Source organism: Mixophyes fleayi, chromosome 4 (genome assembly GCF_038048845.1).
Source record: "Mixophyes fleayi isolate aMixFle1 chromosome 4, aMixFle1.hap1, whole genome shotgun sequence".
Taxonomy (NCBI): domain Eukaryota; kingdom Metazoa; phylum Chordata; class Amphibia; order Anura; family Limnodynastidae; genus Mixophyes; species Mixophyes fleayi.
In genome coordinates, this window is record NC_134405.1 from 198,442,527 (window position 1) to 198,586,705 (window position 144,179).

A 144,179-nucleotide genomic window follows, 5' to 3' on the forward strand; every position below is an offset into this window, starting at 1 on the left:
ATACACTATGTTTGGCGCTTCTCTTTTTTTCTATTTGTGTTGATTGGTTTACATCTGCAATCTGATGTACAAAGGGAAGCAGCCTACTGTATGTGGTTTTATAATTATATGAGCACGTTTGTTCACGTGTTTTTGGATTTACACTGAGCGCCTTTGACTTTTCACTTTTCTATATATATATATATATATATATATATTGTAAAAAAAAGGAGGCATTTAGCTGGCAAAAGGCAGAGAAAGCAGGGAAGTAGAGTAAAACATTGGCACAGTTATGTACCTAGGTGGAGATTAAACCAGGTAACAACATATGTGTAGTTTAAAATTGGTTTACTTACATGATTTAAAAGCTGCTTCCTCTCAGCAAACAGACAGGGTGGGTCTGATAGTCTAAACAGAGCCAGGGATGGGCGTTTCCTTTTAAAGAGAAGGTGGGTGTGTCACCTGTCCATCAAGCTAGGCCTGTGTGAGGAGTGTCAGGTATAAAACCCTGCTTGTTTCATTGTTCAGGGAGATCAACGCTGGGCTAGCTGGCTGATCTGGACAGAGAGCTGGACTATGTATAGTGAGCGTTGAGGGTCTCCATAATTGCTGTGCAAATATACGGTGTCAAAACATTATTACCATCCTGACAATAAAGAACCATAAAAAGGAAGAAGTTGTACGTGTGTGCTTCTGCAGTAGTGGTGTCAGGAGTGGGACACAATGAGAGTCCCATATATTTGGGCCATACATATGTGTTTTTAAATTGAGAGCTAACTTACCAAAGAGGTTCCCCAGAGACCTCCAAATAGCAATCCAATGTCAGTACTCCCCCTCAGCTACTGACACCAACATGCCTCTCAGACAAATACAGAACTGGTAGTTGCTCAAATCAATTTATAGGCTATAACAGGTGCATGAAAGGGTGGGGTTATCCTAAAAGGAAAAAACAGAGACAAATTTCCCCAGCACACTGCTATAGCCAGCAACAGATCTGCTATTTCTACTGTAGATAAAAATGCAAAAGTCTGTCACTCACCAGACTGTGAGTGCTTCCTCCCGTGTATTTAGGAACCGTGGCCATCCACCATCCTGAGGATCTGCGCATGCGCAGCCCTTTCAAACCTTCAGTACCTGTTCCCTTTAGTTAATTGGCTGATCAGGCAACACTCCCTATTTTAAGCACCTGAGTTCCATACCTCGTTGCCTGATCTTGGAGTCTCATTCCCATGAGCCTCTGAAGGTGTTCCTGTGTTTCCTCGTGTATTCAGCGCTGCTGATTCCTGTGGTTTCCAGACCACTCCAACTCTCCTGTGGTTTCCAGATCACTTCACCTCTCCTGTGTTTCATCGTGACTGTACTAGCTGATTCCTATCCGCTGCCTCCGTGCACTACAGTCTTCAGCTCACTTCAACTCTCCTGTGTTTCATCGTGACTGTATTAGCTGATTCCTATCCGCTGCCTCCGTGCACTACAGTCTTCAGCTCACTTCAACTCTCCTGTGTTTCATCGTGACTGTATTAGCTGATTCCTATCCGCTGCCTCCGTGCACTACAGTCTTCAGACCACTTCAACTCTCCTGTGTTTCATCGTGACTGTATTAGCTGATTCCTATCCGCTGCCTCCGTGCACTACAGTCTTCAGCTCACCTCAACTCTCCTGTGTTTCATCGAGACTGCACCAGCTGATTCCTATCTGCTGCTCTCCGTGCTCAACAGTTCCAGCTCAGCTTTACTCTCCCGTGTTTCATCGTTACTGCACCTGCTGATTTCTATCCGCTACCTCCGTGTACCTGCAGAGTCCTGCTGGCTGCTTCTCCTCAGTTCTACTCGTGTCTGCAGCAGCTGATCTGCTCTCCGTGCTTCTCAGTGTTCCTGCCGGTGTCAACTCGCCAGTCTGCATCGGATCTACGCCTCGCTGCTTTCATCTCGTCTAGACCATCTCTACTCTTCAGGGTCCTCCAGGAGTTCAGTTCTACATACTACTGCTTCCTGAGTATTTGTTGCTATCCCTGCTGGTCTACCTACCTGTGCGCTGCACCTACTTGATTACCGCTTCACCCTCCTGGGACTTCGCATCCTGCCGGCCTCCAGCCGTTCAGGTATCTCTGCACTCCTGTCTGACAGCCTGCTCCTGAACCACGATATGCATACTTCTCATTGACTGTGCCAGTGTATTGCATATCTTGCTGGACTGAGTTGTTCTCCTCTGGAGCTTACTATCCGCTGAGACTATTGCCATCATTGACTGTGTTATCTTTTGCCGGATAGTTCCTGTGACTTTGTATTATTGTGCAGTGCTGTTCAGTCATTACTATATTGTGCATGTCATCGTGGATCAAGTTCAGGGTGCCGGTGTATCCTCCGTATTGCAGTCTCTCCCCGTGCTCCTCCTCACATATATATTCAGTGGTACAACTTGTTAGAGGCAGACCACTGATCCCTGTTTCCTGAGTCAACTGTTCCAGTATCCTTTCACATAGCAGTGGTACAACTTGCTAACGCAGACCACTGACTCCCCGGATACCTCCCCCTGGATTCCATTCCTTCACCTAGACAGCGGTACAACTTGCTAAACGCAGACCGCTGACTCTCATCACCTCCTCGTTGCTGCTGGACATTCCTCCTCACTATAGCAGTGGTACAACTTGCTACCGCAGACCACTGACTACCCTCACGTTTCCTTTGTCCATTCAGTTCCTCGTGTACTATTACACATAAATTATCAGTGCTGCTAGTCATAGACTTTTCACGAGCATCTCTATCATCTGCTGTCTCCTGTTCCGTGATCACCCCGCTACCAGAGTACCATATTACCATCTATACTGCTCTGGTAAGCCCATCACCTGGTGATCCCTGGGTAAAGACTCCTAGTGCCCGTGACAAAGTCTCAGTTGCACACATTTGCAAACGTATGTTGAAGCCACCCACCACGCCAAGGTGCTTTTGCTAATAGGGTGGTCCTACTCTAAACAATGAGAGTCCCATATATTTGGGCCATACATATGTGTTTTTAAATTGAGAGCTAACTTACCAAAGAGGTACCCCAGAGACCTCCAAATAGCAATCCAATGTCAGTACTCCCCCTCAGCTACTGACACCAACATGCCTCTCAGACAAATACAGAACTGGTAGTTGCTGAAATCAATTTATAGGCTATAACAGGTGCATGAAAGGGTGGGGTTATCCTAAAAGGATAACCCCACCCTTTCATGCACCTGTTATAGCCTATAAATTGATTTCAGCAACTACCAGTTCTGTACTCCAGAAAATGTCACCAGCTGATGTCGTAGACGCATATCTGGTGTTTTTCGAGAGACTTGCAAAAAGGGCAACATGGCCTCCTAAAGATTGGGCTGAGAGACTGGCGCCATATCTGACTGGTGAAGCTCAGCGAGCTTATATGGATCTAGATTGTATGCTCCTTTGAGCAGGGTCTTCTCTCCTCCTGTCTTCTCCACTTTCAACTCTGCTCAACAGCTTCCCTGCTTCCTCCTCGAGGACCCTCTTCCCTCGCCCCCTCTCGCTCCCTCCTCTTCCCCCTGGGGGTCTCCCTCTCATCCGTACCCTCCCTCCTAGGTGCCATTGTTGGCAGACCATCCCCTCTCCTCTTCCCCCCTCTAGCTGTGCCCTGAGCTCACTGAGTTATTGTGATTATTGTTTACTGTACTGTGCTGTCTCACCTCGTATTGTAATTTCGTTTGTCCCTGTACGGCGCCGCGGACACCTAGTGGCGCCCTATGAATAAAAATTAATAATAATAATAATAGTAATAGATGAGGAACGGGCCTCTGATTATCTGTGTCTAAAGACTGAGATATTGGTTTGCATTGGAGTTTCCGGGCCAGGCAGAGCCCAGCGCTATCACCAATAGCTCTATGATAAAGAAAAACCGGTCAGAGCGCAAGTGGCTGAGCTTTCTAAAATTTTAAAGAAATGGCTGCAGCCTGAGGAGAATTCGCCTTCTCGGATTATTGAAGTTCTGGCTATTGATCACTGCATCCGGGGGCTGAACCGTGATTTGCAAAGGTGGGTTCTGCAATCAGGCCCACAAACCTATGAAGAGCTTGCCACCGTGGTAGAAAGGTTTTGTGCGCTACAGCAAATGACTAAAGAACCTGCATTTGTGCCAAAGCCGCTGGCACGCCAAAAGCCAGGTTTGACAATCCTTGCCACAGGGCCCAATGGCAAAACTGCTACGGACAGAGGGTCAGGTGTAAAGCTGTCTAATCTGAAGTGTTTTGAATGTGGTGAGCCAGGTCACTTTAAGGCAGAGTGTCCTAAACTACAGGAACCCATGGACTGTTCTGTAGCACATATTGGACCTGCATTTCCAAGCTGTTTTACCATGAGTCCCACATCATGAAGTCCTTGTTTGTTCCGGGTGACTGTGCTAATCAGCCAAAACCTTGTTCTGGCCTTGGTTGTCTCGGGGAGTGAACTCTCATTGGTTTCCAGCTCTGCTTTACCTGAAACCATAACTTCTCGGTGGCCCAAAGTGAAAGTTATTTGCGTACATGGCACAACAGAGGAGTATGAAAGAACAATACTACCAGTCACACTCAAAGACAAAACTGTTATGGTGGTAGCTGCCATAGCACCTAAACTCCCATATCCACTCATTTTGGGGCGAGACTTCCCACTGTTTAATGATGTCCTCGGTGAGCGGATCCGGCCGGACATGCCGGCAACTGATGCAATGGTCGGAAGCCCGGTCTTAAAGGAAGACCTTTGGGAACATCGATCTTTGGGAACCGCCAAACCGGAATGCCATCCTGGGAGTCACAGCAGGAGTTCCACAAAAGCATCCAACTGTGGGGAAACATGGACAGTCCAAACTAGCATTGGTCGGTGATGTCGCAGATGAGCCCACCCCGCCTGTCAGTGGAGGAGTGAGGATACGGACTGGTCCGCAATACCAATTTTGTTTCCTTTGCAGGACTTTGCTCGAGACCAACTTAATGATGCCACTTTGGAACATGCCTCTAAAAGTGTGACTGAGGTAAATGGGGTAGCGAAAGTCGCGCAGCCTGCAGAAGGTATACCATATTTTATTGTTAAATATAATTTCCTGTATAGAGTTGCTAATGTACAAGGGGGAAAAGTAGAACAATTAATGGTTCCTCAGGTCCATGTAACCTTAGTGTTAAAAGCAGCACATACACATGTCTGTGGGGGACACCTAGGGGAGGATAAAACACGGGAACAAGTTCTGCTTAGGTTTTACTGGCCCGGTGTACACATGGCAGTGTAAAAGTATTGCCGGTCCTGTCCCATTTGTCAGAGAACCTGTCCCAAACCCATGTACAGGGCACCTCTCATTCCAATACCAATAGTACAAGTTCCCTTTGAACGGATAGCTATGGACCTTGTGGGGCCACTGGAAAAATCCGCACGTGGGCACCAATATATACTAGTGGTGCTTGATTATGCAACCAGGTATCCAGAGGCAATTCTCCTACTAAACATAAAGTCCAGCACCATAGCTAAAGAACTTGTATTGATGTTTACACGCTTGGGAATCCCCAAAGAAATTCTCACAGACCAGGGTAATCCATTCATGTCTAAACTGATGAAGGACATGTGCCAATTGCTAGGGGTTACGGTGCTTCACACCTCTGTATATCATCCACAAACAGATGGCTTGTTGGAACGCTTTAACCACACATTAAAGCACATGCTCAGGAAAGCAGTGGCTCAAGAGAAAAAAGATTGGGACACTCTTATTCCCTATTTGATGTTTGCCATCCGTGAGGTACCTCAAGCTTCAACAGGGTTTAGTCCCTTTGAGTTATTGTTTGGGAGACAGCCCAGGGGTATCTTGGATATGTTAAAAGAAATGTGGGAGCAGCAAGGTCCCAGGGAGCCAAATCTGGTACAATTTGTGTCCCAAATGTATGAGAGGCTAGGAAAGATAGGGCCCATTGTGCAGCAACATGTAAAAGAGGCTCAGGAACGACAGAAGAAAAGTTATGACAAAAGTGCTGTTGTTCGATCTTTCAAGCCTGGTGACAAGGTCCTAGTCCTGGTTCCTACCCAGGAAAGCAAACTTTTCGCCCAACTTCCATATGTTTCAGGGGCTGTCGGTCCTGTAAATTGTCCTCCTGACACCACTTGTGGCAAGAGCCCGCTACTGCAGAAGCACACGCGTACAACTTCTTCCTTTTTATGGTTCTTTATTGTCAGGATGGTAATAATGTTTTGACACCGTATACTTGCACAGCAATTATGGAGACCCTCAACGCTCACTATACATAATCCAGCTCTCTGTCCAGATCAGCCAGCTAGCCCAGCGTTGATCTCCCTGAACAATGAAACAAGCAGGGTTTTATACCTGACACTCCTCCCACAGGCCTAGCTTGATGGACAGGTGACACACCCACCTTCTCTTTAAAAGGAAATGCCCATCCCTGGCTCTGTTTAGACTATCAGACCCACCCTGTCTGTTTGCTGAGAGGAAGCAGCTTTTAAATCATGTAAGTAAACCAATTTTAAACTACACATATGTTTTTACCTGGTTTAATCTCCACCTAGGTACATAACTGTGCCAATGTGTTACTCTACTTCCCTGCTTTCTCTGCATATTGCCAGCTAAATGCCTCCTTTTGTTACAATATATATATATATACAAGTTAACCCGTGCATGATACTCATGCATTCTAGTCAAATCAAGCTACTTAAGGTCTTAAAAAGGTTCTTGTCATGCATTTGGACCTAGCCCAGGCCTCCTCAGGGGAAGAGCGTTAGTTCCCGACGCAAGCGGCGCTTTTATTGTGTGTTCATGAGGTAAAATTACCTCACGAAAATGAGTTTGACCCCTCAACTCGTAAATTTAGCCTTTACTACCCCTCCCACGGGGGGAAGGGGGGATGATGGAAGTTAACTGACTTGACTATTCTAATTTTTTTGTCAAATAATGTCAGTATACCAAATTTCAGGTCAATTGGATGAGCCCTTTCTGAGAAAATAGTTTTTTCCACACACACGCACACACACACACACTAACGCACGCCTCTACACATGTGTGTTCATGAGGTAAAATTACCTCACGAAAATGAGTTTGAGCCCTACCAAAATTTAGCCCTTTTTGAATTTTTTTTCCCACACACACTAAGAATTTAGTAGGTCAGTGTATAACTCTGCCCAGCAGGTGGCGCTGCTTGGTTTTTTTTTTTTCACACACACACACAGACAGACAGACGCCACTAAGCATTTATATATTACATATATATATATATATATATATGTAATATGTTGTAATTCATCCCCATTTTATGTAGGACATTTTAACCAAGCACTGTATGTTAATCTTAGTATCACGCGCCGGGTGATCGGGCAGCGCACCCGACACTCGGCAGACTTTTCTTCCTCCGGCACTCCACTTCGTCCTGGGCGCCGCCATCTTGGATCTGGGTCTGCGCATGCGGTGTTAATACCTCTCCTCCTCTCCCATTGGTGGATGGCTGGGGCGCCCAGTTTAAAAGGCACCTCCTCACTTCCTACGGTGCCTGTTCTTTGAGTCACCCTCTGGTGATAGAAGTGGCTTCCCTGCGTGTCCTGTCTATACTCTGGTCTGCAGAGCTGACGCTCACCTGCTGCATCTACTATACTCTAGTCTGCAGAGCTGACGCTCATCTGCTGCATCTACTATACTGTTGTCTGTAGAGCTTACACTCCACCTGCTACACTTACTACACCGTGGTCTGCAGAGCTGACGCTCACCTGCTGTATCTACTATACTCTGGTCTGCAGAGCTGACGCTCACTCCCTGCATCTACCATACTTTTGTCTGCAGAGCTTACGCTCCACCTGCTACATTTACTATACCGTGATCTGCAGAGCTGTCGCTCACCTGCTGCATCTACTATACTCTTGTCTGCAGAGCTGATGCTCACCTGCTGCATCTACTATACTCTTGTCTGCAGAGCTGACGCTCACCTGCTGCATCCACCATACTGTTGTCTGCAGAGCTGACGCTCCACTTGGTACATTGACTACACCATGGTCTACAGAGCTGACGCTCCATCTACTGCACCTGTATTCTGTTGCTGCAGAGCTCATGCTCCATCTCCTGTTCCGGGGTGTCTACCTAGCTTTGGGACTGCTGACTACTCCTCCTACGGTCCTTTCTCCTGTAGCCTTCCCAAGGGCTTCCGTTCAGTACTCCTAGTGGGGGCCGCGACCTGCGAGTCAGACGCAGCTAAGACCATACTGCTTTGCAGCGGTTCCTGGTGAACACCGTCTCCTCGTTAGACTCCGCGCCCTGCTAGAGTAGTGCAAAACTGTACGAACCCTAGGATTCGCTTCATTAACTTGATATCTTCGTGTGGAACCGTGACACTTAGGCTTGTTAGCCTGTGATAACCAACATAAAACACACTGCGAATTTCCCTTTAAAATATGATTAGACATGCTGTCCAATGACACCTCAGACAGGCGTATATATAAAGAATACAGTACTAGACCACTCTATCCTTGAGAAAGTCTCCCCGTGAGAGGAAACGCGTTGGTTACACGTCTGTATACATCTGTTTCCAGGAAGTGATGTATGTGCGTTTCAAGCTGGAATGCATGCGGACCATCACACTACATAGCAGCATGGGTAGCGCTTCTAGCAACATCGCCGAAATTCAAATTACGGTAAGCCGTTTATCAATATGGAGTTGCTATAATTACACTACCACTCTTCCATCTTGTTTGCCTACTGTGCTGTTATAGGTTCTCATACAGTTTTTGATCTGTTTAGCTTGTTAACAAAGGGCGAGAATCTCAGCCTTGTTTGCCTACCGTGCTGTTATTGGTTCACATACAGTTTTTTATCTGTTTAGCTTGTCAACAAAGGGCGAGAATCTCAACCTTTGAGATATGTTACCTCTGGATTAGTCGATAATCCAAGTTTGTTATTTCTCAGACTAAATGTAATGAGACTGTCTCTCTTTTCCTTTTATATATATTTTTTATTAAAGTGTTTTTAGTTTATTATTTGCAATTGGTCCACTGATTTTTGAGCCATAGATAGTCATTGCATTCATATCCATGTTTCACTTCCTTTTGATGAGTCTCTGATCTGGTTCTTTTTCTCTGATGTTGTTTGAGGTCTATATACATTTCTGTGTGACATTGTAGATTATTGAACATCACATCAAGTCCATACATACCTATTGAGATTGTATGATAACAGCATCTACAGTTGGGACAATTACAACTAGCAATATTGATCTTCTATGCTATGACCTTCTTCCATCTTCATTAGCCGGATCTATTTGAACATTATTCAACAGAACTATTTATATTCTTCTTAAAATCTTCTCCTCGAAGTTCCATTTGCCTTGTTATCAGTATTGTAAGGTCCATAGTCATATGTATCATTTGTCTCCTCAACATTATTGTAACATCACTGGTGTGCATGTGTTTATATACCCCATTATCAACTGAAGGCTAATACAAGCACATAAAGACATTTTATGTTTCTAAATTTTGACTAGTCAAGGAGGGATACCTTGGTCTTACGGCTGCTGTTAATTACCTTATGTGGCCTGGTCTGGTTGAGCTCAGTGTAAAGAATATTATCTATTATAATTTAATGGGCCTAACGAATAATCAATTGATATATTGGATGTGACAAAAGTGTTATAAAGTGTAATAAATAACCAATTATTACTATAATTTAATGTGCATAACATATAATCAATTGCTATAATAAATGTGACAAAAGTGTTGTAAAGTGTACTAAATAACCAAAATATGTTTATACTAAACATAAGCCATACTTATACAATAAAGATCCCTACTGCTAAATAGAGAACTGATTGTTATGTAAACCAACTTCATACTGTTAATATTGTGTATACTAACTTAATATATTAACACTAAATAATAAAGTGACCATAATACATCCTCCTACCAATTTAACTATAGATTATTTAACAAATCAAAGGATCTTTACATACATAAAGTGTCATAAATTCCTATTTATTGTAGATTATTATTCATTTTTTTGGAGTGACTAACAAAAATATAGCAGATATAGTATACCACAATTTTATACTGTGTAGTGGTAGTAGTCTTGTCTAATATGTAAGCGATATCTACAGACATGGATGGAGCAACCCACCAGACAAAACACAAACAAGCCTCAAAACCAGGGAAACTCCCCAAGGTAAATTAATCATATTGTTTATTTATGGAAGTCTTATAGAACCACTATTTGTATTAAGACTATATACTGTCCAAGACTGTATATAAGAAAACAGCAATATATATATATATATATATATATATATATATATATATATATATATATATGTATATATACCACTACTACCATTATCTGTTCTTAGCCATTGCTGGACCGTTGGTGATGTACTAGGTTTGGGAATATTTACATCTTCTACAGCACACTATGGACACACAGATAAGCTTTTACTTACTTTTTACCATTGGAATGATTGGTTGACGCTCTTTATTTCCACGTCACGAGGTGTACCATGGGAGGTTATTAAATACTACACTATTACTGGTTTCCTTGCATTGTATTTTTATATATGGTGAGATCAAGAGGAACATCCAGACAGATGAGAAGACTCACCGCTAGATACGGCTATTGACCAGTTTACATCTGGTACGCATAATACCCCTATATAGGATTTTATTCCTATGCATTATTACACTATGAGGCGCCTTGCTTTCTTATTGTTTTATATATATATATATATATATATATACACACACACACACACACACACACACACACACACACACACACACACACACACACACACACACACACACACACACACACACACACACACACACACACACACACACACACACACACACACACACACACACACACACACACACACACACACACACACACACACCTTTTTATAGTTGCATGTCCCTGTAATCAGGGTAATCACCTGGGGTGATGATGTCATTCCAAGATCATATATCTTTAAAACATTAGCGATTATGTTCTCTAAAGCAATCATAGCATTTCTAATATAAAACAAAAAGCAGAAATTAATTTTCTTCTTATTCTAAACCTGAAAGGCTGAAAAGAACATATGTTTAACTGATTAGCTTGGTAATTAAGCTAATTAAGTTTTTTTACAGCATATTCTCACAAAATGCTTCCACATATATTCACCAAAGAACACTGATGTGTTAAATTGTAATATGATTCCATCTTGCAGGACAGTGTTTGGAACGGACATGCAGATACATGCACAAAGAATTATCTTGTCTAGAAAGAATCTCAGTGTTTATACTTAAGCATCCAGATTATTGCATATGATCAAAAAACAATCTGGTATCTTACATAGTGGTTCACTCTTAGGGCAAAAAAGATGATGTTCGTATCTTTCATAAAAAGTATCATTATTTAACAATTGAACATAATTAATCTGTAATAAAAAAACTAGGATATTTTTAGGATTTTTTTAAAATTGTTATCATAATATTATTAGTCAAAATACAATGCTCCTCACAGGAGATACAAACATAGATAATCTGGTTTACCTTCTTAGCCCTCTGAGCCATAGCATGACAAATAATTTTAGGAAGGAACAAAAATAGAAAACCTACATACAGTTATATCATCATCATAACAATTTATTTATATAGCGCCACTGATTCTGCAGCACTGTACAGAAAACTCATTCACATCAGTCCCTGCCCAATTGGATATATTCTAATTTCCCTGACATACACACAAAGATGAGAGAGAGAGAGAGAGAGAGAGAGAGAGAGAGAGAGACTAGGGTCAATTTTTTGATAGTAGCCAATTAACCTACTAGTATGTTTTTGGAGTGTGGGAGGAAACCCACGCAAACACAGGGAGAACATACAAACTCCACACAGATAAGGCCAGGGTTGGGAATTGAACTGACTGAAATTGAAATGACCCCAGCACTGTGAGGCAGACGTGCTAACCACTTAGCCACCATGCTGCCTATATAAAGAGATAAATCTTAAAAAAGGATCCACTAGTCCAGTTTATTTATGACCACATTAATAATCAGCCATTTTCAAATTATATCTCCTTGATTACAGATTAAATCTGAAAGGTATAATGATCCAACTCAAGATTCTTATAATCATCCAACCAACCTTTCTCAATAGAGGAATTTTTTTAATAACCTGAAGAACTACATTTGCTTATATTCACTTAGATTTTGGTACAAACAATACAATCTATACGTACATTCATTGTATCATGAACTGAATAAAGTATGATCTTGTTCCATGTTCGCGATGAAGCTCAAAAAAATCCAATGTACCCATTTGAGTATTAGATTATCTAAAATTGAATTCTAAAGTTTTGTTTAGCCCTTCGGGTGACAACATGTGTAGTTTGAAGATCCAGAATATCTCTTTCTCACAGAGAATCCTGAATCTATTTCCACCTCTGGTAGTGGGCTTAATAGATTCCACAACTGTGGCACTCAAATTAAGAGGATTTGCATCGTGTTTTTCACTAAAGTGTCTCCAGACACTGTGAGCCTCATATTTGATAATAATGTTCTACCTGTGTTCCATAAATCTCATTTGTAAATGTCTGGTTGTTCTGCCAACGTACTGTAGTCCACAGGGACACTGAAGTATGTATATGGCATACGTTGTGTTGCAATTGTAAAAACCACTTCCTTGTTTCTATTCTTAAAAATACTTATATTCAACGATGAGTGGGACAGATGTCATTCACAACTCTTCCATGTTGAAAGCAGACGTACATTTGGAAAAGATAAATAAACACAAAATAGTGCAACTCTGTGTATACTTAAACATGGTATAATATAATAATTAATCAATAATAATGCAGAAAGTTCTTCTATCTTGAATTCCACATGTCAGTCATCACCACTCTTCCCCTTATGTGCAAGCACTTACACAAAACCCCACTTGTGTTGATTCATAAACAAGTACTTTGTTTTGATAACCATCCAACGTATACCTCTCCCATAGGAGACCTACTTACAGGATAGTTTCTTAAAAGTTTCATATAACAGGAGTTAAGAAGATTTTTAAAATAGAAATATCAAGAAAATAACACTAAATGATTCTCTCAGCTCAAAAGCTCTTATATCCCTTGTAAAGTTTGTTAATCAGCTCAAGAATAAAGGCTCAAAGACTATAATATGTTATAAAATATAATATATTCTTAAGCGCTCATACTGAAGTGGTTAATTTAAAGTGACAATTACTGAAAAGTACATAGTCCCGTGTCGCTCCTTGTCTTTGGGGTGCCAATCCCTAAAAACAACCAAGTATCAAAAATACATTGGAATCTGTAACAAATTTGAAATTTAAAGTAATTTTAAGAGAGGCATTGGTAGCGATCTCACATTGGCAGAACAACCAGACATTTACGAATAAGATTTATGGAACACAGGTGGAACATTATTAACAAATTTGAGGCTCACAGTGTCTGTAGACACTTTAATGAAAAACACTACTGAAATCCTCTTAATATGAGTGTCACAGTTGTGGAATTTATTAACCCCACTGCCAGAGGGGAAGATAGTTTCAGGATTCTCTGTGAGAGAGAGATATTCTGGATCTTCAAACTATGCACATTATCGATAATCTAATAGATGTGTTGGAATTCAAATTCTGATTTTCTTATGATTCCCATATCTAAGGCCCTTGTTATGATCATATTAAACATCTCTGTGAGATCTGTCATAGGGTTTGAAAAAATTGATAACATTTGGTATCTCTCAATTGTCTGGACATCTCCTGTTTATACATTGGTATAGGCCATATGATGACATTGCCCCAATTATCTGAGGATTTGATGACTATGCCTTCTAGCTCTCTATCTCTTTTAGAGCCCTTTTTTCATCTCTATTTAAATTAACATCCTTCCTCTTCAGGGCATTGATTTTTTACTTATCCAGATCCTTATTCTCAAAATCCTTATCCTCAAGATCAGTAATTCTCAAAAACCTTGATCTGAGGATAGATATTATCACTCAGGATGAAAGTCGATTTTTTTCTGACAAATGTCTCTTGATGGTGAACCGATGAGCGCCCATACAAACCTTTTTATTTCTACCCAGCAGCTGATAGGCCAGGACCTGCATAAATACACTCATTGCCATTATTGCCTTGCTGGTTTTAGATTTACCTAGACTAGTTCCTGCATCTTTATCTAGAGATTTGATTATCCTCTGCTGCTGGCTTTCTGTGTTTGACCTTGTCTTTGTTTACTGGACTTTGCTGTTGGATTTCTTCCTGCCCTTGAACTCCTGGCCTGTTTATTGACTTCCTGTACCTCTTATGTCCTTTGTCCCTGCTTGCCAATTGACCATTTTCTTTTGTGTCCTGTTTGTCTTGTTTTGTTTGCGTGCTGCTCCATAGTTGCGAGTCTCTCTGACTCTACCTCACTCACAACTAAAAACAACTATACACTACTGGGATTAAGTCCAGGGGACATCCGAGTAAGTCACACACCACTCTCCGGGTATCTCCACTCGAGGATCGGCACAACTGCCCTCATCTTAATTCACCCCATTGTGCATGCTGTGAGCAGCAGTCTGCACCTGTGCTATGCTTCACCTGTGTTACCTGGCCTATCTGGCCATTGGTCAGTACTCTTTTATAAGGCTCCTCCTTTCACCTTTCAGTGCTGGTTCTTTGAGTCTTCACCTGGACTGAAGCAGCTCTCTTCTCTCCGTTGTGATCTACCCTTGCTACCAATCCCGCATTCACCGCTGACCTCCGCTGATCCGTTCCACCTCCAAGTGGTAATAGCTGTGGTTCATCATCTGTTGCATATTCTGTGTACCGCTGATCTCTGCTGACCTATTCTACTTGTTAGTGGTAATCACTGTGATCAACGCCCGCTACCTACTCTGCATGCACCGCTGACCACTGCTGATCCATTCCACTCCCAAGTGGTAATTGCTGTGATTTATCGTCTGCTGTATATCCTGTATACTGCTGACCTCTGCCTAGCTACCTCACCATGGATTGCCCTGTCCGGGGTCATCATCTCCTCCTCTCCAGTGTTCTACTAGAGACTCATGTACCTGCCCTTCATTGGGTCTTACTCCTCTGTGTCAAGTTGCCTCTCAAAGTCACCTCTCTGTTCTGTCTCACTGGGAACCTCCCTAGGGGGCCCTGACCTGCAGGGTGGAAGCCGATAAGCCCAAATCTCCTTGCAGGAATCCCTGGTGAATACCTTCCACTCAGACTCCGTGCCTCTGAGTAAGTCTAGCAAATACCAGCTGAGACAGCAGGATCTCATTCATCCTTTGTGTAGAACCCTGACAGAGTACCAGTGAACAGTTTGGTTCCTGGAAAGGTGGCTGCTAATGGTAAAAAACATCCCAAACCATAGGTTCTGTATAAGAGTTATTAGTTGCTGATTGTGGGGTTCAAAACATATCCACTATACACGAAGTAGACTTTGAACTTTGGAGCATTATCATCAATAGGGGCTAAATATATAACACAAGATGTGGTGGTGATCCACATGCCCCCTATGTGGTATAGATTTTGGGCATATTAAAAGCTTTTATGCATGACTAACAGAGTATTGCTCCTGGCTTATGAGCGCTATTAGTGGTATTAATTTATGCAGTGGTGAGTCACATACCCCCTATTTGACATAGACTGGGGGTCTATTAAAAAAGTTTTATATGTGATAAATAGAGCATTGCTCCTGGCTTATAAGCGCTATTAGTGATAGCAGTATATTACCAAATAAGGTCTGGGTGTAAAAATATGCAAAAAATAGCTACATTGTAGCAATAAACTAGACTAATGATATATTCACCAAATAAAAGAAAAACATTGTTATGATTTTTGCCACAACCTGTGAACACTATGGATTAAGCCTATGAGGTGCGCCAATGATGAATATATGACCAAGATGAACATTGTTAACATTATGAAAAGTTTAGGTGCAGGAATGTAAAAATGCATTGTGTTCAGATGTAAATTATTTTAAATCATATTTTGGCAAAGCTAGAGACCTGGTTTTGTGCTCAGATAAAAGGTATGGATGCTGTCAACCAGCTAGCTGGTTTCTGGTAGTTAGGAGTTGCTCCTGCAAGGTGCTGATAAAAAGCTGCTAGGCAATTTACTCCTTCTTTCTCAGACCTGGGAAGGAGGTTGGATGCCTCCTGAGACTAACTGCAAATAGTGACCAGTAACTTTGTATTTTGTATGTTTATTCGACACAAGATTCTTCACAGGAGAGAAGGTGTTCCTGTGTGTTAAGTTAGAAACCGGACAGGCAAGGATTTTATTTATGTTTGCTTATTTTATGCCTGGAAAATAAATCTAGCTGTGGCTTGGTTGATCTGTCTGAAATGCAACCATCTACCCCAGAAGTTGTTAAACCCAATGCGATCTTATGACACATGAATAAATGTTAAAGACATAAAACTGAGAAAGTACTCAAGTATATTAATATTGACATTCGGATACAGGAAAACAGTCCAGAGAAATGCATGTCCATAACTAAGCTTATGATAGCTAAATGTATGAGACTATTAGACTGTATAGTTCGGCTCCACTTAAGGGTTTTAAAAATATTTGTTAACAGAGCACTTTATTTCATTCTGTGTTTACTTCTTTAATATTTGTTTTAATATTTTCCACACAAGGGACCTGGTGCATGTGAAAATATAATTTTTTAAGAAACATTATTAATTAATAATTATTAATAAAAATCTTTAAGAGCTCAATATGTTTTTGGACTAGAGTGTCTTCTCCTTATCTTTTCCAACTCTGGTCTTTAAGTAAATATGTTTGTAGTAAGTTGGAAAAGCACCCCTTTAACTTATATATAAGACATTATTAGCTAGATGTGTAAAGAAATTATCTTAGAGGTGAGTCCTAACTTAGTGCAGATCCATTTCCTCTTTAAGGCCAGGGTGGTGCAGGGGCCTAGATAGTGCAGAGTCCTTAAAAAGCTAAGTGTCACGGATTTATTAGCTCGGAAGGTTTTACCTGCTGGTATTGCTAGGCTACGAGATACAGAGTGTAACATGCCTCTGGTCTTCGCCAGGAACCCCCGCAATGCAGTTTGGGGTTTGCTGCAAGAGATGTGCAGGTAGTGGCCCTCCCAGAAAGCTACCAGCAAAGTATTTGGTGAATAAGCTTTGTCATGAAGTCCGTCAAACCGTGCAGGCAATAGACATACTCAGTGCCGTCTTTCCCATTGGGCACAATGGGCAGGTGCCCGGGGTCACTGCAGCCCAGTGGGGCCCCTCGGAGGCAGCATAAAAAAAAAAAAAACCTGGAAAAAAAAAAAGACGGCATCACGCCCGCCCGACATCCATTGTGGAGCGCCACGGAGGACATGTGCACAACAGGACGCGCAAGTGAGGCCAGAGAAGTCAGCTGTCCCTGTCACCTACTGAGCGTGCAGGGACACAGCCTGACACCAAGATGGTGCAGGGCCTAGATGAAACAGTCCTGGAAGGCCACAGATGGTACAGAGTCCTGGAAGACAATGATGCTGCAGGGACCTAGGTGGTACAGAATCCTGGAAAGCCTAGATGGTACAGGGGTTTAGATGGCGCAGAGGCACTCACGGTCCGGTGAGTGACAGTACCCCCCCCTTTTAAAGCTGGGCACAGAACACAAGGAGCCGGGTTTGCCCGGATTCTGGGAATAGAATTTTTTTCAGGAGAGCTGGGGCGTTGAGATCATCAGCCCGGATCCAGGAACGCTCCTCTGGACCAAAGCCCTTCCAGTGCACAAGGAAACGAAGAACTCCTCGCAAAATTTTTGAGTCTAATATATGAGTGATCTCAAACTCCTCCTCTTGATGAACTTGAACTGGCCGAGGTGCTGAAGGAGGAACAGAGAAACGGTTGATGATAACAGGCTTGAGTAATGACACATGGAAGGCATTGGAGATACGAAGGTTCTTGGGAAACAGACTGGATTTATCACTTGAATGATCCTATATGGACCAATGAAACGAGGAGCAAACTTCATAGATGGAACCTTCAAGCGAATATTTTTAGTAGAAAGCCATACACGATCTCCAATCTTTAGTGGTGGAATAGCCCGCCTCTTTTTATCCGCAAAGGACTTGTATCTGGCAGATGTCTTTTTTTTTTTTTTTAAATCTCTTTATTTTTGCAAAAACATGAGCTCCACACAGTAGGTTACATAAAAAGAAAAAATAAGTTGAGGTAGATGAATCAAGACATAACGATGAAAGTATATAAAGTTATTACAAAACATGAAGCAGATTATTACAGAAAATTTGTTTTAGTATTTAAACAATGAATTAATCTATATAAATAAGAGAGTTGAGGAAATGTAAATTAGACTAGAAGGTTGATCCAGTCTACCAATGAATTATAAAGAACTCAACTACCGTGGAACTCCATAAAGTTATTACAGAATTTTTATCACTTTTTTTCCTATAAAATAAGGGAAAAAAAAAAGAAGAAGAAAAAAGGGGGGGGAAAGAAGATAGAAAAAGTGTGTAAAGAAGGGAAGGACGGGGGTAAAGGGGAGAAGGGGTATATCTTAAGTATATATCGGAGGAGAACAATTTCAGGTTGCGGGCGTTGTTGCTTGATGGTAGGAGTACCAGAAGTCCCAGACCTTGTGAAAATTTAGCATTTTGTCATGGAGAAGACTGGTAATATATTCCATAGTGGCCAAGTACCACACACGGGAAACTACACTTTGAAGGCTAGGTGGGTGGGGGGATTTCCACTCTTTCGCTATCTGCAGGCGAGTAGCAGCACAGATGTGTTGGACAAGTCTGTCTCCCTGTTTATTTAGAGCTTTAACTCGGGAACATAGCAGCATGACCATTGGGTCAGGCACCACCTCGATGTCTAAAATTCTTGTTATTAGATCAGCAACCAACGACCAAAGATTACAGATACTAGGACATGTCCACCAAATGTGGAAAAATGAGCCCACCTCTCCACAACCTCTCCAACATAGATCTGAGGTACCAGGATAAATTGTATGTAGTCTTGCAGGCACCAGATACCATCTAGTGTATACTTTAAATGTGTTCTCTCGTATTGAGGTATTGATGGAGATTTTAGAGATTCTCACTCTGAGCTGAGACCATCCCTCCTGATCCAGAACCCTGCCAGTGTCCTGAAGCCAAGCCTCCTCGAAGGATTCAATTGAATCAGATTTTGGACTCAAGAAAATGTGATACACCAGTGATATCAATCCTTGAGAAACTGAGCTGCGCATACACCTCCTCTCGAAAGGTGTGGGTTTACGTAGTTTGGAGGACCTGCAGAGTGATTGTATGAAGCCTCTGATTTGTATGTAAGCAAAGTGTAAGGATGAGGGGAGACCCTTTTTCTCTCTGATATCTGGAAAGGTCTGGGGAGAATATTCTCCCAGAATGTGGGTCAACTGAGTGATGCCCGCCTCTTGCCAAGGACGTGAAAATGACTGACTGTTTCCCATCGGGAAATCTGGGTGGTGCCACAGCGGGGTGAGTGGAGAAGGGAATGAGGTGAGTTTCCACTTTTTGTGGAGCTTATCCCACAGGTTAAGTGTAAACTGTATGGAGGGGTGCGAGTACACTGAGGCCGGCCTTTGATTCCTGGGGAGCCAGGGTAATGAGTTCAAGTTGTGGGTTGGAGTATGGGCATTCTCCAGATCGACCCATCTTTTAATCCCCGGAGCGGACTACCAGGAAATGATATGGCTAAGATTTACAGCATGATAATACCGTTCAAATAGCGGCAATCCGTATCCTCCTGACTGAGAGGATTTAGCTAAGCAGGATCTTTTAAGTCTTGATTTTTTCCCTTGCCAAATAAAATTGCCGCAGATAGTTTGTAAATTCGTTAGATAAGTGCCTGGGACTGGTATGGGTAATGTCTGAAAAAGGGTGGAGGACTCTTGGCAGAACGTTCATCTTTATTGCATTAATTCTACCGAACCAGGATACAAAAAGCGAATCCCATTTTGACAGGTCCCTTTTTATTGAGTCAAAAAGGGGAGTATAATTAGCATGGAACAGTTGTTTATATTCTTTTGTGATCTGGATCCCCAAGTAACGCACCGCCTTGGGGCGCCATTGAAAATCGAACGAGGATTCGAGTATAACTTTAGTAACATTGGAGACTTGAAGCGAAAGGGCTTCCGATTTAGTGCTATTAATTTTATAGTCTGATAGGAGACCATATTCCTTAAGTTCCTCGAGAAGATTTGGGAGTGAAATAAGGGGATTTGAGAGTGTCAATAAAACGTCATCAGCGAATAACGAGATTTTAAAATGACGGGGACCAATTTGTATCCCTGAAATGTCTGGGTTTCGTCTGATAGCCGCTGCCAAAGGTTCTATGCTTAGGGCGTACAACAAGGGAGATAAGGGGCACCCTTGTCTGGTACCGTTGCCTAAAGAGAAGGCCTGGGACTGAAGTCCATTAGTCAAAACCGAAGAGGAGGGGCGATGGTATAGTGCCTGGATGGCCGTTAGGAAGGCCCCGTTTAAGCCGAAGTGACTTAGCGTGCTAAACATGAAAGGCCAAGAGAGTCTGTCAAAGGCCTTTTCGGCATCTAATGCTAGGACAACCGATGGAATCTTGTTCTGATTAACATGGGCAATAATGTCTATTGTGCGCCTAGTGTTATCTAGAGCCTGCCTAGTGGGAACAAAGCCCACTTGGTCTGGGAACACCAAAGTTGGCATATAGACATTTAAACGATTCGCCAGTATTTTGGCAAAAAGCTTGATGTCTGCGTTGATTAATGATATTGGGTGGTAACTAGGGCAGCATGTGGGATCTTTATTAGGCTTAGGGATTACCACTATATTGGAGCGAGTGGATTCAGCATGAAATTTACCCCCCGTGAGAATGTAGTTAAACAGCTGGGTCAGGTGGGGCACCAGTTCTTTGGAGAAAGTTTTGTAATATAACATCATGAAGCCATCAGGACCAGGGGCCTTAGAGTTCTTTTGAGATTTTAATGCCAATACTATTTCTTCACTGGAAATAGCTTCGTTAAGGGAAGAGGCCTGAAGGGAGGTTAGCGAGGGTAATGAACATTTGTCCAAGTAGGTGTTGATAGTTTGAAGAGATGCTCTAGGGGAGGTCTGGTCCTTGTGTAGGTTGTACAGGTTTTCATAGTAGTTATGAAAAGTTTTATTTATGATCCTAGGGTCGTAGGATAGATCCCCTTTTTATTTCTGATTGAGTTGATCATTTGAGAGCCCTGCTTGGCTCTTAATCTCCTGGCCAGGAGCCAATCAGCTTTGTTCCCTTTCTCGAAAAAAGTTTGATTAAGCCACCTTAATTGGCGTTCTGTTCTCTCTGCGAGAATAGACTGAATTTCACCTCTGGTTTTTTGTATTTCTTGCATAACTAAGTGGGTACTAGACTCCTTGTGCAATGCTTCCAGACGTTTAAGCTGGAGTGTAAGTTTATTGAGAGTCTCATTGCGTTCTTTTTTTCTGCGAGAGGCAAACTGAAGGACATCCCCCCGTATGACCGCTTTGTGAGCTTCCCAAATAGTGGGGATCTGGACTTCTGGATTTGAGTTGGTTTCAAAATATTTTGTGATGGAGTCAGATATTAGGTCTTTAAACCCCGGGAGTTTAAGAAGGGTCTCGTTTAATTTCCAAGAGGTTCTGCCCCGAGGACTCCGAAACAGGTCAACCGTTAAAGATAAGATAGAGTGATCTGACCACGTATTAGAAACTATATCGGCCTTTTTTATATTTTGGAAAATATTTGTACAACCCATGAACATATCAATCCGTGAGTAAGTTTGATGGGGAAAAGAGTAAAATGTATAATCCCTAGATGTAGGGTATAACGCTCTCCAGACATCAAATAGGCCAGCCTCAGTAACCTGTTTTAGCAAGTGTTTTGTATGTGAGGATGGGGGGGAGGAATGTCTGGGGGCAGATCTGTCTAAAAGGGGGGACATGACCGTATTGAAGTCCCCTCCAAGTAGAAGCAGACCCTTACGAAATTGATGTAATTCAGAGAAAAAGTGTGTGAAGAAGGTTGTCTGACCTGTATTTGGAGCATAGATGTTAGCAAAGGTTATGTTGAGATGGCCAATCTTTCCAGATAAGAAGAGGAACCGGCCCTCAGGGTCATCCTTGACTGCAGACATGACAAACGGCACTGAATTGCGAAGGAGAATGGCAACTCCATTTTTCTTTGAAGGGTGAGAGGAATAATAGACACTGGAGAATTTTCTTGAGGTCAGGGAGGGATGGCCGCCGGCCCTGAAATGAGTCTCCTGCAAAAAAATTATATCACCATTAAGTTTGTGTAGAGTGTGGAATAGCATGGAACGCTTTTGAGGTGTGTTGAGCCCTTTAACATTAAGGGAAAGTGACGTAAAAGTCATGGTCAGTATTCTAGGGGGGGAATACCAGGAAGTAGAGAAATAGTCTCCAAAGCTGCAATACGAGGGGGTTAGGGAGGAGGGGGGGATGACTGGGGAGGGAAAAATAGAGTAAAGGAAAGAAAAAAATGTGTGAGGAAATAGAGAAGAAAGGTAAGGGAGTAGGTTCAAGTCTCAGAGGCCAAGGAGAAACCTACTAGGATAGTGCCTAATAGATCTATGTAAGCCAAAAAACTAGGCAGATTATGCCTATTCTAATATCTAAACTAAGGCACAGGGTTTGGGAATGCGTAAAGTATTTAAACTACAAAATGAACGTTTAAGTAAATCCCAGTATATACGGGTGCGCGGCCAAGAGGACAGAGAGTGTCCCCCGCCCGTCTGTGAATAAAACATTAGAATGAAACATCAGCTAAACATGCAATCGGTTACAACTAAGGTAAAGCGTCCAAAGAACCAACATGAGTATGTAAACATTTGCTGAGAAATTAAGACAAAATATAAACATTTGAAGGTCAAGAGAGGACGAAAAGAAAGGAAAAATAAAAACAGTGTTACTTCAAGTATTCACAATCAAAAAATCAACTTTACAAATCACGGAGGTTGTTGCGAAGAGCTCTGGGAATTTCCTCCAACGGTCCTGTCTAGACGAAAGAGATGGAGCCTGTAAAGTAAGTCCTTTCCTTCGTTAGGGGTACGAATCGATTCCGAGCGTCCCTCCACTTTGATTATCAGGCGAAAAGGGAACACCCAGCGATATTTATAGCCATTCTCTCTGAGGATGCGTGTTACCTCCCTGAGATCCCGTCTCTTGGCTATCGTTGAGGGAGCAAGGTCTTGGAATATTTGGATATGAGTTCCTTCGAAGAGAGTGTAGGGGGAATTCCTGACTGCATTAGATATGAGCTCTTTGGTCTTGAAAGATAGTAAACGCAAAATTACGTCCCGGGGGGGATCAGCATCCTTCGGCCTAGGTCTCAGAGCCCTGTGTATTCGTTCGATCTCCAACGGGTGATTGGATAATGTGGAGTTCAGAGAGGAGAAGAATCTGATCACGTATTCCTCCAAATCTTTAGGTTCGACTGATTCAGGGATATTGCGAAGTCTGAGGTTATTGCGGCGTTACCTGTTCTCGACATCCTCCAATTTATCTCTCATGAAGTCGTTTTCTTTGAGTAGAAAATCCAGGTCCTTTGAGGCCTCATTTTGAAAGGTGAGTGACGACTCCATTTTGTTTTCCAAAACCGATGTTCTCTTGGAAATTACAACCATTTCTGCTTTAAGATCCCCTATAGCTTTCTGGAGATCCACGGAGAAAGCGTTGGTACGCTCAACAATTAGGTTCCGTAGTTCAGCAAAATCTGCCTTGGTTGAGGGGATGGTTGTGGGTGGAGGGTCCTGACCGCCAGGGTTCCCCGAAGGTGAATGAGGAGGAGATGAAGAAGGAGCTTTGTCTTGGCGGGAGAAATGTTGAGTGATCTCTCCTGTAGTACCCTTGCGTCCTCTTCCTGCGGGTTTATTCATGTTGGATGCAAACTCGCTGAGGAGCTGAACACTGACGTTGAGTATGAAGCAGACGGGTGGGGGACAGATCCATGTGGTCTAGGTGGACATAACTCCGGTCTCCGCTATAGCAAAGTTACCCAGAACAATTGTGCCAGAACTGGATACTTGAGGAGACAATGATATGTCAGGAAGACAATAGGTGAAAATAGTTGCTACAGCTGTGTATAGTAGTTGTAATGAATTTCAGTGGCCACTAGGGGGCAATATGGCTCCACTGAGAAACAAAGTAGAACAGATAATGTAGTGCTGTATATTAGATGACCAGGCAGGTGAGGCCAGTGACCCGGCAGGTGAGGCCAGTGACCCGGCAGATGAGGCCAGTGACCAGGCAGGTGAGGCCAGTGACCAGGCAGGTGAGGCCAGTGGTCATTTGGTGGGCGACTCCAGATGAGGGTGGCCACAGACGCTACAGGGGTAGTGAGAGGGCAGTGGGCAACTATCACCTCAAAGCGCAGCTGGGTAGAGGTGGTATAGTAGGTGGGACTACTTACTGCGCTGTGGAGCAGGGAGCCGCCGGCTTAGGCTGGAGATGTCCTGGCAGCGAGATCGCGCTGCCGCTAAGCTCCACCCACAACCGGAAGTTAGGAGGTAACTGGCACTTTAGTCCGGGGAAGCCGCCGGAAGTAGGCCCCGCTGTCGCTGGTGAGAGTTGGTCCCGGTGAAGAGGCCCTCGAGGTTGAGTGGTGACCCAGGGAGTGTGCTGCACGGAGACAGCCAGCCAGGTAAGGGGAGAGGCGGCAGGATAAATCAGCGCTGCCCCAGCCACGAGTAGGCGTGCGTGTAGCTACGCGAGGATGACTCTCCGGGACCCCCAGCCTCTCCTCTATTTAATGAGGTGACTTTTATCAGAGGGCGCAGATGGTAGGGGATCTTTTTCTAGAAGTTTAGGGGTTTGGAAGACGGAGCTCCGGAGAAACGCGACCATTCAGTATGGCCTCCAAGCCACGCCCCCGCAGATGTCTTTTTTAAACATGTTTTGACCTGAGACCAGATATCTTTGAAGGTCTGACAAACAGTCTCCACAGCAGGAACTTGGGTGGGAGGGAGGGCAGGAAATTCCGGAAAGACGGATGGTGACCGTAAACCACAAAGAATGGACTTCTTGAAGATGACTCGTGATACATGTTGTTATGGGCGAATTCAGCCCATGGGAGTAAATCTACCCAGTTGTCTTGGTTGGCTGAGGAGAACATCCTAATGAAAGTTTCAAGATCTTGATTGACTCTCTCGGTCTGTCCGTTTGATTGAGGATGGTAGGAAGTTGAGAGTGATATCCGAATACCCAAGGTCTTACAAAGGGCTCGCCAGAATCTGGAAACGAATTGCACTCCCCTATCTGAAACAATCTCAGAAGGACATCCATGAATTCGGAAAATCTCTTTGATGAAATGATCAGCCAGAGTAGATGAAGAAGGTAAACCGGTCAAAGGAACGAAATGTGCCATTTTCGAAAATCGATCCACCACTACCCAGATGGTATTACACTTTTTACTTGGAGGAAGATCGGTGACAAAGTCCATATTAATATGGGTCCAAGGTTTGGAAGGAATGGGTTGTGGTTGTAGTAATCCCGCGGGTGTTCTGCGGGGAGTTTTAAACTGGGAACACAGCTCACAAGCGGCCACAAAGTCTTTGACATCTTTCCTCATAGAAGGCAACCAGTAGCTTCGAGAAAGGATTTCTAAAGTCATGCGTTCACCCGAATGTCCAGAAAAACTTGAGGAATGGAACCAAGACAATATTTTTCTCCTAAGAGATGGAGGCACGAGGGTTCTCCCAAATGGTAGCACCTTGGTAGACGAAGTGGCCAGAGACACACACTTGGGATCTAAAATAGAATGGTTAGAACCATCTTCAACGTCTGAGGACGTCACGAATGCCCGAGACAGGGCGTCTGCTTTTTTATTTTTGGCAGCAGGTTTGAAGGTTATAATAAGTTCAAAACGGGAAAATAAAAGAGACCATCTTGCTTGACGGGGATTTAGACATTGAGCTGACTGTAGATATGACAGGTTTTTGTGATCCGTAAAAATAGTTACGGGATGACGAGCTCCCTCCAGTAAATATCTCCATTCCTCTAATGCTGCTTTTATGGCCAACAACTCCTTGTCCCCGATGGTATAATTCCTCTCCGTGGGTAGAAGACCTCGGGAATAAAAGGCACAAGGATGGAATTTTTGTTGCTCCGATCTTTGGGATAATATGGCCCCTAAGCCAACATTAGAGGCGTCTACCTCTAGGAAGAAGGGAAGCGTCACATCAGGCTGTCGAAGAACAGGAGCAGAAGAGAAGGACTCTTTGAGAGACTGAAAAGCTTGAAGGGCCTCGGAGGACCACAGTTTAGTGTTAGCCCCCTTGCGGGTCAGGGCCACTATAGGAGAGGCAATGGACGAAAACCCTTGAATGAAGCGTCTGTAATAATTCGCAAATCCTAAAAAGCGTTGGATTGCTCGGAGAGTAGTTGGCTGGGCCTAACTTAATAAAGCGTTCACCTTTTCTGGATCCATCTTAAGACCGACTCCGGACACAATGTATCCCAGGAATGGAATCTGGGATAACTCGAATGAACATTTCTCTAGTTTGCAAAATAAAGAATTTCTTCGGAGTCTGGAAAGGACCTCTGCCACCTGTTGATGATGAGTGGGCAGATTGCTGGTAATGGCATTGAGTCCACGGAAATCTATACAGGGACGTAATGATCCATCTTTTTTCTTTACGAAAAAGAACCTCGCTCCAGCGGGAGAGGTAGAAGGTCGGATAAATCCTCACTGGAGGTTCTCCTTAATGTACTCAGATGTTGCTTGAAAGTGGATACACACGGCCCCTAGGAGGACTCTTACCAGGTTGTAAGTCAATCGGACAATCCCATGCCCGATGAGGAGGAAGGCGTTCTGACTGAACCTTATCGAACACATCCGCAAAGGAAGCATACTGAGGAGGGAGGCCCGGTGGACATGGTGAAATGGACGACTGCTGTATTTTGAGTGAAACAACTTGAGAGAGACAACGATGTTGACATTCGGGACACCAGGAAGTGACTTGAGGAGTGCTCCAGTCAATCTGAGGGGAATGAAGTTGAAGCCATGGAAGGCCTAGTACGATGGGACTGGTAGTAACAGGAAGGATCAATAAAGAATTTTTTTCTTGGTGTAAAGCTCCAATTTGAAGAGTCAGTGGAGACGTACTTTGAGTAATTATAATTATAGTAAGATTAATTATAAGTAAGAGTAATTATACGTGATCCATCAATAGCAGTAACGGCAATGGGAACCTTTAAGGAAATCACTGGTAGAGACCATTGATTCACTAGGGAACTAGAGATAAAATTTCCAGCAGCTCCAGAATCTATAAGTGCTTGAGAGCCAAAGGATTTGGTAGCAAAGGAAACAGTGACATCAAAAGCACAAACTTTCACATTCGTAGAACATGGAGAGGACTCCAGGGACCCTAACCTTACCTCTCCAGAACTGGTTAGGGCCTGGCATTTCCCGACTTCCTAGGACTTGAGTTCAGCATGTGAGTAGAGTCAGCGCAATAGATACAGAGTCTATTTTTTACTCTTCGTTCTCTCTCCTCAGATGTTAGTTTAGAGCGACCTAGCTCCATAGGTTATACTGGAGGTGGAGAATGACGAACTTGAGATACTGAGCGAAGAGGCGCTTTGCAGGAAGTTATTCTCTCGGAATCTCTCTCACGAAATCTCATGTCTACATGATGGCAAAGGGAAATCAAATCATCCAAGGAGGAGGGTAACTCTTGGGAGGTCAGTGCGTCTTTAATTTTATCGGAAAGCCCCTGCCAGAAGGCGGCGATCAGTGCCTCAGTGTTCCACTGAAGTTCAGAGGCAAGTATACGAAATTGAATGACATACTGAGCAACAGTCCGAGATCCTTGTCGTAGTCGGAGGATACTGGAAGCTGCAGAGATAACACGACCAGGTTTGTCAAAAATACTTCGAAACGTAGAAATAAACAAGGCACTATCTTGCAATAAATGGTAATTTCTTTCCCACAGAGGGGAGGCCCATGCGAGAGCCTGTCCGGAAAACAAAGAGATGAGGTAGGCCACTTTGGAACGATGAGTAGAGAAGTTATGAGGTTGAAGTTCAAAATGAACGGAGCATTGATTAAGAAAGCCCCTACAGGTTTTGGGATCTCCATCATATTTAGAAGGAGTAGGCAGGTGTAGCGTGGAATCGATGGACACCTGGGATGGCACTGGGGAAGGAGATGGAGATACTGGAGGCTCAACGGTTGCTGCTACATTTTGCACAGGGGTTCCTTGGGAGGCTAAAGCCTGACAAAATTGCAACAACTGTTGTTGGCGAACATCTTGTTGTTCGATGCAGGTGACCAGATACTGCAGCATCTCTTTAGCTGTTGGTTCTGATCCTGGGTCTGTCATGGCCTGATCTTACTGTCATGGGCACTAGGAGTCTTGCCCAGGATTTCACCAGATGACTGGGCTTACCAGAGTCGTGAAGTTCACACAACGGTCCTCTGGTAGCGGGGTGACTAGCGGAACAGATATCACAGCAGATGGAGAGAGAATGCCAGTAAATAATAGGAAAGTCAGTGACTTGCAGCAATCTTTGGTCAATGAATCAGCGACTAGCTGATATAATGGAAAGGCAGATTTGAACACGGAGATCAGGATGGACGTGAGTAGATGCAGGTAGGTAGCAGGGAAGTCAGTGGTCTGCGTACAGCAAGTTGTACCACTGCTTATGGTGAGAAGACTTGTCCAGGTGCAGGTAGGTAGCGGGGAAGTCAGTGGTCTGCGACTAGCAAGTTGTACCACTGCTTAATAGGTGAGGATGTGTACAAGTGTTGATGAGTGGAAGCATACAAAGATAATAGGATGCAGACACTGAGAGCACAGAGGAACTTGATCCCAACAGGTATGCAGCGTATCCAACAAGGTCTATATAACGGTATGTGTGGCGCTGCTTGGTAGAGACTTGCTCAGCACAGATATGCAGGCCAATAATGGATAGTCAATCACAGTTATGCATATAACGACTGAGTAGTACGGTTAATTCCAAACAGGTATGCAGCGTAACAATAACAGTCTATAGCGGGTATGGATACCGCTGCTGAGCGTGTAAACTTGTCCTAGCGGATATGCAGAGTAAACGGAGAAAGTCAATAACAGACAGGCATACCGCTATTCAGTAGAACAGTCTGTCCACAGGGAGATGCAGGAACTGCAGAGACGCTGGACGGCAGAGACGAGTGTAGGAACCACAGGTGAGTAGATCCGGTAATCAGAGTCCAGCTGAGGACACAGGCAGGAAGCAGGTATGGAAACCAGCGATGAGAAGCACAGGGAATCCACAGGAACTGAAGACACTAGTAGTACACACAGCGCCGGTGCTAGGGTCCTTGGCGCCCTAGGCACAGTGTGAAAATCGCCGCCCCCCATGTGAAAATCGCCGCCCCCCCCCTTTAAAAATTGCCGCCCCCCCTTTAAAAATCCCGCGCCCCCCTTTAAAAATCGCCGCTGCGCTTCCCTCCCCACGTCTTTCTTTAACTTACCTGCATGAAGCTGCTCCTCTCTGCTCTGTCTTCTCCCCTCCACTCACAGACACTGTCGGGCCGTGATGATGACATCATCACGGCCTGTCACTGTCAGTGAGTGGAGGGGAGAAGACAGAGCAGAGAGGAGCAGCTTCATGCAGGTAAGATTCAATAGCCCCTTCCCTCCTCTCCTCCCCGTGGATTTCCAATTTTGAGGCGCCCTGCAGAGCCCGGCAATTGCCTAACCTTGCCTAATGGGAGCGCCGGGCCTGAGTACACAGGAGATAGTAGCGGGTATGGAAACCAGCAATGAGTAGATCAGGAATCAGCAGGAAACTGAAGACACTAGTAGAACACAGGGAACACCTTCAGAGACTCACAGGGAATGAGACTCCAAGATCAGGCCATGAGGTAATGCACACAGGTGCCTTAAATAGGGAGTTGCCTGAACAACCAATTTGGATTAAAAGCAACAGTCACAAGAGTTCTTGGGAGCTGCGCATGCGCAGTCCATTAGGATGGCGGACGGCCGCAGTTTAGGACAGGTGCCGGCAGGAAGGCTAGGGAGCCACGCACCAGCGCAGAGGCACTCACAGGCCGGTGAGTGACATGCTGTATATTTAAGGGTTTTTATTTATTCATTTGTTTTAAGTATTTTATATAATTTTAAAATTTTTTTTAATTTTTGCTGATATTCATGTCATATTACATTAGTAAGATAGAGAGATAGAATGCTGATTGCTTAAAACACTACATTTCAAGCATGATCTTATGCTACATATGGACTTAAATAGCCATTGATGAGTCTTGGCAGCTTCTAGGTGAACTCCTTGGACATGGGCTTTTGCCACCGCCCCTCATGCCATCATCTCAGGGATAACAACTTGCCACATGGGTCGCAGCTCTTGTTTTAGATACACACATCAGTGGAGTACTCCCTCTTGCACCGTCAACTGGTCCCAACACTCTCCGAATTGTATCTGAGAGGTGTTGCTGCTCCCACAGGGAAAGGCAGTGCCCCCATTGCCTCCAGCGTCAGATATGCTGTATCTGCGGATCCAGATCTTGACTTGCAGCCCAGTTCTCGGTCGATCGGGAATGGTTAGTGCAGACATCGGGCACATAACTCAGGAAAGATCCGGTATTTCAACTCCTTTTCTCTCCATGTTACTTGATGCTCCAAGGGCCTCTATCGGTTATAAGGACAAGGCATCAGTGTTGCCTTTAGCCCTGCCCGGGCCGATACCAGATCTTGTAGTGGAACTTGGCTATCTGAGCCCTCCACCGCTATTCCAGTGCCCCGAGCTTGGCTGTGCCTTGGTAAGGCAATGAGTTGTTGTCCGTGACTATCTCAAATTCAGGGACGGTTAAGTATTCTGCAAACTTCTTAGTGACTGCCCAGAAGACAGTCAACAATTCTAGCTTGAAGGAACTACAGTTCCCTGGGATCCTGTCCTATTCACGTATATTCCGACTGTCATAGATGATAACCCTTTCCTGCTCTTCTTGGACTTGGGCTACAACTGCTCCTAAACCCTTCAAGCTGCCAACAGTATATATGATGAATGGCTTCTCGAAGTCGGCAAAAGCCAACACCGGAGTCATGGTCAGATCTTCTTTAGCTTAGTGAAAGCTGCCTCTTGAGCGGCACCCCAGGCCATGGTTTGATTTTTGGGGCTGCGGTGACCCCTCGCAAAAGTTGTACAAAGGACCAGCTACTTTTGCGAAGTCCTTGATGAACCTCTTATAGTATCCAACCAATCCTAGAATGGCCAGCAACTCCATCACTGTGTGGGGATCCTTCCATTCCAGGACAGCGGACACTTTTTCCTGGGTGGGACTTACTCGCACCCTGGATACCAGATGCCCCATGTACTCTAGACTAGGCTTCAGGATATGACACTTGTAGGGTTATAATTTCAGCCCAAACCTCTCAAGGCACTGCAGAACCACATCCAAGCGGTTCAGATGGCCCTCCGAGGTAGGGGCGAACACGATGATGTCATCCAAATAGATCAGGAGGGCGTCGAAGTTTAGCTTTCCCAGGCACCTTTCTGTTAGGCTTTGAAAGGTAGCGGGGCATTTGTGAGTCCAAAAAGCATCCTGCAGAACTCAAACAGCCCCATCGGTGTAATGAATGCCATCTTCTGATGATCCCCTTCCGCCACTGGCACATAGTGCACCAATTTAGCCTCTTGGTCCTCGTGCCTCAAATTACCTTATTGGGCTTAGTGCCACAATAAGCCCTACCTACTTCCTAACTGAGCAGGGCCTTGTGCCCACTACTTGCCCATGGGCTTAGTGCCCGAATTGTGCCAGGAACTGTTGCCCTATAGTGAGGAAGTAAGAAAGAGGGGTGCAGGCGTGGACCCGGAAGAAGGGTTGTCCACAGGATCCCTACCTGGTTCCGGTGTGTTCGGGGATGTTCTCCGGGGTCCCCAACACTCGGCCTCTGGGTCCCCAGACTCTTCTATTCATGATCCCTGCGATACTTCAGGAGGCCAAGTATCTGTTAGTCCTGACAAGTGCTCTCTGCTTCCACTGTTTCTCTGCCATCTTCTTTCTTCTGCCGCGCCATCTTCTGTCTTCTTCCAGCCATCTGCGTCTTCCGTCCTTTTATGTCTCTGCCGACTGAATAAAATGGCGGTGTGCATGTCGGCTTAAATAGTGGCACCAAAAGTCCACACATCCGGGGGGTGAGCCCTGATTGGCTCATTGCCCTGGCCAATAGTGGAGCGGCAGCGGTGAAGCGAAGGGGTCCACCGAACGTCAGACCATCCGGTGAGCCCCTCAAACAGCTCTAACTTAAGATTTGTCACTCTTGACTAATAAACTAAAATAAAACATAAGCAGTATCAGCACAGTTCACTTACAGGCAGATATCAGGCTTTCCTTTCACAGAGACTATGCAGCCTCAGTCCCCAAGCAGTGAGAGACTGAAGTGAGCAGCAACGTTTTACCATCACCATTCAGGTGCTACTCCTGATTACCAGGTGGTTCACAGGTAACTTGGAAGATCAGGTCTACAGGCCTAATGACTGAAGCCCACCCTTCTCTCTCCATCCATAAACTCCAGGACCCTTTTCCTGCTTTTCAACAAGCCTATAGTCCTTCAGCCACTCACAGCTACTACAGGCACACAAGACACACATTCTCCTGGGGTTTTAAAAGCAGTAGGTTAGGTGTGTGTGTGTGTGTCTTTCTGTGTATGTGTGTGTGTGTGTCTTTCTGTGTGTGTGTGTGTGTGTGTGTGTGTGTTGCTCTCAGCATGAGTTTGTCTCTCCCTCCCCTTCAGCCTGTTAGGCTCACAGGGTGAGGGAGATGTTATCTCCCCCTCCCGCCCTTCTGTTTCAAGCTCAGGTTACTTAGAACAAAAATGAAACTAAATTAAGTGTAGAGTTTATCTTCCTTATTTTACCATACATTAACGACTGAATGCAGAAGAGGAACTGTGAGTGTAAGGCATGTAAAGTAATGTACCCAGCACTGCTATCTGATTATTAGAGGAAGATTTGCGACATGGAACAGATGAAATATGGAAGCTGTGAGTAAAGAAAAATAATAATAGAAAGTGTTGTTTATGATGTTATGCTGAAGTTACAATGGTTAAACATTTAAGTAGAACTGTAATTTAGCCATTGAAATCTAAATGCATACTTTTTTTATATAGTTTAAGTACTTGATCACTGTAATGATGTTAACACACTACAAAAAGTGGAAAAAACAAAACAACCAAATGTTTATGTTATTGTAGGTTTATGCTAAGTATGTTAGGCATTGCAATGTTATGTAGGTTAATTTGAATGTAAATATAAAAGCAGGAAAACTGACCTTCCACAGCCAAACATTCAGTATCTGCTGGATAGCCTGGTCTCTGTCAGGTTTAGCTTTACTTGTACATACCACTATTTTTGATTATGGTGGGACTTTCATGATTTTCAGACCCCAAAATTATTGTAAAGTGGCCAGGATGCACATGTGTTGCCATATCTAAAGATCCAGAGCAAACTAGTGAATTTGTCAGGGCTTCATTTACTGTTTGTCTTTTCCAACATCTGAGCTAGATCAGATATTGATCTGGATTGGTGTTTATTTTAGAGCTCATACACAGTACAACCTGTGACCAACTTATCTGTCAAAATCAGAGCATGTATGGGCACATTTATTCATTTACTGGATATGGTTGTATGTTGAGCTAATATTAATATTAATGGATTGGGGTTGCCTATATATTTTCTTGCTACACTTGTCTAAACTAAAAGTTCCACAGACCTCTAAATTAACATTACTGTGTGACTGCATTATGTAGTTCCACTAAGCACTCTCCCCCTTGTAATCTGTCAGGACCAATATGCAATATGTGACACTTAACATTATGTTTCAAACTCATATTGGCCATGGCCATGTACCCTCCGCACAGCAAATAATGCCCCTATGTAAAAGGGCGCTACTGGAGTTCTGAGTCCTAATGGTCTAGCAAATATATGAATGACCATTTAATAATGTTATTTATGACAATTACCATCAACCAACTCCTTGCAAAGGTAGTTCTGATTTAACCTAAGTAAATATAATTCTTATTTTTCCCTAAATTCACAGGACCAATTTATATAATAAACTTATGCTAATATTTTCAAAAAAGACTGCACACAAGATGAAGCTTAATTTAAAATGTTTTGTATTCTTAACATTCTCATATATATTATAACATAGTAAACAGAGTATATTATACAAACTCAACAGGTTTTGTTTACTCTATTAACAAAGGTGGTATAGCATAGATGTTCATACAATAAATTACATTCATTCTCTGTATACTTATAAAACAGAGAATGAATGTAATTTATTCTCTGTATACTTATAAAACAGAGAATAAATTACATTCATTCTCTGTTTTATAAGTATACAAGTTATTTTGTGTGTGTGTGTGTGTGTGTGTGTGTGTGTGTTTCTCAGCTATTGTGCAGGTGTAAAGGTGTGTGTGAATCAGTTTTATTTATTGTTAATGGTGTGTGAATGCACTTGTACTGTGTGGTGGGAGGACAAAGTATAAATCTGTGCCTATTGTGAAAGGTGTGTGTAATGTGCTCTGATATTGTGAGTGTATGTGTGTGTGTGTGTGTGTGTGTGTGTGTGTGTGTGTGTGTGAGTGTGTGTGTAGGGCGCTGTGGGGGGAAACACTTAGGCTCGGCTCCTATTTAAGCATTCAACAAAACACATTTCACATTTCTGCATACATTTCTCAACAATATAAACTTCAATTATGGGCAGCACGGTGGCTAAGTGGTTAGCCCTTCTGCCTCACAGCACTGGGGTCATGAGTTCAATTCCCGACCATGGCCTTATCTGTGTGGAGTTTGTATGTTTTCCCCGTGTTTGCATGGGTTTCCTCCGGGTGCTCCGGTTTCCTCCCATACTCCAAAAACATACTAGTAGGTTAATTGGCTGCTATCAAATTGACCCTAGTCTCTGTCTGTGTGCGTACGTTAGGGAATTTAGACTGTAAGCTCCAATGGGGTAGGGACTGATGTGAATGAGTTCTCTGTACAGCACAGTGGAATTAGTGGCGCTATATAAATAAATGATGATGATGATGATGATGATGATGATAATTACCATTTATATTCCATACTACTTGCATTCATTATGCATGAACCAAAATCATATATTCTCATAGTATAAACACTATAAAAAATATTATTTATCTCACACAGGAGCCATTTTGTCCAATCATGGTGGTCATATTAACTTACAATGGCAGCCATATTGAAAGTATGGATTACATTAATTCCATATTGACTATTGTCACATGGACTCAATTTCTCCAGCAATAAACTGCATTCTTTCAAAAGTTTCACATTACAAACTATCCTCAATCATTGTACAATCCACAATTCATTCTAAATACCATAGGAACTCTGGGACTTACAGTTTCACACTCTAGCCATTTTGAAAACCAAAGACAAACAATACAAACTCTTGTACAATATTCCATTCAAACACCATAATCCTATTTCCCTGTGTGTCTCATAGATCGAATGTATAGCACCAAAATAGTACAGCACTGCAGGAGTTAACAACAACATGGAACATGTCGGCCATCTTAACACTATATCCAGCTATACTGTTCAATTATAATGCTATCAAAAGTGTATACAATTCCTATTTATGCAACACAATCAATCTACACACAGTTACATATTAATCACACAATCTCCACTATCAAAAACTACAATTCTCATTCAGAACATCACATTGTCTTATAAACTCTATTCACAGCATTGCAACTCTGTTACAAGACATGCAGTTACAGTTTCCATTCAATCCATTTAAATACACTATAACTCCTTTTCACATACTAACCATCTGCAAACTAAAGACATATGATTCTAGCAATTTTATAATATAAATGGCTTTCCAAGCCACTTCTCATACATACAAATCTCCATTCCATTCAACTTACAGTTACCAACAGTTGGGAGCTGTGTGTTTGTGTGTTCTATTAGAATGGGACCAGAGAAAAAAAATACCTTTTTTGCCTTGTGTAACATTAGATAGAATCTCTTTTTGGGGTGGACTCAACTTTTCACAGGAAGTTTGGTTCACAGTATTTGTTATTTAAATGTAGGCAATTGCTCAGGCCTAAATATTCACACAATTTTTACCAGCTTCATGTTAGGTGGGGTGGGGGAGGAATCCATTACTTTGTTCACTAACTCAAGAATGGCTGAAAAAGAAGATAATATATGGAATGGAATATCTTTATCACCCAAAAAATGCACATTTTTGTTTTTTAATGCTTTTGTTGCATTGCTCAAAATACACCTAGCAATGTGCTTTATAAAGTGGACCAAACTATACACAACTTTGAAGGATGTTTAAAAATCTATTTGTTTTAATAATCATTTTATTGTTTATATAACACTTTTATCCCAATAGGACTGAAAGTTCTTTACATATTTTGTAGTAGGTGAGGCATCCATCTCGGGCAATATGTTGAATTAATGTCACATGTTAATAATGTAAGCATTAATAACTAAACAGTTATAAACAAAACTTTTTTATCTTTTACTTTCCACGAAATACACTTATGAAGATGATCTTAATGCCTGCTGAACATAAAATACATTTTTACAATTGCTCTTGATTGCAAACACATGTCATAGCATGCTTATGAAACTGTTATCACAAGTACTCAGGACTTAGACTAGCCTTGAAGTTGCAGCAAGAGATACTGCAGACAAACAAGTCATTTTGAGATGCCCAAAGTTTGATTCAGAATTGGTTGTGTGCACTGGAGTTTGGCACACCCTTACTGTACATTGTGTATGGATGAACGCCTCTTCCACACCCCGTTCCCTCACAGAAATCATAGACTGTAGTAAGGGTGCTTTGCGTATGTAGATGCATTGAACATTGCTGAATTTAGTTGCGTATGGCCCAGTTCTGGGCATGCACAGAGAGACATTTGCATGCAATGCGCACAAATTTGGCAGATACGTGAATCAGGCCCACAGACTTCACACAATCTACCGATTATCCAAAGGCTACTTCCAGTAGGATTATACGCCATGTCACAAAGCACACAGCATGAATGTGCCCCCGCCAATTCTACAGGAGCTGTGTGATGGTATGAAGTCAACATGAACCAGAATCGTTGAGGAATGTTTCCAGCCTTTTGTTGAATTGATACCAGGAAGAATTCAGGCTGTTCTGGGGGCAACCCAGTACTAGAAAAGTTTACCTAATAAAGTAGCCATTAAGGGGATTCATTCTGTTACTACTAATGCTTACAGTATATAAAATGTGTGTACTTTTTTGGAGGTTTGTCCTGTATTTTTTTTAAAACTCTCCATTTTCTCTATTATTTTATTACACTATTTTGTTATCTCCATGTTCTAATCACAAGAACTAACCAAAGTATTAGTAATGCCATGTGACCCCATGTCCTCTTTCCTACAGTAAATCCCAGCAATCATGTCATAGAGCTGCTCTGTTCAAATTTTGAAAATTATCGAAGCACGTGATTTATGTTCTAAAAACTTTTTCAAGGAAAATAAATCCAATGATTACTATTTTCTGTATAGAGGGACTAGTTTTCTTCAAAAAATTTATTTTTGTCCCTAACGTGCACCCATAGTTGTACAAGGATCGGATATGCTTATGTAGCTTGGTAGTTCAAGAACTGACAAATCGAAATACAGAAGAGCGCTAGTTGTGGTGAAAAAAGTAACTCTTATATTTATTAAAAAACAAGTTTATATATATATATATATATATATATATATATATATAATCACATAAAAGTGACACATTAAAATGAACACGCTGGTTATGGCAAATAAAGTGCAATTGTAAACAAATCCAGACTCAATAACCGATATTCAACTGACTCCGATTAGTTAACCACTCCTGTAGGCACACATCTTTGGAACTATAGATTTTTAATGTATGATCCAGATGTTCAGTAACAGTTCCTTTTGTGTAACCTAGCTAATATGGTACTCTAGTTAGTTATGTGGTCAAATGTCATTGTCCAAAAGCAAGTCCACAACAAGATTTAATTCAATAATTCATTGAGTATTCACAGATTCATTCAATTGGTATTTAGATAGCAATCAGCTGCTCATTTTTGCATCCAAAGTAAAACTTTAAAAAAGCAGCCACTTTTAGATAAAGGTACACAAATGTAGTGCATATATCCTAAGAAAAAGGACCCACCAATGAAGAATAGAACTGGGTCAGTCCATTAGGCAACAAACTGAAGCCAGAAAAAAATCCTCTGTCAATACTCAATATTGTACCTTAGTTCCAAAGGAGGTGAACCTCTGATAAAATCGCCCTTTTTAGAGGCGGAGAAATGCGTCAGGTAATGCTAGTGGCAAACGGACTGAACTTTCCAACTTCTCAGCTATCAACACTTCGTGGATTTTCTGGCATGGATCCTCTTTCAAATCATAGAGATTTGGAGCACTCATTTTTTTTTAAAAAGAATCTTTAGTGGGGCGTGGCTTGGAAACCACCTGCAACAAATGCACACCTCCATGAGACTACGGGCCAATAATTTAGTGGAAATGGAAACCCAAATCTGAATGGGTTGGGTACTAAATTGCGATGATAATAGTGTCACTACTTACACTGACATCCTGATGACGAAAATGTTATTCCTGACATCTTCGTAATTCCCAACTCTTGAAAAGGCTGACTTGCAAGTATTTGCATTGCCCCCTTAACGCCATCAAAAATAGGGTCGCGCTTACAACTGATGTCATTTTGTGTGCCGGACTGTGCATGGGTGGAAATACTTGCAAGTCAGCTTTTTCAACAGTCGGGAATACAAAGATGTCTAAAATAAGAGTTTCGTTATCAGGATGTCGGGGTAAGCAGTGTCGGTGTTATGGTAGTCGTAGAAATGACTACCACCGGTCTGAATCACATATCTCCTGAGACTGGCACAGTGAAGCTGTAAGTTAACCCTTACCTTTCTGGGCCAATATTGACCAATACTGACTGCTCAGCTGCCTAAGTGACATTTCAAATAGAACTACACCTAACGGTGCAATTTGTATCGCTGAAAAGAAGGCGATAGAAAATCAGCTTCATTGACGCATTTTAAAAAATAGATCCCTGAGTGCTAAATGCATTCCAGCTGAGAGACTGTGCAGGTGTATCAGTCACCCCTACAGGAAGATTTTGCAAAGGGAAGATCTGAGAAAAAAAGACTTTCAGCTTCATATATAACAACTACAAAACTTTGTTAAAGTAACCAAATCAAAAACAAAACAAGTACATATAACAATAATATGGTGGGGCCACATATTATGTAATACAAAAAGATTTGGCACTATGCAGTTCCAATACGCACTATGCAATATTTCTTCTCTGGGTGCGCTACGATAGTCAATATATTATCAGGATTGTATGAATGAGATGCTGTGAAAAGAATGTTGCAACACAAGTAACATTACTACTGGGACCTTCTACAGCAGAGGTACTGCTAATATCAGTGTGCTACTTTATTTTTATTATTTATTATTATTAGGATACCCTTATTCACAATGTAGCCGTTTGGAAATATAAGATACATGCCTGGTTATGACTAATCTTGTTACAATTCTGTGTTTTTTATGTCTTATTTTTGCAGACAGAAGTAATACAAATATATCAAAGTATTTCCTTTTGAAACTTCTACTGGTAGCATCCATCTTGGCCTCAGGTAAAAAAGCAAATAATGTATTATAATAAATATGTACGTGTGTACAGATCTATCGACTTCACAAATATGGTGCACAGTTAGGAATTGCAGGGATTGACATGTGTTGAGGATAAACTTGTAAAAAACAAAACAAAAACAAAGCAAACCAAAAGACTAAACCATACTTGCCAACTCTCCCGGAATATCCGGGAGACTCCCGATATCTGGGTCAGTCTCCCGGGCTCCCGGGAGAGAGGGCAATTCTCCCGATTCCCAGGGGACGGTGGAAATTGAATGGGGGAGGCGGGGCTTATCTGCATCATGGGCGCGTCATTGTGGCCCCGCCCCCTTGTTTTATTGGACATGAAAAGTGGTGACAGCTTTTGGGGCGGGGCTAATGGCGCGATCCTTCGAGCCTCGCCCCCACACGCCCACCTGACCCCCGAACCTCCCGGAACTTAACCTGCCAATGTTGGCAACTATGGACTAAACCTTTTTCATGCAGCTTCCCACTTGCCAAGTTCCTTCCCATACTACAGCCACTGGAAGAACCTTTTTTTTCTAGAAATACACATCCCACTATGTTCTTTTTTAAAATGTCCTACCTGAATATCTTATGCTAAAAAGGTTACATGGGCTCCCAAATTAGCTATTGTGCATTAAAGATTTCTAGCAGAGGAAAGAGTACAATCATGAGAAAACAGTGGAGTCCTAAAGATCACCCATGTATTTGCTCCATATCAACATTTGGGGGCGAAGAAACCATTACAAGGCTGCATGTTTGGGCACTCCTACACTAGGTATTGTGCCCCCTTTTTTCGTCCTCAGGCTCAATTCTCTTTATATGTTGATTAATTCACAAACCCAGCATGGGATTGATGGGTGTCCACACTTGCTTTGTCTTAGCCATATATGCTGATTGATGACCAGCCAGTGCTCTCATATAGTTTGTGCCTGGTTGACACTTTGGTGGAAAAGTTGCAAAGACCCTGTCTATGCTGGCTAAAATTGATGGTTGGCACGTTGGTTACTACCTACAGTCCTCCTACCTTATTACAGATTAACAGAAATAATTATAGTTGCACTATTCATCCACATATTTTGAGTATGTAAGAGGAATGTGGGTCTGGCCACTTTCCTTTCAAGATTGGGGTTTATTTATAGTCATAATATAAACAATGTCTAAAACATAACATATGTGTCAGGAGCCGCGGCGGCCTCGGGCACCGCCACGACTCACTTCCTGTTCCTAGTGAACATCCCGGCCGTCTCCATGACGACCGGGGCATCACTTCCGGTTCTCGGACCCCGGCCGTTGCCAAGGCAACGGCCGAACGCCGAGTGTAATAAGTGGTGCGTCCCGGTAAGTGAGGCAGCCGGACGCATGCGCTAGGATAGCCTGCCGGCTAATTAATGTCAGGGGCATGGGCTGTGATGTGTTGCAGGGCTAAGCCCTGATTGGCCAAAGTCTGTATATAAGGCAGGGAGGGCTTAGCCTCCCTGCCGGTTATAGCGTCCAGTCTGCCTGTCAGCTAACCTGCTCCTGCTCCTGTTTAGTATTGGTGAAAACCTGTTTGGACTGATTGCCTGTGTATGACCCCTTGCCTGGATTTTGACCCTGCCTGTGTATCCTGTGACCCTGACCTTCTTGCCTGTATCTGGACCTAGCTACCGTGCTTGTGACCCTTGACCCCGGACCGTGTATTGGATTCCCTGTCTGCTGCCGGCCCTCGACCCTTGCCTGGACTTCACTCCGCTTTCCCGGGTTCTCCCTAGTCGGTACACACTTCACGACCCTCTGCTAGTCTGTGGCCAAGTCTGTCTCCACCACTAGGGGCTCCAGTGAACACCTGACTGGCAGAGCAGACTCTGGGTTGTGCTGTACCGGCTAGAGGGGTTCCTAACATTATAACCAGCCCTCACGTTTCGGAGACGAAGTTGGTATGGAAGAAAGCGGAACCAAATCGTCTCCTCTTCAAGCCCTGGCGGGTCATGTTGAGACCCTCTACCAGATGATCTGGGAACTGTCCCAGCGCTTGTCCTCTCCAGATGGGGTCCCCCGGACTACACTGCCCAGTTCTGGTTCAGTTGATGAACCCAAGTTAAATTTGCCGGACCGGTTCTCCGGAAATAGAGCCCTGTTCCGGAATTTTAAAGAAAGCTGCAAACTCTACTTTCGGCTGAAGCCTCGGTCTTCTGGTTCAGAACAGCAGAGAGTTGGAATTGTCATCTCCCTCCTGCAGGGTGACCCCCAGTCCTGGGCCTTCACCCTACCACAGTCGAGTCCTATCATGCAATCGTTGGAAGCTTTCTTTAATGCACTTGGCCTCCTTTACGATGATCCAGATCGAGTTGCCTCTGCTGAGGCTCATCTACTGGCCTTAAAGCAAGGCCGGGGCTCGGCAGAAGAATACTGCGCTGAATTCTGCAGATGGTCGCCTGACAGTGAGTGGAATGATCCAGCGTTACGCAGCCAGTTTCGCTTAGGACTGTCAGAGGAGATGAAGGATTCACTTGTGCAGTATCCTTCCCCCACCTCGTTGGAGAGCCTTATGCAACTCGTCATTAAAATTAACAGGATGATCGAGGAGAGGAGGACAGAGAAAGAGGCGTCTTCTTTGTTTGCAATTATTTCAGCTTCCACGGATGTTGAGAAGCCTCTGCAGTCAGGGGCGTTTCACCTCCCTCCAGAGGAAAGAGACAAGAGACGGTCACAAGGCCTATGTCTTTATTGTGGAAATAAGGGCCACTTTTCCTGTTCTTGTCCATACAAAACTGAAAGGGGAGCATGTCTGGGAAAAGTCCACTTGGGGTTGCAAATCGTTTCCCAAAATAATGCTGTCCTGATTCCTGCACAAGTTACTTTCGGTGCCAGTTCCGTGGCCCTATCTGCCTTCATTGATAGTGGAGCGGCCGGCAACTTCCTTGACATCGGGTTTGCCCATTCTGCTGGGATTCCTATGGTGAAGCTTCGTTCTGCAGTTACAGTTTGTGGTCTAGATCGGAGTCCATTGCCTGGAGGTAAAATTGTTTGCGAGACTCCATCACTACAACTGAACATAGGAGCTCTCCATTCCGAGGCCATAACCCTCCTCCTTATCGACTGTCCATCAGTTCCGCTGATCCTGGGCCATCCGTGGCTTTCCCGTCACAATCCTGTCGTGGATTGAGAAAAAGGTGAAATTGTCCAGTGGAGCTCGTATTGTACACAGTCCTGCTTGACTCTGCCTCTGCGTGTAATCCAGTCTATTCCAGAGCAACTTCCCGCACAATATCATGAGTACTGGGATGTGCTCTCCAAAAAGGCTACTGACACCTTACCACCTCATCGAGACTTCGACTGTGCTATTGAGCTGATTCCTGGTTCCAAGTTACCTAAGGGGCGCTTATATTCTCTCTCTGGTCCCGAGACCAAGTCCATGCAAGCTTATATTGAGGAGAATCTTAAGAAGCGGTTTATCAGGCCATCTAAATCTCCTGTAGGTGCCGGATGCTTCTTTGTGTCAAAAAAAGATGATAGACTGCGGCCCCGCATTGACTACCGGGGTCTCAATCAAATTACAGTCAAGAACACCTATCCTCTCCCTCTCATCTCGGTGTTATTCGATCAGTTAAGAGGTGCCACGGTCTTCACCAAAATCGATCTCCGTGGCGCATACAACCTCATCCGCATCAGAGAGGGAGATGAATGGAAGACGGCATTCAATACACACTCCGGCCACTGCGAGTATCTGGTCATGCCGTTTGGCCTCAGTAATGCACCTGCTGTGTTTCAAGATCTGATTAACGAAGTGCTACGAGAGTTCCTTGATTGCTTCGTGGTCGTCTATTTAGACAACATTCTTATCTATTCCAAGTCATTAACTATACATCGGGGTCACGTCAAACAGGTCCTACAGAAATTGCGAGAACACCACCTTTATGTCAAATTAGAAAAGTGCGAGTTTGAGGTGCAGAAGGTATCCTTCCTAGGCTACGTAATTTCTTCGGAAGGGTTCTCCATGGATCCAACCAAGGTCCAAGCTATCCTGGATTGGGTGCAACCAAATAATCTCAAAGCGGTGCAGAGGTTCCTGGGCTTCGCCAATTATTATAGAAGGTTCATTCGTGGCTTTGGTGATATTGTGGCTCCTATTGTCACCCTGACCCGCAAAGGAATGGATTCCACTAATTGGTCGCCTCATGCAATAGCTGCATTTGAAAACTTGAAAAAGGTCTTTGTATCCACTCAGGTCCTTAGACACCCAGATCCTAAAAAAACATTTGTTCTTGAGGTTGACGCCTCTGATGTCGGTGCTGGTGCTATATTGTCTCAGAAGGACTCTCATACTCACCGTCTGCACCCATGTGCCTACTTTTCTCGTAAATTCTCTTCGGCGGAAGCCAACTATGATGTGGGGAACCGAAAACTATTGGCAATTAAGTGGGCCTTTGAGGAGTGGCGTCATTGGCTGGAGGGTGCTACGCATCAGATTTCCGTTATTACGGATCATAAAAACCTACAATATATTCAGTCGGCCAAACGTCTGAACCCCAGACAGGCCCGTTGGTCGCTATTTTTCACTCGATTCGATTTTGTAATCACCTACCGACCAGGTTCTAAGAATGTCCGAGCAGATGCTCTGTCCAGAAGCTTCCTGGCAAATCATGTTCCAATTATGAATCCAGAACCTATCATTCCCCCTTCCATAATCCACGCTGGGCTGACCCAAGACCTGAGCATTACACTCCAAAGGTTTCAAAGGATAGCCCCTGATAATACCCCGGACGGATGTTTATTTGTGCCGGTTCATTTAAGGAAGGCGGTTCTTGCAGAAGCTCACAATAGTAAGACTGCTGGACATCCCGGAATACGGAAAACATTGGAAATCTTATCCCGTACTGTATGGTGGCCATCGTTACCTATTGATGTCAGGAGTTATGTTCTCTCTTGCGAGGGTTGTGCCAGAAATAAAGTTCCCAGAAATCGTTCGGTAGGTCAATTGATTCCATTGCCCGTTCCTGCAAAACCCTGGACTCATTTGTCCATGGACTTTATAGTCGATCTGCCACTCTCTGCAGGACACAACACCATATGGGTTGTAGTAGATCGATTCAGCAAGATGTCTCACTTCATACCACTAACCAGGCTCCCTAGTGCTGGAAATCTGGCTGTGCTGTTCATCCAGCACATATTCCGCCTCCATGGACCTGTTGACATTGTTTCTGATTGTGGGTCACAATTTATAGCACAATTTTAGAAATCCTTTTGTACCCTTCTTGGAATCAAGATTAGCCTGTCGTCTGCATACCAGCCTCAGTCTAATGGGCAGACTGAAAGGGTTAATCAGTCCTTGGAGCAGTTCTTACGATGCTACACTTCCGAATTTCACGACAACTGGTCGTCCTTATTGCCCTGGGCAGAATTCGCCTATAACAATTCATATCATTCATCTACGCAAATCTCGCCATTCTATTGCAACTTTGGTTTCCATCCCAGATCCAATTCCTTGTATTCCCTCAGATCCGCTGGTATTCCAGAGATTCGTTCCACATCTGCTGACCTCCAGGTGATTTGGAAAAAAATGCAATTCGCTTTAAGACGGGCCTCATTTTCTGCGAAAAATTTTTCTGATGGCCACCGTACCACCTGCTCCCTTAAAGTGGGCCAGAAAGTGTGGCTTTCTACATGAAATATTAGGCTCAGACAGCCTTGCAGGAAATTGGGTCCTAAATTCATCGGTCGTTTCTCATTGTTAAGCAGATCAATGCCGTGGCATTTAGGTTGAAAATTACTGGGTCACTAAGGATACCAAACACATTTCATTGCTCTTTGCTTAAGCCTGTGCTATACCCAAGTCAATCCCAGCTTCCAAGTCCACATGTACAGAATCGGAATAAGCCCCAAAAATACATAATTCAGAAGATTCTCGATTTTAAGAACGTGCAGGGCCAGGTGCACTTCCTGGTACAGTGGAGGAATCGCGGCTTGGAAGAGCGGTCCTGGGTTCCGCGGAGAAAACTTAATGCTTCAAAACTTTTAAGAGAATTTTTCAGAAAATTCCCTAAAAAACCTGGGTGTTGGGGTTCCTTAACCCCTCCTCAAGGGGTGGGTACTGTCAGGAGCCGCGGCGGCCTCGGGCACCGCCGCGACTCACTTCCTGTTCCTAGTGAACATCCCGGCCGTCTCCATGACGACCGGGCCGTCACTTCCGGTTCTCGGACCCCGACCGTTGCCAAGGCAACGGCCGAACGCCGAGTGTAATAAGTGGTGCGTCCCGGTAAGTGAGGCAGCCGGGCGCCTGTGCTAGGATAGCCTGCCGGCTAATTAATGTCAGGGGCATGGGCTGTGATGTGTTGCAGGGCTAAGCCCTGATTGGCCAAAGTCTGTATATAAGGCAGGGAGGGCTTAGCCTCCCTGCCGGTTATAGCGTCCAGTCTGCCTGTCAGCTAACCTGCTCCTGCTCCTGTTTAGTATTGGTGAAAACCTGTTTGGACTGATTGCCTGTGTATGACCCCTTGCCTGGATTTTGATTCTGCCTGTGTATCCTGTGACCCTGACCTTTTTGCCTGTATCTGGACCTAGCTACCGTGTTTGTGACCATTGACCCCGGACCGTGTATTGGATTCCCTGTCTGCTGCCGGCCCTCGACCCTTGCCTGGACTTCACTCCACTTTCCCGGGTTCTCCCTAGTCGGTACACACTTCACGACCCTCTGCTAGTCTGTGGCCAAGTCTGTCCCCACCACTAGGGGCTCCAGTGAACACCTGACTGGCAGAGCAGACTCTGGGTTGTGCTGTACCGGCTAGAGGGGTTCCTAACAATATGAATTTATTATTCATGTCTTGTTACTATTTTGAATGTATTGAAAATCTAATGTCTGAGTAAAATTTGCAAAAACATGTAAATGACTCGTGCAAATATCTCATATTAATCAATGCAGATAACCTTTGTGCTGGGTGTGTTTAAACAAGCAGATGTGTTTGTTTTTCTATAACTTGGTTTGTGGTAGCATCTTGCTAAGCTGTATTACAGTGGATTGACCTAAAAATCATTAACCTCCTTTACTAAAATGTAATGTCAGCACTGTAACAGCTGTCAGCACATAGTATTACAGAACAGTTGTATAATGCAGTTATACTATCGCCATTAGCCAAGCTGTGGTGCCCAGTGATACCTTATCTTATAATTAATATTTTACCATCTTCAAGACATCATCAAATGTAATTAATTTCTATGTCAAAATAAAGGGTGACACAGTGTTAGCCATAAAATATATGGGAGAGTAAAGCACTTGTGAAGTTAAAAAACAAACAAAACAAACGTGAATAAAAAGTGATATCTTTAATAGCTAATTGTATATGACATCAATGCAAGCATTCCAGGCACAAAGCACTCTATTTATTAAACTTGGGTTCAAGCTGGAGATAGGGCATCACCCTATATATAAAGGGGAGCTGAGACTAGCCGGCAAAAGTTTGAAGCCCTGCCCTGCCATACCCCCTAGGACAATACTACATTTCTACACTTGGGGCTAGATTTACTAAGCTGCGGGTTTGAAAAAGTGGGGATGTTGCCTATAGCAACCAATCAGATTCTAGCTTTCATTTATTCAGTACCTTCTACAAAATGACAGCTAGAATCTGACTGGTTGCTATAGGCAACATCCCCACTTTTTCAAACCTGCAGCTTAGTAAATCTAGCCCTTGATCTTAGCCAAAAGACTGAGAAGTGATAATGAAAATGAGCTGAGGCTTATTGCTGCATTTTAATAAAGCCCTTAGGTCCCTTAGGCAAATTACAAATTTACCAGAATTAATACAGGGCATAGAGAAAGAATACAGACAAATGCACAGATGCGATGGGATCTAGGAATTTTATTTTACTCTGTGTTATGAAATTGCCCTTATAAAAAATGTAACCACCATTAGTGTCAAACCTTGACATGAAGGGCCCACAAGGGGAATGCAATGGTAGGGACCCATGAATTAGTATGTTTGCCGCCGCAGTTATGAAGGACCAGCCACCAGAGAGGCAATGTCAGTCACTAATGTCAGTCACTAGAGGGGGCATGGTTAGCCCACAGTATAAAATATATTTTTTTTGGGTACTTATTAATTATTCTCTCTTCTAATGTGTTTATAATGCACTTTACACATGTTTCCTACGCCCCCTCCACCATGGGAGGGAAACACGGAATACCTACCTCCGTGATTAACATATTCATCATCCGTTCCATAGCAGTAGGGATGTGCAACGGCCACTTTTGGTGTCTCGTGTTTTGTGTTTTGGGTTTGGATTTGCTTGATGTTTTGGGTTTGGATTTGTTTCGCAAAACACCTGTCGAAAGGTTTTGGTTCGGATTTAAGTTTTTGGATTCGGATTTATTTTGAAAAAAGCATAAAAAGTTCCAAAATCAAGTTTTTGGGCTTATTTTCACTCCTACGCTATTATTAACCTCAATAACAATCATTTCCACTAATTTCCAGTCTATTCTGAACACCCTCACACCTCACAATATTGTTTTTAGTCCAAAACGTTTCACCGAGGTAGCTTTCTGGACTGCATAGTGGAGTGGTCCCGGTACCCAATTTGGTACCGGGGCCACAATATATCACCCTCAACTGGTCTCAATTCCACCAAAAAAGTATCTGGACTGCGTAGTGGAGTGGTCCCCACAATATAAAAAAACACTCAACTGGTCTGAATTCCACCAAAAAAGTATCTGGACTGCGTAGTGGAGTGGTCCCCACAATATAATAAAAAATCCCTCAACTGGTCTGAATTCCACCAAACAAGTATCTGGACTGCGTAGTGGAGTGGCCCCGGTACCCAATTTGGTACCGGGGCCACAATATAATAATAAAACCCTCAACTGGTCTGAATTCCAGTGCACAGATGTCGGACACCGGATGGACGTCTAAAACCAACATAGCAGTTAAGGGCGTAGTTCCTCTTTTTTGTGACTGCACAAACAATTAACGTAGTAATAGAAATGACAGTTTGTTTTTTTTTTAAATATAGATAGAAAGAAGGTAGTACTAGAAATGGCAGTTATTTTTTTTTTTTTTTAAATAGAGAAAAATAAGAAGATAGTAATCGAAATGGCAGTTCCTCTTTTTTGGAACTGCACAAACAGTGATGAAAATGAAGGTGGAGCTGGTGGCATGTCACGGTCCTCTTCAGAGGACAATCTCCTGACCAGCAGGTCTTTGCACCGTTGTAGACTTGTGTCCGCCGAAAACAGAGACACAACATACGCTTTAAGGATCGAGAACGATGGGCAGAATGTATTCCTCTGACTTTAAAAGACTGACTACCCTCGGATCCTGGCAAAGCGTACGAAGGGCTTCATCCACAAGAGCTACATGCTTGGTGGAATCGCAATGGTGTACCAGCTCCTCCCTCACTTTCTCCAGCTGCTTCTGCAAAAGCCTGATCAGGGGAATCACCTGACTCAAGCTGGCAGTGTCGGAACTGACTTCTCGTGTGGCAAGTTCAAATGGCTGCAGAACCTTGCACAACACGGAAATCATTCTCCAGTGCGCTTGACTCAGGCGCATCCCCACTCCTTTTCCTATGTCGTAGGTGGCTGTGTAGGCTTGAATGGCCTTTTGATGCTCCTCCATCCTCTGCAGCATATAGAGGGTGGAGTTTTAGCACGTCACTACCGCTTGTTAATTTAGATTGCAAGGCTTGTAAATACTTTGAAGATAAAAAAAAGCAGGCTGCACAGACTGTGGAGCTAGATAGTGAAATTAAATGGACCACGTTACTTTGGTGGCTATCTATGCCCCCCCAGCCCTACACTTGTAGTTGAATATAAAAAGAGCAGCCTGCATAGACTGTAGAACTAGAAATTCACATATACAAAGAAATGGACAAAGGCAGTTTGGTATCTGTATGCATCAAATCCCTCAGATTCACACATTCATTAGCCAAATCTGTAACTGGACTGTGGGTGATCCTTCCAGCATATGCAGAGGGCATGCTGCAAATGGTGGAAGGAGCCACCTCTTCCCGTACAGTGATGGGAAGGTCAGGCTTCGCAACCACCAACACCCTTGGACTCGCCTTGGGGATTTGTGATAATTTCTCTTTAGAAGGCAGAGTTGTTTGCTGTATTGTTGCTGACAGCATAACTCTCTTAAATTTTTTGTAGGGGGGGGGAGGAGGGCTTAGTTCTTTGGGTGAAGCTGAACCACTAGTCATGAACACGGGCCAGGGCCTAATCCGTTCCTTGCCACTGCGTTTCGTAAATGGCATATTGGCAACTTTATGTTTCTCCTCAGATGATTTTAAGTTTCTCTTTTTGCTACTTTTACTGAACTTGGGCTTTTTGGATTTTACATGCCCTGTACTAGGAGATTGGGCATCGGGCTTGCCAGACGACGTTGATGGCATTTCATCGTCTATGTCATGACTAGTGGCAGCAGCTTCAGCATTAGGAGGAAGTAGGTCTTGATCTTTCCCTACTTTATTCTAGGGATGAGCGCACTCGGATTTATGAAATCCGAGCCCACCCGAACGTTGCGGATCCGAGTCGGATCCGAGACAGATCCGGGTATTGGCGCCAAATTCAAATGTGAAACTGAGGCTCTGACTCATAATCCCGTTGTCGGATCTCGTGATACTCGGATCCTATAAATTCCCCGCTAGTCGCCGCCATCTTCACTCGGGCATTGATCAGGGTAGAGGGAGGGTGTCTTAGGTGGTCCTCTGTCCTGGTAGATCTCGTGCTGTGCTGTTTAGTTCTGTGCTGTGCTGTTTAGTTCTGTGCTGTGCTGTGCTGTGCTGTGCTGTGCTGTGCTGTGCTGTGTTCTGCAGTATCAGTCCAGTGGTGCTGTGTGCTGTGCTCTGTCCTTCTGAGGTCAGTGGTGCTGCTGGGTCCTGTTCAGTCCAGTGGTGCTGTGTCCTGTGCTCTGTGCTTCTAAGGGCATAGTTATTTCCCCAATATTCCCCTGTGTTTAAAAAAAATAAAAAAAAGTTTTTTTAAAAAATACCAAAAACTACTTTAATTTTTTTTAATTACCACAAAATTTGCACAACCAATCCTGCAGTATAAGCCCATTGGTACTGCAATATTACCAAGTTCACACATTCAGCAGTAAAAGTCCAGTGGTACTGCAATATTACAAAGTTTACACATTCTGCAGTATCAGTCCAGTGGTGCTGTGTCCTGTGCTCTGTCCTGCTGAGTTCCGTAGTGCTGCTGGGTCCTGTGCCGTGTCCTGTTCAGTCCAGTGGTGCTGTGTCCTGTGCTCTGTGCTTCTAAGGGCATAGTTATTTCCCCATTATTCCCAAGTTTTTAAAAAATAAAAAAAAAGTAAAAAAAAAAAAAAAATTTAAAAAAAAAAATAAAAATATAATAATTATAACCAAATTTGCAAAACCAATCCAGCAGTATAAGTCCATTGGTAGGTACTGCAATATTACAAAGTTCACACATTCTGCAGTATCAGTCCAGTGGTGCTGTGTCCTGTGCTCTGTCCTGCTGAGGTCCGTAGTGCTGCTGGGTCCTGTGCCGTGTCCTGTTCAGTCCAGTGGTGCTGTGTCCTGTGCTCTGTGCTTCTAAGGGCATAGTTATTTCCCCATTATTCCCAAGTTTTTAAAAAATAAAAAAAAGTAAAAAAAAATAAAAATTTTAAAAAAAAATAAATAAATATAATAATTATAACCAAATTTGCAAAACCAATCCAGCAGTATAAGTCCATTGGTACTGCAATATTACAAAGTTCACACATTCTGCAGTATCAGTCCAGTGGTGCTGTGTCCTGTGCTCTGTCCTGCTGAGTTCCGTAGTGCTGCTGGGTCCTGTGCCGTGTCCTGTTCAGTCCAGCGGTGCTGTGTCCTGTGCTCTGTGCTTCTAAGGGCATAGTTATTTCCCCACTATTCCCAAGTTTTTTAAAAATAAAAAAAAAGTAAAAAAAAATAAAAAATTAAAAAAAAAATAATATATAATAATTATAACCAAATTTGCAAAACCAATCCAGCAGTATAAGTCCATTGGTACTGCAATATTACCAAGTTCACACATTCTGCAGTATCTTGTGCTACATATAATGGAGACCAAAAATTTGGAGGATAAAGTAGGGAAAGATCAAGACCCACTTCCTCCTAATGCTGAAGCTGCTGCCACTAGTCATGACATAGACGATGAAATGCCATCAACGTCGTCTTCCAAGCCCGATGCCCAATCTCGTAGTACCGGGCATGTAAAATCCAAAAAGCCCAAGTTAAGAAAAAGTAGCAAAAAGAGAAATTTAAAATCATCTGAGGAGAAACGTAAAGTTGCCAATATGCCATTTACGACACGGAGTGGCAAGGAACGGCTTAGGCCCTGGCCCGTGTTCATGACTAGTGGTTCAGCTTCACCCACGGATCTTAGCCCTCCTCCTCCTCCCCCCCCCCTACAAAAAATTGAAGAGAGTTATGCTGTCAGAAACAAAACAGCAAACAACTCTGCCTTCTAAAGAGAAATTATCACAAATCCACAAGGCGAGTCCAAGGATGTTGGTGGTTGTCAAGCCTGACCTTCCCATCACTGTACGGGAAGAGGTGGCTCGGGAGGAGGCTATTGATGATGTAGCTGGCGCTGTGGAGGAACTTGATGATGAGGATGGTGATGTGGTTATTGTAAATGAGGCACCAGGGGGGGAAACAGCTGATGTCCATGGGATGAAAAAGCCCATCGTCATGCCTGGTCAGAAGACCAAAAAATGCACCTCTTCGGTCTGGAGTTATTTTTATCCAAATCCAGACAACCAATGTATGGCCATATGTAGCTTATGTAAAGCTCAAATAAGCAGGGGTAAGGATCTTGCCCACCTAGGAACATCCTCCCTTATACGTCACCTGAATAACCTTCATAGTTCAGTGGTTAGTTCAGGAACTGGGGCTAGGACCCTCATCGGTACAGGGACACCTAAATCCCGTGGTCCAGTTGGATACACACCAGCAACACCCTCCTCGTCAACTTCCTCCACAATCTCCATCAGATTCAGTCCTGCAGCCCAAGTCAGCAGCCAGACTGAGTCCTCCTCAATACGGGATTCATCCGAGGAATCCTGCAGCGGTACGCCTACTACTGCCACTGCTGCTGTTGCTGCTGTTAGTCGGTCATCTTTCCAGAGGGGAAGTCGTAAGACCGCTAAGTCTTTCACAAAACAATTGACCGTCCAACAGTCGTTTGCCATGACCACAAAATACGATAGTAGTCACCCTATTGCAAAGCGTATAACTGCGGCTGTAACTGCAATGTTGGTGTTAGACGTGCGCCCAGTGTCCGCCATCAGTGGAGTGGGATTTAGAGGGTTGATGGAGGTATTGTGTCCCCGGTACCAAATCCCCTCGAGATTCCACTTCACTAGGCAGGCGATACCAAAAATGTACAGAGAAGTACGATCAAGTGTCCTCAGTGCTCTTAAAAATGCGGTTGTACCCACTGTCCACTTAACCACGGACATGTGGACAAGTGGTTCTGGGCAAACGAAGGACTATATGACTGTGACAGCCCACTGGGTAGATGCATCCCCTTCCGCAGCAACAGCAACAGCTGCATCAGTAGCAGCAACTACAAAATGGCGGCTCGTGCAAAGGCAGGCAACATTGTGTATTACAGGCTTTAATAAGAGGCACAACGCTGACAACATATTAGAGAAAATGAGGGAAATTATCTCCCAGTGGCTTACCCCACTTAGACTCTCATGGGGATTTGTGGTGTCAGACAATGCCAGTAACATTGTGCGGGCATTAAATATGGGCAATTTCCAGCACGTCCCATGTTTTGCCCACACCATTAATTTGGTGGTGCAGCATTACCTCAAGAGTGACAGGGGTGTGCAGGAGATGCTTGCGGTGGCGCGCAAAATTGCTGGACACTTTCGGCATTCAGCCAGTGCCTACCGCAGACTAGAGGCACATCAAAAAAGCATGAACCTGCCCTGCCATCACCTCAAACAAGAGGTTGTGACGCGCTGGAACTCCACCCTCTATATGCTGCAGAGGATGGAGGAGCAGCAAAAGGCCATTCAGGCCTACACAGCCACCTACGACATAGGCAAAGGAGTGGGGATGCGCCTCAGTCAAGCGCAGTGGAGACTGATTTCCGTGTTGTGCAAGGTTCTGCAGCCATTTTTTGATCTTGCCACACGAGAAGTCAGTTCCGACACTGCCAGCTTGAGTCAGGTCATTCCCCTGATCAGGCTGTTGCAGAAGCAGCTGGAGAAAGTGAGGGAGGAGCTGGTAAGCCATTGCTATTACACCAAGCATGTAGCTCTTGTGGATGTAGCCCTTCGTACGCTTTGCCAGGATCCGAGGGTGGTCACTCTTTTAAAGTCAGAGGAATACATTCTGGCCACCGTGCTCGATCCTCGGTTTAAAGCGTATGTTGTGTCTCTGTTTCCGGCGGACACAAGTCTACAGCGGTGCAAAGACCTGCTGGTCAGGAGATTGTCCTCTGAAGAGGACCGTGACATGCCAACAGCTCCACCCTCATTTTCTTCCACATCTATGGCTGCGAGGAAAAAGCTCAGTTTTCCCAAAAGAGGCGCTGGCGGGGATGCTGATAACATCTGGTCCGGACTGAAGGACCTGCCAACCATTGCAGACATGTCTACTCTCGCTGCATTGGATGCTGTCACAATAGAAAAAATTGTGGATGATTACTTTGCTGACACCATCCAAGTAGACATGTCAGATAGTCCATATTGTTACTGGCAGGAAAAAAAGGCAGTTTGGAAGCCCCTGTACAAACTGGCTCTATTTTACCTGAGTTGTCCCCCCTCCAGTGTGTACTCGGAAAGAGTTTTTAGTGCAGCGGGGAACCTGGTCAGTGAGCGGCGAAGGAGGTTGCTTCCTCACAACGTTGAAAAAATGATGTTTATAAAAATGAATAATCAATTCCTCAATGAAGTACAGCACTGCCCTCCAGATACTACAGAGGGACCTGTGGTTGTGGAGTCCAGCGGGGACGAATTGATAATGTGTGATGAGGAGGAAGTACACACTGTAGGGGGAGAGGAATCAGAGGTTGAGGATGAGGACGACATCTTGCCTCAGTAGAGCCTGTTTAGTCTGTACAGGGAGAGATGAATAGCTTTTTTGGTGTGGGGGCCCAAACAAACCAATCATTTCAGCCAAAGTTGTTTGGTAGGCCCTGTCGCTGAAATGATTGGTTTGTTAAAGTGTGCATGTCCTATTTCAACAACATAAGGGTGGGTGTGAGGGCCCAAGGACAATTCCATCTTGGAACTTTTTTTTTGGCATTATATGACCAATCAACAGTCGTTTGCCATGTTCAAAAAGTAAAACCAAATTTTAAAAAATTCAAGAAATTAAACCAAAAGTAAAATGCCGTGTCATAATTTAAAACAAGAGTTTTTGACGTGCTCTAAAACTACTGTATTGTTGTTTATATTTTATAAACACTACACTTGAAAGCTTGAGTCTTTCAATAAAAAAGTAACTGTCCATTGCACGAATATTTGCAACAGGGACAATTTTAGGGTTAAGAAAGCCAACTAATAACACTTCGACGCTGTCTGTCTTTATAAACACTACACTTGGAAGTTGGAGGAGGTATTGTGGCCCCGGCACCAAATTTACTACCGGGGCCACTCCACTGTGCAGTCCATATTTAGGTGTATCAGATATTAAACAACGGTGACAGTTGATGCCCAATTTTTTAATTATATTGTGGCCTCGGTACCAAATTGTGTACCGGGGCCACCACACTACGCAGTCCAGATACTTGTTTGGTGGAATTCAGACCAGTTGAGGGTTTTATTATTATATTGTGGGGACCACTCTATCTATACCACACTACAACTCTATACCACTCTATTTCATACTTTAATTCTATTTAATACTTTAATTCTATTTCATACTTTAATTCTATTTAATACTTTAATTCTATTTCATACTTTAATTCTATTTAATACTTTAATTCTATTACTAATTACCATAAAGAGGAACTGCCGCTTCTATTTAATACTTTAATTCTATTAGTAGTTACCATAAAGAGGAACAAAATAAACCAATTTTACCAAAAGTATAATATGACTTAGACTTACAAACACTACACTTGAAAGATGGTGCCTTTAAATGAAAAAGTCAGTCTTCATTGCACGACTATGTGCAACAGGGACAGTTTTTTGGTTTACAAAGTCAACCAATAACACTTGGACCCTGTCTGTCTTTAACATACTTGATGGGATCTCAATGACGAATTGTCTGTACCATGTTTGGAGGAGGTATTGTGGCCCCGGTATCAAATTGGGTACCGGGGCCACCCCACTACGCAGTCCAGATACTTGTTTGGTGGAATTCTGACACGTGGAGGGTTTTTTAATTATATTGTGGCCTCGGTACTAAATTGTGTACCGGGGCCACCACACTACGCAGTCAAGATAGATAGATGCGTATCATAGATAAAGTACATTCAGTGGTGTGGGGCAAATTGAAAAATATTCAAAATGCACTGACATTATCAAAAACAAGAGGTTGTCACACGCTAAAACTCCAACATGTATATGATGGAGAGGATGGAGGAGCAGCCGTATGTGTAGTGTAATGCAGACCTGTTGAAGGTTTTTTATATATTTTATTGTGGTGCCCAGTGCCCACTCCTCTAGGCAGTCCAGGTACATTTATTGGTGCGATTCATAAAAGTTCAGGGTTTTTAATATATTGTGGTGACCCACTCCTCTACGCAGTCCAGGTACATTTATTGGTGCGAATCAAACAAGTTGATGGTTTTCTTATTATATATATTGTGGTGACCCACTCCTCTAGGCAGTCCAGGTACATTTATTGGTGCGATTCATAAAAGTTCAGGGTTTTTAATATATTGTGGTGACCCACTCCTCTACGCAGTCCAGGTACATTTATTGGTGCGAATCAAACAAGTTGATGGTTTTCTTATTATATATATTGTGGTGACCCACTCCTCTAGGCAGTCCAGGTACATTTATTGGTGCGATTCATAAAAGTTCAGGGTTTTTAATATATTGTGGTGACCCACTCCTCTACGCAGTCCAGGTACATTTATTGGTGCGAATCAAACAAGTTGATGGTTTTCTTATTATATATATTGTGGTGACCCACTCCTCTAGGCAGTCCAGGTACATTTATTGGTGCGATTCATAAAAGTTCAGGGTTTTTAATATATTGTGGTGACCCACTCCTCTACGCAGTCCAGGTACATTTATTGGTGCGAATCAAACAAGTTGATGGTTTTCTTATTATATATATTGTGGTGACCCACTCCTCTAGGCAGTCCAGGTACATTTATTGGTGCGATTCATAAAAGTTCAGGGTTTTTAATATATTGTGGTGACCCACTCCTCTACGCAGTCCAGGTACATTTATTGGTGCGAATCAAACAAGTTGATGGTTTTCTTATTATATATATTGTGGTGACCCACTCCTCTAGGCAGTCCAGGTACATTTATTGGTGCGATTCATAAAAGTTCAGGGTTTTTAATATATTGTGGTGACCCACTCCTCTACGCAGTCCAGGTACATTTATTGGTGCGAATCAAACAAGTTGATGGTTTTCTTATTATATATATTGTGGTGACCCACTCCTCTAGGCAGTCCAGGTACATTTATTGGTGCGATTCATAAAAGTTCAGGGTTTTTAATATATATTGTGGTGACCCACTCCTCTACGCAGTCCAGGTACATTTATTGGTGCGAATCATAAAAGTTCAGGGTTTTTAATATATATTGTGGTGACCCACTCCTCTACGCAGTCCAGGTACATTTATTGGTGCGATTCATAAAAGTTCAGGGTTTTTAATATATTGTGGTGACCCACTCCTCTACGCAGTCCAGGTACATTTATTGGTGCGATTCATAAAAGTTCAGGGTTTTTAATATATATTGTGGTGACCCACTCCTCTACGCAGTCCAGGTACATTTATTGGTGCGATTCATAAAAGTTCAGGGTTTTTAATATATTGTGGTGACCCACTCCTCTACGCAGTCCAGGTACATTTATTGGTGCGAATCAAACAAGTTGATGGTTTTCTTATTATATATATTGTGGTGACCCACTCCTCTACGCAGTCCAGGTACATTTATTGGTGCGATTCATAAAAGTTCAGGGTTATTAATATATTGTGGTGACCCACTCCTCTACGCAGTCCAGGTACATTTATTGGTGCGAATCAAACAAGTTGATGGTTTTCTTATTATATATATTGTGGTGACCCACTCCTCTACGCAGTCCAGGTACATTTATTGGTGCGATTCATAAAAGTTCAGGGTTTTTAATATATTGTGGTGACCCACTCCTCTACGCAGTCCAGGTACATTTATTGGTGCGAATCAAACAAGTTGATGGTTTTCTTATTATATATATTGTGGTGACCCACTCCTCTACGCAGTCCAGGTACATTTATTGGTGCGATTCATAAAAGTTCAGGGTTTTTAATATATTGTGGTGACCCACTCCTCTACGCAGTCCAGGTACATTTATTGGTGCGATTCATAAAAGTTCAGGGTTTTTAATATATATTGTGGTGACCCACTCCTCTACGCAGTCCAGGTACATTTATTGGTGCGAATCATAAAAGTTCAGGGTTTTTAATATATATTGTGGTGACCCACTCCTCTACGCAGTCCAGGTATATTTATTGGTGCGATTCATAAAAGTTCAGGGTTTTTAATATATTGTGGTGACCCACTCCTCTACGCAGTCCAGGTACATTTATTGGTGCGAGTCATAAAAGTTCAGGGTTTTTAATATATATTGTGGTGACCCACTCCTCTACGCAGTCCAGGTACATTTATTGGTGCGATTCATAAAAGTTCAGGGTTTTTAATATATATTGTGGTGACCCACTCCTCTACGCAGTCCAGGTACATTTATTGGTGCGAATCATAAAAGTTCAGGGTTTTTAATATATATTGTGGTGACCCACTCCTCTACGCAGTCCAGAAAGATACCTTGTTGCAACGTTTTGGACTAATAACTATATTGTGAGGTGTTCAGAATACACTGTAAATTAGTGGAAATGCTTGTTATTGAATGTTATTGAGGTAATAATAGCCTAGGAGTGAAAATAAGCCCAAAAACTTGATTTTTAAACTTTTTATGTTTTTTTCAAAAAAAATCCGAATCCAAAACCTTAAATCCGAACCGAGACCTTTCGTCAAGTGTTTTGCGAGACAAATCCGAACCCCAAAAATAACGAAAATCCGGATCCAAAACACAAAACACGAGACCTCAAAAGTCGCCGGTGCACATCCCCACTTTATTCTCCAAATTTTTGTTCTGCATTATATGTAGCACAAGAGAGTGTACCCCGAAGCCACACACACTCGGCAAAGCCTTTAAAAATGATATGCGGCACAGGAGAGTACCACTGGACTGGAGTTATACAGCAGTACCACTGGACTTATACTGCAGAATCAGTGAAATTTGTAATATGGCAGTAACAACAATGGACTTATACTGCAGAATGAGTGAACTTTGTAATATTGCAGTACCACTGGACTTATACTGCAGAATGAGTGAACTTTGTAATATTGCAGTACCAATGGACTTATACTGCAGAATGAGTGAACTTTGTAATATTGCAGTACCAATGGACTTATACTGCAGAATGAGTGAACTTTGTAATATTGCATTACCACTGGACTTATACTGCAGAATGAGTGAACTTTGTAATATTGCAGTACCACTGGACTTATACTGCATAATGTGTGAACTTTGTAATATTGCAGTACCAATGGACTTATACTGCAGAATGAGTGAACTTTGTAATATTGCAGTACCACTGGACTTATACTGCAGAATGAGTGAACTTTGTAATATTGCAGTACCACTGGACTTATACTGCATAATGTGTGAACTTTGTAATATTGCAGTACCACTGGACTTATACTGCAGAATGAGTGAACTTTGTAATATTGCAGTACCAATGGACTTATACTGCAGAATGAGTGAACTTTGTAATATAGCAGTACCAATGGACTTATACTGCAAAATCAGTGAACTTTGTAATATAGCAGTACCACTAGACTTATACTGCTGAATCAGTGAACTTTGTAATATTGCAGTACCAATGGACTTATACTGCAGAATCAGTGAACTTTGTAATATAGCAGTACCACTAGACTTATACTGCAGAATGAGTGAACTTTGTAATATTGCAGTACCAATGGACTTATACTGCAGAATGAGTGAACTTTGTAATATAGCAGTACCAATGGACTTATACTGCAAAATCAGTGAACTTTGTAATATAGCAGTAACAATGGACTTATACTGCAGGATTGTTTTGGGATATATATTTTTTTTTTTATAATGACTTTTTTTGTAATTTTTTTTTATAACTTTTTTTTAAATTTTTTATAATTTGGGAATAATGAGGAAATAACAATGCCCTTAGATGGACAGAGCACAGGACACAGCACCACTGGACTGAACAGGACACAGCACAGGACCCAGCAGCACCACTGAACTCAGAAGGACAGAGCACAGGACACAGCACCACTGGACTGAAAAGGACACAGCACAGGACCCAGCAGCACCACTGAACTCAGAAGGACAGAGCACAGGACACAGCAGAACTGGACTGAGCAGAACACAGAGCACAGCACAGCACAGAACTGAACAGCACGAGATATAGCAGGACAGAGGACCACCTAAGACACTCTCCCTCTACCCTGATCAATGCCCGAGTGAAGATGGCGGCGACTAGCGGGGAATTTATAGGATCCGAGTATCGCGAGATCCGACAACGGGATTATGACTCAGAGCCTCGGTTTCAGTTTTGCAATTGGCGGGAATACCCGGATCTGTCTCGGATCCGGCTCGGATCGGCAACGTTCGGGTGGGCTCGGATTTCAGAAATCCGAGTGCGCTCATCTCTACATAGAAGTGTTACGAGCCACCGCCGCGACTCACTCACCTGCGTCCCGGCCGTCGCTATGGCGACCAGGACGTCACTTCCGGCCCTGACCCGGCCGTTGCCGGGGCAACGAGAAGACGCTTCGGCGCTGCGTCCCGGCAATGAGAGGAAGCCGGGCGCAGCGCTCACCATATATTCTAGCCTGTGGGCTAATTAATGCAGCCTATTAATTATGCTGGGGGCTGTGTCTAATTCAGAGCTAGGCTCTGATTGTTGGCCACTGGTATTTAAGGCAATGAGGTCTGCTGCCTCATTGCCGGTTATAGCTTCTGTGTTCAAGTCTGCTAACCTGCTAGTTCCTGTCCTGTATCCTGATATCTCTATTTGACTCCCCGTGTATGACCCTTTGCTTTGATTTGGACCTTGCTCGTGTTTCCTGTGACCCTGATCTTTGGCCTGTTTACCCGTTCTGCTATTTGCCTGTGACCCCTGACCTCAGCTTGTTCATCGATACCGTTGTCTGCTGCCGGCCCTTGACCTCTGCGTGGACCTGACTCCTCTTGCCTGGGTTCTCCCCAGCTGGTACGCACTTCACGACCCTCTGTCAGTCTGCGGTCCAGTCTGTCCCCACCATCAGGGGCTCCAGTGAACACCTGACTGGCAGAGTAGATTCCGGGTTGTGTTGTGCCGGCTGGAGGGGTTCCTAACAAGAAGGCGCTCACTGAGGGAGAGTAACCCTCCTCCTCCTTCATCCTCTTCTCCTCTCTTATTCCTCTTCCTACATCCTTTTCTTCCTCCTATTCTCCTCTCTCCTCCTTCATCATTATCTTCCTATTCCTTTCTCCTCTATCCTCCTCTATCACATACAGCCCTTCTTCCTCCTGCTTCCTCCTCTATTACATACAACTTATCCTCACCTTCCTTTCTGACTAAAAGAGCACTGGTTGGTACATGCACTGTCTGTACCAACCCAGCAATCACTAACTATGTGTGCTGAGTTCCTCCATCTGGGGCTCAGTACACACACTCAGATACACTAACACACACACACACACACACACACACACACACACACACACTCAGTCTCAGTGAGGCTGAGCATTAGAGGAGTGTGCGCTGAGCCCGATTAATGGAGCTAAGCACACATAGTTAATGAGTTACTGATTCCCGGGGCAATGCAGGCACTGCATGTGACACCAGGCTTGCATTGTAATAGGTGTCAATAGACGGACAGGGACTAAAAATCAGCCCTGGCATTTAAAGCACACAGGCCCACCTGTTGAGGGCTCCATGCACTATATTGTTGCACACTGATGTTGTGCAGTACAACATGCTGTAGTATGAGTGTGTGTGTGTGTGTGTGGGGGGGGGGTGGGGGGGTATTAAATTCTCTTAATGACCCTCAACATTACATTGTTAGCACCCCAATTACATCAATAAATACCATGGCAATACATTATTAGTACCCAAATTACAGCAATAAATAACCTCCCCCACACACACTCAAACTGCATCAATACCCACCTACATTACAGCAACCAGCATTACCCCCCACATTACAGCAACCAGCATCACTCCCCACATTACAGCAACCAGCATCACCTCCCAGATTACAGCAACCAGCATCACCCCCACATGACAGCAACCAGCACCACCCCCACATTACAGCAATACCCTCTCCTACTTAATAACAATACTAAGCCTCAAACACAATACAACAATGCAGCCACCACCCCACCTCATACTACAGCAATACCACCAATTATTGATGGTGGTATTGACTCACAGGCAGGGCCGACAAGAGGCATTTTGGACCCCGGTACAGTAACTTATTTGGATCCCCGTCATATTTAACAATGAGAGACTTGCCTTTGGCAAAAGTTCATATTATGCCACACCATAGTGCCCCCAGGTCATATTATGCCACACCGTAGTGCCCCCAGTTAATATTATGCCACATATTATTACCCTCAATTCATATTTGGCCATGCAGTAGTGCCCACAAATCATATTATGGCATAGTAGTGCCCCCAAATCATATACCATACAGCAGTGCCCCCAAATCATATTATGCCACAATAGTGCCCCCAAATAACATTATGCCATACAGTAGTGCCCCCAAATAACATTAGTGCCCAGACAAAAACTCATTCACAAATAAAAATTGGTACAGCATATCAGATACTGAGAGTGTGAGTCCCAGGAGCAGCTTAATACACCATTTACAATGCAAACAAAAATAGATATATTGACACAATCACAGATAAAATTCATGACAAGCAGTGTTTTTTCCTCTTAAATAAAAATCTCTGTACAGATAAATATGCATTAAACATTACAGTGCAATAATGAGCAATACATAGTGTTTTAAGTGTCATAGGATACACAGTAGTGCCCCCAGTTCAAGAAAGAATGGTTAAAAACACATTGCACACGTGAAAATATATGAACTTACCTGATTATGGCATCCTGTGTTCCAGAACCGGAACTAGGCCTGTGCGGGCAGTGTCGTTGCCCTGGGTGCAAGCCCAAGGGGGCGCAGCAGCCGCCCGCTACCTCTGTATGTACAGGCTTTTACTTTCGATGTGGAACGCATGTGGGTTCCGCTGACAGGAAGTTCGGCATATTTGAACGCAAACTTGTGTTCCACATGCCGAAATTCCTGTCAGTAGAACCCACATGCGTTCCACTGCGGTAGTAATTAAAAAGCTCAACTCTCAGCCTCAACCTGAAAGAGGTTGCTGTGTCAAAATAAAGCATGCAACAGTTAGCTAAACAGGCGTAACCGATGGAGTAATTGGTAACTGGGAGCATGAATGACAGAGTGTAAAGGTTATTGGTAAATCGTGGTTAAAAAAAAAAAGAAAATGAGTAGACAAGTGATCCAAGTGAACCATATAACTAGAGATGGTCACTGACCCCAGTGTTTTGGTTTTGGATTCGGTTTTGGATCTGGATTACCGTCGTGTTTTGGTTTTGGTTTTGGTTTTGCAAAACCGCCATTGCGTGTTTTGGTTTTGGTTTTGGTTTTGTTTTGCTATTTTGTTGGAAAATCAATGTTTTTGGGCCTAAAATAACCCAATTTATTGCTCCAACTGTTTTAGAGATAAGTAATCTAATTGTAGAGGTAATAGATCATCCAAAAAACAGTTTAATTCTTCGTTGGTAGGCCTTCATTTATTCTACACACAAAACAGATTGTCTTCCTCTCCATCTATGCATATTGGCAATGCAGCCATCGTCTTTGAATGTATATTACACCCTACACTTATAGTTAAATATGTAAAGAAATGGAAAACGCCAGTTTGGTTTCTGTCTCTCTAGGCCCCCCTCCACTTGTCGAAAATACAAAAAAATTCAGACATTATAGACTGTATAATATTAATTTAAATGGAGAAAGCCAGTTTGGTTTCTGTCTCTCTAGGCCCCCCTCCACTTGTATAAAATACAAAAAAATTCAGCCGTTATAGACTGTACAATATTAATTGACATGGAGAAAACCAGTTTGGTTTCTGTCTCTCTAGGCCCCCCATTCTTAAGATGTCTCTCCCTTTACACTTTCTTTTACCTATGCCCCTGCACCATCTTCTTCTCTGTCCCTCTCATTCGTCTTCCTGGTCCTCCTTCCCCCCTGGCTCTTTCACACCTCTTCCTGCTCCCCCTTCCCCCTTGGTGCTCTCACTCCTCTTTTTGCTCCCCCTTTCCCCCTGGCTTTTTACATGACTTCCTGCTCCCCCTTCCCCCCTGGCTCTCTCACACCTCTTCCTGATCCCCTTTCCCCCCTGGCTCTCTCACCCCTCTTCCTGCACCCACTGCCCCCTAGCTCTCTCACCCCTCTTCCTGCACCCCCTACCGCCTGGCTCTCTCACCCCTCTTCATGCACTCCCTACCCCCCTTGCTCTCTCACCCCTCTTCCTGCACCCCCTATCCCCCTGGCTCTCTCACACATCTTCCTGCACCTCCTTCCCCCTTGTCTCTCTTACCACTCTATCTGCACCCTTTTTTTCCCCTGGCTCTCACCCCTCTATCTGCACCCCTTTTTCTCTGGCTCTCACCCATCTTTCTGCACCCCCTTTTTCCCTGGCTCTCACCTCTTTTCCTGCAACCCCTTCCCCCCTGGCTCTTGCCCCTCTTCCTGCACCTCCCTTCCCCCCCTGACCCTCTCACCCTTCTTCCTGCACCCCCTTCCCCCTTGGCTCTCTCACTCCTCTATCTACACCCCCTTTTTCCTTGGCTCTCACCCCTCTATCTGCATCCCCTTTTTCCCTGGCTCTCACCCCTCTCCCTGCACCCCCCTCCCCCCTGGCTATCTCTCAGTCCTCTCCCTGCACCTCTTCCCCCCTGGCTCTCTCAACTCACGGCACCCCCCACCCCTCGCGAACCCCCTGCACACAAATCGCAGCACCCCCCCTGCACGAAAATCGTGGTTCCTGGAGAGGAACCAGCCACGAGGAAGTGTCGTGCCGGCCCATCCATGGGTGTCAGTCACAGGGAGCGGGGGCCTCCAGGTGGTGGCCCTGTCCCTGTTGGTAAGGGGAGTCGCACCAAGGTGATGGCGCCCACTGGAAATTTACCTGGCAAATCTGACTCTGACCACCACCAACTGCTGTTGTGGTGCAACAGAGATACCCCCAAGATTAATTTTAGGGGCTCAAATCCTAATATTCCCAATGCTGTTGGGTCCAGGACACATCAATTGAAGTAGTGATTGACTCCAAAAAATAAACAAGTAACATTTTAAAGCTATGTTTAAACCTTTATGAGGTGTGAGCATAAATCAGCGATGTTTTCAGCACCCAACATCACACAGAGACATCGCGAGAGGCTCCAACCCCTATGTGTAAAACACTGACACATTTGTCCAGAGAGGACTACAGCTCTGAGGAGGAAGATGCTGGGTTTGGTTTCTAGGGTCAGTGTTAAGATACCGATTAAAACACAGCTTCTGGTGCTGGGGAGCAACACTTACCAGTTTACCTAGCACATCTGCTCTCATTTAGGTTTCTACAATTGCAGGGTCCATCTAGATATCTAATATGTTTGTAATCAAGCTGATTTTTACAGATCTGGGCATATGTATGTGGAGACACATATTTTAGCATCACTTTATAAAATCAGTGTTTTGTATATCTGAATTTTGGAGGATTCCTTAAAAATGCATATGACATTCAGTAACAATAGTAATATGAAAGTATTCAGGATAATACAGACTATTCCTAACAAATCTTCCTTCTGGTCCACACATTTCCAGGCAACCTATTTAAACAAGACAATTCTAATTGTTAATGTCAGTGGTTATATTAACTATTCAGCACAGTTTTCCCAATGGTTGTGAAAAATGGCAAAATGAGACAGAGTGAAAGATTTATTTATTGATATCTGTGAAAATGTAATTGTCTTCTACTTATTTTCAAGCTATAGCACAAAGCACCTTTAATGAAAATTGTAAGCCCCAAAAGGACCAAAAACAAATTAATTAATTGTTCAGGTGTATCCCAAACAAACAAGTGGCTGGTGACCACTTGTAGGAACGGTAATGCATGTATTTTTTTTAGCACAATGAATAACTTTAAGCCATCAAAAAGGGGTTTTGGGCATTCCCAAAGGAGATGCCAAAAGGTACTGGTCTGATTTCCACACTTTGGGCAAGTAATGGTACCATCAGGGAAACATTTTGCAAATTTGCAAATTGGACAGGGGTTATGTATGCCATGTGGAAAATATAGACTTGGATTTCCTGGAACTGCAGTGAAGTGGTAGACTATTGTGCATTGCTAAGAATAATGTCCTAGTCATTGTCCTTGCCTTGAAAGGTCCTAAATCAGCCTCACACTTTTTCTCAGATTCACAAGGTCACTGACTTAGAAGGTAGGAATGTATAAATTAAATCAGTACATTATATCCGAGTGGTTGAAGCGGCTTTCTAATAGGAGCTTTCAGCAGCGGTGCTATACCCCTGTGAAATTTTGTCGCTATAGCATGGCTGAGCTGGAGATAGGAAAAAAACATATTGCGAAGAATTTCAAAATCCTCACAAAGATGTTCAAAATATTTGAATACTACAGTTTCATATATTTGACCGATAGCCTCCATCCCATGTCGGTACCAGAGTGAGGAACTCTATGGAAGCCAATTCCCTAAATCTGTTTGTACCCCATGTATAGACATGAGACATAAAACCATAAAAACTTACATTCTAGGGGGAAGGGTAATGACAGGTAATAGATGCAGATAGCACATGGGTGGATGTGCTGGAAAGTGGAAATGGAGTGGACATGTGGGTCATATTGGGGGGGAAGTTTAGGCTAGCATGAAGAGGTCAGTTGTTATGGACCGTTTGAAGGATTGTAGGTTACGTGAGAGACTAGTAGGGCGCAGCAAGGAATTCTATAGATTGCAGCAGTCTTGCAAATGGAAGAGGGAGTGTCACAGATCTGAATACTGGAGTGTACCTGCTGACATTGGCATGGCTCTAGTGGGAGGTGCGGAGTCTAACGTGCCTACGATTTTCTCCAGGAACCCCCACAAGGAGGTATGGGTTTTGCTGAGGGAGATGTGCAGGTCATGTTCCTCCTAATGAACCGCCAGCGAGAAACAGAGAATAGAGGATGGTAGTCTAGCCGGGTTGGTATATTCGTAAGTAGCAGTACACAGGGATATCTAAAGGAGTAGACTCAAACAAGCTGGGTTGGTAACGTTTAGACAATAGCGGTACACAGGGATATCCAAAAGAGTAGTCTCAAACAAGCTGGTTTGGTAACATTCGGACAATAGAGGTACATAGGGATATCCAGAGGAGTAGTCAGGTAACAGGAAGGGAAACGATACCAGGTAAGCCACAATGGAGGAGTAAACAGGAGAGTAGTCAGCAACAGGCAAGGTCACACACAGGAGAGCTGATAATCAGAAACAACTGGAATGCTGGAGCTGGGGGACCCAATACTCTGGCACCATATTGGTGCCAGAGGCAGCTTTAAATAGATAGATGCACACAATGATTAGTGCTGGTACCGCAGCATCATAAGACACAGTCGGAGCTTCCAATAGCTGTTGCTAGGCAACAGGACGCATGTGACTGCAGAAAGACCGGCCAGAGCGCTGGAAGTATCACATCAGGTTGCTCGGCAACCAGGGGCAGCAGGAGCATGGACAGGCGATCATCCCAGCACAAAAGAGGGATGGCACCTAATAGGGAGGAGGTTATAAGAGAGAAACAGAGTTGAAGGTCAGATTTGGAGCTGGGGTGTGGTCAGAGATGCATAGGAAAGGGTTAGGGCCTTGTAGGTGTGGGTGAGCAGCTTGAACTTGATTTTGGAAGCAAGGAAGAAACGTGTTTGTTACAGAACCAGAACATCACACTGTCACCCAGTACTAGGGATGGGAATCACTTGATGTTTCATCAGAACGAGATGATTCCAATGTTCAATGTTTAACCCTACAATGGTAAGGATCCATTGTCTCTTCAACATTACTAGAATGTTTTCTTCTGCTTACTAATGGTGTTCTTTTTATATTTGTCTTTTTAATTACACTGTGGTGCTTTGGACTGCCTTCTGACTCGCTATCTCTATCTTCATCACAACTAAAGAGAATCTGACTTTAGTCTGGCTAAAGACACACTGAACTTGCTGCTGTTGCATGCATGCTGCTGCAGGGGTGGTGGTCACCAGCAGCGCATTGGACAGGGGGGCAGACTGGCTGGCAGGTAATATTAATTGAGCAGTGAGTGACAATGTCAGTCACTCACTGTGTTTGCTGCATAAGGCAGACCCAGCGGTGTCAGTGAGTCTGGAGTGACGTCTTTGTTGAGGAGCAGACTGACTCTTAGGCTAATTGGCAGCAATTAAATTGACCTTTGTCTGTGTATGGGTGTGTTAGGGAATTTAGACTGTAAGCTCTGTTGGGGCAGGGACTGATGTGAGTGAGTTCTCTGTACAGCACTGCGGAATTAGTGGCGCAATATAACTAAATTGATGATGAGTGTTGTGAGACAGAGAGAGAGAAGGGAGGGGGACTGGAGAGTGGAAACAGAGTGTGTGGATGAAGAGAGAGAGAAAAAATAAAATAAAAAGGAGGCTCAGGCTGAGAGAGTAAGGTCTAGAGGCAAGAGAAAGAGAAGAGACTGTGTGACACTTAGGGGTAAATTTTACAAGCTGCGGGTTTGAAAAAGTGGAGATGTTGCCTATAGCAACCAATTAGATTCTATTTTTTTTCCAATTTTTAGAACATTGTGCAAAAAGACAGCTAGAATCTGAATGGTTGCTATAGGCAACATCTCCACTTTTTCAAACCCGGAGCTTGATAAATGAGAAGGAGAGAAGAGAGAGTCTGTCTGTCAGTGTGACTTGTTTGTGCCTCAAATCAGGACTTGGAGAGGAAGGACGTTAAGGTATTGTGTTGTACCACTGGCTGCTATGAACAACAGGAGCCGCCAGCAGTAAAGTACAAAACACCACACTACTTCATTATTTAGTCTGTCACTAAGTGTCATATAAAATGCCACCACCCGAAAGTCATTTGTGGAAACACTTTGATAGGAAAGCTGATGATGAGCACAAGACATAAAAACATGTGGAGACACATCTAATTTAAAGTGCCATCTTAAGAGCAAACACCCTCTTGTTCTGCAGACTCCTGTCCCAGGTTCATCTGCAGAAAAAAAATAGACTAATAAGCACATCTATTTCATTGAAGCTTTACTAGTTAATGTTAATGGTGCTTTTTTTTTTCTTCAACAACAAGCTTGCTTTATCCCTATAACATGTGTTACTGCTAAAAAATCTTTATAATTTTTGCACTATATATATATATATATATATATATATATATATATATATATATAAATATATATATATATATAATATATACACACACACACACTGTAAACCTACAGTTTATCTAAACATAAGGATGATTTCAGAAGTTTATTAGTGTATTATATGTTTAAGTAACCAATTTACGTGAAAAAAATAGAAACATTGGTTCTAGAAAAAAATGTTTAGGACTAAACAATGTTTTTTAACCAGCAATTTGACCACATCTTCCAAACTGGGTTATAAACCATACAAAGCTATATAACAAGCCAACTGTTGATCATTTCCATGCAACTCCTTACTTGATTTACACATCATAATAGAGAAATACATCACGCTATAAGCGGTTAAGAAATAGAAGCTCTCCTGTTTGTTTTGATCAATCATCTGTGCAATTGCTACTACTATATTATTCCTGCAGTTCACTGATTCAACTGGTTGCTAGGCAAATAGTTACAAGCTTCATTCTGCCTTCTCTCAGTCTGGCAGCCTCATGTGTGCAATCACCTACCACACTCATGCAGCTAATCATCCTGCAGTTCTGATTGGTGCTCCAGCTCTTTATTGATATTGTCCATCTTCAAGTGTTCAATAGAGAAAGCATTTTTGTTTTTGTTTCCTGATCTAAAAGGCAATATCTGGAAGAGCTGGAAAAATGCCCTTTTGGAAGAATCTTCTACAATGGGCACATTCATCTCACTTCTCTGGACATGCTGGCACTTGAAAAACTCTGGAGGTCATATGAAGGAACTATTGGTGGCCAACTCTTTGTCTGGATGTAAGGGAATACTTTTCTGCCTCTGTGACCTGTGCTCAACACAAGATCCCTTCGTCCCTTTTATCCCTTTGGTCCTCTCTTCTTTCTTTGTACATTCCTGTGAGACCATGGACCAAACATTCCCATGGACTTCATCACCGATCTACCTCCAAGTATAAAGTGTAACACATTCTGGGTAGTTATGGATCATTTCTCTAAGATGGCCCATTTCCACTGACTTACTTGATTACTTTCGGCCTCAACTCTTCAATGGTCAAACTGAGAGACTAAATCAAAATTTGGACACCTTCATCAGGATCTCAACATTTTCTAATCAAGATAACTGGACCGACTACTTCCATGGCAGAATTTGCAAATAGCAAAGTTTTTCATGAATCTTCTTCTACTTAATTCCTCATTGTATGCAAACTTCATCATCTAGTTCACAAATTTACTTCTTTGACCCCTACTGAAGTTCCTGAAATCAACTCTTTGTGTCAGTATTTCTCTGCTCTTTAGTCTAATGTTATTAAGAATCTCAAGGAATCCTCCAAATGCTACACATTTTTTTGGACAGGAAACAATGCGCTGTTGCTGCAGTAAAAAAGGGAAATAACATCTGTCTTTCAACTAGGAACATTCTAGTTGAAACATTCTAGTAGAAACATTCCATGCACCCAAATTTATTGGACCCTTCATCATCATCATCATTTATTTATATAGCACCACTAATTCCGCAGCGCTGTACAGAGAACTCATTCACATCAGTTGCTGCTCCATTGAAGCTTACAGTCTAAATTCCCTAACATAGACACACTCACACACAGACAGACGGCGAGGGAGACAGACAGACAGCGAGGGAGAGACTTGGGTCAATTTTGATAGCAGCCAATCAACCTAACAGTATGTTTTTGGAGTGTGGGTGAAAACCGGAGCACACGGAGGAAACCCATGCAAACACGGGGAGAACATACAAACTCCACACAGATAAGGCCATGGTCATGAAACGAACTCATGACCCCAGTGCTGTGAAGCACAAGTGCTAACCAGTAGGCCACTGTGCTACCCTTCAAAATTCTCCAAGTAATCAACCTAATGCCATTGAAGTTGAAATCACCATCTTCACCTAGCATCTCCAATACTTTTCATATTTACTGAAACCACTGATTATCAATCGTTCTTCTTTGTCCTCTACTCCATCTTTAATCAGCACTCAGCAGGGTGATGAATTTGAAGTCAACAGATCCTTGATTTCAGATGTTCCCAAGGACAGACTCAGTATTTGGTAGATTGGAAGGGCTTTAGTCCTGAAGAATGAATTTCGGTTGACTCCTCTAAAATGGCCTTGCTAGTTTGAAAAATTTCCATTTTGAATTTCCCAATAAAACTTTTGAAGGGTGTTCTCTAACCACCCTTAAGAGGGTGGAGTACTGTCACGTCCGGACTGTTCATTTCACTTACTGGGGTCTGGTGGTGCTTAGACCTGGTCTCCTCCATTGGGATTTTTTCTCCCGCTGATGGGTCGACTGGCATCCAATGGCGGCCCCTATATTGGGTTTATCATTTTCTCTATTCAACCATTGGTAGCTTACTTGCACTCCCCCTCATTTTACAATCTATTTAAGGTACCTGTTTTAGCAAAATGGTGCCAGATCTTCAAGTAGCCTGATAAGCTGCTGGAATATTTGGCTCCTCTGATTCCTGGTATTCTGTGTCCATGTCTATTGGTATCCTGTACCCATGTCTATTCAGCGGGACCTGGTATCCAGAATCTTATGCTTTTCAGATAATCCTAGTATTTTGGTATCCTGTATCTGTGTCTATTGGTATCCTGGTGTCCTGTATCCGTGTCTATTCCTCAGGTCCTGGTATCCAGCATCATATGCTTCTCAGCTAATCTTGGTATCATATATTCATGCCTATAAATCAATTAGTTCCTATTCTACTGATCCTGGTATCCAGCACTACTTGCTTCCCATGAATGTAGTTAATGTACAGTATGGAAGTAATAAGCTTGAGCGCACGCAGCAACGCCTGATTGCTGATAAAGGCCTCCCTGTGGAATGACTAATCTGATTGTTTGAATGAGATTATCAGAATTTTACAATTAATGTTGCAAAGTTACCAACCACATTTCCAAATTTTGTGCTTTCCATAGTCACTATATGAGGACATGTGCTCAAAAGATTTGGTTGATTAATGTGGTGCTCTGTCTTGGAATCATTGCAGCAACAATTTTAACAAAGAGTAAAATAACATATATTCTTAGATTTTGGATTAGTTTTGCTAGGGGTCAATTGTATATTTGTGGATGGGAACAATTAATTTATTAGTGGGGGCTTTCTATTTAATGGTGGGCTGTATTTAATATAATAGTAGTATAATGGCGGTGCCTATTTAAGATGGGGAGATAGAGCTATAAATTTATAGTGCTGGGATTATTTGGGTGCTATTAATGGAATGTGGTGCTGTGTTTGGGGAGAAGAAGCGCTATTTATTAAATGTGAATACTAATTATTTAATGTCAGGACTGTTTGGGATGGAAATAAGTTTATTTATCAAATGTGAAAACTATTAACTTAATACCAGGGCAAATTATAGGTAAATATGTTTATTAAATAGGAATACTATTAATTTGATGTCCACGCAGGTTTTGGGTAAATATGTCCATTTATTAAATCTGAATGATTTTCATTTAAGGTCAGGAGCTGTTTGCAGGGAGGGAGGTCTAATTTTTCAACACGGGTACTGTTGATTTGCGGAGGGGTGGGGGAGTGAGGCCCAGAAGGTTTGCTCATTTCTAAACTTTCCATATTTCATGTACATATCCTTTTTCAAGGATCCAGACAAGTAGCAACTGAGTTTAAGCCATGAGCAACAGCAGGTTGTGAAAGCTTCAAGAACAGATAGGAGAGTGTAGGAAAGTCTGCCATCTGACCTGGTTCTGGTGTTGCCGTTGCCTAGGAGACTGTCTCCTCTTTAGGGGGAACATACACAGTACCAAGGAACAGTGGCTGAGCCCCCAGAAGCAGCGTGCCACCTCGCCAGACACCTCCGCCTGCAACTGTCAGGACTCAGACTGGAGCCGCCCAACCCTGTGGTAATACCGCTTAAACTGGAACTGTCAGGTAGACCTGCCGAAAATCAGCGCAATGCACCTAAATGGAACCAAAGGCGGGACCTGCCGGAACTCACAAGGGACGTGTTGCGCAAGCAATGGGGAACCCAAACACTGCCTCAACAACTCTGCGTGACCCCGGGACCTACGGACTGGGTAAGCTACTGTGTATCCTACACCTAACTGTATGTGGGGCGGTTAACTCGCTACTCCCCCAAAGGAACCACAATCACAAGGGAAGGGATAAGAAACAAGAGCCTACCTTTACTGAGGGCCTGACGTCTTTCACCTGCGAAGAGAATTCAAAAGCCCAGTCACACACAATACGCAATACGTAGTACACCCATCCACTAGCCCAATACCCCTCTCTGAAATGGTCTAAGAGTGGCCGACGCAGGCGCTTTAGTACTAATAAGCCGAGTGTGCCACTCAATAACAGGAGCCTTCAGCTCAACTGTTGACAAGCCTATTGTCTGAATTAAACTACAATGGCCTTGCGCCTTGCTATGAACAAGGACCTTACGCCCTATTAGACTCACGGGCCTAGTCCCCAAATACTACTGCTGGGGCCTGATGCCCCACTCTCTCTACCTATTGGGCCTTGTGCCCCAATGCTCTAAATATGGGGCCTTGTGCCCAAGAAAACCTTGCCTAGGACCTAACTGCACCCGGGGCTTGTGCCCAATTGCCCCCAGGCCTTGTGCCCGAAACTACAGCAGGGGTGCCGCAGGCCTAATGCCTGATGAAAGAAAGAGAATCAATGGACTTCTAAAAAAGATATGTGCAGAGGTGCAGGTGAGGGACCGGGAGAGGGGTTGCCCAATAGAACCGTACCTTCCGCTGGCATCTTCAGGGGTCCCCAGCCACCGCCATCCTCAATGCTTAGCCCTGACCAGGACTCTCTGCCTTCACTTGCTCGCCGTCGGCTTCTTTCTTCCTCTCCTTGCTTCTTTCGGGTCCTGTTGTGCACAACGTCTTCTTCGCTGTCTTCTCTGCTGGTCTCCAGATGTCTGTACTCTTCTCTCGCCACCGCCTGAACACAATGGCGCCGGTGACGGTGCCTTAAATAGATGTCGGCATACCAACGCCAAATGACATCAATTCTTACCTGCATCACGGTCACTTCCACTGGCGCTGCTGGAATCGGCAGGTAAGCGGCGAGGGACCTCCTGGATGCATCGCATCCAGGTAAGTCCCTCACACCTTCTCTAGGACAGTGTAGGGGAGTGTAGTTCATTCATGTGGGAAGCTTGTATTGCTATACAAGGAAAACATGCTATGCAATCACAGGTCTGATATTTTAGGGTCTGTCACACTATGAAGAAAGGCCCCTGTCACAAGAACAGTGTCACAGGGCCTGAGTTTGGAATAGGCCTTGAAGCCTCGCTCTAGATAGACTTACCCCCAGAGAGGTGCAGAGTCTAACGGTAGAGAGGTATTCACCAGGGATTCCCACAAGGGAATAGCCACAGGGTGGGTGAGATGGAGCAGGACTGCTGGACAATAAATGCAAAGGTACAGGTATATGATAGTGAACTGAAGCATTGAGGTCTTTAGAAAGTGAATGACTGAGAACAGGAAAGGTTATGAGGCACGAGGTTCCTGCAACAATACCGCAGGTCTTGATTGGGAAATAGGTAACACAGGATACAAACTGAGAAGTGGTGAACTGCAGAGAACTGATGCACTGTGATCCTTGGAAAGCGAATAGCTTGAGGATGGGACCGATGATGAGGCATGAGGTTCTTGCAATAATATCACAGGTCTTAATCATGAAACAGGTAACACAGGACACCGATGTGCAGACGGGAGCCAGAGAGAACAGTGTCCTAACAGGTAAGGAGACCTGAAGATCTGGCAACTTAGTAGAGAAGCAGGTGCTCTAAATAGACAGAGCTGACAGGCAATTAGCCAATCAAGAGAATGCAGGAAGTTTTGCAGGAAGACCAGAGGGAAAATGTATCAAAGTGTGATTTTGAAGATCCAGCGATTTTCTCGGGAGAGTTGACACTCGCTGATGTACGAAAACAACACACAATAGCGCTGGCTACTGATATAAACACCATCCACTAGTTGATCCGTGAAGTGACAATATAAAACACTTTATTAGCAAAAAACATGCAAAACATAAGATAATCACTGGCCAGTGGATATAGATAAGACTGTATACAGATCATACAAACAAGCTGCAGCAGAAAAAATAGTTCAATTTTAGATGGTAAATAAACTGATTATTCGTTCAAATGTATCTGTAACAAAACAAAAATGTTCCGCAGCGTGTAAATAACAGTCTCCAATGACCCAATGTATCTGAACACGAAGTGGAATAAAAATGGATGTAATAGTGTGGCCACACTGATGATAACTTGAGTGAATAACTTAGATGAAAGACATCATTGATATACCAAACATCCACTTCAATAGAACATGCATATAATTCACAGGGGATAATGAAAGTCGTCAATCCCAAATATGGAGTCTCTCCAAAGATAATGGTATCACTTACTGCACTTACTGAAAATATTTTGCATGGGGTTCCCACGATTTTCACTTAACCAGCACTAGGCAAACCAGCCTGGGGTGGGTGGCACTATAGCAGGGGGACACACGGCAGGGATCCTCCTGCCATAATGACATAATGACAACCAACCCCAGGCTGTGGGGCCGGGCACCCCCTCTAGGGACAACCATCCCAGTGCTGAAAGCAATAGGGCTCTTGCTACACCCCTGGGCAGTGGGTATAGGGTAATAACTGAGATTATATAGTTAAAAAAGAAACGGACGCCATATTGTTTTGTGGAACTAGAAGTTCCAGCAAGCCCGGGCTGCCATAAACAGTGTGGGCTGATACCTGTATAACTACAAGCACCAGCATACCCATGGCAGCCAGGGCATGCTGGCACTTGGAGAACCACAAATGCCAACATAACCTGACACCCACGGCTGGCTGGGACCTGTAATTCCACAAAACTAAATGATAAATATACCACAACACCCTCTTAACAACCACATACTTTTAATAAAAATAATAAAACAGCAATAAAAACAATACACACCCTCATTCATACCACATACATTTATTAATAATAAGAAAGCCACAAAATACTTACCAATCTCATTTCTTCTTCTTTCGCCAGCAGCTTTTAATCCAAAACTGCTTGAAAACCATGTCCATATAAGTTTGTATCCAAAGTCACTGCTTGATATGTCCCAACACATTTGTAAATCCAAAGTCCCTGCTTGAAATGTCTTCTGTTCTTGTTGGGGAAAAAGCCCTCCTTGTTGCTTGAAGTCTTCTTGGCCAGAAGGGCCCCCTAGTTGCTTGCAGTCTTCAGCCGAAACATGCTTGGTTAACAAAAAAAAGTAAAAGATGACAGACGCAGCAAACGGCTTCTACAGTGTAGAAGCTCCGATACACAATGAACTTAGCTCATGTGCGAGGTCTATTTATAGTATAAGGGGTTTCCCATGACAGCTTGGGAAAATCCCCCTCTAGGGCAGTGTTTGACATTGCAGCAAATCTCCAGAGATGACCAGCGATTTTTTTAGATCAGAGTAAAAATCGCAGTTTAATACATCTGGCAATTTGGGAACTAAAATCGCGGGTTATCACCCTCGATTTGCCGTGATTTTAATATGCTGAGGAAATCGAACTTGATACATTTACCCCCAGATGTGCACATGCTCAATTCAGACCAGCAAGTGAATGCAGGGAGTGAGAACCAAGGGGAACAGGTAAGAACAGTGACCAAACTGCAGGTTAGCTGATGCAATGTATGACAAACAACACTTAAAAAGGCTAGTCTAAACTAGCATTATCAAATGGCCAGGGAGCTTGAATTTTTATTCTGTAAAAAGCAATGAAGATCCAATTCAAAGATATAAGGGCCTATTTATCACGAACAGCCCCTTCTTGGTGATTTGTAAGAAAAAATTCAATGCCACTAATTACAGCAATAAAAAAATCCCTTATCGCCAAAATGTATCAATACAGAAGCTAGTCTGCTGTCACAGCAAAACTGGCTGAGGGGCCTATTTATTAATCTGTTTTTACAGCAATGCCTTATCATTTATTGATAGGGCATTGCAGCAAATATCATGCCTTTTTCTTTGAATTCCAAAACAGTCCCCATAGATGTCTATGTGGACTGCTATTTTGCACTATTTAACAAGTTCCCCAAAAATATTATTCTGGGCACAAGTAGTGCATGAAGCTACGAACTCCCGAACATCCATACGGACAGTTGGCCACCAGTAATGTCGTGATAGCCGCGAGAGGGTTTTCTCAGTACCCGCATGACCAGCGATCTTTGAGGCATGGGCCCAACGAAGCGCCTTTAGGCGTAGATAAGGCTCTAGGAAGGAACAACCCACAGGAGGAGTACAGGTGATGGCCACAATACAGGAAGGCTCTAAGACCGGTGGAGGTTCAGCAGTGGGTGGAGAGTCGGAGATATCAAAGGAACGAGAAAGGGCATTAGCCTTGGAATTCAGAGAACCAGCACGATAGGTGAGTATAAGGTCGAACCGGGCGAAAAATGAGGACCATCTGGCTTGACGGGGATTTAGACACCGGGCATCCCGAAGGTAGATGAGGTTTTTGTGGTCGGTGAAGACAGTGACTGGGTGGCGAGCACCCTCCAGAAGATGACGCCATTCCTCAAGCGCAGTCTTTTCTGCGAGTAACTCTTTATCTCTAATGCCATAGTTAGACTCAGAGGGAGAGAACCTCCTAGAGAAGAAACCACAGGGTAGTAGTTTTCCTGAACTGGACTCTTGCGAAAGGACTGCCCCGACACGCACTGCAGAAGCATCAACTTCGACCAGGAATGGTTTGTTCTGATCAGACTGAGCAAGCACAGAGGCAGACGAGAAGGCTTTCTTGAGTACTTCAAAGGCGGAGACAGCCTCCAGAGACCAAACCTGAGGATTAGCTGATTTTCTGGTCAGAGCGGTAATGGGTGCGATAATGGAGGAAAATTGTGGTATGAACTGCCGGTAATAGTTGGTGAAGGCAATAAATCTCTGGGGAGCTTTCAGTCCCATGGGTCTAGTCCACTTGAGAATTGCAGATAACTTTACAGGATCCATCTGCAGACCGGCCCCCGACACAATGTAGCCCAAGAAGGGAATCTGTGGCATCTCAAAAACACATTTCTCGAGCTTACAGTAAAGTTTATTGGCTCGTAAACGGGACAGGACCTCTCTTACATGACCACGATGGCTGGCCAAATCTGAAGAAAAGATTAAGATGTCGTCTAGATAAGCTACTACAGAGATGTAGAGGAGGTCTTGAAAAATCTCATTAATAAAAGATTGAAAAACAGCGGGGTCATTGCACAATCTGAAGGGCATCACTAGATATTCGAAATGACCCTCTTTAGTACAGAACGCAGTCTTCCACTCGTTTCTTGAGCATATACGAATGAGATTATACGCCCCCCGCAGGTCTAGTTTAGTAAAGATCTTAGATCCAGCAATCCTATCAAAAAGTTCAGAGATGAGCGGTAGCGGGTATCTGTTTTTGACAGTGATGGCATTCAATCGCCGGTAGTCAATACAAGGCCGTAAGGAGCCATCCTTTTTTTTGACAAAGAAAAATTCCGCGCCTGTGGGTGAAGTAGATTTCCTGATAAATCCATGCTGAAGATTCTCAGATATGTAAGTAGACATAGCAGAGTTCTCGGGAAGGGATAAAGGGTAGATTCTGCCTTTTGGAAGTGGTTCATCGGGCAGTAAATCAATAGCGCAATCCCAGGGTCGGTGAGGAGGTAAGGTCTCGGCAGCGGCCTTGCAGAACACATCCTGATAGGAGAGATATGAAGATGGTAGTTCAATCTGAGGTGACGTTAGGCGACAAGGGAGAGAGAACCGGCCGGGTCTCAGGCCAGACAGACAGGACTTGAAACATTGTGGGCCCCAAGCGGTAACCATCGCACGATTCCAATCAAATTGGGGTGAGTGAAGCTGGAGCCAAGGTAATCCTAGAATGACTCTATTAACAGAACGAGGAAGAACCAAGAACTCGATGACTTCAGAATGCAGCACCCCTACCGTCAGTCGAATAGGAGAGCAGATATGGTAAACCGAACTGTTTGTGATCCGATTCCCATCCACCGTGGGGGAGAAGAGACAGGGGGAAAGAGAGACAGGCAAACAGAAACACAGTGGGAAGTGAGGGGTAGAAGTTTGCAGACAGCAGAAAAGCAAGGGATACTGTACAGGGCAGGAACTGTGCATCATGTGGATAAGGAGCAGAGAGGTCAGGGGGCGAGCCTGTGTGCACATGAAGAGGGCAATGCCCCGTGAGATGAGAGTGGTCGCATGCTGCCTCTATACAGGAATAGGTAGCATGCGGCCAATTGTACAAAGATATAAGGACGATCCTGCTGGCATCCCCCAGCAAGCTTGCAAGCAGGGCATATTTTATATAGCGTTGGGTTACATCTATTGTGTTAACACTTTGGCATACTTGGTTTGGAAGGGTGGAAAGAAGTTGTTTTGGCGGCGGAAGTGGTTTAAAGGAAGGTTTAAAAGAGGGTCCACGAGTTCTCTTCACTTCATGCCCAGGATTTTGACCCTGGTGTCAACATAGTCACTTAAGAGGTGCATAATGTATCCATTCTTAAAATGGGATATGCAATGCCAAAGGTACTTGCTAATCTGGAATGCAGCAGCGTCTGATTGAAGCTCTGGGCCGCTCAAAGGTCATTGTATTTTAGCCGTTATTTCTTGACCCAGCTACAGGTCTAGTCTAACTGCCGATTACTAGTGATGACAGCTTTGTATGTATACTAGGACCTGTGTTTGCAATCAGGAGCAACTGGAAAAATGTATTTTAAGTACAGTAGACATGAATTACATCATAATAAATGTATTTAATGTGAAAACAAACACTTTTTTATTTTTTAATATCTTATTAACATGCAACATTCATTGTACACTTTTTTAATTTTCTGTGTATTCTGTAAACAGTTAATATCCCTCATATGTGCTGAACGTATCCCGCGGTGTCCTGTATAGTAGAGCAGAGCAGATCTACTCCGGTATTCATCACCACACACATCTTCACATCTAATTGAATTCAGACGTGCATATACCCGATTCACATGCGTTTTTAAAAAATGCACATTACGTTCAATATGTGTGCCTTAATGAATCAGGCCCTAGATGTTTTGGGTATTTAAAAAAATCTTGGTACAACAGAGTAACTTTCATATATCATTGGTGTAAAACATGGGATTATTTGCTACTCATCCTAGTTTGATGGTATCTCTTTTTGGCAAACATACATTTCGTTTTTTGTTGGGGATGCGAAGATTAGTTCATCTTGTTCTAAGGACTTAAAAACTTCTTATTTTTCAGCATGTAGCTATACAGTCATCTCTGGGATTATAGGTGAAGACGTGATTCTGCCTTGTACTGTCACATATAAGGAGGACTTTTCATACGATGCACTGACGATTTTGTGGAGTACGAATGACGTTCGTGTGCATCAATTCTTTTATGATAAATTTCATCGGCACCTCCAGAATAAGATATTTAAAGAAAGAACGCATCTTTTTTACGAAGAGTTTCCTAAGGGAAATATGTCACTGTTACTAAAAAACATACAATCATCTGATGCTGGGATATATGAATGTCTTGTATTTCTCAAGGAATATACTTATATTTTTAAAACACACATGGAGCTTGTGGTACAAGGTAAGAAAAACTGAATGTATGGCAGAGGTTTAGTTTTACTATAGATACTATATAAGTGATAGATTGTATATAATACACAAGTGATGTTAATATATGTATAAACTCCTCTAAATAATATGTGTATGATTTCCACATAATTTACAGCAAGGAGTATATTATTCCTCATATAGGGCCTGAGTCATTAAGGAAACTAAAGCTGGGTACACACTACAGAAATTTCGTCCAACTTTTTATGCTGAGCAATTTTACATGCGATCGATGTTCCGATCGCTCGGTCCATGGACTGCATACACACTAGCCTTGTTTAGGACGATAAAGGGAAGAGCGGACGTTCCTTTAGCGACTTTTTACAGCCATGTTGTCGTGAGCAATGACTGTAATTTCGTACTCACTGTTGTGGATCGGTCGGAAGTTTATACACACTACACAACGGAAACGAGATTGGAACGAAAATATTAAACTGTACAACCAACCAAATGAGGCGACAATCGTCCATTTGGGCAGACTTTTGACCATCGTGTCACTGCACACACTGACCCGACTTTTGAACGAGCGGTCGTATGTCGGCTGATTGAGCCGATTATTGGATGAAAACTGTGTAGTGTGTACCCAGCTTTAGGCACAAAAAAGGAGTAAGTGTTCTCCGGTATGAACAATGTTACAATGTAAGGGGTTCAAATTAGTTTATTATCTTGCAGATAAGTTAAATACTGTGGCTGTTTTTTTTCATGTAGCACACAAATACTTGATACCTTTATTTTTACACTGAAATTTAAAGTTGATCTAGGACATGCCCTATTTCAACTATAAATCTGCCCCCACATTTTAAATTTACCTCCCCCTCCAATGTAACATGGTTTTGTCCAGGTGCAAAGTCCCTCCTTTTTATGCTTTGCTCTCCTTAATGACTTAGGCCATAATGTATATATTATATATCTGTCTTATGCACGTTTACAATTTATTTTCCAAAATTCACATTTTAGCAGTGGTGCTTTTATCAAGAGTAGTACACGGAACTATATAAGGGACACAGAGTAATAAAAACAACAAAATGCCATTAAATACACAGCTTTGTAAGCAAGCAAATAGTCATAGCATAACATGTGACTGCTGTGAGTCTTGGCAGGTCAGAGGTCCTTGTCCCAGGGATAAAATGTGCATTAAAGTAAAAGGTACGGTTCTTATATGCTGTGGATTGGATGGTTACAAATTTTCTACATGAAAATGAAGGAATTGTTTGATCAGTCAGCTGTGAGTATTAAGAGATTCAGATATAGATGGTTATGGAGGTTGATTGTTAAAAAAATTGTGTAATTAATTTGTGCTTTATAGTGCACATGTGTATAGGCTTAATTAGTCCTTACCTGTTATATCTCTGCAATATATGATATATATCATATATATATATATGATATATATATATGTGTATATATGTATATATATATATATATATATATATATATATATATATATATATATATATATATATATATATGTGTGTATATATGTATATATATATATATATATATATATATATATATATATCCTTTGTTGTGGCTATTGTGTTAAGGTAAAACTTAATATTGTTTCATAACAAACTTATTGATTATTTATATGGTTTGAAGAATATTGAGAACAAAACTATACATATTTTGCAGGCTAATTATTACTATGCCATGTTGGATTGTTGGATACTGGGGATGGAGCAGACACCATATTTTTACTATGGTACCCAGACAATTCTAGTTACACCCTTGTTTGCAAGGATTAACCCTCTAGAAAGACTTGATAAGTACCTGATAGCAAGAGCTTTACAGCAGTAAGAACACTGTTTAAAATAAATGTTATTGTATTTACAGCACATATAGTTGAAAAAGCAGTACTAAAATAATTTTAAAATGGACTCTAGGCAATCAAAAGAGTCAGTTTAAAAGAATAGGCATTTTAATAAAAAATACAATATCCATAATATAGAACAGATTTCCTTAAAAATCATTTTAATTCATATGCATTGTCTATGCCTATGGCATTAAGGACCTTTTCAACAAATATAGTAAGAAATTTCCATTCAAAGCATATACATTGGTCAAATAACCCTATATACAATAGCTGTTTCAAACAGTGACTTGCAGAGTGCTCTGGACCCCATTTATGAAGTGCAACCAATGCGCACTGCAAAACACCTTGGTTCCACACAGGTGTGCATCTAAATGTGTGCATCGATGGGTGGAGAGGCAGTAAAACCTTTAAGAACTGCACTGTTTAAAAGTAAAATGTACCAGCAAGGTCTAACCTTTGACCCCAGTAGTACCACCCCTTTCAATTGAATATTTCTCTTAAAATACTGCCTGATCTAGTATTATTTAAGGCTTAATACCCAAATCTTCAACCAGGCCCAACAGCTACGCACCCTGGGCTGGTTTCCACCATAACAGGGAGAATAGAAGCAAAAACATCTTGCTCACTCTCATACATTTTACCAGCTTGTTCAAGTAAAGCACAGTGGCTCTTTCTGACCATCCTGAGCATTGGTTGCTGGGGTAATTAACACAATTGCAACCTCAGGAGTGAAAACTTTGCTACTCTGGTGATCCCAGTGTAATTTACATGAGTCCCTAAAAAAATAGAAAAGACAAGCAATTTTTAAATGATCTTCAATTAAATAAAATACTCCATAAAACTCTTCACCACTTTTTACTATTAAATAATGAAAATATCTTTTTACTATTTCTTGGTCTGCCATAGTTCAAACCACTTCTGAAAAATCCAGAGATTACCTGAAATGCCTTAAGCAGAGAATAACTGGGACACTCCTACACCACCAAACAATGACCCAGAGAAAATGCTTTTCCTTGGCTGGCGATGAAGGAGATCCCAAGAAAATCACGGTTTTAATCATTTTGTAGTGTTGTGGTAGGACTTTTTTATAGGGCTTTTAAATGTTTTTTTCCACATCTGACCTATGAATGATCAATAAAGAAGAAAAAATGATTTATTTCCCATTTGGACTATGATAGATCAAGAAAGAAGAAAAGAAGATTTCTAATGTAAAAATGAGTCATTCATGAATATGCCATATATTTTAGATCCACGCAATTCTATTATTTACTTTTTCATTTTATCGTGACCAAAAGAGATCTTTTCATGTCTATGTTATTTCCCCATAGAAAGTATAGGACGAGCACAAAAAGTCTTTAGATACAATTCTTTTTGTGCGATATTTTCACTCGCACATAATGAATTATTATCGCCTGATTCTTTTCACCACACTTTAAATGGTTAAAAGATTGAGGGACTGTTAAATTTGAGTATGAATGACATATATTTAAAAAAAAAGAAAAAGAACTATAAAAACACTAAAAAAAAAATCATAAAAGCTAACTGGGCACTTCAACCCACTGGCGTTAATGCCAATGGGGTTAAGTATAGCTTGCAATACTGTTAACACCGTTTGAGGATAATACTGACAGAAGAGACCACCAATAGATTATTGAATAAATAAATTATCTTTTCAGTGCACGAACCTTGGCAGTTTCCCAATGGTATTGTGTTTGTGTCCAAAAGCGCAAGAGCAAACTTTGTGTGAACAGTATCACAATAAATAATGTTGCACTCTAAGTACATTGTACCATCATCAGAACATTATCGGGAGTGGGTGTACTTATGCTCAATATTTAATTTTTTTCCCTTTATGTTTCTGTTTTGGCTTTAATGTAAGTGTAATTGTGCTTTCCATTAAGTTTTTTTTTTTATTGTTCTCTTATTTGCTTTAACTAGGAATACTATAAAAATGTTCTAACACAAATTTTAAGAAAAATTGTTAAAATGACTACACTTTTTCCATTTTTTTTCAGATAAAATATATGCATATTCAAATGAAAGTTCCGCAATCAACCTATCTGTTTGGGTATTATTTACTTGTTCCATCGCGGTATTATGTGTGCTACTACGGAGAAGGAAGAGGAGCAGAGGAAGAACTGGTAATTAGACATTTGTGGGATCCATAGCAAAAGTTTACAAGGACCCTCATGTATATGCATGATGGATATGTGTTCATCACTGCCCAAGTGGTGTGTCCAGAACCCTCTGCTTCTATGGTAGTTCCATTCCTGGCATCACATCATCTCTTTTACACAGGTGCATATAGGTATAAAAACAAGCAATTTGCAGACATGTATGTTACTATATTGCACTTAGCACAAGTCTGAAATACCGCAGAAAAATGCCTTAATGGTGCTATTTTCCCTGTCGTTCTACTAACAGGTGAAGCACAATTTATGGCATGACAAATGGCATGTTTGAGCATCGGTTGTACTGTACCTTTTGCGTATAGCCCCATCCTGCTACCATTGACATAGAATGGAGAGGGTTATTGTAGCAACATTTTTACAGTAGTATGACCATTTATTCAGATAAGGGAATAACTAGTGAAGCTGCAAGGTGCTCAGCCAATGTTATGTTTTATAAAAATTGAATCTCATAGATAAATTCAGTTTACCATGTTTTGTGGAAATGTATAGACTGGTGTTAACATTTTATAGGTTTATAGGATCTAGAAAATTATATTTTCAGTATATTCATGAAAAGTAAACCTCACTGTTGTCTTGCTTTCAGGAATTCTGTTAAGTAACCGGTTACAAGAAACTGAAAAGACCTTGTAAATGTACAATACACAGTATAGAATATCAACAACCACTTACAAGAAAGATGGAAAACGGAATCTCAAAATGTGTTGTACAAATAGTTTGATGAAGAAAGCCATATTTTTGAAGGCTGGATTGAAAGACTAAATATGAACTTGTCAATCAATACAAGCATCAAATAGTAATTAACATAATATTGTAATAATTTGATAAAAATAATTGTATGCTTGTTAGGACTCTGTGTTAAGTCTCTGCCCTTGTTTGTGTCTGGGTGCAGTACCTCTATGCCACCAGAGGGGCTGATGTTCTACCTTTGAACATTTTCCACTCACTTGCAGGAGTTAATCATCTGTTCCTTGTCAATTTCCACATCTGTGCCACTGATTATTTATACCTGCTTTCCACAATCATTTAACATTTACTTGTTCTCCTGCCACACCCGGATGTTTGTATATTTACCAAGCCTGTCCTGGTCTGGGTTTACCTTGCATTTCCTGGATTGTATTCTCACTGCAATAAATAGTTGTTATTTTTTTATCATACTTCTTTCTTCAGAGCTGTCATTGCAAGGATCTAGTTTTGGAACACAATTGTAACAAGGCTTAAATTGTTTCATAAGTTATGCTTAGGACATGGTATATAGTACATGTAGTCCATTTTTTTGTTGTATACTATATAATGTTGCCACATGAATCCATCCTGCATGGGGAAATGCGTCAGGTGCTTGCTTTATCCTGGTTGCTACAATTTGTGACACTATTACTCTGACTTTGATTCTTCTGCTACATTTGCACTATAACTACTACTTTAAACATCCAGAGCTTTTAATGACAACTTGCACACAACACAGCCAATCTGGTATCAGCATGTATATGAACCAACGTGTGTGAGAACACAAAGACTTATGGCTAGATTTACTAAACTGTGGGTTTGAAAAAGTGGAGATGTTGCCAATAGCAACCAATCAGATTCTAGTTATCATTTATTTATTACCTTCTACAAAATGATAACTAGAATCTGATTGGTTGCTACAGGCAACATCTCCACTTTTTCAAACCCGCAGTTTAGTAAATCTAGCCCTCCAGTGATTACAACATTACCTTAATACACCACTGTGTAATACGATGGAAGAACTAGCAGAAACTCCACTTCTGCTGATTTGAGTGATATTGGGCAGACAAGAAAGGGGCCTGGGGAGCTAAGGCATGATAGTAGACAGAAGGGGATCAGCTGCAGTAGAGGATGGAGAAAAAGGAGGCACAAGAGAGGTAGGGTAAGACGGGATGGAGTGGAAGATGGGGAGGTGACTGGGCGGGGGTTACGGAAGAATGGAATATATGGGGGTGAAGGGGATACAGTATGGCTCTGTATTTGCAGATTTCATAAGTAGCTTAATTCCTACATTGCTAAGGCATTTATCCCTGTGGTCATCCTATTTTGGCAGTTGTGGGCTAATCACATTACAATGTCAATATCAGTAATTTGTCTGTGTAGTACCAAAACAAATTATACCTTGTTTTTTCAGAAAACTTTGCATTGTTCTCGTTTTAACCCAAGATTGCATGCACAGTAGTTTCTGTATAGTTACGCCACAGTGGAAAATTACATATTTTTATTTATGTACGGGAAAATTTTTGGGCAAACCTTCCTGAATACCTGTAGGCCTTCAAATGAGAATGGTACCCCATTGCTATGGATTGTCTTTGCTTATTTGTTCTGATGTTACTCCCTACACTACTACAACTTTGTTTGTCAAATATGAGATGAGTCAAGTATTTCCTTTACGCTTGATATCCACTCCCCCCCCCCCCCCCAAACATGCCCTGTGTTTGTGGAGACTGCACACTCGTCTGTCCAACCGCTGAGTTGCTGCTTATTACTTTATGTGAAGAGGGGAATGGGAAATCAGAGTCCATCTTTGTACCTCGGTGCATCACAATGTTATTATTATTGTACTGTGTGATGATTGCTTTCAGTATAGATAGCAAATTTGTTTTTCTTTTTAGAACTGTCTGAATTTTTTTTTTAATAAAAATATTTGATTTAAAAAAATAATGCTTATCTTATGCATATATGATTGAGATATTTTGGAAAACTTTATTGACAGCATATGAATGAAAATATACTTGTTTTTGGGTGGCACAGTGATTAGCATTGCTGTTTCACAATGCTATGACCATGGGTTTAATGCTAACCAAGGCAATACCTTGGTGGAATTTGTATGTGTTCCTTATGTTTGTGTAGGTTTTCTCTGGGATATCCGGCTTCTTTGCACAGTATAAAAACATGCTGGTAGGTTAATTAGATTTTTGCAGAAATGGGTGATGTGTTGTGTGTTTGTGTGGTAGGGTATTTAGACTATAAGATCCAATGCAGGGACTAATGTGAATGATTCCGTTTTCCATGGAAAGAGCTGTGCAATATGGTGGTATTATATAGATAAAGCATAATAATATTTGTAAACTAAAGTTATAACAATTTGAGTAAACAAGATTGCTCGAAAATAAATCAGTATATTTGTTTTCATTTAGGCTATTTGACAGTATCACAACAAAAAAACACTGTTACCAGCAGAACATTTAAACATGTTGAAATAAATTCACCATATTGAAATTTTAAAGAACATGGGTACTTTGAGTTTTTCACCTACAAATCTTTGACCACTAATAAAACATACATTTTTACTGTATATTACCCAAGCCAGTATTCACTCACCCATTTACTGGAAAGTTGTCTATCTCTGAACAGTTTTATTATTAAACTGGACTGGACTGAGCATTTGGTGGTGTAATCCATATTATGGGCATGGGATGAAATATTACCAAAGCAGCTACCTATGACTATGAGTGGTGTTTAAACCATTTTCACCCACATCATATATATTGTATTGTTCCGGATTACCCACGAAAAGTTAGGATTCTGTAAAATGTTGTTTAATCTATGCAATACGCCTTATACATAGATCTCACCATCTTCACAACTGCTTGCTCAGCTCTCCTGACATGTCTCTCCATGATACGTCTGGATCCTTTTAAGCTGACTATGTATGCCACTTTGTTTGTTTCATCCACTTTAGCTAATCTCCTTGCTGGACTGTAATGCTTTAACTTTACAGGAATTTTAAACCATGTATGTAGAATATTTGATTATTTTTATAAGTATTATATTTTTTCCCTACATTATATATTTTTACCAGGCTACACACCGATAATACATCATCCTGACCAATAGATATGCTTGATATAACTGTTTCCTGAAGCACATTGTTAATTCAGTTCTAAAGTCTAAAAAATCAACTGAAATGTTCTAACCTTGAGCAAGATGAACAGGTTTAAGCTGGGTTGCTCATGGTCAAACCATCTCAAACAAGTTTGAGCTTAAATTTAAACAATTTAATTGTCTGCCAATATGAAATAATGTTTTCTGCTCAATTTACAAAAACATTGTTTAGTACTTAAAATTGTCATTTAAATATTATTTAAAAATAAATATATTTAAAAATACTCATTTGAACATCAAACAGCAAACTTTAAATGTGAGTGTAAATCTCAACAGTGAACTGTGAATGTGAGGCAAAAATAAAATAAAAATAAATAAAATAAAATCAATGTTTATTGAAGAGTGTAAAACAGACTTGTTCTTGACCCTCAAACCAATTTTTCTAATTTTGAGGTGGTTTGAAATTTTTGAGCATTTCTACCTAGCAAAGTTGAAATTTGGTAGCAATGTGATACAGTTCTCCCTTGTGAACTGTGATTTGTGAGGATGCAGTTTTCATACAGAAACTCAGTAATTTGTAAGCATGCAGTGCATTATTTTTGTGTAAATATATCATGTTTACTGCTGTATGTATACAGTGATACACACTCCAACTCTGCTTCCTGCCGTTGGCAGAATTGCTGTCCAAATGTGTTTGTTGGCGCATCTCTTTACTAGTATCAGCTTGGAACTACTTCCTCTATAAATTACAACTCATCCATTTTTCTCTTAAAGTGTTGTTTGTTTGAGCCTCATCTTTTTCAACTCATAAAGTAAGAGGAAATTATTCCTGTCTTTATTTCATATGCCATATCTGTACTTTTTAATCTTTTATTGCCATTGTTTTTTGTGCTTTTCTGTATAAAGTCTGGCTGCTCAGTGCACCAGGAATCACATTGTTAGTATTAGACAACTACTGACCTTTGGCACCTTTGTGCAAATATAAAGTTATTCTGAGCAACTAAAAAAGCTTGGCTGTAACAAATGGAACCATATAAATTAATGGTGTCCAAATATATTATTACTAGTCTAGGTCTTATAGTAAGTTCTGTACAATTTCTGTCATTAAAACAAAACCTAACTTCAAATTAAGACATAACTGCAAATGCAACAAAGTATTTGGTACACAATGCATGTGCTTAAATACAATTGGTAAAGTAAAAATAAAATTTAAGTGCACTAAGTAAATAGTATAGAGAAAAAAGGTAAAAAGGTGAAGTTATGTACAGAAGCAGACAGGAGGATAGTTGTCAGGTAGGGTCCCTCACCTTGAATCCATCTATCTGCTACCTAGGGTAAGTTGCAGCATACTCTAATGTCTATAAATGCAGAGTCTCTATAAAATAGACCTCAATATAATATATATATTTCTTCCAGAACTGCTTCTTATCTAGTTATTGTCTCTGTTGATATCTTGCCTATAAGATGACAGGCACTGTATTGTTTTTTACTTACACATTAAAAATGCATTTGAGCCAATCACAGCCCTTCTGTATATTATTATATCATACAGACCTTATACCATAGATCATATCACCGTATCTGTATATTAGTATAATTCTTTACACCTCAGTAACTAATAATAGTACATTTTAAAACATGGTGCTCTGAATAAAACGTGGAAATGAAAAAAAATGCTTAAAACACATATGTCTTACTGTGATATACAATAATTGTAGAATACAATAACACAACAGAAGATGCACATACAATACGATTCCTAAAAAACCTAGGGAATATGAAAACTACTTTTATAGTAGCTTTACATAATATTCTCATTTCTATCCATTTTCTTTATGTTTTCTTCCCATAGATTGTAAGCTTGGGAGCAGGGCCTTCTCACCTTTTTGTCTGTTTTACCCAGTTTGTTTATTAGTTTATTATGTCTGTCCCCAATTGTAAAGCGCTACGGAATATGTTGGCGCTATATAAATAAATAATGATGATGATGATGAATATTTGAATACTATTACCAGTGTATATCTGCTCTAACTAAAATTATTTTCTGTTTGTACCACATAAATAAATGCTATCGGTTTTATGCCACAACTTTATGGATGCTTATAAAGGAAATATTGTAATTTATACTTCTCTCATACCAAGCACCATAAAAAGCATAAAATGTAATAATTAGCATATTTAATAAAGATGCAGTTGGGTCCCTTTTTTTCATTGTTTCTGAATTATTAAGTGCCACTGTGCTGATTCTGTGCAATTTGCTAAGTCATTAAGACATAAACCTAACTGCTTGTAGGGAAATAATTACTAAAATCATTAAGGTCTTACAGGAGAGAGTTTTAAATGCAACATTTATTGTCTTTTAAACACCAATCTAATTGTAATGCTTAGCAAGGATTGTGAAACTTCCTGAACTGTTTTATATTACTTATCTTTTGTATAGAAAGCAATTACATTCCAGATGAAAATGAAGTACAAATAATGTTATATTAATATGTACAGAAATATCATGTTGAATGCTTTTGATATACTTTTCTCCCACCAAACTCGGATCCCAAAACGAGGCGAAATATAATTTCTGGGAATTTTATTTTGTAAAACTCCTGTGAGTTTTGGATTGCCATCTTTTGTATATATAGTCCTTCCATCATTTTCTCAACTGCCATTTTACAACAGACAGCGTGTAGGGAGGAGGTTAACTGTGGTGCTCTGCTCAGATAACATCATTCAGTGTGATCCAGGGACATAGGAATGTAATAGAATCCTATATTGTAAAGCAGTTCTGTAGAGAATAGTCAGCTACAATAGTTTGCTAATCACTTGCTTTTAATTTCAATCTTAAACACTATTGGCTTCTGGTTGCTGTTGCATATATATAATAATTTTAAACAGTATATACAGACTGAGTTTGATACATATCATTCTGAACTAACTTATTATATTTAACTTAGTATATTTATTTCTTGGAGAATAAGAGTGCTTTTGCTGTCAGACTATTAGCAGCAAAATCCAAAAACCAAAGAGATTTGTTTGTTTTTCTATTGAAAGTAATCTTGTGTGGGGCAGTAACAATTGAAATAATTTAGAAAAAAACTGGGTGTTTGTGTGTGAGATTCAGCAGCAGTTGTACACCACCAAAAAAAACATATATATTATTATATTCTAATCTTTTCTATTTTCTATACTTGTCTATTTTGGCAAGGTCATTCAGTGAAATCTATATTTAAAAAGGCTGTTTGTGAGGGTCAGCATGCAGCTGCACACGACAAAAAAATTATATATATTATTATATTCTAATCTTTTCTATTTTTTTATTTTTTAATACCTGTCTAATTTGGAAGGATCATTCAGTGAAATCTATATTTAAAAAAGGCTGTTTGTGAGGGTCAGCAAAAAGCTGCGCACCCCAAAATACACTATATATTCTAATCTTTTCTATTTGTCACTTTTTCAATACTGGTCCATTTTGGAAGGGTCATTCAGTTAAATCTATATTTAAAGAGGGCTGTTTGCTAAGGGTGTTCTTGTCTTTGACAAGCACAACCACTCAATAAAATATAAAAGTTGTTTGCTAGAAGTATATTGTGGAGCAGTGTCATAAGAATTGTAAGATAAGATTCTTTCCTTTCCCAATCTCATTGGGCGCTCCCCTGGTATGGTAGCAGGTGGCAATCTGTTCTAGTAGCATTACTCCTTTTGGCAACCATGTATCACTGTACAAATCAGGAGCATCCCAGTAACAGTGCTGGCAGAAGTACTACTGTTAAGACCTCTACTAGTAAAAAAGATAACGCGGGAAGAAATTTGCCGAAAGCATCTTCAAAGTCCAAACACTATTTGTCAAAATTCAATCTCAAAGAAAACATCAGCTCTTGATGTAAGTTGGAGGATTAAGAGGAAATGTTTTGATGAATGTGGTGATTTGTCCAAAAAAGGAAAATAGTTAACATCCCATACACCTCCTGCAGTGGCAGACATTATTATGCCAGGGCAGAAAACGAAAAAAGGACCTCTTTTGTTTGGAAATATTTTTATCTAAACCCAGGCAACATATATCAAGCCATCTGTCGCCTTTGTCATTTCAAAATAAGTAGAGGTAGGAACATTAATCATCTAGGCACTATATTCCTCATACGTCATTTGCAGCAAGTTCATTCAAGTCGTGTTTCCAAAAGGGGAAAATTGTGCATAGTAGCAAGCAGCCCAGCATCAGCTAGCAGCCAAATGGATAGACAATTGCAATCCTCACTGGCGTCAACACCTTCATCATCAACCTCCTCATTATTAGTTTTTGTTCTGCATCCAATTTTCAAATTCCAAATCCCTGATTCCGAAGAAACATTCTCGCACACTACAACTGCTGGTGCTGGGGTGATACATCGACACAGGAGGGAAGTAAGGTGACTAAACATAATTGTATACAATTGTCTGTAAACCAAGTGTTTGCAGAAGGAAACAAGTATGACAGTCCGCATCCTGTATGAAGAATACTGTTCTTGCCAACAATTTCCAACATAATGTGTATTTTCCAGTGGGGATGAATTAATATTGTATGATGATGATGATGATGATCATGACATCAATGATGAGGATAAGGGTGATGACATGGTCACCAACATAGAGAAAGATGACCACTGTTAGCCAAATGACTATTAGTAATTTCTAAAAAAAAATTAAACTGCTATCTATCCTGTCCAGTTCATTGACCAATAATCAAAATGTTCTCTTTTGGGTGGGGTAAGCTTTTCCGATACGAATATGTCCGACACTGTTTAGTGCGACATGAAAATTTTGAAGCCTGACATGGCAGAAATTAAGATGGAAGTGCAAGTACCCATCACTTGACTCTAATCCTAACCCTAACTCTAATCCTAACCCTAACTCTAATCCTAACCCTAACCCTAAACCTAGCCCTTAGATTAGAATAAACTGTGCCAGGTATGTGGATTGCCGCTTTAAAACAAGAAATATTAGAGTCGCTTTTTCACATAAGTTTCAACTGTTGCGCTTTTCTGTAGTCGCAGTTTATTGAAAGCCTGTCGGAAATGGTGTGTGTGTGTGTGTCTTATGGTAAGTCTGAATTTCTGCCATGTTGCCCTGTTAGGCTTTGGAAATTTTATGTGCTTTTTAACATATAGGTGAGTGGGTGAGTCAAAGGACACTTCCATCTTGCACTATTTTACATGTTGGCCTTGGTCTATCAGCTTGTGTAACAGTCGACAATTTAGGTGTAAACAGTATTTTTAGGTCGCTAATTCACAAAGTGGACATTTAAATATCTACAGTATTATTATATGGATAGGGATATGGTTAAGGATAGGGACAGGTGTAGGGACATGGATAAGAACAGGGATTGGGACAGAGTTATCGATATTGACAGAGATAGAGTTAGGCATAATACTGTCTACATTTGAATTGTCAACCTAATAAATACTGTCTACATTTCATTTGTTGTCCTAATAATACTGTGGATGTCATTATATTTTTGACTTTATAACCCTGTCTATTCTGCTGCCCACCAATCATACTATGGCGAACACATGTATGTATCACACCTGGGTGTTGTCTCAACTGTTAAATAATGTCATCTGATGCTGACGCTGTCGGTCTAATGAGCTCTGATGCTGCCACTGTTGTCCTCTCTCCGATGTATTGCTGATGACCCTATCCAATGTATTTTCTGCAGTACTGTACTGACCCTTTCCAATGTATTTGCTGCAGTGCTGACCCTCTCCAATGTATTTGCTGCTCGCCCTCTCTAATGTGTCACACATGGTGCCTAACGGGTACCTACTAGGTGTATCTTCTATATTCATAGGAAAATGTAGTTGATGTAGACATTTTCAATGAGGATGATAATGAGGGTGATGCTTGGTTTCCACTGAGGAAAATGACCACTGATATCCAAGTACCAATGATTCATTTGTTAACATCCCTATTTAATCTCCAGTTAAACAATCAACAACCCTAATGTTGGCTTTTGTGGGGGCCCAAACAAATTAAGCACTTAAGCCATAAAAATGGCAGTGCCTGTTGCTAGAGTTCTTGGTTTGATAACCTATGTGCTTGTCCTTTTCAACATATGGGTGGCCCCAAGGACAATGCCATCTTGCACGATTTTGGCTACTCCACGTTTCCCCAAGCATCTTCTGAACCCGTAATTGTAGTACTGTCACAGTCCAGAGATTGGATTGGAGCCCAGTGGCAGAAAGGAAAGCTGGCCAACAGGAGATTAGAATATAAGAATAGTCAAACGTAGCCAGGTACGGTACACAGTGAGGCAATGAGGTCCAATGGTTAGGGAAGAAGCAAAGTCGAGGGAAAGCCGAGGTCGGTACACGAGTAGAAGATGTCTGCATGTAAGAAAAGCAACAGGAACAGGCGCTAGATCACAGGCAAGGAGCACAATAATCAGGCACTGGAGACAGGAACTGGCCAGGCTTTTATAGGAAGTCAAGGGGTGGAGCTAAGGCATGCTGGGACATCAGGAGATCACTAGAACTGATCTGAAACACAGGATAAAGGCAAGGATCTGTCCAGCAGCCAGAATAGCTCAGTCAGTAGAGCAGCTGTCCACAAAGACAGAAGCCCTGGGTTAGAATCCTGACAAGTACATTCTTACACTAAAATGCCGTTTTTGGGGCACATTGCAATGCCTAACTGTCTTCTGCATGTTACTGGAACTGCCAACTGTCTACTGGCTGCTGGTTGGGTGACCAATATGCCAAATTATGTCTCTTAATTTTTAAGAAAGTGGACTTTCAAATTCAATTGCATTGTCTTGTCAACATAAATGTTTGGCAACCAAATTTGCATCAATGTGAGTGATACATACTCTGGGAAGGCCAACTATTGCTTAATCTGAACTGTCTCATTTACATACTTTTTGCACTTCACTAATATAACATTTTTTAGACTTCACTAATATGACATATATTTATTATTTATACATTCCATATGTATATATATATATCCCATATTGATAAACATGACATATATATTTGCAAGCATATAAATATGTGATGTATAGTATAAGAGTGACAAGTCCACTTGTTTGGACTCACATGGACAGCACATACTACTTTTCAGTCAGATCTACTTTACTCATACCATAACAAGCACTTATAGTATTACAAGGTGTTTGAAAGGTTTGCTCTCAGCTGCCTGTGTATACGCTGCCCAAAAAAAAGTGCATAGTAAATAATTAGCTGAAGATGCAGGCCACCTTCATCTATTTAGTTTTGTCAAAGTCTAACTTTATTAATTCGAAAACTGTCCATCCAATGAACGCTGCATGTTTCTGTAGAATAAGTGTCTATGATGGATGTTCTGTTACATTCTAAGTTACTTGTATGCCTAGTCTATGAAGTTTTTTTTTTATGGATGCTCTCCACCTTCGTCGATCACCATCTAAAATTATTTATATAGTGCCATCAATTTATGTTACACATTTCCATTGGGTATCTATCTACTTCTCTAAATCTCAACTAAATCTCTACAAGTATTTATAGTCTTTTAATTTTGTATTATGGGTCCATTCTAACTTCATCCATTTAGTTTTATCAATGTCTAACTGTAGTAATTCTACCACTGTCCATCCAATACATGCTGCCTGTCTCTGGAGTATAAGTGTCTATGCTGGATGCTCTGTTACGTTCTTTCTTGATTATGAAGTAGATCAGAGAGTAGAGAGGTATCATAAAAGTAATCCCTTTGTTCTTTCTTGGCTCGTTTGTAAAGCAATTATACCATTGAGAAAATGCAGTCTTTCATATGTCATTACTAATTTGATGTATGCTTTCACAGCTTCAGTCTTTATAAGAGTAGTGAGTGGATTCCATCTTTGAGTGACTTCTAAAACATTACTCTCCGATTACTACTTCATCTAGATCACACTCCTGTAAAAGTTTTAAGCATTTTATCTGGGACTCCAATTGCTGTTTGCAGTCCTGGATCATCTATTTCTACAGATCAGGTTTTGAAGACCAAGCTTGGTCTATGATATTATCAATGAAGAATACATCCTGTGAGAACTTAGACTCTCATTCAACAAGTCACCTTGTTATTCGATAAATGCATTTCCTTCACTGGGGAAGCAACACACTTCATACAAGTTTAGTAAAGCAAAGCTGTTGTTTTGGAGCCATGAATTTCTTTGTCAGAGTAAACATTTTTTGCCCACCGTAATTTATTTTCCATGTAAAACATAATTTTAGCTGCATCAAAGAGTAAGTGCTCAATGCCAGAGAGTGACAGTTGCATAGTCTCAGAGCTCTTAATGAAATCAATTTTTGCCTAGTTGATTTCTAAAAGACATAATGCATGTTTCTTCTTTCCTGAATCACATTGGAAAGATTAATGGTGGTACTTATGATCTCTAAAGTGCTTTTTTTGGATGGCTGACAGCTCATCTATTGTGTCCCCTAGTCTAGGGAGTTATCTTTATTAACCTACCCTTTATTTGTGCCATATATGTCTGCCATTGTTCTGTCATTAATTTTAGCCACGAAAAGAGTTCCCCCAGCACACTGCTATTTCTACTGTAGATAAAAATGCAAAAGTCTCAGTTACACACATTTGCAAATGTATGTTTAAGCCAGCCACCTATCCACGGTGCTTTTGCTAATAGGGTGGTCCTAACTCTAAACAATGAGAGTCCAATATATTTGGGCCATACATATGTGTTTTTAAATTGAGAGCCAACTTACCAAAGAGGTACCCCAGAAACCTCCAAATAGCAATCCAATGTCAGTACTCCCCCTCAGCTACTGACACCAACATGCCTCTCAGACAAATAAAGAAATGAAAGTTGCTCCATCAATTTATAGGCTATAGCAGGTGCGTGAAAGGATGGGGTTATCCTAAAAGGAACAAGCACACAAAAAGAGTTCCCCCAGCACACTGCTATAATTTTAGCCAGCCGGATCACTGTAGACTTTGGTCAAAATTGGTGAAAATTGGGACAGTTGTGACGGGATCAGTAAATGAATGTTAATGCTAATAATAATAATATTGGTACAATTACAGCTCAAAATGACATTATTTTACCAGTTTTTCACAATTTTGAATAACATCCAGTTCCAAAATTAAAACCAAAACCAAAACCTTTTGCATCAGTTCTACAAAACTGGTAGCAAAGCCGAAACACAAAGTCGGTTTAGAACCAACAATGGTTTAGAAACCGAAACACAAGGGTCAGCGCCTATGTCTAATAAATATAAATATATATATATATATATTTCTGTATTTTTTTAAAGAATTAAAAGAAATCTCATTAAGCTGTAAGTGAAATGTTCCCTCAGCCCCTTTTAGCAGTGACAGCAGACAGGCAACCTTCTGTTAATGCTGCCTGCAGATCCTTTGAACATTTAGTCTCACAGCAGTGAACAGGCTCAGAATTTGGTGAGCAATGTTGGCTTTTCAGGCCTGGTAAATATTCCTACTTTGGAGGATGACTATTTCAACAAGGTGTGCCATGACCTTTTTGCAAGTCTGGGACAGTGTGGAGACTTCCTCACCACTATTCCTAGTGATGGGAAGCCAATTCATGTGACCTTGCAAGGATTGTCTGTGACAGGTGAGTATGTATTGGGAACCGCAGTTCCTGCATATGCAGTAGCATCCAGCACAGTTTCTGACTTTGTCATCAAAGGCCTGCTTGTACGTGCTCCTGCAGTTTTGGTCACTTCATCCAAGAACCCACTCTTTGCTTCTTTTTCCACTAGTACAGCACCAATTAATGTTAGCAGTAGTGCCCATTTATAGACAGATGTCTCTGCGGCAGTCAACGTAGACCTTCTGTCTCTCCCTAGTCTGCGTCTTGTGCCAGAGTTTCCTGATGAGCCTAAATATTTAGGCTAAATATTCTTGCGGAATCTGCTACAGGTGTGGATGACCCAATATGCTGCCCATTGTTGTCTGTGGCTTAGCAGTAATTCCCACTGTCAAGACAAGATTCTGTGAAGGACTGTCATGCTTATCTGCAATCTGTGCAGTGCAATTGTTCCCAACACCTCTGGGACGTGCACAGCATAGACATGGGAAAGGTTGGTACAGGCTCAGTGTTAACTATGGAGGTTCTTATCCTACACTGGGATGGCTACTGCTCTGCATGATTGTACTGTTAGTAGTAGTGAAGCTCCTCATAGGTGTCTCTGATGAGGTCATGGGAAGTAGTCATTCTGAAAAAGCAAACCTTGATTGTATAGATGGAACTGCATTCCTCGCAGTAAGGCCGTGTTGCGCAGTAAAAATTAAATTGATACTATTTCAATTCAATTTCGTAAATAAATTTAGATTAAAAAAAATTTCAGTTTGTGTTTAAGAAATAAAATAAACACAGACTCGGCAAAAGGAAATGAAAACTGAAATAGTGATTCAGTGTCCTTCATTAGGAAATGAGATGATACCATGTAGCCTTAATTTAGGAAGTTCTAAAAGTCCTTCTTTAAAATAAACTTTTCTGATACCGTTTACATAAAATATTGGAGAAGATGTTGCATAAAATGAGTGAAACATATATGATGGATTTAAATAGCATGTATCTGATGCATGTTGCCCATGGGTGTTGCTCATTTTTCTGAAGCTTATGAATAAATATATTTCTACAGATATACAATTTATTTATAAAGTGAATAATATGTTGTGTGTTATACATCATTTGTCAACCTGTTTATAACTTTTATATAGGTTATATGGCTTAAGATCTTTTGTTAGGGATGTGTTGCTCCTTCTGAAACATAAGTCATAGTGTTCCTAAAATGTTAAGAATAATTTGACTACATCTCTACTCACTGGTAAAAGCACAATGCAAATTGCAAACGTAATTTCTTGTTTAACAAGTACAAATTGTAAAAATGTAACTGAAGTGTTTTGTGAATGACTAAACAAAAAATATTTATATTCCCATAGTGTTTGTCAATAGGTGTCTGTATATTTTTGTACTTCAGGTTTTCTCCTGCTCTTTGTATCAAAATGGTAAGTAGTGCAAATCACAAACTTATTGCAGGCAGTATAAGTAAGACACCCGCTGCTGTGTGGATCAGGACACTATCATGATGCATGGAGGTAACTCAAAGTGAATCACAGTTTAGAAATCTAATGTATCTTGCTGGGAATAGAATTGCATCCACTACAGACAGCAATTAGTTTTGTTCCATAACACCAGTATAGATATGTGACAATGAAAACTATTTGCAAACTACAAGAAAGCATTGACATAACATGGGATCAGACAACTTGCCTGCCCCATTAGGTCAGATTCAGTACTTGAAAAACATAAAATATATTTTTGAAAAGTGCTTTCACAAGGTACATAACAGCTGATGTGATTACATAAGCTTTTCAAAGGCTTACTGAATACCAAGAATATTTCTGGTCTGACATATTAATTAATCTTTATATAATCAGAAGAAATATCTTGCTTTGCTAAACTCACTGATGACAAATGCAGACAATATTGTTCATTTACAAAGGCAAGACTAAATCGCCGGTTGTTTTAGGTGTTTTGAAATCACCTCATATAGCCAGCGAATTGAGTTTGGACCCTCCATACCGCTGGATATTACAACTAGCGGTTTGGAGGTGAAAATCGCTGGCTATGTGCGGTGATATGCAGCAGTTTCAAATCTGCCAAAAAAAAAAGGCAGTTTGATACATTCCCCCTTAGTGTTTGTTGCATTGAAAAACATAAAAAACTGGTGAACGACAGACAGCTTATAACAGCTGTTAACATATATATATATATATATATATATATATATATATATATATATATATATATATATATATATATATACTAAACTGCTGATATCTGTTCCCTTTTTAACTTTGTATGCTCCTTGTACCCCCTTAATGTATCTGTGTCAACACTCTATTAATATGTTTTTTGTTGGTAGCAGTGCTTATATGTCAACTAATTGATGGCTGTGGACTGCTAGCATGACAGGTTAGGAGTTCCCTCTTCTTCCATGCACCAGTTGGTGATGAATGGTGAAGCAGGGCATAGTCCCACCGAGTCATAGCTTGTCAGTACCTGTCCATATGTGTGCTCTACAAAGTGTGGACCATGCTAGTGTTGCACACTGTGATTCATTCTTGGATAATATATAATTCAGAGTCCTAAAATAAAGGCTTTATTTAATGTATGCCTTGTATTCCTGGAGAATTAGTATACCTCTGTGACAGCCCTGTGGAAACTAAAATGAGAAGAAGTGTAAGTCCTGGGTGATGAGGACCAGTTTGTATCCAAGCTGTGGAGAGGGAAGAAGCTAATTACATTTACTAATAATTCCTTTACCTAGAGGTACTACTTGGCAGCCCAATTTTTCCACCCATGTCGTTTGAGCAATTGCGCACGGATTCAGGCTTGGATATAGTAGCAGATAAGGCAGAAAAAGGAAATGGTCATGGGCAGGTGTATAGCGAAATAGTGAACCACTTGTAATTAGAGGTTTGCAAATGATTTGTAGATGCTTATTATGACTTTAGTCGGTATTAGTAGCTCGGCCAAGCGTGTTGTAGCAAAGATAAGAAAAATAACATGCACATCTTGGTAAGTTTTTCCTGCTGTATTAGCTAAGTTATTCAGTTTAAATGATGCTTCATAGCAATTGCGTTGTACCATATAAAATAAAATGTTTTTGGGATGTGTCTTTTGTCAAGCGGACACATTATTTAGACCTGGACACATGTTCAAATCAGAGTTGTGCTTACACACTCTGAATCTGGTTCATTGGTGTCATGGAATTTTATTACTTTGTGTTATTACTATGCATGTTTCTTTCTTCAGCACTAATGTGGCAAGTTAAATGTAATAAATTATATGTTTGTATTTTAAATATTGCTTAAAGTCTTCTTGCTAGGGCACTGTATACATAACTTTTGCCATTACATTGTTACCTAAACAGGTGTATTTTTTATAAAACACTAACTTTGTGTGTGGCTCCTGAAATTATCCTCTTACTGTCACTCCCTCTTTTCTCCCCAGCATCCACTTCACCTCTATCACCCACATCCTATTTTTCAATCTTTGAAGGATCAGCGGCTGTGGAAGGAAGGGTGCTTATTGTAACTAGTAACCTTCAATTTTTGTTGTTTTTTTTCTCTTATACAAATGCATACTTGCACTGAAAGATACTAAGAAAACCTAGCAAAATTTGGAAAAATAAAAATAGAAAATATGTAGGTGAATGATTGTTCATCGCAATTCAGTAGACTGTGACAAATATCTATTTATATATAATATGTTTTGAAGTATAATTGTGTTTCATGTCTTGTTTCACTATTTTGACCCCTCACAGTAGTACATAATTATCTATTCTCCAATAAGCAATGGAGGATAGATAACCCTACATTGCTTATTGGAGGATAGATGTATCCATCGAGTGCAGGAGAAGTATTTTTATTTTATTTTTTTACATTTTCTTTTATTCCAATCACTTAAATTTATAATATGTTGAGTACCTGATCATTTTTTTTAGATAATAAATTGAACCTTTTTAGTCAATAAGGTTTGTAAGAATTTTCTATTTCCTCAAAAGGCATGTTCTAATTTTTTTTTAATTCAAAACAACTTCTATAAAGACTGTGACATCAAAAGCTGAATCAAAATCACTGACAGACATCGGTGTAATGAATGTCTAAATGTTTTCTTTTCCTTTGGCATAGGTGAGTGCAATATTTTCTGGTTTTTAGAATGTCCTCTTTGCTACACAGTGTACACACTCGGTGTGTCTGTCTGAACACCCTCTTCCCCCAGCTTTTGGAAAACAAGTAGCCGACTCAAGAGGCGAAAAACTTGAAGGCCAAAGCGAACTATCATCATCATCATCATTTATTTATACAGCGCCAGAAAATTCCGTAGCACTTTACAATTGGGAACAAACATTAATAAAACAATACTGGGTAATACATACAGACAGAGAGGTAAGAGAACCCTGCTCGCAAGCTTACAATATATGGGAACTATCACTGTGTCCAGTCTTACTACATCTAACATCCACCTTTGAACCTCGGTGCAATATTGTCAAAGTGCTTTTCATTATTCAAAAGAGATATAGTTATCACACAAAGTCCTCTATTATCCCCCCCTTTATTTAATTGTTGATATTATATTACAATTTTGAGGATCTCCACGCATTGGAATAACCTTACCATAGTAAATTAGACATCTAACTAACTGTCAGTATCTACTTTTCTCTCTTCTATAGCATTTTTACAACTACAAAACACATACAGTACAGTAGTAACTGTATATGTATATGAATTACACATTATTCTAACACCTCTATTCGGCAAATACTTATCATGTGAGCCCCATCTTGGTGAGTTCTCAGTTCTAGAGCTAGTTGAGAGATTTCATCTCACCAGCAGCTTTAATCTACTGCATTTTGTGAATAAGCAGTTTTTACATTTCCTTCCGTGAAGCTGCCTTAGATTGTGGTATTGTTCAAACTATGTAGAACATGTTTGGCTGGAATGTTCTTTTTCTTTTGTTTGGATCTTCTAGCTGAAGTTAAAAGGTGGTACTACTCTTTCTCTTTCAATAGCTAGATCATTTTATTCAATTTCAATGCATGCTAACTTCTCTGAGCTTCTGATTGAGCTTGTTTTTAAGACTGATCTTCTTGTGAAATTTCATAAAATTATACAGTCTTCATCAATCACCACATTTCTGATAATTGCTTCCAAATATTCAATTATGATGTAGCTCGGGGTCTTTCCTGTTTCATTGTTCAAATGATGATTTAACAGTAGCCTTGCTAGCTAAATGATTTTGTATATAGCCTGCTGTTATTATTCATTCCAATAAATCATTGCTCTATCTGTGTAAAAAAGTACAGTATACTTTGCTTTCACAGGAGAGTACAGTTCTTTCTTTTTGCTATACCATTGTATTGAGATTTATATGGTATAGTCAGGGCCGCCGAGAGGGGGGGGGGGGAGCGGGTATTAATTACCCGGGCTCGGCATGTTAGGGGGTCCGGCCCGGGCCCTTGCGTTGCTGATTTTTTTAAAAAAAAATTTTTTTTTTCAAAACATACTCACCTGATCGCGGAGCCGGCATCCCTCCTCTCTGCTGCTCTGTGCTCTATTCAGACTGTCTGAATGCCCGGTGTGATGTCATCATGTCATGCCCAGCATTCAGTCAGTCCGGAGCAATGGAACACAGAGCAGCAGAGAAGACCAAGAAAGGAGAAAAGGTAAGTGAAGGGAGGAAAACGAAGGGGGCACAGAGGGTTTAAAAAACGGGGGGGGGGGGGGGGGGCAGCATGACAGAGGGGTTAAAAAATGAGGAGGGGCACAAAGGGGTTAAAAAATGGAAAAGCAGCTTGTCAGAGGGGTTAAAAATGAGGGGGGCATAAAGGGGTTAAAAAACGGGGAAGCAGCATGTCAGAGGGGTTAAAAATGGGGAAGCAGCATGACAAAGGGGTTAAAAAATGAGGGGGAGCACAGAGGGGTTAAAAAACGGGAATGCAGCATGTCAGAGGGGTTAAAAAATGAGGGGGAGCACAGAGGGGTTTAAAAACGGGAAAGCAGCATGTCAGAGGGGTTAAAACGGGGGGGCAGCATGACAGAGGGGTTAAAAAATGAGGGGGGCACAGAGGGGTTAAAGAAGGGGAGGCATCATGACAGAGGGGTTAAAAAATGAGGGGGGCCACAGAGGGGTTAAAAAACGGGGCAGCATGGATCAGTGGGGTTAATAAACAGGGGTCAGCATGGCACAGTGGGGTTAAAAAATGGTGGACAGCATGGCACAGTGGGGTTAAAAAGGGGGGGGAGCAGCATAGTATAGTGTGATGAAGGGGAGCCAGATGAAGGGGGCAAAAGCAGCATGGAGGGCGCAGTGTGATCATAAGGCATGGCGATGATGAAGGGGCACATTATTGTAATATTGGAGCTGGAGGAAGGCCTAATTATTAATCGTGGATGGTATTGATTTAACGCCAGGGTTGTTTGGAATTATCTAAATGTAGCTCTTCTTTTCCAAATAGGGCCCCCAGGATTCCAGGATCCAGACAAGCTGTGACAGACCCGGGCCATATATTGAGAATATCCTGCCAACCCGGTCTGTCCTCAGTGGGCCAACTGAACAACCATGGCCCACTCTGTTATTAAATGCCGCCCGGTGGCCAGATCTCTTATTGCTGTGGTGTCCAGAGAGGGAGGGGAGAGGCAGCTCACAGGAAGTGGGAATCAGCTGTGGACCCTGTGACATCAAAAAGTAGTGGAACGGGTTAAAAAGAGGAGGGTCAGGACCTTATCTAAAATCAGGAGGGGGTCTCTCCCTGTTTGCTAACTATTGTTCTAGCAAGTCTGCAACACAGTCCGAATGGCACCATCACCGCAGGGGGGAGACCACTGATGTCATGCACTATTTCCACCCCTGTTACCACCCAAACTCTCCACACCACCAATCAGAAGAGGACAATGAGTGGGGGGTTGTGGAAGGGACAAAAGGGGAGTTGTTGGAGAATCTTGAGACAGTGAGGACTTGGACTGTTGGAGAGTAACCGTATTCTCGCAGGGCCTTAAAGGAATGCTTAAGGCAGGAGCTTCTTGACAGAGATCGGACAGTGTACCTCTAGGACTGATTCTGTTACCACTCCATCGGGAGACACTCGCAGATTCTGGGGAATTGGTGAGCCTACATCGGTAGGGAGACTATACCCAGGGTCCCACCAAGCTGGTGGAGAGTTGGCCGAGCGGCTGGGATCAGCAAGATACACAGACCCACCTTAAGGATCAGAAACCGTGGCCCACTTGGATTGTCAGCTGTGGATTTTATTACCAGGAGTTTGGGCCTGCTAGGACTCTGTGCTTGGAGGTAACCTGCTGGGGACTTTGTTGGGGAGTTTTTACTTGCACTGGTGATTTTCTGACACTTGATATATTTGGTGGGGGGAACAAGTTTCTCCTTGGGGAGCACTGTTGTATTTTACTAAGTGTGTACACTTTGTTTAATAAAAGGGATTATTATTTCTTTACTGTCTCCTTACCTGTGTGACCTGTGAGCCTAGAGGACAGGGTATCTAGTGAGCTTTGGTTCTAACCCCGGTGTCCTCACACAAGCCGCAACTAGAGAAACATGCAGCAACAGGTGGTGAAAGTGAGAAGAACAGGTAGGAGAGAGCAGCACAGTATGTGAAATGTTGTGATTCTAGTAGGAACAATGTCAATTTTTGGTTAGTGTTGTGCCCAATGTAAGGTGGAGGCCAAGACTGAACTCTTTGTGTGCACACTGCATTTTTTCTATACTACATTTTGGTGCTAGATGTCCTGAAAGTCAGGAGTGCTTGGACATATGTGACGCTCGAGTGAATTGAGAGCCTAGTGATTTTGATGTGTTAGCCACGCCCCAATGGTGCATTTGTCACACCCCCAAATGCATGACCACACCTCTGCAAAAAATTTTACATACTCAACTATGAGGGGGGCCTCATGAATTTATTGTACCGGGGCCCTGAATTCCTCTTGGCAGCCCTGGGTATAGTGGTCTGGAACAAAATGCCATGCTTTTTCAAGATGGCTTGTATCTAACCACTTGTGTATTTAGTTTCATACTTTCTGTATGTGGTATCTTTGGTATCTTGGAAATGTATTGATTACCTAACCAAGAAATGAGATACAATTATCTGGTACTTCATCCTTGTTGTGAAGAAGGTAAACTATCTTGAGTGATCTGTGACCTTTCCTGAGGTCACAATGTTAACTTCATTTGTGAGTTTGCTCACAAACAACTTGTTGCTTTCATAATTATGTACTTAAGTACATAAAATGGGGGTAGTTTCCAACATAGTTTTTTTTGTCATCAGTGACATGGGGATCCACTGCTAATGGCACCACCGTCATGCAGACTAGTAGCCAACCCACTGCATGGGCTATTATTACCTTGAAAACAGTTATTAATTTGTACACGTTGTACTTCTTACTGAAAACACTTTCATATATATATATATATATATATATATATATATTTTTTTTTTTTTATTGAAACCCTGCCATCTGGGACATTTAAAAAAGGACAAGGGACATATTGAACTATCAAAAACACACCTGAAGGCTAGTGTGAACGTGGAGAAATGTGTAGGAATTTGGCACACATTAAAAACATCTTCTCTCTGCTTATTACAAGGATCCTTGTCTGTAGAAGTTAAAATGATGACTTAATTCCATCACATAAGTAGGGAGCCCACTGGTGAGTATAGACTGGCAGGCTGCCCCAGCTGTAAAGACTATCACTGTGACGTAAGTATGGTGCAGTTCTCAAATCCCCACATTTGGAGGTAGAAGACTGCCCGTCTTGAGATGAACATTAATTCCAGCATATGTCTGACCAGTGTAAGTGAACTTCTTTACATTTCTACACTGTGAACACTAACAGAACAATGGAATTGTCTTTGCTCATCTTAAAACGCTATCCCGAAGAACATAAGTTGATCAAGTTTAGTACATCCAGAGAATTTTGGAAGTATTTACTACATGCATGAGTATACAGACTTATGTAAACAGTAACATATACTAAGGGCTAGATTTACTAAGAATCGTGTTTGGTGGCGGTTTGAACAGTCATGCATCACCGCATTTTTCCATCGGTTTTGTAGGTCAAACAGCCGGATTAACTACGGGGTGGTTTTAAGGTTCAATGTAATTCCACCGTTGGCTGTATGTAAGCCTCCAAGCTGCCGAAGGCTTTTATAGAAGCATGGCGGTTTTGCTTCAAATCCCGGCGGTTTCGTTTTCTGGCGGGTTTTTTAAATAGTCTCCTTTTTCATGCTGTTTTACTATTGGCATTTTCTCTGTCAGGAGATTTGACATCACAAGCACTATATAAATCACTGGACTTCCACATTTTCTTTGATAGGGTTTTGAGGAGTAAAGAGATAGGAGCTTAGATGTAGTAGTATTGTGAGTGAGGTGTTTTGGAGGGTTGTTGTGTTGCGATTTCTGCTTGGAGTGTGAGTAGTCTTGTGTTTTTTTTCAGTGTTGTGACTTTATTTTCTCAATTAATTTCTGCGTTGTTTATTGGTAATTGTCTAGTCCTTTGTCTCTATTACTTGTGTGTGAGTGTGTTGTGCGTGTTTCATTAGTTAGTATAGTTTGTCCTTTGTGTTTGTCAGTAGTTCAGTGTTACTTGTTTTTGTTCAGTAGTTGGGATATGGCCAGAGATAGGAGGGGGCAGAGGGTGAGGAGAGGGAGATGGAGCTGGAGGGGACAGAGGAAGGTGAGGAAGGGTTAGAGAAGACAGGACAGGGGAGGAAGACAAAGTCAGGGAGGAATGTTAGATTTTCTCACGATGAGAAATGTGTGTTTGTGCACAATATAGTTCCCTGTTACGAGATTATTTTAGGGAACCTTGCAGCCCGTACTTCGCTAAAGCACCAATTGTGATCTAAGATATGTGAGGCGGTCAGTGTCCCACTGTCAAAATGATTTTCAGACATCAAGAAACGCCTTAAAGGAAAAATGGGTCAGGAGAGCAGGGCAGCAAGAGGCAAAGGTGGTGGCTCAACACTTCATGTGGAGTATACCAGCTATGAGGAGGAGTAGCGTGAGATACTGCCCGTGAAATTGTGGAATGTGTAAATGTCCAGGACAAGGAATGTGTTTTGCAATGAAGCATTCAATTAAAAAGTTTTTTTGTTTAATAAATAAATTCACATTTTGAAAGTACACTGCATACATGAGTAAATGTTTTCCACTGCTAATACAGTTTTTGTTATTGCTAACACATTCAGATTCCCCCTGTAAGAGAGTCCACTCTGAGTCCAAAATCGACTACACCACCTTCTATCAGGGATTCTGCCCCTGAAGTGCAAGCAGGTTAGTGCTTGCAATTTGGAGCTAAGACATTGTTTTTAAGCATTTGTTATGTGTAAATGCTTGTGGATATGTGAATTACCTGGGTTGATATACGTTTGTAGAATACAGCTGGAAGTAGACTGCCCAAAAGAAGTAAAACTTTAACCCACTCCAACATCTTGCAACATTTTGCAGCCTACACCCTCTTGTTTGGGTAACAAATTAATTAGGTTTCACCAGTGCTGTAACTAGCCATTTTAGTGCCCTGGGCGAGATAGGGAAGCAGCGCCCCCCATCTAAATGGGAGTGTCAATTGTCGAGTGGGTGTGGTCAACCTACTGTGGGGGGCGTAGCTAGCTCTTTACAAGTTCTAGACCGCACTGAAACCACCTCCCTCCCCATTCTTCTCGGTCTGGCTTTGTAAGGATCTTTATGTAATAAGCCTCCATAGATCAAAGTACTTTAAATGCAGCTATCACATGCTAGCTGTATAAAAAATGAATTGGTTATTGAAATAAAACTCACTGAAACAAATTAAAACAAATGTAACAGTACCATCTGTATCACACTGCCCCTTCATCACACTGTGCCCTCCATCACAGTTTCTTCTTTATCACACCGTGCCATGGAGCCAACTTTATCCCATCGTGCCCCCTTATCACCATCGCACGAAATGAATATATATATATATATATATATATATATATACACACACACACACACACACACACACATACACACATACAATATAAAGAGCCTCCTAGTGTCCGCCATACCTTACAGAGAGCATTCCTGTGACCGCCATACTATACAGAGAGCATTCCTATGACCGCCATACTATACAGAAAGCATTCCTGTGACCTCCATACCATACAGAGAGCATTCCTATGACCGCTATACTATACAGAGAGCATTCCTATGACCACCATACCATACAGAGAGCATTCCTATGACCGCTATACTATACAGAGAGCATTCCTATGACCGCCATACAATACAGAGAGCATTCTTGTGACCGCCATACCATACAGAGAGCATTCCTATGACCGCTATACAATAGAGAGAGCATTCCTATGACCGCTATACTATACATAGAGCATTCCTATGACCGCCATACAATAGAGAGAGCATTCCTATGACCGCTATACTATACAGAGAGCATTCCTATGACCGCCATACAATACAGAGAGCATTCCTGTGACCGCCATACTATACAGAGAGCATTTCTATGACCGCCATACTATACAGAGAGCATTCCTATGACCGCCATACTATACAGAGAGCATTCCTATGACCGCCATACAATACAGAGAGCATTCCTGTGACCGCCATACTATACAGAGAGCATTCCTATGACCGCCATACTATACAGAGAGCATTCCTATGACCGCCATACTATACAGAGAGCATTCCTATGACCGCCATACTATACAGAGAGCATTCCTATGACCGCCATACTATACAGAGAGCATTCTTGTGACTGCAAAACAGATAAATAACTCACCTGAAATTAATAGACCCCACCATTAAATTAAAAAGCCCCAACAATAAATTTAATTGACCCACCTCACCCCACAAATAAAATAGTACCCATTAAATAATTAGCCCCCACCTAAACGTCACCATTAAATTAATAGCCTACCTCCCACCCATGTACTAAGACACCTAACCTCCCTACCCTCATATCACACATTAATACATCCCCCCCTTCCCTCACACATTATGGCAGCATACCCCCCCCTTCCCTCATAAAGCATAGCAGCATCCCCCCTCCATAATAGCAAGATGCAGCACACATTCCTCCCCTCCATAATAGCAGCACACCCCCCCTCCCTAATAGCAGCTCACATCCCCCCTCCTTAATAGCAGCATACATCCCCTCCCCTCCCTCCATAATAGCAGCTTACATGCCCCTCTCCCCTCCCCTCCCCTCCCCCCATAATAGCAGCTTACATGCCCCCCTCCCTCCATAATAGCAGCTCACATGCCCCCCTCCCTCCATAATAGCAGCTCACATCCCCCCCTCCCCTCCATAATAGCAGCTCACATCCCCCCTCCCCTCCCTCCATAATAGCAGCTCACATCCCCCCCCTCCCCTCTCTCCATAATAGCAGCTCACATCGCCCCTCCCCTCCTCTCCCTCCATAATAGCAGCTCACATCCCCCCCCTCCCTCCATAATAGCAGCTCACATCTCCCCCCTTCCTCCATAATAGCAGCTCACATCCCCCCCTCCCTCCATAATAGCAGCTCACATCCCCCCCTCCCCTCATAATAGCAGCTCACATCCCTCCCCTCCCTCTATAATAGCAACACACATCCCCTTTCCCCTGCTTTGAAACTTACCTTTTTCCTCTTTCTTCCTGTCCAGCCGTCGCTGCCTGGCTCCTCTCTGCTTCTCTGCTCCTCTGCTGCCTAGCAACGTCATGACATCAGACGCTGAGGCAGAGGGCAGAGTTCAGAAGGGGGTGGAGCCGGGTGCCGGCCGCCATTTTGGATGCGCCGGGCGGCCGGCAGTCTGAATCTGAGGTCTGTTTAATTTTTATTTTTTTTCACTCCTCACACAGAGGCAGGTGCGGGCGGCCATTGCGCCCCCTTGGGACTGCGCCCGGGGCGGCGGCACCGCCCGCACCGGCCTCGTTACGGCTCTGGGTTTCACTGTGGCCTCACTCTAACACATAGGATACATGAGCTTTTACTACCTGAAAAGATGAGTATCATCCTTAAGCAGGACCTATATGCCAACTAGTCAGGAAGGTTGAGTTTTTCTAAGAGTCTGTAGTTAAACAATGTTATGTGTTTGCCTGCAATGTTCAAAATGCAAATGACAAACATGTGATTTTCTATATACTTACATTGGTCTTTCCTCCACAGGAACCTCATCATCTCTGCAAGGTCAGCGCCAATCAGCGCAGATGTCACCTCCTGACGACACACAGAAAGACACAGTCATTACTTTACAGGTGGTAGATGTCCCCATGTCTAGGCGCCAGGAACAAGCAACTGGCCCTGCGGAACAGACACAAGAGCAACAAACTGCACCTCTTCAGCTGGATACAGAGCGAGAAATGGCCCAATCCATTGCCAATTTTCAGGTCCTGCAGTCTCAGTTTATGGACACTCAAACCAGACATATGTCTCATATTGTTGGACATTTGAGGCGTTCCTACCGCAGTACTAGACTAATTCCTTCTGCAATAAATCGCATAGCTGCAGCTATAGAGCAATCCAATGTCAGCATGATTCAAATGACTGGTGCTGTGGAGGCCTTACACACCACAGTAAAGGAGGTCAAAGCCAACGTGAATCATATGGCTGCCTAAATTCACCAGGATATAACGGTACGGCTACCTTTGCCAGTGACCTCTACTGAAACCAGTTTGGCTAGTACACTAGGACGCTCCATGCAAAGTACACCGCCAAGGATAGGTGCTCGTACCAGGGGGGGCGAGGAGGAGGAGAGAGTGTCACCCGAACCTCTGATGTACCTGTCAAAAAAGCATGGGTAGCCTATTGTGTGTGGTTTTACCCAGCAACCTGTAAAATATTTGGTCTGATTTTTTAAATGTTCTTCTTTTCTCAGTTCTGAAAAATGTTGCACTATTTACAGTCTATTATACTTCTGTTATGTGTGCTCTGAGCACATCAGAAATTGAGTGTATACATTGTGGTACATGTTTATACAATATTCATGTATACTTGTGCTTAGGTACCACAATAAATGTTGATTAATTTCAACTCTAAAAATCTTTCTGTCCTGCCTGTAAAACACTATTATACTGCATGCAAGAAAGTTGGCACATTTGGTACTTATGCATTGTCGCCTGTCTGACACTTAGCACTGAATAATAAAGGTTGCACATGAGCAGAACTCACTGCCCTGTGCTCAGGAAAAGCAAAGAAATATGGGTAAATTTTACACATTACACCTAAACAAAGATAAGCAATACCACTTTTAAAATGTAAAAAAAAAATCTTTAACTTATGTTCACACTGGCAAGATAGCAGAAACTGTATGCTTTTAGGTCAATCTCACCATTCACAACCACCTCTTTTATTTTGGTCATTTGAATGGCTTTTTCTGGCGGTTTGTCAAACCCCTCCATAGTAAATCCGGCTGTTTGTATATTCATCAATGTTAAAATCGGGATGGCGATTTGTAAAGTGGTGGTTTTGAAAAATTTAGTTTCTGGCCGTTTTGACAGCGGTTTGGCCTTTTGTAAATCCGGCGGTTTCAAACCTGCCGTAAAACTAGCCGAAAAGCGGCGGGTTGAGCAAACTGCCCTTTAGTAAATCGAGTACGATTTTATGTCCGATAAAAAAATTAACATTAATATTATTTTCAACCTTTACTTTCAGAGACCATTTGGACATATTGCTTCTGTGCTCTTTTATTTGCTTGTTTTATTTGAAATATTGTAATAATGTGAATTGTGTGTTCTACTATACTGTATATGTTACTCTGTGATTCTAATAAGAACATTTTTTATATACAGATCAAAAATAGTTTTTGGTACTTTGATATCATTATATTGTTTTCAATATACTAGCAATTTGATTTAGATGTTACAGAGAGAGCTTTGCAATTTCATATCTATTGAAGATATCTGCTCTTTGGACTGATTTTGTAAAACGAATCTTAAATAAACTATATAGAGGAAGCAGAACAAGACCAAATCTCTTTTGTTTGTCTAGAATTGGTGTCAGTCTCCCCAGGCCTACATTTACTAACTATTACATATTTACTGCATTCTTGAATTACAGATTGTTGCTCTCTTGGTGTCTAACAGTGTATGACTCAGTAAGAATATTAATATGCTAGTCAATATTTATCCATCAAAATAGGAATCCATAACACTATACATATTTTGTTGAGCATTGGGATCAAGATATATTTACTTTTAGCAAGTAATAACAGCACAACTGTAAAATATTTTGTGAAATTGTAAAAGTAAGGGGAACCACTGTAGACTGACATGGTAAACATCAACAGGGCCGTTGAGAGGAAACTAGACTCTGTGTGCACCCTTGGCAAACGCCAGTGCTATGTGTACAACCTAGACGCATGGAGTTTAACCATGTGGATCAATAGGAATATGGGCAGCACGGTGGCTAAGTGGTTAGCACTTCTGCCTCACAGCACTGGGGTCATGAGTTTGATTCCCGACCATGGCCTGATCTGTGAGGAGTTTGTATGTTCTCCCTGTGTTTGCGTGGGTTTCCTCCGGGTGCTCCGGTTTCCTCCCACACTCCAAAAATATACTAGTAGGTTAATTGGCTGCTAATAAAATTGACCCTAGTCTGTGTATCTGTCTGTGGTTGTGTGCAGAGCCGTAACTTAGAATTCTAGCGCCCTGGGCGCAAAACACAAATGCTGCCCCCCTAGCCCTCAATTTTAACCAAATTAACCTAAAATATTCCTAAATTGCGCCCCCCTTCAGCGTTGCGCCCTGGGCGGTCGCCCCTGTCGCACAGCCCTAGTTACGGCCCTGGTTGTGTGTTAGGGAATTAAGACTGTAAGCCCCAGTGGGGCAGGGACTGATGTGAGTGAGTTCTCTGTACAGCGCTGCGGAATTAGTGGCGCTATATAAATAAAAGGTGATGATGTTGATGATAATAGGAAGCTCTAAGTATATATGTAGTTTCCTAGTAGATTGTAAGCATTTGCAATGTAGGCCTTCACGATATTTGTGTTAAGCTTTGTCCGACATTCTCATCCTACTTTCTAATGTACAAAATGATATTTTTATCTCCCCACTGCAAAGTGATGTGGAACATGAAAATGGTTTATAACTATAATAAGAATGTGACATAGACCTAGGGTGACAGAGCCTTGGGAATGGCACATTTTTTGTTCTTTTTTATTGTTCTTTTGTACCTTAATTTTTTACTATATCAATTTTATACACATTTAACCACTATCTAAATAAAGGCTGCAGTGGATCTCAGCCTCAAGTTCTCCCAGCCCAACCCCATCCACTCCACACAATAGAATGAGTTGACTAGTGTTGTCCCAGTTCTTATATAGATAATAAGTTCCCTGAGATGTGAATTTACAAATACAGTGCAAAATGGCCATTGTTTGAATGTTTGAATGGTGAGGCACTAGATTTTATTGGCAGAACTTTACACATCTGAGAAAGGTTTTGCTATAAAACTCGATGTGGGCGAAATTCTGCCACTGCATTACTCATATGCAGTTGGGACCATGTTGAGCTGAAAAAATGATAGATGAGGGGCAAGACAGAAACATTTTGTCCACATTGAAGTTATTGCTAGACATGTGTAGTATATGTATGGGTTAAAATTGGAGTCTCACACATCAGCCTTTTACCTATGATATTATGATGTGAAAAACACTTTTGGATATTATATCTAATGTGATACATGCTGTATTACCAATATTGTCATAATTATTCATATTTCTATCATTAACCATTCAAATGCAATTATAATTATACATGTATTGTATATTTTTGTGAATACTTAAATGACAGATTGATATCCAGATTGGTATACTAACCATTCTCAGACATCATGTACAATAAGTGTGCTCAGGGATGGAAACTAAAATATCAAATTCTAAATTTATAAGATTTCATTTCAACTGTTTACAATGTAGTAAATCTGTGAGATGTGAATAGCTTCCTCGGGTCTTGAAGCAGAACAATAGAAATAGATAATTTAGTATGCATAAAAGAAAATTCATTATGCTCTGACACTTCTTCCCTTGTTTCAAAATTAACATTTGTGCCCCGGGCTATCAAACATCAATGGACAAAATTATTCACAAAGGGTTTAAGGTTCAAGTGGTAAATCCAGTAATTTGCAAAATGTTGACCCATGTGAGTCAGAACAGAGAGCTTGATCTTTCAATATGATGAAAATGTAATTTTATAGATGTCAAAGTAAAATTCAAAAGTGACATAAAGTGTCATCCAGATAAGCAGTTTTGCCGAAAGCAATGCCACAATTCATAAGTACATTTTAGGTTAATGCTATGTATTATGCTTAGAGAACAGCTATCCCAAAGGAAATATTTTATAAGTGACACTTCTTGTAGCATCCTTGTGTGTTTTTAATTACTTACTTCATCCATCTGTCATCATAAAAACACTCAAATGTTTAAAATAGTTTTAATAAATTACAATAAATGGATTTTCAAATTAAATTATTAATAATTTTGTTCATCTTATTTTAGTTATAAAAATGTAGAGGACATCAATTTTGTCCAATTATGGAATAAAATAGAAATAAATAAATAAATCTAAAATAAAGCTGTCCTTTTGGTAAATAGTGTGACCTTCATTTGCTAGAGTTACTCTAGTGTAAGGAACTTGACAATATTTTGTAAAAAAGGTACAATCAAAATACAATGTTACAAAGCAATATGTATACTGTACATAGGCAGCATATCCCTGGGGTTTGTATACCTCTAACAGCAGTCCTGACCATGGATCCCAAGTAATTCTTCCTTTGTAAAGCAATAGATAATATAGGACTTATCAGACGGAGGAGTGATATAAAATACTTAGGGAAAACTGGTATAACATTTGAAGCAATTTAAAAGGTTAACACATAATATAATGTTTCGGAGTAATCCAGTTTTTCATTATACATTCTTAACAAGAGATCTCAATCAGTGTCAGACTGGACCATCAGTGTATCAGGGAAATTCCTGGTGGGCCTCACTCCCTCAGATTCCTGCCCCCTTTCTTAGGGAACTGGGAGAAACCATGCACTACAGAAACAGAAGTGCCAGGCTCCATGCAACCTTAACGTTAACTAATGAAGTGGCAATGCTGTCTGCGGTGGAGATGGGAGCCTGTTCTCTACCTCTCGACAAATGCACCTAAGTTTCTCCTCCGAGGAGCTATTAAACTAGGCTTCCTCCCCTTTTTGGGTCCTATGTGGTTACACTGGTTGCTCTGCCAACCCACCAAGTAATTACCCACACTTCTTTGCCTTCCCAGCAGAGTATACAATGGCCAAAAACATAGCACCCCTTCATGAGCTAAGAGTTGGCTACCATTATTATTAAAGGTGAGCACTTTAAATATTTACCTGAGCACCTAGCCTATTCCCAAAGAGAAACATCTTAATATTTTACTTAAAAGATCTAATTTGGTGGCATTTACTGATTTTCTTTGGCTACCACATGGCCACTGTTGTTTCTCTGCAGTTTTGGACAGAAGCAACCTACCCATCCTACCCTACACATCCAATTCAAACAATTCATCAGCAATTCACCTTTCCATTTACCTGCCCGACATGTTCTTAAAATAGCACCCTACTGCAGCTTCAATTAATATTCCAGCATCCACCCTCTTGCTACACTGCAATCACCTGCCATCTACCATGCATTTCCTGTGATCTATACTGCCATCATTTCTGCAGTCAACTAACACCTATCAACTGCCACAGCCTCTGTCACCTACTCTTCACTCATCCCTCCTGTGACTACTGGCTCTATCATATTAAAGTAATTTTATCGCTTACCAAATAGACATTGTCCAATGCAATTATTGTGGTTCCAAAGCACAAAGATATTTAATTGCAAAATATAGCAGGATTTACAATAAGCCATTTTTACGCATAAAAGATATTACACTAAAGTAGGAAAGTATAAAAACACTGAATACATGTCATGTCATGTCTGCTGTGTAGTCAGGCTAAGAGAGCTATCTGGGGAGCAGCTTATATCCAGTTTCAGTTTAGAAACAAAACTACTGATGATGTCATTATGTAAACAAGCATCATGACTAGGGGTCTTCATTGGCTCAGGGTTAATGATGTTCCAGTTGCATGCTGGTCATAGGTTAATTCAACGGATTCCTCTGATAAGGTGTGACCACCTCACCCCCCCCTCCAACTGCTGAACACATGTGGTGCTTAAGGAAACTGATCTAAGTTTCCACACAATATCATTTTGAACATTAATACTTTATCTTCAATAACTATCAATCGCAGGAAGCGATCACAAAGCCAAAAGTAGCAGATTCCAGATGGTAATGGGCAGATAAAAATGACATTAAGCATGAGACATTTCCTATATCCTGAGCCTTAGATACCTTTAATATATTATCATTTATGTATAAAACAGTCTCTAATACATTTTACTAATAAATTAATGTGGATTGGAACCTTAATAGATGTGTGTTATTTACAAGTGTAAGTGCGAATGTAAATGTGTGTGTTATTAATCGGTGCAATTGCGTCATAACACGTGGCAAACTAATCGCAATCACACAGTAAAACAATATTAATCAATTTGGTTTACTTCATCCAATTATTTGACTTCCACAATCAACTGGACAATTCCATGACCTATAAATTCTTTATGCTTAAAAAATTCATGAGGTCAGCCATGGTTATCCTCTTCATATTCTACTCTATCTCAACCTCTAATCTATCCCATCCTACCTTCTCTTTGGACTCCCTCAGAAGCACCTGCCACCCACCTTCTATTTTTTGCCTTAACACACTGCTTCACTACTATGTACCTCTACCTCACTCATTGATTGTATACATTTATTATTCTGCTCAAATGTACCCAAGTACCTGTATTATGGTTTCTGTTTTCATGTAAGTCATTTATGTCAGGTGCAATGGAATCTTTGGTGGTATACAAATAATCCATGATGAGAGGAGTGCAGAAGATGAAGAAATGCATGAAAGTAGTACTAAGGTAAATTAATTAATGACAGAGATGGATAGAATGGTGGCGTTGTTGGCAGAGAGTAAATAATATTATTAAAGATAAAAACACACAGAGTAGTGCTGTATTAATATCAATATCTTATATGGCAGAAATATACCCCTTATAATGGGACTGGTTTAAAACACATATTATAAAAGTAAAGTTATGTAGATATAGTAAAAGCCTATTGTTACATAGCTAAAATGTAGGAGATAATTCTCTATTACAATCACATAGATCGGTATAAAAAAGTTAAATATTTCAAAGTCAGGATAATCATGTACCAAATGATATTCAATATTACAATCAAAATGGCTTTATAAATGCACTTTAGCAGACTACCAAATCAGCCAGCAGTATCTGCTGCTTGCAATTCTGATATCAGAGAAACAATCTCATTGTGGGACCTTATAGTTCCTTAGTAACCTCCTGTAGTATTTGATCAGGAGGATTCATATTAAATGAAAATAAGTCCAATTGCAATGGTGTAATGTTCGTTTTGTTGCTACCAAGAAATATTGTCTGATATGATTTATGTGGTTCCAACGCAAAAAAGATATTTAATAGCATAATAGCAAATACAAATAACAGGGAAAGCTAAATAATCAAAAGATGCAATAAGAACAAAATGAGGTACAATGATACATACGCAGCGCACTGGATCCAGCTAACAGTCATTCAGTCCTGAAGCCTGCGGTCAAAGTAGACTAAATGGGGGTCTCAGGGCCTGGTTTATATACCATCTGAGTTACATACAAAACAGTGATGATGTCATAAAGTAAACAAGATAATTGTAAAAACATTCTCCATTGGTTCATGACTTAAGACAGTCCAGCACAATGCAGGTCATAGGTCAGTTCAAAAGATGCTCTCCAAGGGTGGGGACAACTCACTCCAACTGTTGCCTACGTGTCTTCCCTGAGGAGCCTGCCGACATACTGGTTCAAACCAGCCAATTAGCATTCCAAACACAATATAATTTTGAGCATTAATCCTCTATCATCCATAACTAGCATACGCAGGTGCGATCTTTTAGCCGATAGTAGCAGATTTCTAATGTTAAAAAGTGGATTAGTATGACACTAAGCATGATACATTACCTATATCCTGAACCTTAGATGTCAATATAGTGATTTTAACATTATTATATTAAACTACTAAATATATTACATTTCATTTGAATATAAAAGACTATGTGCTGGAACTTTATTAAAGTGAATTATTTACAAATGTATATGTGAGTGTAAATGTATTTATAAGTTTTCGCTAGTGTAAGTGTGTAATTAGCCCTTCCACACCGTAGAGTACCATCCGCTTATTATCCCATAAAATCAATTAATTTGATGTTTATTAATTTGAAACGACTTCATCCAATTATTTGACTTGCACAAAACAATCACCTAATTATACTTCCTATCTCAGGATTGTAATGTAGTTCTTCACTAACTGTGGTACCTGCAGTTCTCATCATCATTACATTCTCAATTTTATTATTTACCTCAGTAGAACGTTTATCACACTTTAACACAGTAGGAACACATCTGGCACACAAATCAATTACTATAATGACACCAAATATAAGAATAAGGAGCTTACCTATACTAGTGTTCATTTCTTGTAGCCATCCCCCTAGAACTGAAAACCATTTTGCAGAGTTCTACCATGAAAACCTGAACCTATGCAAGTGTCAATAATCTTTTGAAATTAGCCAGAAAGAGATAGATAAGCATATCTGAGGAGCTTTTTTTTGGTATGCAGAGGATGTGGACCTAACCAGCCAAGCCAAATGAGCAGAGGTGAGAACTCAGGTTCTGTGAACATTCCAGATCTCAGGACATCCCTAGTTTACTTCGAAAGCCCTGTGACATTTGGGAGATCAATCTGTCCTTATTGACAGCTAAACCCCAAAGGTGGGAGGTGAGAGCTTTGTGGAAAAATGTTTAAAATCTTCAGCTTTAGACATCACAGTGTGCATTTTTATGAGGGGGTCTATCAAGACTGAAATGTCCCATATTTCTCAATTGTGTTCCCTCACACACACATCAAGTCTTAACTAGTAAGTAGTGACTCTGGTTTTATTTCCTATTTTATTTTCTAAAACTTACTTGTTTAATTTATTGTATGTCTTGTTATTAACTTTTTTGCAATTAAGCCTTGGAAACATTTTTCAGATTAAATAAGTTTAATCTAGCATTTTCTCAGTGATTCTTTGTAAACTTACAAAGCTCAGGGAGGCTCATGCTACATGTGTATGTGATTTAAGTGTGAAACTTAGTAAGTGGTTTTGGTGAACGTAAGGACACCATAATAAATCCTTCATGGCGGCAGAAAAGGTGTATTCATTGCTAAGTGACTAAGGTAACGCTAGTTACAGTCAGTTGTTCAGATTGCTGTATCTGAGACAGGCTGAGAGTTTGTGACACCATTCTACTACCCTTTTCTCCTATTTCATACAGCAAAGAATTATGGTTCTTCCAGAATCCCCATTTTAACTGTAAGATTTCCTCAATCTTCCGGTTAATTTCTTCTTTAGGGTCATCTGCATTATTGGTGATGTATGTGCAACATTTGACAACAAATTGGGTTTCTAATGTCATACAGTATCCACCAGTAATAGAGGTGAGATAATTTAACACAAACCTATGTGGAACTAACTCCTTTTTGTTAGCCTGTCACTCCTTACCTGTATACCTGAAAGTGTCATCATACATCTTACTGATATTGTCAATTAATTTAGCCAGGTCTTGTATGTATTTAAAATATAGAGTTCCCCAAGCAATCCTGGTGGGGTCTAATGCAATCATAATTTGAAATCCTGTAGTTTCACTAATTAATTTTGTTGCTACAGCTTCTTCACCTGGAATCATGTTTCTTTTGCCACAATGTTCATACTGTGTATGTATGTATGTATGTATGTATGGGGGTGATGTTGTTCTATGGATATCAATCATTTCATCATGTGTCATGGTCATAAACTCAGTAACCAATTTACCTAGAAAGCATAAAACCTTGGAACTCGGAGTTAACCAGGTGTAATCCCTTCTTCCACAAATATAATACACTTCATCTGGGAGGACATAAGGTACAGTACGATCAATGATAATATTGCATAAAGTCTTAACAAAACTCCCTTATGCCCAGTGTTCTGACAATAACCTAAAGGAACTTTCCCAATGAATACTCTTTTATATTTGTTGACATGCCCCCGCCTATGGCATTCTAGAGAGTCTGCCATCAATACTGGTGTGGCGATCTATAATGTCTGATCAGGTAGTTCAGCTTCCCAAATATCCAGTCTCTTTACATGTGAAAAATTCAGACATAACAATGACCGATCTACAGAGTATTGGTGAAGCTTCAGACTAGGGGACCTGGTGATATTATATCTCCCTTCTTTTGGCCTCCCTCCCCGTAATTTGAGGACCTCAGAGATGATTAATGGGAACTGTACTAACCATTCATTATTTCTCCCTGAGGTACATGAGAGCACACCGAGCACTTAGTTTTTTTTAAGACCTTACCCACCAGGGAGTGATAATCGTCTTAGGGATGCCCGCCCAAATCTAAATTAGTATTGGACTGGCACCGCTGGATGCACCTCTCTTCAACTATAGAGTCACAGTACTTACAGATACAATATTCCTCTTACAATAGCCCCTCACACTGTCTCTGAGTTTCAGAGTTAGCAGACCTTATCATTACTCCTGAACTGAGTTTCGCAACAGGCTGTACTGATTGTTCTAAAGAATTCTCCCCCAACTCCACTCCATCATTATCACTCTCCATCATCTGTCCACCATCGCAAGGGTAGAATGTCCTAAAAAGAATAAAAATAAGAAAAATCCTAGAAAAAGAAGAGTAGAAGAACCATCACTCCATGCTGGGATGATAGTTTGTACAACTTCCTTGGCTCAGGTGTCAGCAATTGCAGTCTTTCGGTCTCCCAAAACAGGTTCATGAGTGACAGTTCTGTGGTGTCAGTCTCATTTTTGTCTTGTACCTTCTCCAGATTGTTGACTTTCCTGCAGTGAGTAGAATGGAATCAAGTGTCTCTTTCTGCTACTTTCAGAGATGTGGAACTGGTCATCAATACTTGGTATGGGCCTTCCCACAGGCCTGTTAAACAACTTGAGTGTAAGAAATTGCGTATCATGACATATTCCCCAGGTTCAACATCGTGACAGTTGATGACAACTACCGCCCTAGGTAATTGTATTGCTGTCAAAAGTCCTTTTATGTGCTGTGAGTGTGCTACTGGTGTGCCTGCCACTGTTATAAAGTTTCTAAGATGCCAAACTGCCCCGAAATCATGCACTACCCGAAGCGTACCTAGGCACAATGTATATATTAGCTGATTTACCCTCTGTCAACTCATACGCTCTTCTCAGTGCCACGAGTTCAGCCACTTGGGCTGAGTGACATGGACCAAGGGGTTCAGCTTCTAAAACATCCACAGCAGCATATCCGGTACATAGTTCTCCTATGTCAGTCTATCTATGACAACTCCCATCCATGTAAAACTTAAAATCTAAATTTTCAAAAGGGGTGTCACGTATGTCAGGTCTAGCAGTAAAAGCCTGGTTCAGATATTCCATACAATCATGCGTATCAGTATAACTGCCAAACCCACCCTTATCTAGAGTCTCCTCTCCTTTCACCCTTTGTGCATCTTGAGGCACATATGGGGCCTGAGTCATTAAGGAAAGTAAAAAAAAAGGAGTAAATATTCTCTGGGACAAACCAAGTTACAATGCAAGGGGTGCAAATTAGTTTATTATTTTGCACATAAGTTAAATACAGGCTGTTTTTTCATCTAGCACACACATACTTGATTGCTTTATTTTTACACTGACATTTAAAGTTGATCTAGGACATGTCCTAATCCAAATATAAATCTGTTCCCACATTTTAAATTTATCTCGCCCTCCAATGCAACATGGTTTTACCCAGGTGCTAAGTTACTCCTTTTTTATGCTTTGCGCTCTTTAATGACTTAGGCCCATAGTAGGTATGTAGCTGGATTTAAAGTTTTGCACCTGCACCGTTTGATGGTGATATTTGCATATGCCATCAGAGCTAATTCTCATTTTGTGAACCTTGCTGAGGAGAATTTAACAGAGCAGATACTGCATGTGGTGTATAGACAATTGAATCATGTCCTAGTACCACGTCCTCACTCTTACTTACCATTAGAGCATTTGCTGCTACACTTCTTGAACACGTAGGTAGTGTTCTTGCCACAGTGTCCAGTTGTGCACTGTAGTATGCTATCGGTCTGCTAGCGTCACATGTTTCTGTGTCAAGACACCTGCTGCACAGTCATCAACTTCTGTACAATATAACTCAAAAAGCTTTTTATAATCAGGTATTCCCAAAGCAGGTGCTTTATTCAAACTCTCTTTAAGGTTACAAAATGCTTGCTCTGACTTCTCTTTATGTGTAACACGCTCAGGCTTTGAGGATGAGACTAACTCCTGCAATGGCAATGCCAGAATAGAAAAACCTGGAATCCATGATCTACAATACCCACACATCCCTAAGAAGGTACAGATCTGCTATTGGTTGTGCAGCAGGGACATGTATTGTACGGCCTGAATTCTGACATTGTCAGGTGTCTTAGCCCCTGGTTGAGACAGTGTCCTAAGTATTTAACCTTGGTCTGACATGGCTGTAATTTATCCTTTGCAACCTTGTGTCCTGTTTGTGAGAGATGGAGCAACAACAGTTTAGTATCAGACACAGATGACATAAATATATCAGAGCACAGCAACAAATTGTCCACATATTGAATTAGAACAGACCCATTGCTTGGTTGGAAGGATTGTAAACAGTCATGTAAGGCCTGGGAGAAAATACTGGTGTCAATGAATCCCTGGGGAAATTCTTGCGCACGTGTATTGTATCCCCCTATAGGAGAATGCAAAAAGATACTGACCTTCAGGATGAATAGGAACAGAGAAGAAGGCAGAACAAAGATTAATGACAGTAAAATGACTGGCAGATGGTGGAATCTGCATAAGGATAACAGCTGGTTTGGGCACTACAGGGAATTGGCTCTCAATGAAATTTTTTGCTTCCTCTTAGGTCTTGGACTAATCTCTAGTCCCTCCCCACATTGTTATTCACTTGGAAAATTGGACTATGGGCTGTGCTGGATGTATGAATTAAGATCCCTTGTTGCAACAGCCTGTCAATTACAGGATACAGCCCTAATTTCACCTCCAGTTTTAATGGGTACTGTGGTATTTTTGGAGTTTGCCTGGCACTTTTTAGATGAACCATTACAGGGGCTACATTTGCCATCAATCCAGTGTTCTCTCCATATTTGGTCCATAGGAAACCCGGTATTTGTGTTAACATTTTCGCTACCTGAGATGTACTTTTTTCTAGAACAGTAGAGTGCAGTATTAACCTTTGTGGGGTGTCTAGTATGTTGTGTTCTTCATGTGTAAACTTCCCTGGAATATCCAGAAATACACCATCAGGTGTGCAGTAAATAACACATCCCATTTTACACAATAAATTCTAGCCCAGTAGGTTAATAGATGCCGCAGAAGTCAAGAGAAATTGATGCTTGATATGCAAAGGCCTGATAGTAACCTCTGCAGGTTTAGTCAAAGGGTAATGTAGCACTCTCACCGTTACTCCCATAGCTGGAACAGTTTTGTTAGTAAACTGTAGACTTAAAGGAGAAGTGATCACTGATCTAGCCGCCCCTGTATCTTCAAGAAAAGTTTGTGTTACTCCAGATACACCAACTGTCACTGTAGGCTCTTCCCTAAGATTCTCAGTTAATCTAACTGGTTGTAGGATACAGGAATGACCTAACCCCTAGTGTTGGCTATTGTTCTCCCGCAAAGCATTTGCCGATATGATGTGCGCGGGTAACTGATGAGAAACCTCTGAGGCTTGTGTATTTCTCCTTTGTTGTTGGTACCTATGTGATTCTTTCCTAGGTGGCCCAAATCTTCCCTTGTGTCTATCTTCCCCTCTATCTTTTTCTATACAATGCCTCATTATGTGTACCTCTTTAAGGCATTTAAACACCTTACTGACATTTGTCTATTTTGTTCCCCATAATATATACTGTGAGACTGTCTTTGTGCATGTAATACTTCTAGTGCCTGGATACTTACCATCATTAACCTCTCACTCTGTGCCTCTTTTCTCTTACTTGTATTTCTGTCATGTTCAACAGCAGATTCCCTAAGGGCATCTACTGTGAGTTCTCTACAATTAGATAATGAGGTTTGTACCCTGGTTTTTAAATTTCCTCTGAGGCCATCCATCAATACTGAAACAGCTAACTCCCTGTGATTCATATCAGTGTTTATGTCTGAGATCCCAGTGTATTTAGTCATTGCTTTCAGAGCCCTAGTAAAGTATTCGGCAGCAGGCTCACCATCCTTCTGTTTAATAGTAAAAAATTTGCTCCAGTCTGCTACTACTGGAAAATGCACAGCCAATTGAACAGTTATATGTTTTATATTTGCTTGATTGTCTTCATCTGTTAAGGACTTATCTTCTTCTAACTGGCAATCTGTTATCCCCTCTTTTCCTATCTGCTTTTTACGAAGTCTCTGACCTTGCTACTTTGTACAGGCAATTATTGAAAGCACATATTACCAGCATTCCTAAAGTAGGTAAGGACTCATCCCTGTGCTCTAGCTACCACCCCATATCTCTTTTGCATAGAGATGTGAAGCTTTTTGCTAAATTTATTGCCAACTGGTTGAAAATGTTTCTACCCACTTTAATTCACTCAGCTCAAGTAGGGTTTGTCCCCAACACAACCAAAATTATAGATGTTATACACCTTTTATCGCAGACCAAGACCCCAACACTTCTTCTTTAAATGGAGGTCGAGAAGGCCTTTGACAGAGTTAGCTGGCATATGGGAAGTGCTGGAGCACTTGGGTTTGGGTCCTGCCTGTTAACACAAGATACTATCTTTATATAAACTCCTTAGTGAAAGGAACAGGGTCAATAGGACGCTCTCCAACCTCATCTCGATTTCTTTTTTCTTTTTTTGAATAAACATTTTTATGGGAGTTTGCATGAATAAAAAGATCAAAAATGAAAAACGGAGATGATACAGAAATAAAAAAGGAGAGGGGATATGGGAAAAAAATGTATGCAAGGACATCAATCACAACAAAACTTGGTATATAGCTATAACAAAGTGTACAGCAGAGGCCGTTTACAACCAAAAAAGCACATAGAAAGACAGAAGAAAAGCAAAAAGAAAAGTGAGGCGGAGATAGAGATAGAGAGAGAAGAGGGAGAAGGGAGAGAGGGTAATAAGTAACTGCTCAATGAAAGGTAAGGGGTAATGATAGAAAAGGAAACATCAAATTGATAAGGTTTGACAGGGAGAGGGTATCAGCGATAGAGACTTCAATGTTAACCCAAACCATAATGCCAAGGGGATGAATGGTTAAGAACGTTTTGGATGAGGTGAGAGGCACGGTGATATTTAAGAAAGTGAGGGACTCCAAGGCAGTCCTCTTGAATAGGTTTATGGAGAATACTCGTGCTAATCCTGGGTTTCCTGGCCGACCAGATGAATTCGGTAGCCATTTGTTGAGACAACTTAAAAGAGTTTGCAGGGACTTTAAGAGGGAGAGTCTGAAAAAGATATAAGATAAGGTGTAGAATGGTCATCTTAAAAGATGCAATCCTACCTATGCCATTTATTAAGGTTTGACTTAATACTTTTCAATAATGGGGGGGGGGGTGTTTGGTCTCGATTTCTAAGTGTACTTGTCAGGGTTTTCCCCTTTCACCTTTAATATTTGTACTCTATAGGGAGGCGTTAGCTAGGGCAATCCATTAGATCCTGGCCATTCGAGGTCTCCAGGTTGGGAATAGGGAGTTCAAACTCTGCCTTTTTTCAGACGATTTGTTATATCCAATTATATCTCTATCTTATCTGATGGCAGAATCAGAAAGATTTTGTTGTATGCTTTATTTTAAAGGCAACTATTCTAAATCTTGTTGCTCTGAACATTTTGCTTATGGAGCATGCGGTGAGCGTTTTACAGACTTCCTCTCCCTTCAGACGGCACCCATCTGATGTCCGGTATTTGGGGATTGTCCTGGCAAATGGCATCTCAAAGTTGTTTGATTTTAATTTTTCCCCACTCCTGGCTAACACCCGTAAAGTACTTAAATCCTGGGATAACCTCAACATCTCCTGGCTGGGAAGAATAAATATTATTAAAATGAACATAATTCTTAAGGTCTTGTATATTCTCCAAACAGTTTCCATTAAGATACCTATGTGCTTTTTTTGAACCTACAACGTGTGGTCATGTACTTTGTCTTAAGGGGGCAGACAGCTGAGGTTTAAGCATGAAATTCTCTACAGATGAAAACACCAAAGTGGTCTGCAACTACCTTTTTCTAGTGATTTTACCAAACGTCCATACTTAATAGAATGCTTCAGTAATAAAAGGATGGAGGAAACTAAATAGTGGGTGTCTGTGTAAAGTCAGAGGTTAAATATTCAAACAAATCTATTACTGTTGTTCCCCAGATTACCTAAAGTAAAACATCCAACTGTTAGACTGACATTGGACTGTTGGAGGGAGATCAAGGTGAGTAAGAATGTTTCCTCTCTTCTTTCACTGCTGACGTCTTTCTTATGCAACCCAGATTTTCCCCCTTGGCTTCAAACTTGCTAGTTTTCAGTGTGAACCAAAGTGGACATTCAAAAACTTGGTAGACTGGTCAATGGTTGCAATATCCATGCTTTCTCTGGTTTTCAGATGGAGGCCTCCCTTTTCCCTACTGAATTTTGGAAATATTTATGTTTCTCCAAAAAAGTAATCTGTTGGCTAAAATCACTAAACAGTTTATTCCTTTTGAATCCCTTTGCACCCATTCGAATACGCCTAAAGATTCTGGGTCTGATTCAGCAAGATACACATTCTGAGTACAACCTGCGTATAGTATTAAATGCACATATATAGGCTTTGCGTACTTCCAAATTCATTAAGGCACAGATCACAAGATACGTGTGCTGTTGAAATCAGAGGCATTTCTGCTGTGCTCTACTACACAAGATGCTGCAAGATATGTCCAATACCTATGCTCATTATAAATTCGGCAAAGAAAAAAAATATTTAACTAATTTCGCCTGTTAATAACATAGGCATTAATGATCATGATAAAACAGTTAAAAAACAAACTAACAAGAAATACATTTATTGGAATGTTGTTCATTTCTACTGAGCATAAAATAAATTTATACAGTTGCTCGTGATTAAAAACACATGTTATAGCTTGCATACGAGACTGTTATCACTAATGATTAGGACTTAGAGTAGCCCTTTAGCTGGAGGAAGAGATACGGCAGAAAAACAAGTAACTTTGAGATGGCCAGAGCTGGATTCGGACGTGGCTGCATGGGCTTGAGTTTGGCACGTCCCTACTGTAAATTGACTATGGCAAAATGCCCCTTCCCTGTCCAGTTAACTCCCCAAAATCTTAGGCTGTAGGACACGTGCAGAGTGATTTTGCATGCGATACTCTCAAAATCAGCAGATAGTGCAATAGCGGCACGCATACATGTAGTTTTTAAAACAAAGAGAGTGTCGTCATCACTATCAGCCAGCACTTTACACCTGAAGAAATAAAAAACAACACACCAGACGCTGGTTAAAAATTATATATCTATAAATATTATTATTGAGTAGCAGAATATTATAAGGTGCTAAAAGACACACCTGCAGCCTTTCTCACGTAACAAGTACTGGAGCTTGTTACACACTAGAACATGGAAGAAACAAACAGCGTTTGTGGCAGCGCTGGTGTATCTATAAAATAGCATGTTTATTAAAAATATATAAAATGAATAATCAATATTCACACTCTATGAGCTCATTGGATAGCACCAGATCACATAAAAGTGTTGAAGTCAAATAATTGGATACAGTCATTTCAAGTCAATATCTTACAATCCGATTGTCTTTGTCCGAAATTATGCGACTAGTACGCTATGGCGTGGAGGAGCATAATAAAATGCAACACGTGGCAAACCCTCATACACGCTTTCACATAAACACATACAATTGTAAATAGCTCATATTAAAAGTAGTTGCAACACATAATTATTTGTACTGAAATGTAGCAGAGTTTATGGTAAAATATTATAAAGTTATATACACGTTAGTGAGATCTAAAGTTCAGGTCACAGGAAACATGTCATGTTTGGTATCATTCTAATCCCCTATTTATCCGCAGACGTCCGATTCATTCACTGAAATGATCACACATTGCGTATGCTAGATATGGGTGATAGGGAATAAATGATTAGAATGATATTGCCTGTGTAATGTTAATAGACCACTTTGAACTAGTTCTTGGCGGGAAAATTAAGTATGCATCCTCTGGAGAGCCGAACTCAACCCTGGATGCCAGAGCCGGATTTAGACCTCATGGGGCCCTAGGCAAGTTACTGGTTTGGGGCCCCCTCCCTGAAAAAATCCGTAGCGCTATAGTTTTTAGCATAACATATACCCCTATTCAGGGGCTGGCTGGCAGACTTTAGCCCGGGGGGGCAAGCACATAGCACTGCTATTTTGGTCACTGGTGATGATCAAAAATGGATACAATGGGGGAGAATTCAATTGGCCGCGTTACTTGAAAAAGTGATGCGACCTGCGCACTATTACCATTATGGTAATAGTGCCTGTAAATACTGTTATTATGGTAGTTTTAACGCCAGTCTTTTGCTCCCAGCTCCCTGAGCTGCGAGCAGAAACCCGAGTTAATATTATTATAATAACAGTAATACGTTTAACATGGCGGTACTTCGAGGGGAATTGAATTCCCCCCAATGTACGAGACCTAAAGAATGACAGGGAACCATTGGACACTAGACTTACAAATGCGTATCTTATCCATCCATTACGTATGTCTGCTTTTCTCAGTACAGAAAGACATGTCATTGTGAGTGTGTCTGACAATCATAAATTGTTTTTGAAGATGGAGGCAATTCCAGATAGATAAGTCTTTGCAAGTTAACCTGTGTGGGTCAGTCTGTCCACTTTCCAAAAAACAATACATAAAGTATAAAAAATACTGAGTAATGTGACTATAGGCTTCATGAAATCTCTTTACTTGGGCCATAATCATTATAGCCTAGAAAGCAGCAGGGGTAGTTTTAAGAGCTAGTGGTAAACTTATCAAGGTCCGATTTTGCAAATCCAGCGATTTTCTCAGGAGAGTTGAAACTCGCAGATGTATGAAGCAGAGATTTCATGTAAAATTGCCAGAGTTGTGCTTCTGACAAAATCGCTATTTCCAAAACCGATAGAGATCAAACTCCTGACTGTTTGCCACTCCAGCTATAGAAAACTCAAATGTATGAAGCTGCAATTCAGCAAACTCAGGAGAGTTTGCTTTCAAACACGCCAGAAACAACACACTGTTCTGCAATAGAGCCGGTGCTCCGGGAGCTGTAAAAACTGTAAAAAATAATTGAAAGTTTTAAAAAAAAGCGTGGGGTCCCCTCTATTCAGTATTAACTCTAGTGCTGCCAGACTACTCTTGATCAGTCTGTTTTAAAATACAAATGACAGGAACCTGGGATTTATGTACCTGCCATTTACCTCTTGCCCAGAGCTTCTGTCACAAGACCTTGCACAAAATTTTTTTGCACTCACCAAAAACTGGTCCATGTTTCAAGAAATGTCTTTATTTCTAAAGTAATTAATAAGATCATCATCTATCTCTGTTGATAACATGACCATAAATCCCACCCCACAAGCTCATCCTTGATTCACACCTATCCTTTGTTCCCCACATTAACTCTATATCTAAATCATGTTACATACATCTAAAGAACATTTCCAGAATCCGCACATATCTCACGTAAGACACTGCTAAAACCTTAATTCATGCACTTATCATCTCCCGCATTGACTATTGCAATTCCCTCCTTACTGGTCTTCCCAAAAACAGACTTTAACCCCTACAATCTATTTTGCATGCAGCGGCAAGACTGATTTTCCTTGCAAATCACTATTCCTCTGTTGAATCACTCTGTATGTCTCTACACTGGCTGCCTGTCTTCTACCGAATCCAATATAAAATACTTTTACTAACCTACAAGGCTATCAACAAAGCTGCACCAACATACATCTCCTCTCTTGTCTCAAAATATCTCCCAACTCAGCAACTCCGTTCTGCAAAAGATCTGTGTTTCTCATCCACCCTCATTACATCCTCCCATTCCCAGTTACAGAACTTTTTTCGGGCTGCACCCACTCTATGGAATTCTCTCCCTCGCACAATAAGACTCTCCTCTGGTCTCCAAACTTTCAAGTGTTCTCTGAAAATACTGAATTTTAAACTTGATCTAAGACATGCCCTACCCCACCTATAAATCTGTCCCCACATTTTAAATTTACCTCCCCCTCCAAAACAACATGGTTTTGCCAAGGTTCAAAGTTACTCAATTGTTTTGCTTTACTTTCCTTAATAAATCAGGTCCATTGTAATTAAATGTGGATATTAATCTAGAATCTCTTTTCAGCTACCAATTTTCTTTTATACGTTTCAAAAGATACCGAATACTTCCTCAGAAAAGTTGAGTGGTTTTGTCTATATCAGTCTCTTACAGAGTCTCCTTGTTAAAGATTGGTCACCTTTCACCTAAACTATAGATGTGATTTTTACAATTCACTTTCTTAAAAATGTTCATAAATACATTTCTATATACTTTGAAAATTATATATTTTGATTTCAGAGGAAGATATATTTTAACAAGTGGCCAATAATTATAACAAGTGGCCAAATCAAATATAATCCACCAGATAAATGAACAGAAATAAGCTAATTTGCATAAACTTAAAAGAACAACATTAATTCACTTAATCAACATTGGTATATCTAAATATTTATACTCAGAATGCAATTAAATATATAATTCATAATTTGGAAATTTGAACATGATTTAAATGTAGAACTTAAGCTTTCAATATACTGCTTGCTGAATAATCAGATGATGTCCAGTTTCATCTAAAAATGGTAATTTAATTTTTATTAAACAAGGGAAAATGAAAAATGACATGAAGTTAAATTAAAAAATCTTATTCCAAACTCATATATTTGAAATATAAAATGAATAGCTATAACGGGACACGGCTGTTAGTAGATCTCAGCTGAAATCCTGAGTATATTGTAAATAGCTAAAACATCTCTTACAATAGAAATCATGTGTACAGTGTATTAAAAAAAAAATCTATTTTAGGGCCTAAAATAATTTGGATAATAATTTAATATGAGTGTTAGGCTGCTAAAATACCTAGATCGTGAGCTGGTCTGCCTCATTCTATATTAGTCCCACAAAGGTGTTTTTCGTCTCCTCTGTGTGTGAATTAGTGATGATTAATATAGAAAAAGAGGTTCTGATTTGTGAAATGTAATTATTCCTAAAGAATAACCTTTATTAGAGGTGAGATATGTGGCAATGGATTTTCAGTATATCCATTTGTGTGTGATATTTTCCATCACCCCTTTATGAATTTATTATGCTGAAATTTGCTTTCTTCCTTCTACATTCATAAGTATTATTTATAATAATATTGTACTTTTGAATGATATGTAAATATACATGATTTTTCCATTGGAGGAGTTTGAGTGTCTCCAATCTAAGTTATATATGGTTATATATGTTGAGATATGGATCTATTCCATCCCCCTTTTATACCACTAGCCAGTGATCAAAGTGGGCTGGTATACAGTGGTATGCCATACTGCCACTACAGCCATCATTGTAAAACAATAAGATTCCATTCACTTGCGTCTGCCATACCAACCCTACTAATTTTCCTCTTTGATCACTGCCACTAACCATGATCAATTAATACAAATAGATAAATGCTTTGTTTTTCATAAAATTATACTTATGCCTGAGGTTATCTAATTGTATATGTATAACATAAGCAGACAAGATTATTGTTAATGAATACAGAAAATAACTTTATAGTAAGGGAATACGATAAGGGTCTGCAGTGCCGCACAGAGAGCATAGAATAAAACAGAACATAGCATTGCAGGACATTACAATAACACACACACTGCAGTTAAAATCACAAAACAGCTATGACCAGCCACACAGTGCAATAAGGTGTAAGGGTACACAACACAATGAAACTAAAAAAGGGAAGGCGGAGAGGTGTTATGAACTTGTCCATAAAAAATAGCCCTCATCCAAGATGGCCAGGACAGTTTCATGATAATTTCATCTTGAATATCTGTTATAAACTTGTTCTTAGAACAGTGGATCCCAAACTTTCTCAGTTCGAGGCACCGCTATGGTCTCAATAATTTTTTCAAGGCATCCCTAAGCACAAATATTTACCAAGTAGTCTCCCGCCTTGCTTACCACTGGCCCTGGCCGTGGCACCCCTGTGAGTTCGCCGTGACACCCCAGGGAGCTGTGGCACACAGTTTGGGAACCACTGCCTTAGAATATCACTTATCCATGATGGTGAGGACTGATTCAAGATTTCATTTTGGAGATAATTTGCTGCTTGGGCCTATAAAAGACAATTCCTGTTTGAAGCCTGAGCTTTTGTATTGTGTTGGAATCTGAAATAGATGCTTTTACAGAACCTTGCTCCCTTTGTGATTTGGATTGCAATCATTTGATACTTGCACTGGATAAATTCTGCCCTGAGATTATTGACTTTGCTTGTTAGATACTTTAGATTTGTATATTTAAATAAATCCTGTATACCTGAGATCTACTTGGCTATTGGACTTCCATCTGTGATACCAGAAGTGTAACAAGAGGTTGTTAAATGCACCAGAGCAAGTTGAACCTGAGCCCAGTAGTGTGGGTGCAACTACCAGTATAAGAGCCATTGATTGAAGTGTGAAGGGAGATGTGGAGACCAAGGGCATAGAGCTAAAATGGGGAAATGCAAAATGAAACGGGAGACACTTAGTGACAAGTCAGTGCAAGGGAACTAGAAGTCTGATGGGAGGGGTATAAAAAGAGCATGTGGCACAAAGAGTGGAGAATGAATGAGGGTGAGGAATACTTTGAGTTTGGGATAAGGGACAGGGGAAAGGATAGACAGTGGAATGGACTTTGTAGGTGAGGGTAAGGAGTTTGGAGAGGTTTCTGTAGCAGAAGAGGAGGCAGAGGTGCACTGATGAGAGAGGAAGATTAGTCTAACAGGTGTGGGGAAGGCCAGTAAGGAGGAGGTTGCAGTAATCAAGGCAGTAAATGATCAGAGAATGGATGAGATGTTTGTCGGCATTATTGGAGAGGAAGGATCTGATGCAAACTTTGTTGCTTAGATGTAGGAGAGGAGAAATTGGTATTATCAACAGCGATGGAGAGGTGGGGGAGTAGACTGTTGAGGGAAAGAAGACAATAAGATCAGTTTTGGCCATCTTGAGTTAAAGAAAACATTGGGATTTCTAGGAGGAGATGGCAGAGAGGCAGCAGGACACCCCAGAGAGGAGGGAAGTGGAGAAGCAGAGGCAGCACAAAGGATGGTCACTGGAGGGCAATGGGGGTTGTGAGGCAATGGGGGTATGAGAGAGGTGGGAGTAGGATATATTGAGTCTGATGGAATCAATTTTTAAGGTGAAAAAGGTGGGAAAGTCAGAGGCAGTGAGAGAGGAGGGATAAAGCATGGAGTTGAAGGTGGTGAAGAGGTGACGGGGGTTAAACGACTGAGAGTAGATGAGAGATTTCATAGAAGAGGGCAGCAGGGGAATTATTATCAGAGGAGGAGAGCCGGGATTCAGTTATGGCATGGAGGTTAAGAGAGTTGGATATGAAGAGGTCATGGATAGAAGGCAGTTTATTGCAGATGGCTCTGGCATTTCAGAGAGCTCAAGAGAAAGGGAAAAGTGAAAGTGGGAAATGTGATGAGGTTGGCAGGGCTATTGGTGCACAATAAATGAAAAAAAAGATGTGCAACAGTGTATGAGTGTACAAAAAGTCAACTGTGAACCATGGGTAAATAACTATATTTTTAGTACAAATGCATAAAAAAACACAAATAGTAAGGGGCAATAAATCTATGAACAAGAAGGAAATATTCATAAAATATTGACATAAAAAATATCATACCAATTGTTGCACACTTGTGTGTATATTCCAAGACTAAATAAATAATAATAATATTATGAATCACGTTCAGAGAAGTGTAAAATATAAACAAAGTCTCAAGTCTATGAATGTCCCAGTGGTCCAGATGAAAAAAAATAATTACGTTAGAAGTAATATAAACCAGTTCTGCTGCTAATGAAGCAGGCAATACTGTAGGCAGATATATATATTGTTTGTTTACAGGTGGCGGATAATAAGTGGAAAAAAACAGCGGGTATTGTAATGCAAAAAATGAACGAGTGTTGAAATGCAAAAAATGATGATTAAGTATATACAGTCACAAAACTCCTCCTACTGGTGCACAAGGATGCTGTAAGGTGGGGAATGCAAAGAGGAATTTCATGACATTACTTCCGCTACACATTTTCGTCTCCTCAAACGATTTTTATTAGGTGCTGCTAAAGAAGTTTCACTTCAAAAGCAGAGAGTGAGGCCTGAAAGGTTATTTGTGTGTGGGGAGTAAATTCTATGTGAGACAGTCTACCCAAAGCCAATCATATAGTTTGGATTATGCATAAAGACAATTTACAATCCAAGCCTCTGTAAATATGTAAGTATAAATACCATATTACCAAGCATATGTAACAATACAGGTAATAGTGCCTACCATTTTGAAATATAGGGGAAAATTAATATTTTTTCAGCTATTATTATTATTATTATTGTAGATTTGTAAGGCGTTACAGTGCTCTGCAGCATTATACAGTAGGGAAAACACAGCATACATAAAACAGGGACATAAAAGATAGACAAAATAAATGCAGACATGAAAACAAAGGGTATGGAGGACCCTGCTCATTAGAGAGCTTACATTCTAAGTAGAAGGCACTGGAACAGTAGGAGCAAGTGTGACTGGAGATTGGACAGAGTGGAGTGGAGATTGGGACAGTTGTGATGGTGCATTCGTGTGAATAGTATCATCAGGGATAAGGTAAAATCTAAAAAAAAGAGATCGGCTTTCAGAGAGTATCTAAAGATTTGAAGGCTGTGGGAAATCCTGATAGGGGTTACGTAGGGAATTCCATAAGTGGGTAACAACACAGGAGAAATCTTGTAGGACGAAGTGAGAGGTGGTTAGCAGAGATGAAACAAGGTGTAGGTCAAAGGTAGAATTAAAAGTGCGAGAGGTAGAGTATTTGGATATGAGATTTGAGATGTATGAAGAGGTGTTGCTTTTGAGGGCTTTGTAGGTAAGGGTGAGCAATTTAAATTGGATTCTGGAGGACACAGGGAGCCAATGTAGGGATTTGCAAAACAGTACAGCAGATGTGGAGTGATGGAAGAGGAAGATCAGTCTTGCAGCAGCATTTTGAATAGATTGAAGAGGAGACACATGGGTGTGCGGAATTCCAGATAGTAGGAGGTTGCAGTAGTCTAGATGGGAGATGATGAGAGATTGGATAAGAGTTTTGGTAGTACGTTGGGTAAGGAAGGGGGGTATTCTGTCAATGTTTTAAGGAGGAATCAATAGGAATGGGAGAGTGTCTGCATATGAGGAATAAATTAGAGTGCGGGGTCAAGTGTGACACCAATTAGCAGGCTTGGAAAACTGAAGAAATTGTGCTATTATTTACAGTGAGGGAGATTTGAGGGGAGGTGATTACTCTGCCAGGAATGAAGATAAGTGGGAAGATAAGTTTTGCTTTGGACATATAGGGGCATATACAATTGTTGGCGTTATAGCCAAAATTAACGTGCCACGCGCACTATTACCGTCATTATGGTAATAGTGCACGTAAATAATGGTATTACGGTACTTTTCTCACTGGATTTCTATTACCGTAATACCAGTAATAGTTTTTCCGCAGCGGAAACCGCCGAGAATTGAATGTGCCCCGTTGAGCTCTAAGTAGTGTTGAGAAATGCATTTGCAGATAGCAGAAAGACAGTTGGTTACACAAGATAGTACAAAAGGGAGTGGTCGGGGGAAGAGATATTGTGGCTGGATCATTTATAAATAAATTATTGTAAAAATATATTTAAATTAGTAGTACAGTGTGCCAATTTATATCATTGCAAATGTACTGATTTTTCATACTATATATTAGAAATGTACTGATTTCTGGTGTATTAATTTCTGATGCAATAGGCATATGTTTGAGGACATCTGTTGTGTAACTTTAAGAGGGAATCCTCACTGAATTAATTAGGCCTTTTGATGTGTGAGTGTTCTTTTTAGCCTGAAAGCACAGCAGGGAGTCGTTACCTCTTATCCTGCCTTGTTAAAGTGAAAGGAAATATCTGAACACTGTGATTTATCATAGATTAGTGCATATTTTGTTAAGTATAAATCCAGGTTTAAACAACATCTTACATGCTGATTTTAGTCTTTTGGGGCCTGGTTGGAAAAGGGGGCTGGATTACCGCCTGCCAGGCTATGTCCAAATCTGTATAAAAACAAGCACTGTTTGGAGTGAAGAGCATGAGCAGATAGTGGGGATTGTACGGATCCTATGGTTAGATGTCACTTAGCAGCCATGAGAAGGAGCATTGTGAGAAAGAGTACATGACTGGATGTTTTGTGGGTGTGTGGTTTATATCTGTTTATGTAGACTAGTGAGTGTGGTAGATGCAGGACACAAAACAATTCATGTGTGCAGACAAGTGAGGAGGGAAGCAGTGAAGGGGAAATAATAATAGGAGAGGTAAAAATAGAATGATGGAGAGAAGAGGAGTTGGGAGCGAAGTGTGGGTGAAGTAAATAGGATAAAGATAGAGTGTAAATTGAGTAGATGCATGATGGAGAGATGTGAGAGATGTGGATGAATGTGTATTAGCTAGGGTAGAAAAAGAGAGTGTGGGGAGGAACAATTGATCCAAATTGTGCAGGGCAATGGAAGCAAGAAAGAATACTTTGCTGCCCCTTGGCTGGAGTAATCAGAGTAGGTAGATAGGTGGACATATCGAGGTCCAGGATGCTGCCAAGTTGGGTGGAGAGGGTCCAGCAGATAAACAGAGATGTCAACATCAATTACGATTGAGCTCAGTTGCCAGCTGAAAAGATGTGTAAACAGCAATGACAGTTTAGCTCTTCAGTCCTGCAGCTGAACAGAGATGGTAGTTCAGTAGATCCTAAAATAGCCTTGTTTATCGATATGAAGTCGATCCTCAGCGCTGCTGTGATGTTTGCCAACAGCATTAAGAAAATATCCAATGCTTTATATTTGTGAGGATAAGGAAAGAAAGAGTTTGGGCAAAGAGCTGAGCTCATGTACAGCTTACTCTAGCTGCTGTCTGCATGCCACAAAGTCATGAAGTATACTAGTGATTTAATTGAATCCTATTTAATTTATATGATTCATACTCATGTATATTTGTTCAGCCCACACAATAGCTAATTACAGGATATGAAAATGACTAGTACACATAAAGAGAACTCTAATGCTGAATGCTAAGTAACTAAAAGGTTCATAGGTGACCTATGTTGAGCATAAATCTGATATGATGAAATAGAATATTGAATGTCAGGGCCCAAATAAAATATTGCATTTATATATAAATGAACCTGATTTTCAAATCAGATAAATGTTTGACCAAATGTTTTTAAAAAGGAAAGAATTAGCCCAGTAGGAGGTATATTATGTTGAGCAAACCCTTTTGTGAGGAGACCTGCATAAGATATGCAGATCACAGACATCCATTGTTTTTAATCATGTATTCAACTTCCTAATTGATTTTCTTTCAATAGGTAGTGCAAACACAAAGGACCACTAAATGTAAATGAGAAAGCCATATGCCTAGGTGAGAATCTTGGAGACAAAGGCCACATTTGAAAGCCTATACAGGTATATAGAAATATGGGTTTCAAATGAAAATGTCTTCATAGTTCATATTCTGGGAAATCTGGATGGCACTCCATACCAAGGAGCAGAAATCACACCAGGGTGTGAATGACAGGCACTGGCGGTATCCAGGAACAGCTATAATCACATATCTTTGGAAAAGGTATGTCACATTGTCATAATTCCGTCATGTTTGGTATTTAAATGTGCAGGAGATTATGACCAGTTTATTGAAGGGGAGTTATGTCTTTGGGATATATCTGAGAGAAGCTACCAAAGGTCAAAACTTTAGGAATCGTTTCGACCAAACCCTAGGTGACACCCAGGGAACATTTCCACCCCCCACTTTAACATCCACACTGCCCCTGTGAATGTCGTCCCATTTCATTTTGCTTAAAAACCGGTGTTATGAAAGGACAAGTTGTCAGACTTGTGGGAAATCAATTCACATTGATAAGTTGTCCATCTTCTAAGCCAATTTCCCATGGTCAGAAAATGCAACTCGTGTAAGTGCTACACTGAATGTAACCCCTTTTATTTTAAACTGCTTTACTCATGTATGTTAGATCCGCTTTTATTAATTGTTTTCTTTATATCTGAATGCCCTGTACTTTTATATATTAAATCTATAATTTAATATGTTGCGTCCTTGATATTCTAACGAATCCATTAGCCTGTTAAGAAGAAATAGCTCGACCAAGTTAATCCTTTGAATGCCAGTGTGTGATTTGTTGATACATTTGATTAACAAGCCGTTTGTGCTTGCATTTATATTTGTGTAACAGTCTGAAGGTGTGAAGAGTTAACCCTTTGCTTGCTGGTCTGGGTCTTGCTAGTCTGTGAGCAGTTAGAAGCCTTGGGTGCCAGTGTGGGACAGCATATTGGGTCCTATTGCCTGTATTCAATAGGTGCTGGCAAACCTGAAATATGTGGAGTGTGTGAGAGCACTGTTTGGGGGCGATTCAGTAGGTCTATAACCTGTGTGATAGGTGGAGAGAGACTGCGGGCTGGAATCGTGTGTGACCTCATACAGCAAACACCCGAAGTCACGGCAGTTGGGAGCGTGTTCGTGACAATAATAGGGAGCATGTTTGTGACAATAATAGTTTGCAAAATTGCTGTAAAAGTAAATGAAATTGTGTTGTAGCACAGGTGCGGCACTATGAATGTATAACGGTAATACAGTTTAACAATCTTTCGTTTGAAGTAATACTTCAGTGGGAATACTAAAGGAATTGTTTTAACCTCTGTTTCATGGATTATTCTAAATGAAAGTATTATAAAGTCATGCTAAAATAGTTTAGGTTACATACATTTTAATGAAAGTGCAATTACATAAGTGGACCTGCCATGTTCTTTTACTTAGATTGCTATAAGACATCAAATTCTAATTTTTTGTATGAGAAATCTTCTGCTCCTTACCTTCAGAAAATGATGGAAGACAAAACTATACTTGAAACACCATTTAGTATTAGAGATTTGAACGCCTTATAAAAATAATGGCACAGTGTGTTTCTAATAATAACTAATTAAATAAGTTTGCAATTTGGTACAGTTCTTCATCTAAAGCATAAATGAGTCAAATGACTATTTCCAGGATATGGCCTAAATATATTGGAATGGGGAGGTGTCATGAACTCAAAATCACATTATAGCACAGATCCATACCATTTTCTGGTTGTCCCCATGAGAGCATACAATTGGATTTTTTCCACCCTTAGCCTTAAAAGAAGCAAAATACATCTGAAAGGTGTAATAAAGTCAGTCGAGTATAGTCCAGTATTGATTTCCTTACATCCTACAAGAGAACCTTAAATCCAGCTACACCACCCCAAAGAACCAATTTGTCAATGCCACACATTTGAATATCTTACAAAGTCCAAGGGATGGGAGCTAGGGGAAACATTATACAAAGGCTCAAAATAGATCAAATGGAAATATTTCAGATTCAAAGGTTTATTCATAAAATATATGCATGTCAGAGACAGTCTAGGAGTAAAGGGATCCAATTCACTCAACCCACAGTAAATGGTCAGAGACCCACAGTAGTTGGTCAGAGACCCACAGTGGATGGTCAGAGACCCACAATAGATGGGCAAAGATTAACCTGGTGCAGGCGTTTACCGTGAATCCATACAGTGAGGTATGGGCTTCACTGCAAATGACACACAGATTGCAGCCCTCTTTGCATGTCCTAGACATGACCGGCTGAAAACGGCAGGAGGGGGTAAGCAAAGTGGAAATGCTCAAACAAAGGGTGGCTAAAGGGTCCACAGAGAAAGTAGCAAGCTATTCCAGGTTTGAAAGTAAGGCAGTAAGTAATATCCATTCCAGGCACCAAGAAACCAAGACAAAATTACACTAGCAGGAGCACAAGGAAAAAAATAGCCAAGTAGAGTCTGAAAAAGCATGCAGAATCTCAGATTGACAATCTGGCACCTGTAAATTGCACTAAACAAGTTTAAATACCCCTCTTGATGAATGAGGGGGGGGGAAGAGAAGCAAGGGGAGTGGTCATATGTTTAGTCTGAACAACAACTGAAACTCTTGGCAATGTTTGCATGTTAAATATATGTATTAAAGGGCAGATGTACTGGTATGCCTAATAATGTGACCACTGCGTGTATATGTATATATGTTTATATGTATAACTGAAAGAAAGGGGGGCTCCATAGTGCAATATTGTTACTTTATTTAAAACACTTCATGATGATTAAAATACTGGTACTAGACAATAACAATAGCAAAGCATTTAGCAATAATCAGATTACCACCAATTGGAAGGACTACAGGTGACATTCAATTTCAACTGTTACCCCCTTGTGAATTATTCTGGTGTTTCTTTCTCAATGCCAATCCAGGTCCCTATGTGGTTCATTGAGAATGATTTTGTCAGTCCTCCTCCATGTTTGTTTGTGGGGAAGATGTTCTTTTCTTTGAAAGCTTTGTTTTCCTTTCTGTAAACATAGGGATGATGGGCTTTACCAAAAATCTCTAATATGGTATTATTTGGCATTCTCCCAGAAGGAATTTCACTTGTTCAGCTATGTTTTGGCAAATTTCCGTTGGGCTTTCTTATCTCTCTCTATATGCAGTGGGGCCATCCTGGGCTTCCTACCTTATAAGCCCTTTCATAGTTCATAGTTGATAACGGATGGTGCGAATTGAAACTGCCGTGCCTTGTGTCTGAAGGTCAGCTTGAATGTACTTGGCAGTTGCTTGAGATGCTTTCTCCACCATTCAAAAAATCCTGCTCTTCAATCTTTGATTATGTTTTCTTTTGTGGCCATGTCCAGAGAGGATGAATACAGTGTCACAGGACTTAAACTTTACGTACGGGGAAAACAGGCATATCAAGGTCTCTGGAGATTCATTTGTAACCTTCAGATTTTCCGTACATTGTTTGTCTCTCTTATAGTCTCGCTTCATCTCATTTTACCCTTTTTGTGTGTCTCCACCGTTGCTACCTATTTTCCTCTTCTACCTGTCTGCACCTCCATATTACTTGTTTTCTCCCTACATATGCTTTTATATTCTTTCTAATATTTGGTCCCCAACAACTGCTCCACACCTCTTTTCCTGTCTGTTTCCACATTTTACATATCTATTCACTATATATGGTACCTAAATCTCTTGTGCGCATCCCCATGTCTACTCCAACATGTTTTGCTGCCCCTTTTAACTGTCTGTTCACACATTTTTGCTCCCTATGTTTGCTTCTCCATTCTTCCTTGTGCCCCCTTCACTTGCATGTATAGCAGGAGCATTGTCCATTCTACAGCCCTTCCTACACCTCTTATATTAGCCGCGTGGCTTGCTTAATGAATATAGACCCTGGTTAGATGACCTTCTTATACAGCTCACCAAAGTCATCTGAAAAGCATCTATATTCAGGGAACAGATTATATGGCAAATTGCAGAGAGTGAGGATCCACCATGCAGTGAACCAGGGTCATGAGTTGTAGTCTTTGTAGAAGAATGGCATTTAAAACGTAGTGTACAAATGCCTATCTCACTTTTTCTCCTCTCATTCCATTCTCGATTCTCTGCAATCAGGCTTCTGCCCCCAACATTCCACTGAAATTGCTCTCACGAAAATGACCAATGATTTACTTACTGCAAAATCTAAGGGTAATTTCTCCATACTCATTCTCCTGGACCTCACTGCTGCTTTTAACACTGTTGATCACCCTCTTTCCCTATACACCTTTCACTTCATGACACAGTTATTGCCTGGTTCACTTCCTACCTATCGAACATTTCCTTTAGTGTTTCTACCTCTGGCACATCCTCCCCTCTACTCCCACTATCTGTTGGGGTGCCAAAAGGTTCTGTTCTTGGCCCTTTACTTTTTTCATTGTATACCTCTTCTCTAGGGGCACTAATTCGCTCATTTGGCCTCCAATACCACCTCTATGCCGATGACACCCAAATCTATATTTCTTGTAACCTACTGTCTTTCTGCTATCTCCCCATGGATGTCCCAATGCTACCTAAAGCTTAAAATGTCCAAAACTAAGCTTATTATCTTCCCTCCTGCCAAAGTCACCACCTGCCCTCAGATCTCCCTCACTGTCAATAACACCACAATTTCCTCTGTTTCCCAAGCCAGTTGCCTTGGTGTCAAACTTGACTCCACCCTCTGCTTTATCCTTATATCCAGACTCTCTCCCAGTCCACATTGCCAGAATACGCCCTTTTCTTACTCAACATGCTACCAAAACTCATCCATTCTCTCATCATCTCCCGCTTTTGACTATTGCAACCTACTGCTATCTGGCATTTCTGACACTCATATATCCACACTTCAATCCATCCTAAATGCTGCTACAAGACTGATCTTCCTCTCTTACCACTCCACATTTGCTGCTCCACTTTGCAAAACTCTACACTGGCTCCTTCTCCAAAATCAAATTCAAATTGCTCACTCTTAAATACAAAGCTCTTAATAACACTACCCCTGCATACATCTCAAATCTCATATCAAAATTCTCTCCCTCCCTCCCGCCCTCTTAGATGTATCTCTGACCTACTCCTTTGTCTTGTCTCTGGCAACCACCTCTCACTCCCTCC

General features: G+C 41.2%; 1 protein-coding gene across 1 annotated transcript; it reads left to right on the top strand.

Annotated features, from left to right (window-relative positions):
- The first annotated feature begins 32,689 nt into the window (after window positions 1–32,689).
- On the top strand, window positions 32,690–86,801 carry LOC142150046 (CD276 antigen homolog). Its single transcript, XM_075205295.1, has 4 exons — window positions 32,690–32,933; window positions 80,482–80,820; window positions 84,675–84,800; window positions 85,435–86,801. Exons 1-4 carry the CDS (start codon window positions 32,909–32,911, stop codon window positions 85,479–85,481), a joined length of 537 nt encoding a protein of 178 aa, XP_075061396.1. The 5' UTR covers window positions 32,690–32,908; the 3' UTR covers window positions 85,482–86,801.
- The last annotated feature ends 57,378 nt before the right edge of the window (window positions 86,802–144,179 follow it).

Coding starts and splice junctions, on each gene's coding strand:
- LOC142150046 (XM_075205295.1), top strand. CDS start 32,909: ATGGAACAGATGAAATATGGAAGCT. Junction 80,821..84,674: donor CATGGAGCTTGTGGTACAAG/GTAAGAAAAACT, acceptor ATTTTTTTTCAG/ATAAAATATATGCATATTCA. Junction 84,801..85,434: donor GAGGAGCAGAGGAAGAACTG/GTAATTAGACAT, acceptor TCTTGCTTTCAG/GAATTCTGTTAAGTAACCGG.